Here is a 144,179-nt window from a genome sequence, read left to right on the forward strand (position 1 = left end):
CCTTGAACCCCTGGTTGTACTCTGGAGTGTTTAAAAGCCCCAGTTTCACATAGTTATTTGGCATGTCATAATCCCCGAGAGCAGTGGGTTGACAGACAAAATCGGAATCCCACAGCACTGAATTCAGTCTGCCTGGACACAGCATTCTGATTTCAGCACCTGTTCACTGCTAGCGTTTCCTCCAGCCTCAGGCCATGAAAATGGTTCAGCATAAGCTAACATATATAGAAGTGATGTCCTGACATTTTTATAAGAACCATAGCTGACTTCCATCTAAACTTTGTAGGAAGGAGTCTGCTTTGTGCACACTCACCCTCTCCTGCAAATTGTGCTACTTTTGGCATCTATTACTGCAGAAAAATGGACAGCTTAGCCTCTAGCCAGCATGCTGATACAAAAGAAAATCAAATACTGTGTAGTGAAGTTTGCATGAAATTCTTACGTGCAATGATTTCCCACTGTGCTGGCCTTTATGATACTGACTATATAATACAACATAATTTAACAGCTGGGCAAAGCAGAATGGAAAGTTGGATTTAGTTTGCTTTTATTATCTTAAATACTGCACATTTGATGAATGTAAACCACTTTTTTTTCCCCCTTCAGCATTTGAAAAAGAGAGTTGTATCTCACGAAATGTTATGCCCTATCCATGGTGTCCAACAAGTTCTCAACTAGCAATGGTATTCAAAAAACATATGTATTGTTCAAGCCAACTAGCCACACTCAACCAGCTGAGTAGCCATATGTGATTACTGGCCAGCATGTTGGACACTATGACCTAACACAATAATATATTTGGTAGTCTTTAACGTGGCAGCAGACTCCTTGTTGTTTTTGCTGAAACAGACGAACATGTAATCCTTTCTGAGATAAGTAACCTTTATGAGGTATTTACCAAAAAATATAGCAGATTCATGTGTGCGTATCCTGTTACGACATCCACAGCTTGCTCTGTTAGAGCTGCATAGGAACCAGATTTGTGTGTGCATGTGCACGTGTGGGAAATTCCATGATTTTTTGAAATATTTTGAGATACAGAATTTCAAAATTTATTGTGAAATTAAATTTTGAAAATATTTTGTTTTGGTCAACAAATACTTGATTTCAAAATGTCAACTTTGAAAAATGAACATAAAAATTCCAAAAGCAAAACTCAAAACATTCCATTCTGAAATGTCAAAATGGAATGTTTCGACATTATCGTAAGTCTTCATTTTAATTTAATGAAATTTAATAAAATTTATCTTCCTTCTGTGGAATGTCTTGTTTTTCATGACACGGCACTTTTTGGTGGAAAAGCATACACACCACTGGCATTTTCAGACAGCTTTTCTTATGGGAAACGCTTAAAGGGAAAGAAGTAGATTTTCCAACAGTTCATTTTTAAAAAAGATTTTTATTTCCTCATTCTGTAAGTGTTCTTAGAGAATAAATAGCTCATCAAGTGACAAGGCAATTTACCTTGGATATTGGAAAACTCACCTTTACATTTTAAAATTTGAAGACTAAGACGTTTTTCCAGACTCCAATTGCAAACCTTTAGAAACTTACATTTTAAGAGTTTTATGTAAACTTTGCTCGCTTACCATAGCCTTATACAGACCAAATGCATCTCCAGTAGAGATGGGCTTGAGCCAAATCCTCAAATTTAAACCCTGGATTCCAATTTGAATGTGGTATTGTCATTTGAATACTTTTTTTAAAGGACTGCCTGATTGCTATTATTTGCTTGTATAATGGTAGCACCTACTTCAGTATTGGACCAGATCCACATCATGCTAGGTGCTGTGTAAAAGCAGAACAAAGAGATTCTAAAGAGCTAATTCCCTGAAATTTGGGAAAGTGTAGATTTTAATCTGGATTTCAAACCCAGGAGAGTTCAAATTGGGATTTTGCTTTGGGCCCATCTTTATTTTACAATCAATTAAATCAGTTTCCTGTTAGCTGTCTGGTGGGCAATTGGCTTTGTTATTGCTCTAATCCCTTACAGACTCTGCATTAATGTTGTCTGCACCCCAAGGATGATTAACAAATTGGCTGCACCTGAAAGAATGTTTGGGTGAGGGAGGAGTTGGTAACCTCAAAAAAAGTGCATCACAAATAAGAACTAGATGAATCAAAAACCTGCAACTGAGCCCCAACTCCAAGTGGGGATCTCAAATCCACCTATGGAGCATGTAGAATTAAAAGCCAGATGCTGAACGCCTTCAAATTTGGAAAAAACTCATTCACATTTCAATCTTGCATGTTTGTATATATGTAAATACAGGAAGTTAGTTTGCACCAATGGTGACATTTAGATCAGATCCAGATGCTCAGAGTTCTCACAATTGACTCCCACTGACTTCAGAGAGGCTAAGACAACTTCTATCAGCTGTGGATCTGCCCCTTGAGTTCACATCTGGGGATCAGATGAGGAATACAGCTTCCAGCCCACTTCCAATCATTCAGTGGGGAAAGAGGAATGAGGATTATACACAATCTACAGGTTGTCAGACATGTGTGAAGGAACTGGGGGTAGTAGAACTGGGGGCTCTACCTGTTGAGCTAGGGATAACTCCACTAGTTCACACCAGCAGACACTAATGATACTTTACAATACAAATGGCATTGGAAATCAAAGCAGGTGCATTAAAGTGCTAGGAGACTGACTGCATCTCTTCCACTGAGTTACTTCTTTTACAAAAAGTATTAGTTCTATCATCTCATCCAATCTCAGTCTCTATTACCACCTTCCCATACTTCTGCATAAAGACAGTTCAATATTAAAACTTGTGGTCTTGTGATCTCAGAACATCACAAAAAAAAAAAAACCCTGGAAAATGCCACTCTGACACTTAGCCCTCCTCCAGGTCTTATAAATTACAGGTGAAGTCTAGAATATTATGCAACATGCTAAGTACACCAGTTGATTGCTACCCTCTGCCCCTCAATACAGTATACACATGCAACCAATCTGTGAAGAAGTTTGGGATTACAAACTGCTAGTTGTAGCATAATCTCTCTGCTCCCCTAAACTGCAGAAGAGGGCAAATTCCCAGCAGATAGAGTGAGACAGACAACTAATTATTCTCAGAGTAATACTTGCTATGAGCAGCCTTTCAAGCATTACTGATGTGCTGGGCAAAGTGGCAGAGCATGACATGGAAAATGAGCCATGATTTCTATAAGCTAACATTAAGACAAAATTAAACACATCACCGCACATATAGGCACAGGCTGGCAAGTTGACCAGGACAAAAAAAAAAGTGCATCACCATGGAGAGGCAGCCAGCACACACGAATGTCAGTGACACCTCCCAAGGAAAATACAGTCACTCATCCAACAACTGTGATAATGCCAGACATTTTGCTTCAGTTCAGTGTGCCTTTGATTACCAGCTGCTGCTTGCTGGCTTGAAGCACCAAAACCAGGGACTTTGGATGAGCACAAGAGCAATGGCAACTTTCAGTTTCAAATCCATCTAAGAAGGCAGGAGGTAAATGGGGATGCATGGATGACTCAGGGGAAAAGGGATACACAACCATAGGTCATTGTTTCATTCATCCCAGGTCCATAGTGGTGCATGTTATTATTATTGGAAGGCTGCTTTGAAAATTAATTTGACGGTTTCAATCCAGTGCCAATCATACAGGCATAACATTTTCAACAACACCCAAGTGACAAGGAGGTTATGCCCCACTGCCCAACAAAGGAAGGCTGTACTTTTAAAAATGCAAGTAATTTGTAAGTAAGTAATTTACGCACTTTTCAAAATGTTACCCCAGCTGTCTATAGCCAAGTGTGATACAAACTGACTTCCACTGAGGCAATCATGGCAGAAGCCAAGGACTGAACGGGTCAAAAAAACTTGAACTTCCCCTAGAGAATGAATATCCTTGGAGGAAGAACACCCTTTCATCCTCTAAAAAATGGGCCCTTCCACTCAGAGGAGGCTTGTTGGAAGGTGACAGTGCTGGAGAAGCATGTGGGTCTCTGGGGTGAATACAGACATCCACATCCTCCCACAGTACTGACATTCATCTTCTTTCTTGACACTTCCCTACTGGGGGTTTGGCGACTTTTATAGTCTTCTTCCAAAACTCATGATTGTATGCCAGGCTGTCATGCAGATTGGTCTCCCTGAGGTCTACAGATATTTGATCTATGTACCAAGTCCTTCATCTCCCACTTTTTCTTCTTCTGTCTAGGGTCATTGCACAAGCCATCTTACTAATATAGCTCTCAGGTCCCTACTACATCTACCCATAACAACATAACCTAACCTCCCTCATTTTGTCTCCAACTGGGGGAACTCACATCGACCCCCTTACAACCTCATTCCATTTCCTATCACAGAGTATCCAACTGTTTGACCATCTCAACATTTGCGTTTCCATGGTAGAACGCACACAGGTTGAACCTCTCTAGCCAGGCAACTGTAATCTGGCATGATTTTGGCAGGACCGTCCCTTATCCTGGGTGTGGCCAAGTTTTTCATGGTCCCATAAAGTTTTTTTACAGCCACCAGTCCTAGATCTCAGTGGTTCTGTGCTGCTATTTAGCTCTAATCTACCCCTAAATGTCTTTTGAGAGCCCAGTAAGCAGTGGAAGCATTGGTAATGCTGCTGGACAATATAGATGTCCCATGGTCCAGCAAATTCTCTGGTTTGGCACCAGTTAAGTCCCAAGGCTGCCAAACTAGAGAGGTTCAACCCGTACTGATTTCCTTTCTTGTGACTGGCCAAGTCTCTGTTCTGTAGATTAAGATGGGTCAAGTTATTATTTTATACACTCTACCTTTTAACTATTTTGTCATCCTTTTGTCACAGAGACTGGAGTCAGCTCACATCATACGCACCAAGCAGCTTCAGTACTAAAATATGCTTTTGAAATTAATGATTGAGACAGTGGGGCTAGGAAAAAAACAACTGTGACAGGGATAAACCAAGGGAAGTGTGGGCAGATTTGGAAAGGTCTGAATTGTCATTGGGGAGCTGGGAGTTCGCTTTGGTCAGGGTGCCACGACTAGGCAGGCTGCTGCAAATTGCTAAACAGAACTGAGATTTAAAGATGACAGGAAAATTGTTATTTTCATTACTGGTGGGAACAATGATTATTTCTGTCCTTCCCACATGAAAGCACATGCATGCACAGGGCTGCATAGCTGCTGAGGCGATCAGCTGCAGTGTTTCTGTTGCTACTGAGCACCTGACAACTTCTTTGATCGAACATGTTCAGCTTCTCACTTTGGACTGGGTGTAGAGCACTCCCTAGATACTGTGTCCTTCAGCCTGACCTTCATCCTTCACCTCCCTATAGATTACACTGCTGTGGTCACCTCAGGAGATTGAGTGAGGTCCATCTTTATACATAATAAATTAGCTCATGCGCCTTCTCGAAATCTTTGTCCTTCTTATGTGTGAAACAGCTGCTGTCTCTGAATGGATGCTGTGGGAAGAGGTACTATGCTGGTAGCAGCTTTCCCATCCCTGTCCTAGCTACCTAGCATCTGTGACACCCACTGTTAAGCACACAGCTCTGATTCCATTCCACACAAACTCTGCCAGCAGCAAAAGTCCCCAGCCAGCAAAGATTAACAGGAGCGGCCGGCACTGCATTAGAGCTGCCTGAAAGTCTCAGCTCCACTTTACCGTGTCCCTTCACTGCCGCTGAGCTCCATTTTATCTGCAGCGGGGTTTGTTTTGTTTTGTTTTTATAGCTGATCTTCGTCTACCCAGATGGTTTTACGCTGCTCTTCCCCAATCTTCTCCTTGATTACCCGGATGAGATCCTCAATACTGCTCCACATGTCTGCCTCCAGGCAGGCATAAAGGCATGGCAGTGCTTCCAGTTCTTTCTCCTTCTGACGACACATGCGAAGGAACTCCTCCTCGGTGTCTGGCTTTGGCAACAGCTTCCTGCATCAGATGACCAAGTAGAAAATAAGCAAAACAGCTTTACATTTATAGTGAAGCCCTACAATCTCTGCCTCACCCAGCAAGAGTTGATGTAAAGAAGGGCGTAGGAGATCTAGACCCTCACAGCTACTCCCGTTGTGTCCTCGTCCACCAAAAGTGATATAGGGATCAACGAAGGAGTGCTGGCGCTAGGGAAATCGCCACTACTCCACACCCAATCTTTCCCACCAGGAATCACTGTAGCAAATGGCACAGGAGTGCTAAGTATGGGGGAGTGTGCAGACACTCCAGGGCCATCCTCCTGCAACAAACATTGCTGTGAGGAGTGGGACAGAGTGCTGGGTTTGGGGCAACTCATAAGTGGTCATATTTCCAGGGAGGAGCAGGTGGAATCATTGGAGGACATGGTGCCGTACCGAAGCACTAGATTAGCGAGAAGCAGCTCTCCCTCTTTCTCACTCAATGAGAAAGTCACTGGACTATAGTGTTTTTCAGTGACAAACATGGAATAGCAAGTGTTCAAAAGATTTGATATGTTACCTGAACCGCTTGATGTTTTTCTCTGAGACTCTGATAAAGAGAATAATGGGATATATCTTGGCTTTGATTAAATCTTTTGTACAGCTTATTCCAGCTTCCAGCAGACAATGCTTATTCTAAAACACAAAGTCATAATAGGGTCATAAGAGAACATCCACAGCACTAATACCTTGTGATACAGGCAGACAAATCTCAACAGGGTCAGAACTGCTCTTCATTCATCAGACTGGATGTAAAGCCTTTAAATCAACTGCACATTCCAGGTTCAAGCTCCTCTCGTGAATACACAGCTAGCCAATCAGACAAAGGCTAATTTTAACACTCAGTATGAACACTTTCTTTTGGCAAAGGGTTGAGAATGAGTGACTCCATCTAAAGATAACACATGAGCTAAAATACTATAAAATAAAAAATGAGATCATACATACATTACACACACACACACACCGTCTGTGTTCAAAGTGAACATATACTATAATTACTTCTAAAAAGCCCCAAATCACTCACTTTAATCCTCTTTTCTCCCACCCTGTGACAAATACATTGTATTTGAAGTGCTGCCTCCGTCTTTGACCTTGTTATCTTTATACTGCATATCATTGTCTCTCTCTGTGTCCCAGCCTATCCTTTCACTTGGCTAGGTCCCTCTCTCAATCTTTTGCATTTGCACACACAAAACAAAAGGGGGACTGACTAGGGAAAAGTGGGTAGGAAATGAGAGGGTATTTCAGTATATCAAGGTAAGCATCACAGAGTGACTGTGAAAGGATACGGCTAAAGAGCAAAAAGAAAGGAAAAAATAACTATGAAAAGCTAAAGCTATTTGGGGAAAGATAAATGTAAAGCTGGGAATGGGATAATAAAGGGAGAAAGAAGGCATTATTCTGAAAACATAAGACCTTCATGTGGCAATAATCTGACCACTCTGGTTATGAAAAGCAACCAACTCTATAGGCTGACTCACAGACAGCCTAAATACTGGTTACATTCCAGTCCCATCACCTTGGCAGTGACAGCCTCAATATTGGCAGGTACAATGCATTCATAGGTGTTTGGATTCTTCTCCCTGGAAAAGATGATCGTCTCTATCCTTTGCTTCCTCAGGAACTCTTCCTTGGTTACAATATCTGTGGCAGAGGGGGGATGAAAGCGAGGTTCACATATGTGCACTTAGATAATTGTTCAGAGGAAGTTCAGACAGGACTTTCCAACGGTGCAGTGAAAGAAGAGCAAGGATCTTCTTGACAGCTGTTCACATTTCATTCATTTAATTGAATTGAAGCCTGACCTGAACCTGGCTCAGAACCTCGAATATAGCCAGCACTAGTGGCTTCTGAGCAGTCACCACAACACAATCAAGGCCCTAAATGACAACACTATGATACAGTAAAAACTATACTAACCCCTAACATCAAAGAGCAGCCATGTTCCACAGCACCACAAAGCAGGAATTTTACACAGTAGCTTCAGATGGCACTTCAGAAAGGAATATGTTACAATAGCACCACATTATTATTGGTATTGCCATGAGGTTAAGAGATCCCCGTTGTACTAGGAATTGGACAACCACATAACAGAAAGATGGGTCCCTTCCCCAAAGAGCTTACTCAGCTCTAAATAGACACTGCACACCAAATACTACAGCACGCTACCCGGCACGTGAATCTGAAAATCAATCTGACTAGCAACAGACCAACTTCCCTGTCCAAAGTGCATGAAAAGCAGAATAGTGAACAAATGATACAAATGGCAAAGAGGAAATTAGACTCTTAAAATTACTGTATTTATATCAGTCTTAATTGCTCATACCACAGGCTAGGGTACTGGGGTTTCAGAACACATGGTTTTTAATCGATGAGTCTCTCCTCATGAGGTAGTTGTGATGATCTGAGGAATCTGCTTGTATAATTTATGGTTTTTGTGTGAGATGATGAATTCTTTGTAACTTTACCAAGCTGCCAACTCCCTTTTGATTGTGAGGCCTTGTTGTTTTCTCTGTGAGCCCTTTAACCTCCATGTTGGACTGAAATTTGAACAGGTACAGATACGGAATTGACAACAGTGGCTCGTTAGCTCAAATGGCTGTTTGTAAAAATATAAACATCCTAGACAACTGACTCGTTCCCAGCAAGGAAAACTGGTTTGCCAGGGGAGAGAGCGTTTCGGAAGGAAGTCCTGATAAGGTCTTGGATCATCAGAACAAGCTGATCCAGGAGTCACCTCACAGACTATGAAAGGGCTTGCAGCAAAGGGAAAAGAGGTGGACTGGCAGCCAAATTTATGCAACAGAAGGATGCTGGATGGCCTTCAAGGACTTTGACCCAGCTCACAGAATGCTAGGTGGAGAAACTAAGCCCATGCAATGCACGCAGGGTTTATTAGCTGTGTATAGGGTTGCGTGTCTTGTGCTATTACAATCCTTTGCCTGTATGTCATACACGTGCCCCCATGAGAAACCCCAAAACCCTGACTTGTCAAGCGACCTTCTGAAAGAGGGGGTGCTCAAGCTACGGTGGGAGTCTTAGCGTGTGTTTTGATTAGATGCCGCTGAGTTGTTGCAATTCACATTGTTGCATCCCCACTGTACTACTCAGAAGCCCCTTGAGCTACAGCCCAGTCCCTGCCAATGGACTAGTTAGCTCATGCTTCCAGTGCCAGTTAAGTCAAGCTAGAGAATTGCATGCGTGGATGGGAATTAAACCAGGGGTCGTAATCAAGTTCTAACCCAAGATACGTGAGGGGCTAGCACCGGTTCTAAGGACTGGGCAGTGCAGTCTAAGCTTTTGGGAGAGGGGCCTGATTATGAGTTGTACTCTGAAGGTGTGTTAGGGATCCTACATTGGGGGAGTCACTGACCCTGTTCATAGTCTGCCAGCTAAAAATACAAGAGATTCAGCACCTGGATTTTCACAGCTGTCTAGTGAGTGGAACAGAGGTGGTGCTTGATTGCAACTCTGGCCATAGTGTTCCAGAGCAGTCATAGAATCACAGGGTGGAAGAGACCTCAAGAGGTCATTGAGTCCAGCCCCCTGCTTCAAGCAGGATCAACCCCAACTAAGTCATCCCAGCCATGACTATGTCAAACCAGGACTTAAAGACCTCTAGGGATGGAGATTCCACCACCTTTCTCAGTAATGCATTCCAGTGCTTCACCACCTGCCTGGTGAAGTAGTTTTTCCTAATATCCAACCTACTCCTCTCCTTGGCTGTGTCTACACGTGCCCCAAACTTCGAAATGGCCACGCAAATGGCCATTTCGAAGTTTACTAATGAAGCGCTGAAATGCATATTCAGCGCTTCATTAGCATGCGGGCTGCCGCGGCGCTTCGAAATTGACGCGCCTTGCCGCCACGCGGTGCGTCCAGACGGGGCTCCTTTTCGAAAGGACGCCGCCTACTTCGAAGTCCCCTTATTCCCATGAGCTCATGAATATCTTCCCATGAGCTCATGGGAATAAGGGGGCTTCGAAGTAGGCGGGGTCCTTTCGAAAAGGAGCCCCGTCTGGACGCGCCGCACGGCAGCAAGGCGCGTCAATTTTGAAGCGCCGTGGCAGCCCGCATGCTAATGAAGCGCTGAATATGCATTTCAGCGCTTCATTAGTAAACTTCGAAATGGCCATTTGCATGGCCAATTCGAAGTTTGGGGCACGTGTAGACGTAGCCCTTCTGTAACTTCAGACCATTACTCCTTGTTCTGCTGTCTGTCACCACTGAGAACAATTTCTCTCCGTCCTCTTTAGAGCACCCCTTCAGGAAGCTGAAGGCTGCTATCAAATCGCCTCTCAGTCTTCTCTTCAGCAAACTAAATAAGCCCAAATCCCTTAGTCAGGGGACAGGATACGGTTTTGAATGGCACACAGTTCACAAGAGTATCACTAAGAAACCCAGTCTTTGGAGAAGATCAAATACAACATCTTTATGCCCTGGACTGGAAAGAAACCTATCATTGATCAGAAGGAAGATATTCATCAATATTGCAATGGCTAGACACAAGCTGATCAAAATGTCCCATCACCTAGTGTAGTAGATTTTGACCATCGTGCTGTGGCACAACGAACTGTCAAGTATGCTGTGAAATTTCATCAAATTTCCCCTCACTGTGACTCTTTGTAGAGCCACCATAGGGTGGAGGGGGAAGTGATGACTATACACCAGCTGGGGCTCAGGCAGCAAGTCTGCCTGAGTCCCAGTTGGTGTGGGGTTCATGAATTCCCTCACTCCTGCCACGGTGCTTCTTTGCAGAGCCACCGTGTAGGGGAATGCCAACCCTGAAGGAACCCATTCATGCTAGGAGGCAGCTGGAATGGTGCTTCCTGGCCCAAATGAGAAGGCAGACAGCCCCTCCACTCCGAACTAAATGCTAGGGCAAGTGGGAGGGAGGGAGAGAGGGAAACTGTTTGATTCGGGACATGGTTTAACTGCTTTGTCCTGGCTCCAACGGGTTGGCGGAGAGGGTAGCCTTCTTTCTGGAGTCGCCTTGCCCACCTGTGAGTTTTTCAGTGGTTACTCATTTACTCAACATCCCTAGCATGGCATTGAGCAGATTTTGAAAATGTGTTTGTGCTCGTTTGTGTATTCTGTGGTAGATCTGTGCATTTGATCCTTATTTAGCTTTTTGTATGCACTACTTTGTTGCAAATCTCTCTAGTAAGACCGTAATGACAGTAAACGTAAGTAAAGGTGACATTTATGAGCAATCGATTCAACTGAAAAAAGCGTGCGCACCATGGAATTGGATTGTCTTATTGAAGGGTGCCGTGTTAGTGAAAAGGTTGGGCATCACAGTCCCTGGTGTGCGTTATGGCCACTGCAGAACATACACATATAACATCCATAAACACAGCACCTCAGGACTATTTATGATGGCTTATCTCAGACACATGCCAAAGGTTCTTCCAAACTGTCCCATCGCAGGATCCAGAGCTAGGCTGGGTTGTGACAGAGTAGGATTCCCATGCGGCTGATGTTTGTTTTGCCTACAGTAGGCAGGTTGCGAAACGTACTCTGTACCGCAGTCTTTTACACACTTACCTGGCTTGCACGTGTTGAATTCCAAGGCCCCTCCAGAATTGAGGAGCTTCTGAATCAAGGTCTTTGCAAGTATAGTGGGGGTGAAGAGGACTGGGCGCCTGCGGTCACAGTGGATTGGTCGCACCAAACTGTAGGGGATCAGATTTAGGTTCTTGCTGATTTCGCTTTCAGAATCCAAATCTGAGTAAAGAGGAAGCTGTTTACAATGTAGTTTATTTTTCAGCAGTACTGGCGGCAGCCCCGCTGACGGGAGGAGGCTAAGGAGGCAGCTGCAGTGGGGCCTGGTGATTCTATAGGGCCCAGGACTCTGGCTGCTACCACTACCACTACTGTGACAGCTGGAGTCCCAGACAAGGCACGATAGGGGCCCATCATTCTGTCCCCAGAAGAGGCAGGGCTTGGAGCAGTCAGTCTGGCCACTCACTCTCCCTCTGAGCTGCCTGCAGAGTGGCACACAGCACTCCGCAGCACTTCACAGGGGACTGGAGCTTTGGCCATGGTGTTGGCTGGAACTCTCGGCCCTTTGAAATGCCAGGGCTGGGGGCAATTGTCCTTTTTGCCCCTGTCAGTGGGCCTGGCCCCAGGCCCTTTAGAATTGCTGCCAAACAGCAGGAGGTAACACACTTCAGAGCCCCATGCTGCAAGCATGGGCTGGCTCCGAGGGCCAGTGGGAGCATCATGAAATCCATGTGGCACTGAAGTCTGGCTGCTCCAGCCCCACCCCTTCTGTCCAAGGTCCCGCCCCTTTGGGAGCACAGAGCTGGATCTCACCCACACTAGCCAGTGGACCACTAATCCTAATGGCTGCCCTGATTGGCAGTGGGATGTAGAAGAATCTAAGACATTAAAGAAAGGAATTACATGTTTGCTCCTCTTGTCCATCCCACCACCCAGAGCAGTATTATCCACTACTACATATTCTCCAGTGCAGTGTTCAGTTTAGTTTTAAATGACTCAAGCAATGAGCCCCCTTGTCGCTTCCTTGGCAGGCTAAATAGACCACCTAGTTAAATCTTTTTCCTGACTATCAGCCTAAACTTTCCTTTACTCAACTCCAATTCGCTGCTTGTATACACGTCCTCCGAGGAAGGCTAGGAAAGAATCTAGGAACAGTTGTCAACAAAGTAGAAAATTTCAGTCCAGTGGACTTGTTTTCATTGGCTATCTACCACCCCTCGGCCTCTGTCTCTCCAGAAAAGTCAAGGGATTGAATCACATGCAGAATAACATAAACATTCGAGGTGGAAAAAGCCTAGGAGCCAACTGTGCAGTCATTTAACCCACGTCAAGAGGGCCCAAATGCTGTCCTGGTGTTACGTCCTTACCGTCCAGTTTATCGGGCATCAACTTCAGTACTTCAGAAGAGGTCCGTGCCAAACTGGAGGGAGAGCCAGTGACAATGCGGACTCGCTCGTTGCTGTTCATACGCTTGTATTTGTTCTCAGACCTGCTAACAAACTGAAAGAGTAAAACAAAGAGGTTTGACTTTCTTTTATTCTATGGATCTATATGCTTTGTTCTTCCTCATATTTGTTTGCTCCATGTCCCGTTCCATTATCTACCAGATCTGAATTACCACTGTCTAGTAAAAACAAGGCTGCAGGTTCACTAACCTTCCACAGAGCTGCTGGCTGAATTCCAAGGCTATTTTAAATAATGTGGCTCTGACCTTCAGCTTTTGCTATCCCCTGGTGGAATTTTTTTCCTCTTGTTCTCTCTACCTATGAGTCATGTTCTATTTCTTTCTCAAAACCAGCTGGCACCAACAGAGTTACTGCAGCTAGACTCACTGGGGAGTAGTCTGTCCACTACGAATGTTAGCACAGCAGTATCAAAGACTCTACCCATTTGTGGGCCCTTATCTTACTACCAGGGCTGGATTAAGACATGCTGAGGCCCTAAACTGTGTCAAGTTTAAGGGGCTCTACAGCATTACCAAAACAATGTACATTAGTCTATTAGAAGCCCCTCATAATCTGAGGCTCTAAAGTGTAGTTTACTTAGCTTGTGCATCAATCCGGCCCTGCTATTGCAACGCTCAACATTTGACAGGGACAGAGAGGGAGCCGTGCTAGTCTATATACTATCAAAACAAAAAAGCTACTTAAGTGCTACTGGTCTGCTTTTTTGTTTTGATAGTCAACATTTAGTTTGTCAGCACTCAACACTTCGTCCTATAGCAGAATTTAATAATCAATAATATGCTTCTTTCACGCATTACCCAACCAAATACTCTCCTGCCCACCCAGGCCCACCAATGGGCAAGGGGGCGGGGGAAAGGAGGCAGCGCCTCAGGGCCTGACATTTCAAAAGGGCCCAGAACGCTGGCCACTGCTGCTGTCACTTTGGCAGTGGCCAGAGCTCTGGACCCCTTTGAAGTCCTGCTGCGCAGCGCTGGTCTGCCACTCCATGCAACTGTGATGGATTGAGGGTGTGGTGGGGGGGGTCTGCTAAAGGCTGACTGCCCTGGGCCATGCCCCTTCTGCCCGTAGCCCCTGGGGCATGGAGCCAGGCACCTCTCCACCTTGCCCGGGGGTCCACAGTGGCTATTGGCCCCACTGCTCCCACCTGACCATTCTCCAATATTTCCAACCACGATTGCAGGGGTTTTGGTTAATAATGTGCTCTGAAGTCAAGCTGAGAAAGGCCTAATGTGGTCAAACGGCTGGCAGCTGACTGTAGATAAATTCAGGCTAGAAATAAAGAGAGAGTAATGAACTGCTGGAACCGACTGTTTTTAAATCAGGATTGGATGTTTTTCTTACAGACCTGCTCTAGGAACTGTCTGGGTGGAATTCAGAGGCCTATGCTATCCTGCAGGTCTTACTAGATAATTATACTGATTTCTTCTGATCTTGGAATCTATGAATCATACCTCTCTCCCACCCATAGTCTATCCCTTCCATGATATCTACCTCTGAAATTAAATAACTCTTCTCTTCTAGGATTTTACTGTCCGATGGATCAAGAGATGTAAGCCAGCCAAGAGAATTTATTGTTCTTCAGAGAAGATCATTTGAGCCCTTCAGGGCAGGGCTGTCGGATATATCCAGATTAGATTAATAATGGAGATGAGCCTATTAAAAGGGAAAGGTCCTGCATGCCAGGGAAGTTAGAATGAATACATCAATCAGATTTCTCATATGTTAAAGCTCTCTGTGACACTGATAATCACTTATACAATGTCTCCAGCATAGGAGATTAGACTCTGAGAGAACATGGTACCTGAAAACATCACAAAGTGATGGCTTACTCAACTCTCCCAGGGAAAATCATGCTCGATGTTTTGCAGAGGATAATTTTAACTTTATTACCTGTAAAATTTGTCCCAAAAGGAAGCTTGCACGGGAGAGGCGTGGGCTGGTTTTAGGGTCATTCTGTGAGGTGGGGTCCTCTGGCTGCAGTGTGTTCTGATAGGAATTGTACAGGACAAGGTTACTTTCAGTAAATCACAGCATCCAAAAAACCAAAACAAAAGCTAATAACTCCAAATCAAGCCTTCAGCAGCTATCCAGCTATTGACAGTTAAGGGAATAGTGACTCGTTAGCATTCATTCCCGTTACAAAAGTTAAGGAGTGTTTTGTGCAAACTACAGACCTCGTACGGCCTATGCTGAGAAACTGTGCTCCTGTTGCACTGGCCCATACTTCTTTTGTTAGAGGAATCCCTATGATTGTGTCTGCATCACAGATTTGACCAGAGGCCACCTGTGCAGTAAGCATTGTGCTGTAGGATGGCAGAGCTATTTGCACCCAGCCAGGTCTTTATGCCATTGACTGCCATCTACCCGGATGTTTGATCAGAAGACTGCAGTGTACTGGAGGATCATCTGGTGCTTTGGCTTGTTTGAAGTCTAATCCAAATGGGGACTGTCGCATCTCTGCCTTTTCAGAAATGTTCTTGTGTGGCCCCAAAGTGTGCTAAAGAAGTGCTAGGTCCATACACAGTGACTTATGCATAGAGACCTGCAAATCTGTGGATATCTGCTTTGTATCTGTGGATATCCACATCTGCGGCCGTTGATGCAACTATCCATGGCTCATTTTTGCTGCTACATATGTAGATGCAGATATAAATTTTGCATATAGATTCCTGCAGATCTGTAGCTAGCCATGCAGATGTGGATGCGTATATCCACTTTATATCTTCGGGTCTCTGCATCTATGGATGTAGATGCAGATATCGGCAGCTCATTTTTGTTGATACACACATGGATGTGAATATGAATTTTATATCCAGAACCCAGCAAATTTGCCTATCTGCAGATATTTGCATCTATGGATGTGGATATCCATGGATCCTTTTTGAGGATCTGGTTACCAATTTTGTATCTGTGCAGGGCTCTAATACAACAGAAAACTAATTTACTAGTGCACATAAGAACTCTTGGGACTAAAGAAATAGAGCCAACTTGCTATACCTCTGGGTACAGGAAAAATTCTGGTGACCCCATACACCAAAGATAAGGTAATCCCTCTTTTCTGCACAGCGTACCCTTTTGGAGGAGGCAGATTCTTTGAGAATGGGATTACGAGTTAGATGCTTGTTCGAGATGAGAGAAGGAATTCTATTATTAACTGTAAAGACACAGCCCCTTTCCCATACAGGACTGAGGGAAGGAGTTTTGGAAGTTTAGAGGTGTCGAAGACTTAAAGAGACTAGAGACCAGGTAGAGTGTGCATTAAATATGTGGACAGTCTCCCTGCCAGCATCAGGAGTTAAAATAATATTGGGGCAAGTCCTGGAGCAGGGAACACTGGGGAAAAGGCATGGAGACACCAGGCAGTTATCCACAGGGTGGACCAATGGAAGCTTACAGAGTGTGATTCAAAACAGGAAGTAGTGAGCCATATAAGCTGCTTGGGCAATTGGTGTGGAAAGACCCAGTTTGTGGTGACCTACCCGGAGTGCTCGAAGAGTGTTGGATGAATTTTCAGTTTCATCCCTGCTGCCTCTGTGCATCAGCCGCTGTAGCTTCACCAGAAGCAGTTGCTGAGCTCTGCAGGAAGCAACAAAGACAGGTAGATCACAAAGATGTGTCTGAGACCATCCAGAGGAACAGCAGATGTACTGGTTGGTGTTTAGGGAACAGACTGCAGAGAACTAAAAGAGTGTTACGAGGAGTGGGGAGAAAAATTGTTCTCCTTGGCCTCTGAGGATAGGACAAGAAGCAATGGGCTTAACCTGCAGCAAGGCAGGTTTAGGTTGGTTATTAGGAAAAAGTTCCCAACTGTCAGGGTGGTTAAACACTGGAATAGGTTACCTAGGGAGGTTGTGAAATCTCCATAGCTGGAAATATTTAAGAGCAGATTAGACAAACACCTATCAGGGATCGTCTAGACGACACTTGGTGCTGCCATGAGGGCAGGGACAGGACTGGTCCCTTCCAGTTCTAGTGTTCTACAAATCACACAATAAAGACACAGAACGAAAGAGCAGGACTGTGGCACACAGCTGGTGTACAGCTTCTTTTCCCATTCCCTCTGAAACCCACAGTCTCCTAATAAAATCTGGGTCTCCCCCTCCAAATTCTTTCGTTCACCTTGCAACCTAACATCTGCCTTGACCTCCACTTCTGAGATATGCCCCTCCCCCCATTATAGCAGACACTGATTTACACTATTTGCTGCTTATAGTAAGGTCACTGTCCTATTTCAGCTTGCACTATGCTCACCTGCTGTAGCTGGGGATGGTCCCCATTTCCAGGTTCCTGTCAGTAAAAGGGTCAACTCTGGCACACAGCCACTCACACTTCCCCTGGTACATGGTGTCAAGAATATGCACGATCTCATCACACTTCACTGACAGGGAGCAGCAGTCCAGCTGGCTAGAGATGTTCAGATTCAGGCGGATGTAAAATGAGTCCCCTGATGTGATCACTCCTTCTTCCAGTTCCGACAACAACCTCCTGTAACCTGCAGCAACAAAGGAAGGAAACAAGCATAGAGGATCTGTGGCCAAATGCTGCTGTACTCCCAGCTTCCACTGACTTGGCTCTGTTGCGGTAAACGCTTGTGGAACTGAAATTCTATTGTAAATTGAGAGGGCATTTCTGAGAGCCAACTCAAACTGCTGGGGTTCTAGCTGAAATGGTCTGGGAGCAGATCACGCTGCATGTATAACAGTTTGTAAGGGATTCCTATTGTAAGGATACATTTAGGCAATCTCATTTCCGGTAAGTCATGTACAAATCACGCATAAAACAGTGAATTTCCCAATCCAGGCACAGGCTGAAAAGCTGCACCTGCATTCACAAGTACAACTGTGTGTTATACCAGGAGGTCTAATGTCAGCTATTCACTTTATTAGCAGCTGTAGCTGGCACTCCCATAATCTATAACATGCTTCATCTGCAGCCAAGTGGTACACAAAAAAGTGGGATAGTCTCTTCTGCTTAAACATCAAAGGAAAATCAAAGGGATCACTTGCAGCGTGATCTGCACAGCTGAATTCCCCTAACCAAGATAAAGAACAGGCCAACATAGCTGCATGAATAAAAAGGGCTTTTGGAATGTTATTTTTGATCCAAAATACCAAAGTTTTACTACAAGCCAGGATCATTGAAACCAAACTCCACATAGTGGGCTCCATCTGTTAGAGATAAGATAAAAAAGCAACAGTGATAAACCAAGTGAACTCCAAAGCGAAAAAGTGAAATCAGACTTCAGAGATGGAAAAGAAAACCCAGCACACCAGGTTATGCCACAGAAAATAGTACAGAAAAAAAATCATCTGCCACATTGTCATTATTGTCTCCAATGACCTACTACTAAGCTCTTCAGATTCCTGGAATGTGAGATGTTTGGGGTGTTTCTGCTTTCAGTGACATTGATGCAAATCTGAAGTTGCTCTACAGAAACCAATGGATTTACTCCAGGTTTACTCCATACAAGTAAGAGCAGAGTTTGGCTCAATGGGTTCTAATCTAGCAGAGACCTTGCCTTAAACAGACAGCTGACAATTTCAGGTAAGACCAACTTTATGTCTTACCTTCGTGGTTTGGTTTATACTGGAGGGTTACCGGTCCACTACACCTCTGAATAGTCCAGTGAGCTTCCTCCTTTGTGCAGGTGTCCAAAGGAACGCTCTGATTTTCTCCTCTGATGCAGCCTTCCAGCTAGATGAAAGGGTTCTGTTAGCTGTAATGTGTGAGCCAATCATGCCACTTATTAAATTTAATAGCTTTTTTTCTTCTCTACATTGAACAACTGGCCTATTTTGCTATCAGTGCAATCAGTTCAGCTTGTATCTGCAACTCTTGACTGTGCCCTTCAGCCACTTCTTGCCTTTGTTCCATCTTCTGCTCAAATCCCCTTCTACACTCAGCCTTAGTTTCCATCTGTAACTCCAAACCTCAGATCTTCTCTTCCACCAGCTCTACCAAGTGGAACTTCATACCAACAAAGCTTTTCTCAGGTATCCACTCTAGGATCATGTACATCCCACAGCTTCCGCTGTGCCCATCTTCATTGTCTACTTTCTTGCATAGTTTGGGTCAATACCCCTGGTGCCTCTGTATCTGCCGTAGCTTTCCTGTCTAAAATCCTGCCTAACGAAGAAAAAGAAATGAGCAAAAAAACCACACACCCTACACATCCATGCCCTTGGACTCCCCTTTCAAACTCCCCTGTTCACAGCTCTGTTTGTGACACCTGTGCTGTTGGCTGACTGTCTGGTTGCCTAACCAGGGCTCTGCCTCCGACCAGCCTCCACAAACTGAACAAGAGAAAGCAAAATAAAAAAGCCATGCAAGATGGGGGTGACAATGCTCACTACTCCCATCCCAGTTTTTTCCAAGGGTTGTCACTAGAAGGAAGACTTCCAGCTGGAGTCCCTTTAAACTGTAATGGTGCAGGAGCCTGGGAAGCCCACAAATACGCCCAATTCCAGGTTCTCCCAGCAGGATTCCTGATTAGCTGTAAAGGTGTAGGAGCACTGGCTGCAGAGAAGCTCATGTTTTGTCATCAACGAAGAATTAAAAGAGTTAAAAAGAAACGAAGGGGATTAGTGCAATGAGCACACACAGTTTGTTGTTTGTTTAATGCTCACCAGAAGCAGCTGGTGTCCCTCCCGGAGGCCAGCTTTCTCTGCTAGGGACCCCAGCTTGACAGAACTGATAAAGCTTCCTTTGTCATTGCCGCCCAGAAGAGTGATTTCTGAGTTGAGGCTGTCTCCATTCAGTGTGACGCGTTGGACAGTGTGACAAGAGTTCTTAATGCGACCGACTGACGTCACAGAAGGACGGAAAGGTCTGTGTTCATGAAACAAATAAACTGCTAAGACAATGCGGCTCTCAGCTTCTCCCAACTAGTCTGGGGCAAAAACAGGACCACTCTGGGGAATGAGAAGGGGCATGCAAATGAGCTTTCTATGTTTATCAAGCACTAGGACCTAAGGATCCCCAGGGAGATCTGCCCTCTCTGCTACAATACTACTTAAATTATACCAGAGAGCAGCATCTGGGCATTTCCTTAACATTGAAATAAGACTAAAAAGCCTCATATGTAGGGTGGAACAGAGTCTAGTAACCAGCAGAGTGAGACAACAAGGTCACTAGAATGAAGTTCCTTTCTTCAAATAAGTTGCCACCCCTCACTTTTCTGAACTAGGCATAATTGCCTATCATAGCCTCAGGTGGCAGGATAAATGGTCCCCACACAACATGTGGTGTGGCCACACTGTGACATGAAAACATAAGGAAGCAAATGATGAGATCCCTGTGTCATGTGACAGCCCATCCTCAGTCATTCATGGAGCGACCTAATATCTTGCATTTAAAGTTGGTAACCATTCCCTGGGTAGCCTTTCTATCCCCCTGATCAAAAGAGGGCAGATAACCCAACATCCCCAAAATACCTTTCCAGTGAGAACTTCCTAAAAATGGAACTGACGTGCTCAAGGTCATAGGCATCCATGCCTTCAGACTGGTGAGAGGAAGAGGAGGAGTGCACCGAGGGAGCTCCGTGTGAGTACCTGTCATGACTGTCATCTGAAAAGGGATATCAAAATCAGAGGAAATGACAGGGAAAGTTGCAGGAGGTGTAACTGGCTGCAAGGCACGCCTGAGGGCGGCAGGGGAGGGGATAGAGAAACATTACTTTGATTCAGAGTAGAAAATGACATCCATGGGTCCTGGAGTCAGAAATGAGAATCTCCCTCATGCCTGGACAAGTCAGCTAGTCCTTACTAGCCAAGTACCCTCTCTTTCTTCCAAATCAAATGCCTCCCTAAGACCACTTCTTCAAGCAATAGCTCCTCCCTTTTTCTCATCACTAACCACTGCTTTGGCTTTCCTCTTCTGCAGCACAGAACTGGAGGTTTTCTTGTGCTTTTGTGCCACATGGTATTTAGACGGTTACATTTTCAGGTCAGAGGCTGCTCTGAAGGCACCTTATAAATTAGCAGCCCCACAAAAATGATTTTCCATAAATGCTTGGGGCCCACCAGACCAGTGAAAGGATGATGGAATGTAAGAATCCCTTTGAGAAATTCTTTACTAATGCTCCCAGCAACCCAAGAAGAAAAGAATTGTTATTCCCATTCTAGGCAGGGGAAAACTGAAATACAGAGTAGTTCAGGGAGAAACCCAAAGATCACACATTGGTTCTGGACCACAGCCAGGATTGGAAATCAATAGTTCCTAGTTCCCAGATCCTTGCTTAGCCCACATGGCTTCATTCTAACAAAATGAGGGCTCTCCAAAAGCCAGAATCCATCCACAACTCCTGTTGGGAAAGGAGGGCTGGGTTTAGCGAATCAGTGAGCTGCTCCACCACTTCTCATTGTGATGCCCATTAAAAGAGATTTGGGCTAAACAAGCTGCAGCTCCGTCTCCAGCTGGTGTTGCCCATACCATGTCCTAAGAAGCAAGGTTCAATGGTCTTGTAGTTCCACTAAATGTCCCTTCTGGTGATTACAATCCCTGTATTTGACAGAACCCAGCAGAAACCTTGCTTCAGCCTCAGAAGGCCAACCTGCTGGGCTCTACTCCATGTGAAAAAAGAGAGTCTGGTGTCAACTGATTTCATCTCAATTGTTATGTTTTCCAATGGGTGTGAAGGTGAGAGACCTTCATATCCTTGCTGACGTGCTACCTGGGTTGACAGAGGCTAGTACTACGACTAGACATCCTTCAGTCTGTGTAGACTATGGATCGCACCCTTTGTAACTCCATTTAAGATCATCATTTACAGCGTTGACTGTGACTGTGGAGGCCCACACAAGAGTGACAGTCCTTGCTACATTGACAGAGGCTAGTAAACAGTAAGTACCCCTCTCCTAGCCCAGCTCTGTGATAATGGAAAGTCAGTACATACCACGTATCTTCCTTCCGCCAAACCTATATGTGAACCTAGGGGCTCGTCAGTAGCATCTGAGCTTGGTGAGTTAAGGAGCCATAGTCATGGCTCAGAGCTGTGGATTGGTACCCCCCTGCTTCCACGCCCCCCCCCGCCCCGCCATCACTTACCATCTAGTTCCAAAGTATCACAGCCAAAGCTGTCATTGTCCTCTTCGGCCAGGCTGCAATTTAAAAACAAAGTGTGTCAGAGGGAAACTTCACTTTTCAATATTCAGCAGGCATCAGTTGGCTCTGGCAGAGGAAGCTCTGTGATGGAGGAGGGATTTGGAGGTGGCACATGAAACAGCAGGACAATGCCAACAGACTAAGATTTGCAGACGTGTGAGACAAGGAAGAAGCAGCAAGGCTGCATAAAAAACATTATCTAGAGACACCTGTGGAGGAGAGAGAGGCGTGGGACGCAGCAGGAAGTTTCAGAAGGAAGAAGTGTTAACAGAGAGGTAACAAAGGTTCTGACAGGTGGAAGGAAGCTGTGGTCTCTAGTGGCCCGATCTGTTTGATCTTCACTTATTATTTCAGTTCTTCTTTTGAACACTTTGATACAGGGCACACAGAAGACCTGCTTTAGACTGCAGTGTGCTTTGTTCCTCACTGGGTCCAAAATGCAAAGGAAGGGCTTCAAAAAGAGCAATAAAAATTACTTGTTTTGGTGAGGACTTTGAAGTGCACTTGAGTATTATAACAGCTGCACAGGTTTTCCTGAGGGACCTTTTACTGTCAGGTGAAATCGAGAGGAATCTCTAGGTGTACCAGGCTACATTCAGCACCTCACACTCCACACCCATCATCCCCACCCAATATCCTTTCAGTGGAAGTTGGAGCAGGCAATGTGACGAAATATTAGCCACTTCAGGTCTTGCTGACCTCTTCACTAAAAATAAAAACCAAAAGCCACCAATTCCCTTACTGTTTCTGAACAGGCTCTTCCCTCCACAATAGGTAAGACTTCACAGGGTCTGAGGCCGGAATAAAATGCTGCTCATCATAAGGAAGACCCACAGAGGTTGGTCCCCAAAGAAATGTTGTTTTATTTAGAGGGAATAAATGAGAAAAGATCAGCCAAGAGTGAAAACAATGAGGCTTCCATTTCTGGTGTTGACTCTGATTTTCTGCCTCTCTGCTAGAAACAACTATGGTTGTTACAGTCACTCCAAGATTTGGAAAACTGGCCCCAGCATCAGCCTATTTAGGGGCATGGCATGAGCTGGTTTTTGGGAAAGGGCTTACAGCGGTGTTGCAAACCATAGCCTTGGCTGCCGAAATCACATTCTCATTAGACAGAAGGAAAAGGAGAGGGATATTAAAAAAGAAGAAATAAGGTAGGAAAGGGACAAGGACATACAGGAGGAGTACAAAGTCTCTCATCCAGCATGCCATTGGCATTAGCTGGAGCCAGTGAAGACAGTGATATCATCTGGCCCCTCTCCATTGGCCCAGTGAAGACATCTCTCAGGCCTGTATAGCAAACATTTTGGATCCCAGGAGATGGGAGGGGTAGCCACTGAGATGACGCTTGCTCCTATCTTTTAATCAGCTAGCTTTACAGTAGCCAGATGACCTTGCCACCCCCAAACTATCTTAAGGATCTCAAAAGGGAATGATGGGTGCGACAGCCAACTTCTGCATTAATTTGTCCAGCAATTGGGCCTAATTTTCAATACATCCACTTAGGGTCATTAATTTCTGGTCCCACACTTCTCTTGTTTACCCAGAATGATCTTAACAGTCCTTGAATTACATTAGCAGGCCCTTCTGTTTAGACTAATTCACTCTGTCTCCCTGCTGCATCTTTTCTCCCCCAATAGGTTACTCGGACATTTTATGAACATTCATTCACTTTTCGCTGTTGAACTCAAAATGAAAGCAAGTTTGTAGGCCCAGTTATCACAACAATGTTCAGCCAATTGAATGCTCTAATTGGTTAAATAGCTAAAGCAGCCTGATCAGAGCAAATGTTCCAGTTAATGCTGAAAATCAGTTAAAAAGAATATCCTCTGTCCCCCTCCATTCTTGTCGATGAGGCTGATATTTTCTCCACGTGACCCAAGGTAAAAGCAGAATTTTTGCAGAAAGTTTGGGGAGAATCAATTCAACTGTTTTAAAGTGATATGATCCTGCAGGGAGAAATAAACCCAACTACTTCGCCCCCATGGCCCCCCCATAATAAATTGCCTCATTTCACTTTCACAAAAATAACTCAAAAACAGCTGAACTGTGAAACCCGAGACTTGGCATGTAAATAGTACTTTTTTTTCAGTATGTCCATGAAATGAACAAGTTTGAAAAGAGCTTGGCAGGCTAATCATAAAGTTGTAAGCTATTGAAAAATTACTTTGGAGCATGCTCCAGGGACATCTGTAAAAGTTTTTGACTCAGCAGAAAAAGACTACACCTCTACTTTGCTGGACTCCATGCAGATTTCTCTGTCTTGTCAGAGAAACAAGATATTCTGCTGAGTCAACTTTCATGAAGGGAATATGTAAGTATTTCTCTCTGTCAAATACAAACACTACTCCCCCACTCTCCCAAGATTTAACATCTGGAACCAGAACCACTCATGGGTCCAAAGGCTTGCACACATGGCAAACACCAAGATTTTACAATATTATAGTTTTCACTGCACTCTGCAAATGTTAAGCTTCCATATGAAAAAGTGGGCACTGATTGTTGATGCGCAGGTTGAGATATGTTGGTTCTGATTTTAAGAGATGCAGAGCTCCTCTGCTCCTTTTGACTTCAAATGTACCAGGGCTCTGATCTGCTGAAAATTAGACCCGAGCTGTCACAAAAACTGGAGCATCCCCATTGAGTGGCCTAAATGTCTATCCTTTTCACACACTGACACACAGTCAACACTTTGTACACAGATGGGCTGCTTTCCTCTTAATTCAACCATGCTGAAAACTGTCTCAAAGAGACGAGCTCTGCTTCCTCTTCCACCCTATTTACCTCAATAAGGCGTGAACTTCAGAACCTCTTTGGGACCATTTATGTATTAATGTTACCAAATCACTGGCAATTGCTTATTCTCTCCCCTTAATAAAAGCAGCTGTCACATGAAACCCTCTGGTCCCTCAACATAAAGAGTGTACACTTACACCGAAAAGAGTCACAAAATGTGAAAAATTACCTACCTACAGTAACATTAATTCAGCCACGTTGCACTTTTTAAAGTAAGCATGCAATGAACCAATAAAAAGTAATACACTACATTTTAAGATGAAAAATAGGAACAAAGTTACCTATGTGCAGTGTGCTAAAGGTAACATTTTAGTAAGAACCTTAACTTCTGTATTTTTTTGCTTTGCAAAATTTCTGCGGATTTTAGGAGTGCTGGATGAATTGGGATTACAAGTTAACGTTAAGGAATGGATTGCAGTAACTATTTTAGTAGCCAAAAGGATGTACTTTGAGAAAATGGAAATCTGTGACTCATCCCTCTTACACAGACTGAGTCTGAGAGCTCTCTGCTGCTCCATTAATGGAAAAAACCTGACTCTGTCTAACAGAAATCTTTGGAAAAAATCTGAGGATATCTGGTCACACGTGAAATTATTGCACACATTAGTACATATTAGTTCCTAATATTCATAGGTTATGTTCTCACTTATTTATTTAGTCACTTTAACAAATGATGTCCTGCATGACCTCTGTGGGTTCAGGTCTGTGTTTCTTTGTTGGTTTGTTTGTTTCATCCAGGTTTTACAAATAATGAACATTAAATTGTGTAATTCATACGATATTTCCATCCTGTGTGTGCATTTTATATATATTTGTTGCATTAGGTGTTTATATTTTACATAAGAACAACAAAAGTAAAGTTTTAAAAAAGTTCTCATGGCGTGTCCTTAACACAAGTGTTTTACATGTCCTAACAAAAGACCAATATTTAGCGTGACAACAGTAATAGCAGTTGGGTGCTACAATCCAATACAAATGCACATCGAGGTTAGATCCCAGGACTTCTGCTTTTTTCCTTTGCCTAGAGAAGTCTGAACTCAAATTGCACATCAGCAATTATGATGAACTGGGAAGTAGCTGTACTGTTTGTTATGAACATTTTGCAGAATTCTCTGTGTTTGCTTATATGGGCCTACTTCCTGCAGAGCTTGATTAAAGGAACCAAGCAGGACTGGTGAAACAATAACATAGATAAGCGTTTGTCAGGAATGCTCCCTAACTGGCTCCATCCAGACTAGAATGAATTACTGTTCTCAAGAGTAAAGCTTGGGATCCGAGAGATCAGAACCTCAGAGATCCTAGAAAAGGTCTTGTGGGGATCAAGGAGAGGCTGCTCACAGAATATCAGTGGAAAGCAACAGCCTGGCAAACATGTGAAACTGCAGGTCGGTCAATCTGTTTTCCCTGCCAGAGAAGGGGAGAACTGGGCTGAGGGGAGTTTTCAAAGGTGTAATGATAGCTATGCATAGGAAGGCCAGTCATCGGGTTTTCAACCAGACAGTCCTGCTTTTCTAAGGTGCAGGGTGTGGGTGGCCTGCAAAAAGATCTCCAGGGTAACAAAAGTGCAGATGTTTGCAGAGACTCCCTTAGCCTGGGGCCCTGGGTTACAGCCACTACACCTTCCAGACCATTCCCACCAGTCAGTGGAGAAGGGGAAGGATGTGACTCCACCTGCCCCTGTTCCTCCTGCCACCTGCTGCGCTGGTGCTGCAAAAGCTGGAAACTCTGTTCACACACTTCCCTCACCTGCAGGCTCCTCCCCTTGCTACTCCCATTGGTTAGGAATCACAAGCAATGGGAGCTGCATGGGAGGGAGTAGGGAGGGTGGTCCCTGCAAGTGAGCACTGGGCAGCATGCAGAGCCACTTGCTCCTGCCCTCTGCAGGGTCTGTGCCACCAGGTAAGCAACCCACCCTGGAACCCCCTGCCCTAGTCTCCCTGCCCTGACCCCTTTATGCACTCTAACTCCTGCCCAGATTCTGCACCCCACCCCAACCCCTTGCCCAGAGCCTCCTCCGTCATCCTAATTCCATCTCAGATCTGCACCCCCACCTCCTGCCCTAACCGCTCCCACGTCTAATTTCCACCCAGACCCCACAAGCCAACCTCCAGCACCAGCTTCGAGTCCCTTCTTGCACCTTAACTCCTGCCCAGAACCAGCAGCTGCGCCTCCACCATCCTGCCCTGAGCTCCCTCTCAGACCTTAGAAATTCATCCCCATCTTCTTCCCTGAACCCCCGCTCCCACACCCGACTTCCCCCCCGCCTCAATCCACAGCCTTCTCCTGCATTCTGAAATTCTCAATATCACCCCATCCCAAAACCTACAGGGCCCCACAAAATCTAATAGTCCTTGGCCCCTAGAAGAGTTAATCCAATTCTGACCAGGGGGCTGCAGCCCAAGCATCCAGTCTGAGTATGGTTAGACCATAAGTTTCCACCCAGGAAAAGGAAAAGGAAAAGGGTTAGGGTTAGGGTTAGGGTTGCCTGACTGGTGCCCTTGGGAAGGACTAAAAGTTAGTTCCATAGCTTTGACAGCATTTCCTACACATCTTTCACTGACATGGCTACCTACGTGCAATGTGGAGTATCTTCTTTGCAACGTCGGACAATTGAGTCATTTCCTGGAGGTTCTGGGGTGGTGGACATGATACTGTGGTTTCGATTTCTCAGGGTTTGCTTTTATTTAAAAGAAGAAAGAAAGAGAATCTATGTTGAGTATTATTTCCATTGCTCCTTTTCAAGCTCTCCATCAGCATTTAGGTCAGATACCGTACTGCTAGAGCTCTCCACTTAATATGGACAACTGGGACAAACTCATTCCAAGCACACAGTCCCACATACACGAGCTCTTACCTGTATGTTCCCAACTGTTTTGTGTGTGTGCCCAAGCCCCTTTGAAATGGCACAGTGGCGCTATTCTACCACTCTGCGCAGCTCTAAGGGAAGGGGAAGGATAGGCGGAAGGGGCCCCCAGCACCACAGTCCAGCTGCACCAAGGACCGAGTACCCTAGACCCCACCCCTTTCACCCTTGGCTCTGCCCATTCTGGGAGTGAAGAGCCAGGCCTCCCTCCTACCTTGCCCCAGGGCCTACATTGGCTGCCAGCCCCCCTGTACGGGGCAATGCAAGGGACTGAATCACTGCAGTTTTAACTTTAATCCTGTTAAGTGGGACACATGGTGCATTGTCAATATGCACTAGGGGATACAGAAAAAGAAGGAAAAATACATGTCTAAATAAACTAACCTCATAAACTATTGCAAACTGCTTTGTAATCAAGGCAGCATAATTCATCAGTGTATCTGACCAACATTCCCCAGGGTATCCCTACAAAGGTAGCTGAATTTATTAGGAGCAGCAAAGGGTCCCCCACTGGCTATTCTGGGGTATAGTTTTTAATTTGCTGGGGCCAACATTTCTTACAGCACTCTGACAAGGTGTCTTGCTCTTCAGGTCTTTTATTAGCACTCGGCAAGATCATTTTCTTTAACTACACCTGGTGTGTCAGTGCTCACATTGTGTATAATGGCATGTCTGCCTTGGGAGATTATGGGGCTACTTCAGAAATGGATTAGTTAGTGTGTGTGCAGAAATTACCAGCTGCTAGCTGTGCCCCTTCTTTGACCCACTGTTGCTTATGGACATGAAGGGCATGAGAAACGCCAATGGAATTTCAAATGTTCCACTAAAAATCAATGACAAAACAGCCTGTGTAGAAACGCCTCTCCCGCCCACACTAAGTGTTAAATGGAGAGACGCGATACGGAGAGGTTGTTAATACTCTGCAAAGTCCTGTCGAAATATCTTTAAATAAACATAAGCCAGTTATGTGATTCTGGGAAAGGTTAATAACATGGTTCTAATAAAGTGCTGGTAAAAGGATTAGGGAGCTACTGACAGGACCCTGAGATTGATCACCGCTGGGCTGCTCGTGCTGGGCCGTGGGAGCGCTGAATCACATTTGAGGGAAGGTCAAAGACAAACAAGGGGCGCCCAAAGGCTCCTTACAATTTTGCCAGCTTCACAGTTGCTGACTGAGTTAGCGATGGAAAGAGGATTGGAGGAGATGGTGTCTGTGAAGCTGCTGCTGCTGCCATCAGCCCCATCTTCATCCTGGGCTCTGACTGCTGTGCTCACAGATGACAGAGACGAAGGCAGAGAGGGAGACAGACATCAGAGATATTTCCCGTTAGATTTACTTCAGTATAAACGCTAGCACAGAGTCCCAACGCCCAGCAACAGGTCAGATTATCCGCCCCTTCAGGCTACTGTCTGCCCCTTCAGTCTCTTTACTGAATAGGAGATTGATGAGCCTTCTGATCCCTTTCCTCCATATCCTGTTGGTTGATGCACTACAGCAGCAAAATGCACACACATCTGGGGAGCACCCTGCCCCTCATTCCACCCCCGCTTTAAAACATGGTTTTCTGGTGAGGTTCATGAACTTTAATCCACCAACTAGAGGCCTGGTTGCAAGGGGGAGATAGGCTAGAAGAAAGTTCTAGACAGAAACATGTTGCAATACACATCAAAAGTGTATGGGCCAGACCTAGTGCTGGCCAGGGGAGGAGCTCCGTTGGAGGCTGGCACAGTGTGTGTGGGGTCTCTGTAGGGGGGCTGGGCATGGGAGAGGCAGGCACAGTGAAGAGCAGGCTTTGTTGGGCGAGGGGTGGGTCTAGGCCAGGCCAATTGCTAGCCAAGGGGACTGGGGCTAGCACAGTGTGTGTGGGGGGCATCTCTACTGGGGAGGCTGGGCTGGGCACCAAACTGGCCAGGGGACAGTGCTGGGCCAGGACTCGCACTGGCCAGGGAAGGAGCTGGGGATGGCATGGCGTGGGGGGTGGGAGAGGGGAAAGAACGGGGCTCTGCTGGTGGGGCTGGCACAGTGTGTGTGTGTGGGGGGGGGGAGAGTGAGTGAGTGAGTGAGTGAGTGAGAGAGAGAGAGAGAACATGGTAGAACCTTACCCAGACAGACAGATGGACGGACACTGCAAAAATAATATATATAATTAAAGAAATGTCTTGTTTATATGAAAACTTAAATGAGCTGATTCTGGTCGTCTGCTCCAGGGGTGGCAATTTGCTCCTTGAACATGCTATGAACTCTACTGAGTGTCTGCTTAATACGCAGGCTGCATGGGGCAGTGACTGTCTTCCTCTACCTTTTGCAGAGCACGGAGCATACTGTCTGCACACAACAAATAACACATACTGCCAGCCCCTATTGTTTCTTTTTGTGAAGTATCTGTTTGTTATATGGAGAGCACTAAAAAACGTCAGACAGCCAGGATGCTCATAGTAATTCAGTGAGACTATGTATAACTCATGGATATGTCAACACCTATCAGCAGGGGATAAGAGTTAAAAACGGAATCCAGCTTGCCAAGAGACAACAGGACTGTTTAGATGATCCATTACGTCGAAGCCTTTTCAAATCAAAGGTTCCACCACTATTTAGAGATGGAAGACTATTATCATGTTCTTTAAGGTAGGTCTAATTTTGTCCCATTTTAAATTGTAATTAGATAAAAGATGAAACATACAAGTAGCTAGATAGCAGAGCCTGTCTGTGGGACAGGACAGAGGAGTCTAAGAGCAACCTTGGATGGAACGAATGATCAGACAGCCTCTCAATTTGAAATGATGATCATCATTATTTACTGCGCAAGACGACTGCTGCAGAGGTCTCTCAAGTCTAGCTCGGAGTTCACCCAGTTGGCATTTTAGTTAGAATAACTGATGCAGATGGACTAGATGAGACAGACTGAGACAGGCAAGAGGGACAACAGTATTCTCTGACCTTGAAAATCTGACGCTTTACTTGAATGGACGGGGGATTTAGCTCGTGGTAGCTGAAAGAAAGAGGACAGAAATCAAGCCAAACTCAGCGTATGTGTCACATTCATTGTAAAACAGACACCTCCTCTCCTACCCCCTGCACTGTCATGCTGCAGAACCTATGTGCCCTCAACAAGTAGGGCTTGGAGAAGAGTTATTTAAACACTATTCATTGCAGTTCCCATATTTGGCAGAGGGATGAAAAAAGAGGAAATGGGTCTATTGTGACTGGTTTCAACAGGCTACTCATCTAGGAAGTCTCCCATCATCAGGTAAAAGTTGAAAATGGACTTCTACTGCTGCTGGCAATACAGACAGCCAGAGGTCAGAAAGGGAAGGAAGAGCAGAGAGAATCCAGGTAGGACAAAGTGAAAGAGCAGCTCATACATTCTATACTAATCTTAAATGGTCATTTTGTGCAATTCATGCATGCGGTGGCAGTTGCAGTCAGCCCAGCAGTCCAGGAAGTCAAGGACTGCAGTCATGGAACAAGTAGGCTATGCTTGACGAGTAGACCAAGCTTCATGTAATTCTGAATTAGGGAGGTAATTTTGCTACAGATTTTGTTCATTTCTCCCTATAGTTCCTTCCAGGCGGTGCTTTTCCAGCAGAGCTGTATTTTCCACCAGTCATTCCACTAGCCATGTGCTAGATTTAGGGCATTACGTCAATTTTCAAGTTGTACTTATTTCACTAGTATTAAGGAGGCAAAGATTCAGTTTATTTAAGCCACTGTGTGACTATTAATGAGCAGCATGAGTACAGAGAGCAGAGAGGAGGAGGAAAAATGGGCAGTAAGGGTATTGTTTCAAAATAAGCTATTTCAAAAGACATTTTCCGGAACAGCTATTTTCGAAATAACGCTGCTACACACAAAATGCATTTCAAAATAGTCCTCAGCTATTTCAAAATAGAGTGTCTACACCCATTAGAGCCTATGTTGAAATAGAGCCATTGGACACAGTATGGCTTTTTTTGGAAAAGGCTCTATTCCCTGTCTACACAGCCCCTATTTCAAAATTGTTTCAAAATAGCGGTTGCATTGTGTAGACGCTCACAACGTTATTTTGAAATAACTTTGCTGTGTAGACACACCCTAAGGCCATGTCTGCACTGCCCTTCCCTTTCGAAAGGGGAATACAAACGCAGCTGATCAAAATATGCAAATCAGCACCTCATGTTCATTTCAGTGCCTCATTTGCATAATGGCAGCCGCTAACCAGTCCAGCAGTGCTATTTTCTAAAGCCCAAACAGCCGTGTATCACCCCTTTCTAAGGAACCCCATCTACATGGCTGTTTTGGCTTTCGAAAACAGTACTTCTGGAATGGTGAGTGGCTTCCATTATACAAATCAGACACTGAATATGCAAATCAGCACCTCATTTTGCTCAACCACAGTGGCATGCCCCTTTTGAAAGGGTGGGCCAGTGTGTTCTGTGAAGCCTGATTGCCTCTTTCCAACAAGGCCTGACTCTATCTCCTCCACAACCCATCCAAACTACACAGAGCTGGCCTCAGATTGGCACACACCTGGATTCCCTTTAGGTTCATTCTTCTTTTAAGTCGAGACTGATCAAAGAGGAAGAATTTATTGTCTTCTGGTGACTCTTCAGAGGCAGAGGAATCATCTGCTTCCTGACCATTGGCTTTGGGGCCAGGTGCTCCAAAGGTCTGGGAAATAATGGCAACTGGAAGATTCCTTGGTAAACTCTAGAGATAAGAGAGAGATTTTAGTGACCTTTTGATAAAGGCTACTGCCACAAACTTAGCATCAGTCCTGCTGGCCTCCCTTTAGTACCTCTGTCAAGACTACCTCTGGATCAAGTGAGGCATGCACGTTCATCTGTCATGGTGTTCTGCAGTTCAAGTGGTTCAGACGCTGGCTGTGGACCAAACCAACTGTGGTTCAGGTCTCAGACTAGAGACTGCAACTAAAATTCACTGAAATTTTGGTTCCTCTTTAGTATTAATTCATAGACCATTGTCAGGTTACGTGTTTGCAAACTTCATTAGAAGAAGCTCCTAGAACCTTCTCCAGTAGGCAAGCAACCTGCCCTCTGCATTTCCTCTTCATTCATTTAGTGCCAAGGCTCAGCAGAAGTGAATGGCCAGTTTGAGAGACTTGATGGGTGGCACAGACAAGCGCTGGCCCCACCCCCTTAGTCCTGGAGTGCTTCTCAGAGCAGTAAAGTTGAAGAAAAGAGAGACTTCCCTCAACTTCTCTTTTTCAGGCTAGAATTGCTGCTCTCAGAGGAAATAAAAATAAAATCCCATCCCCCTCTCCCTCATGCTGTAACTGAGAGCGGCGAAAGAAAAGAGTGCAGCTAGTCCTTCCTGGCTCTACCTGATCATGACAGTTCTCCTTAGAGAGTCGCCGGAGTTTGCACTCCAGGTTAACAATGCAAGCCTCCTTCCGGACTGCCTCTATCCGAAGCTCATCATTCTTCTCCTCCAGCTCCCGGATCTGCTTCCTGTACTTGTCCTTCTCAATCAGACACTGCGAGTACTGTGTCTGTGCCTCATCTCGGGAGTGGAATGCCTGCAGAGGAAGGAATCGTACATCTCTGGAACAGGGGCTGTTTCTTACTGTGTGGTTGTTCAGCTCCTAGCACAAGGTTTGGGATCTCTATGCACTATCAGAATATGATTAAGGAAAATGATGGCAGCTGACAACTTTTCAGCGGTATCAAAATATTTCAGAGAGCAAACCAAAAACCTTTCGACACTAATAAGCCATCTACTATGCTGCCATTAAAGTTTCAACACTCATTGGCAGCTGCCACAGAACCTCAAAATTTCTTCCTGTGCTTACACTAGCAAATAACAGCAGTGTTGCAAATACCACGATTTAGCATGTGTTTTTAATGGCAACTTCTATATGTAACAAATGTAGTGACACTTTTGGTCCAACAACCCTCAATTCCCAGAGATGGCTCCCGAACAGAAATGGAAAAGGAGAAGATCCAATTTCTCATTGTTACTTCCCCACCCTGTACATGTCATCTACCTGGTCTCGCTCCTTCTCCACCTCCTCCAGCTGTATCATCACCGTGGTCATACGGTGCTTGTACATCTCACAGTCTTTCCCCAGAGTTGAGCACTTTAATTCCAGATCTTCCTTCTCCTCAAGATACTGCAATTGACACAGACTCTTCAATAAAAGCAGTACATCAAAGCAATTGGGAGGCGCCCACTAATCTAAACATTTGCAGACATAATACATAGAAACATATGAAAACGGTGTTGCTCCATGCTGAAAAGGCCTGGTTGTGAGAAAGTTTAGGTGGCTGCTGTCCACACTGATGGTGATGAGGTCCTGTTGTACACCCCACAGCAGTGAATGTTGTCTATGTGAAAAATCAATTGGTGTGCAGTCATTGCATCTGCCCTGTCTGGATGACCCTTGACAGATTCATGCGACTAGCTTAGGATGGGAAGTGAGCAGTGTTCCCTGTAAGCTGAGCACTTGGGCTTCCCCACCCCACCCCAGGAGAGATCCACAGCAGTCAGGAAGTTTTTCTATTGTGGTGCACATCTGCACGTCTCGATGCATATAATAATTTTTTTTCCACCCTTGCATGGAAAAATTAGAGGGAATACTGAAAGTGAGGACTGAAACAAACTGCTATGACACTTCTCCACCTGCAGCCACTTGCAGGTACCATAGGCCATCTTAATCAGGGATCAAAGACAAAGATTTGATCCCACCCTGTCCTGTCTCCCTCTCACCTTGTCTCTCAGATCCTCCACATGACGGATCTCCTCCTGGAGATTAAAGATCTTGTTCACCAGTTCCTGGCGGTCCTCTAGTGCTTCCTTACGGTCATGCTCCAAGATATCCAAGATGGCTTTGTCTGAATCTGGCAAGCTACGTTTGCCAGCCTGTGGAGACAAGGTTTAAAGATATAGGAGAGGTGGAGACAAAACAGAGAGAAACAGAGGCATGGGGGAATAAAAAGGAACAGACAGTAGAAGAAAAAGAGAAAACAAGCAAGGGATTGCAGTGGGAAAGTAGGAGATTGGAGGGATATTTATTAACGTCTTAAAAGCTGGACAAAGCCCATCTCATTGTCAGAACAGCTCTAAAAAAGGGTTGTTTTTATTGGATCTGATATAATTTGATACATTTTGGATGCAGGGACAATGAGCAGCCGCTCCTTTGCTGCAAACCCTGCATTTAAAATCTATTTTGCAGCTCACACTGAGCACAGAATTTGCCTTTTGCCAAGGAGCATGGCACAAGAAAACATGCAGAGGAATTTTTAAATCATGCAGACTTTGCATGACTATGCTTAATGCATATTAAACACATGCCTAGACTCACCAATGCCCCTGTCTAGAATTACTTCATTTTCTACAATGTCCAGAAATGCTTTTCCCCCTTTAGGAATTAAAATTAACAGGATTACTGTGGGAGAAATAAATTGCATCCAGAAATAATCATATAAACCAGGAATCAAAGACAAAAAGCTTAAGGAAGAAAATGCAAATTTATTTTAAAAATACTTACACTAAATTGGAGAGTCCACTGGTACTTTGTTTTCCAAATAAAATACATATTTCTAAACTAAGTGTTTTGTTTATTGATTACTTCATTATTTCCTTCAGTGTCAAGAGTAATTATCACATTAATTTTTTAACAGCAAGAGTCTTTGGGATGAGACTACATATCAAAGTAAGCTTAGATAGGATACTTTTTTTTTCTTTTGTTTTAAAAAAGAGCTTATGCTACACCTTGCAGAAAACTAAGGCCAGGTCTACATGAGGAATTCGGCCACTAAGATTACATCATTTAAGGTGCAAAAAATCTGAACTCTTAAGTTACACGAATCAACTGACCTAATTGCCAGTGCAAACTATGCTAGGTTGACAGAAGAATTCTCTCATTGACCTACCTGTCACCTCTCTGAGGCCAGTCTACACCAGGGATAAAGTCGATCCCAGATGCGCAATTCCAGCCATGCCATTAGTGTAGCTAGAACTGACGTATCAGGATCCACTTTGTTCCCTGGCGTAGATCAGGGCTCTTTTGGCTTGTGCCAATGGCCCTTACTCCATAAAGCAGTGTGGAGTACCAGGGTGGACAGCCGAGCCCAGAGAGATTGATTTTGCTATGTCTTCACTGATGCAGCAAAAATCGATCTCCAGATCAATTGCAGTGCGTCAGAACCGCCCTCCTCATAAGTGTAGACATACCCTGAGAGGTGGACTACTTATGCAGCATAGGTAGTGTCTTCCCTTAAGCCTATAGTGGTGCAGTGATTTATGGGTAGGCAGGCCACAAGACTGTTTAGGCACTTCTAGAAAAGCTACAGCTGTGCTCTGGCAAAACCATGGTGTTGAGACTCTTTAAAAGGTGTCTTTCTATAAAGGAAATTCTCTGCCTGCAAAGAGCTAAGCACCCTCACATTGAGATAGATCCTCAGGTCTGGCCAAACCCTGCTTACAGCATCACATGTTAAAAGGGGGCCAAGGTGGGTGTGCCCTCCTTTCTGATCTTCCTTTACCCCAAATGTGAAGCTGGCCATAGCTGGTAGAAGCCCCAGTGCAAGTTAGAGCAGTTTTCTGCAATAACCCACAAGGAGTTCATCTCAGTAGCTCATGACTGAGGAGAACAGAAACATTCTGACCTGGCCTCCTTTCCCCAGACAGATCCCTTACTCCAGGGTGGGTGATGGCACAGAACTGGCTATGTAGGCCCTACACCCAGGGATCCAGCTAGGTTATTTTGCATTGATGAGCTGGAACAAAACAACTCCAGCAGAGCCAGAATTTACCTCATTGATTTCAACAGGAATTGAGGGACCTCAGCAACTCAGAGCAGACGTTCAGTGCCTTGCAGGCTCCAGCCTTGCACACACATCTGGTTATACTAAGTTAAGAATTCCTTTGGCTTGTGCATATGTTTTATAGGGGTACTCCACAGGAAGCTGGGGGCTGTACAGCTTCTTGGCCGTTGTAAACGTGACGATCAGGTTCACTGTAGTTTGCAGGGCACAACTCCCCCACCACGTTTCCCAGCATAATGGGTAGGTGGGTGGGTGGGTACTGACTTTGAGGCAGGGAGTAAGAGTACGGTACATAATGCTGCCTCTGTCTTACCTGAATGACAGACTGTAACTCTTGGATTTTGGTCTTCATCATCTCATTCTCTCGCTCCAGTTCCAGAACCTGTTCTTTCTTGGGCCGGTTTTCAATGTCATTCTTTAGCTTCAGTGACTGGTTCCTCTCCAGCTTGCATTCCTCTTCCATCTTATTTAACCGATGCTTCAGCTGGTCAATCTAGGACATCCCAGGTTCCAATGACAACCAGAGAGAAACAAAAAAAAAAAAATCCAAAATACTTCAAGCCTTTGGCATACAGTGAGCTAAAACCCCCCATCCTCTCTGCTGGAGAGTACGCCAAACAGGGTCTTCATGCTCTTGGGGTGACTATTCGCAAAGCTTAAAACAGCTCAATACTGCTCAAGCATGGTATGTTGGAGCCCAGGGATAATCCACAATGAAATGTTAAACAGTAACAGAGAGGAAGCCGTGCTAGTCTATACACTATCAAAACAAAAAGCAGTCAAGTAGCACTTTAAAGACTAGCAAAATAGTTTATTAGGTGAGCTTTCGTGGGACAGACCCACTTCTTCAGACCATATCCAGACCAGAACAGACTCAATATTTAAGACACAGAGAACCAAAAACAGTAAGCAAGGAGGACAAATCAGAAAAAGATTATCAGAGAGTGGAGGGGTGGGGGGGAAGATCAAGAATTAGATTGAATTAAGTATGCAGACGAGCCCCTAATCTTTTTCTGATTTGTCCTCCTTGCTTACTGTTTTTGGTTCTCTGTGTCTTAAATATTGAGTCTGTTCTGGTCTGAAGAAGTGGGTCTGTCCCACGAAAGCTCACCTAATAAACTATTTTGCTAGTCTTTAAAGTGCTACTTGACTGCTTTTTGTTTTGATATGAAATGTTAGTGTATACATGGGTAGCTGTTCCAATATATTACTGATGCTGAAAACCATGGATTTTCCTCCACCCATAGGCCGAGAAGTGCCACCCACAAAGAATCTTACACTATTGCACATCACCTCAGTATACCTTTCATTATGCCTTGAGTCTCTAACCTGGCTAAGCAAAGCAAGTAGAAGTTCTACACACTGTTAGCATAACTGCAAATACCACTGACCCAAACCAATCCACAGCATCTTTTACCTCTAGCTGGAGGTCCCGGCTTCTCATCACAGCCATGTTCTTCTCTTCACTCAGTTGAGCGTATCTCATGGCCAGGTTGTAGTTCTCATCCTTCACCTTGATTAGCTCATCGTTGTAGTTGTTCCTTTCCTCTTTCATCTTGTTGTATCTCTCCTGGAAGGTCAGCAACTCCATATTGTTCAATTTCAGCTGCTTCCGCTCATCCTCCAGCTGGCGGGATTTGGCTAAGAGTTCACAACGCTGCATATCCTTTGTCTTCACTTGCTGCTGTAGCTTAATGATTTCATTCATTAGGAAATGCGTGAGGCCCTCATGTCCCTCCTCCACTGGAAAGAATCAAACAGCCCATCAGCTCCAAAGTCTGTTGTACTGGAGCTGGTTAACAGTAACATGGGTTCAGGCCATGTTGAGACAGCAGAAGTCAGTGTACATACACAATACACCCACACCATCAAGCTCAATAACAGATGCACAAATACCACATATAGACACCACAATCACACATATATGCACCCCATCATATATAGGGTCACTAGACACAGACACATACATTGTGTGGTAAGGCTAGCCTCATTCTTGGGCTCTGGGCCTCTGTTCAGTCCACTGGCCCCATGGGGGGTAGGATGCTGGTCTGGGGGAATCCGGGCCCCACCCACTCATTCTAGGTTCTGGCCCAGTGACCCTATGTGGCTGCTACTGCTGGGGAAGGGCTCTTCTCACCCTGGACATCGCAGCTCTTCTTCCTGGGCTACTTCCCCAGACAACCCCCCACCACCCATACCTCCTCCAGTCAGTGGCAGCAGCAGCACGTTCCCCCTCCTGGATCGGTTCAGCCAGGTGATCAGTTCTGCCTGGCCTCACATCAAATCTCAGGGCCACCTCAACAGGGGCTCCAGCCCCTTGCTGCTGAAAACTCCTCCCCTCCTCTGCTGTTCCTAGAAAAATTCCTCTTGCTTCTTACCACTCACCTCCTATGCTCTCCTCAATCACCCCTACTTCCCCATGGGCAAAGGGCTTTTAAAGGCAGTATTAAGTGGGACCAGCTGGCCCCACTTGATTTAGGGTAGCCTCCTCCCCAGCTGCTCCCACTCTGTCTGTTTGGCAGTTCAACACAGCCTTGCTTTTCCTGTACTTACTCCCCTCGACTCGCCCTGTCACAACACATTTATATTCATTCATGCACATGTTCAGAGTACATATGGACACCATATGCAATGCATACTTACACTCAAGTCAAGTCTAGCCTGGCACTTTACAATGCTTGTAACTTTTTGCCTCTAGGGTGTGTGTGTAAAAATGCCCCCCCACATCCCTGCAGCATCGAATCATAGAACACTAAGACCGGAAGGGACCTCGAGAGGCCATCGAGTCCAGCCCCCTGCCCCAATGGCAGGACCAAGTACTATCTAAACCAACCCTGATAGACATCTATCTAACCTGTTCTTAAATATCTCCAGCAATGGAGATTCCACAACCTCCCTTGGCAATTTATTCCACTGTTTGACCGCCCTGACAGTTAGGAACTTTTTCCTAATATCCAACCTAAACCTCCCTTGCTGCAGTTTAAGTCCATTGCCTCTTGTTCTGTCCTCAGAGGCCAAGGAGAACAAGTTTTCTCCTTCCTGCTTATGACTCCCTTTTAGATACCTGAAAACCGCTATCATGTCTCCCCTCAATCTTCTCTTTTCCAAACTAAACAAGCCCAGTTGTTTCAGTCTTTCTTCATAGGTCACATTCTCTAGACCTTTAATCATGCATCCCAGAATCATGTTTGCTTTTTTTGCAACAGCATCACACTGTTCACTCATATTTAGCTTGTGGTCCACTATAATCCCTAGATCCCTTTCTGCTGTAGTCATTCCTGGACAGTCTCTCCCCATTCTGTATGTGTGAAACTGATTGTTCCTTCCTAAGTGGAGCATTTTGCATTTGTCCTTATTAAACTTCATCCTGTTTACCTCAGACCATTTCTCCAATTTATCCAGATCATTTTGAATCATGACCCTATCCTCCACAGCTGTTGCAACCCCTCCCAACTTGGTATCATCTGCAAACTTAATAAGCATACTTTCTATGCCAATATCTAAATCATTGATGAAGACACTGAACAGAACCGGTCCTAACACAGACCCCTGCGGAACCCCACTTTTTATACTTTCCCAGCAGGATTGAGAACCATTAAGAACTACTCTCTGGGTACGGTTATCCAGCCAGTTATGCACCCACCTTATAGTAGCCTCATCTAAATTGTATTTGCCTAGTTTTTCATAAGAATATAATGAGAGACAGCATCAAATGCTTTACTAAAGTCTAGGTATACCACATCTACCGCTTCTCCCCTATCCACAAGGCTCATTATCCTATCAAAGAAAGCTATCAGATTAGTTTGACAAGATTTATTCTTTACAAACCTATGCTGGCTGTTTCCTTTTACCTTACCACCTTCCAAGTGCTTGCAGATGATTTCTTTAATTACCTGCTCCATTATCTTTCTTGGCACTGAAGTTAAGCTGACGGGCCTGTAGTTTCCTGGGTTATTCTTATTCCCCTTTTTATAGATGGGCACTATATGTGCCCTTTTCCAGTCTTCTGGAATCTCTCCTGTCTCCCATGATTTTCCAAAGATGATAGATAAAGGCTCAGATACCTCCTCTATCAGCTGCTTGTAGGGTGTATTTCATCAGGCCCTGGTGACTTGCAGACATCTAATTTTCCTAAGTGATTTTTAACTTGTTCTTTTTTAATTTCAACTTCTAACCCTACCCCTTTCCCACTAGCATTCACTATGTTGAGCATTCCTTCATCAGACTTCTCAGTGAAGACCGAAACAAAGAAGTCATTAAGCATCTCTGCCATTTCCAAGTTCCCTGTTACTGTTTCTCCCTCCTCACTGAGCAATGGCCCTACCCTGTCCCTCGTCTTCCTCTTGTTTCTAATATATTTGTAAAAAGCCTTCTTGTTTCCCTTTATGCCTGAAGCTAGTTTAAGCTCATTTTGTGCCTTAGCCTTTCTAATCTTTCTCCTGCATTCTTGTGTTGTTTGCCTATATTCATCCTTTGTAATTTCTCCTTGTTTCCATTTTTTATACAATTCCTTTTTTATTTTGAGATCATGCAAGATCTCCTGGTTAAGCCAAGGCAGTCTTTTTCCATATTTTCTATCTTTCCTACACAGCAGGATAGCTTGCTTTTGGGCCCTTAATAACGTCCCTTTGAAAAACTGCCAACTCTCCTCAGCTGTTTTTCCTCTCAGTTTTGCTTCCCATGGGACCTTACCTACCAGCTCTCTGAGTTGACCAAAATCTGCCCTCCTGAAATCCATTATCTCTATTTTCCTGTTTTCTGTTCTACCCTTCCTTAGGATTGTGAACTCTATGATTTCATGATCACTTTCACCCAAGCTGCCTTCCACCTTCAAGTTCTCTACCAGTTCCTCCCTGTTTGTTAAAATCAAATCTAAAACAGCTTCCCCCCGGTAGCTTTTTCAACCTTTTGGAATAAAAAGTTGGAATAAAAAATTGTCTCCAATACAATCCAAGAACTTACTGGATAGTCTGTGCCCCGCTGTATTAGTTTCCCAACATATATCTGGATAGTTGAAGTCCCCCATCACCACCAAATCTGGGGCCCTGCTTGACTTTGTTAGTTGTTTAAAAAAAGCCTCATCCACCTCTTCCACCTGGCTAGGTGGTTACAACACTGCAAAGTGCCAAAGGGAACCAGGCTCCTATACTGGGAGCCATGAGACCTCTCCCCCCGCACTCATGCCATGGTCACATGTGACTAAATGGTTAAGTGTAGACAAAGCCTCAAACACATTGACTGAGTCTTCACATACACTCTAATACCCAGGCACATATATGACAGTGATGAATCCACACACATGCGCTCACCTTTCTTGAGCTTGGTGGAGGAGGTCCATATACACCCACTGCACTAGCTTCTGACCTCAGTTACCCTGGTGCTAATCCAGAGAACCTGCATTCACTGTAACAGAACTACTCCAGGCTCACAGCAGTGTAACTGAGACTCTAGTCCCCAGTTTCTTTCCCTGAGGCACCTTGTAATGACCATAGTTCTAGAAACGGAAGCAGACCAGGTAGCTGGAGCTCTTCAGATTCACTCCCACAATCAGAGATATTGCTTCCACCGACAGGTCTGACTATGGTAGGCAGAGTGTCTGACAGACTCACCCACCCTGGGCAAGGGCAGGGGCTGTGAGTTCCTGGAAGGGGAGAGGCCATGGACAGAAGGGGCTGATGAGGCTAGCTTCTGCCAGGCAGCCGTCAGTGCACCATGTGGGGCTCCAGTGGTAATTTAAAGGGCCTGGGGCATTTGCCCTTTTTTCCCTTGTGTCCTCTGGCAGGCCTGATGGTAGGCCATATGAGACTAGAGAGTGGGAATGAAGTATTACTCATCACAAAAGCCTCATCAAGACTCCTCACCTGAAAAAAAAAAACCCTCAGAGTCTAATCTTGTGTCTTAATCACAGCCCTTATTTCCTCAGGGACTGATCCTACTCACCGACAATGGTAGAAAATCTCCGTGTGGGCTCCTTCCCTGTCACAAGTTTGTAGAGTTCAGGGTAGTAAAACTCCAGGCTCTCTAAGAAAACTACATAGCCCCTTTGCCCCTTGGTATGAAGGATGTCCAACAGTCGGCCTAGGGACAACCCAAAAATAGTAGAATGAGAGAAGACACAGGAGCACGGAAAACAGAATCATCAGATACTGTAACCCTGAGCCAACCCGGCTCCAGTAGTTGCTGCCCATTATAACTGAAATGTGGCAGCAAAGATATGTTGTAATGAAAGCTTGGTGAGCATCAGTGTTCCCTCTAATTTTTTTCTATCCATTGGCAGAATAAATCTTATTATGTGCACCAAGGCATGTGAGGATGTACACCACCAACAGAAACACACGCTGCTCAGTGTTGGTGGCTGCAGATGCTCTGCTAATCAGCTGGGTACGACCTGAATCTCTCCTGGGCAGCCACTCAAGTACTCAGCTAACAGGGAACACTGGTAAGCACCAGTCAACAGAAGGCTGGCTTGGCTAGTCACTGTTACCAAATCGCTCTTCATTTTCAGGAACATCTGAGTTTTCCCAAAAATCTAACTTCAAGGGAACAGAGAACCCTGCTTGGATTTTAATCTAATGCTGGGGTCAGGTCAAACCCAACACGGGCAGTGCAGCACATAAACTGTTGGCTGTTCAGGACAGAATTACCTGCTCGGTTGATTTTGGAGAGCAGCATATGCGAGTTGAGCACCTCATCCTCATCTTGCTCATCGATGACTTTACACTGACGCAGATATGGGGTCAGCTTGGCTGGATTGATGTACCGGCTCAGCATGTGCCGATTGCACTCCACATTCTCCCACAGGGCTTCCTCCTTGTCTTTCAGCATATCTAGGCAGTCATCCATTTCTGGCTCTTCTCCTTAGCAAGGGGAACAAATCAGCAAATAATCATGGAGTGTACTGACTCAGGAGGGTTTCAGTCCTGTCTACCTTTCTGGGCTGCCCTGTCATACAGGATGAACTTGACCGCTCTCAGGAATGCTGATATTGCCCTATATTAAAATTGTTTGAGCCAAAGAGCAACCTGTCTTCTTTTATCAGAGAAGTGACAGCTTAGAGAGCTCTGAATGTTTGCATATAGCTCAAATGATGATTCTGCAGCTCAGTTAAATCTAGGATGGTTCTCAAAAGGCAGAGAATTCCCCAGACTCCTGGAATGGTATTCACATTACAACAGGTAGATTTCCCTTTCACATTCTCAACTATGGGCGGGGGGGGGGGGGGGTAGCTGTGTTAGTCTGTAGCTTCACAAATAATAATAAGTCCTGTAGCGCCTGAGAGACAAACAAATCTATTGAGCCATGAGCTTTCGTAAAACCCACGAAAGCTCATGACCTAATATATTTATTATTCTCAAAGGTGCTACAGGACTTCTCAATTCTATTGGAGATGATCCACATCCACTTTGATTCTATTAACACTGATGTCACACTTCCATCTCCCTCTTTTTTCTTCAGCCTCTAAGGAAGTGAGTTATCTCATGAAAGCTTATGCCCGAACAAATGTGTTAGTCTTTAAAGTGCTACCAGACTCCTTGATGTTCTTAGAATAGACTCCTATAACTGGAAGGGACCTCATGATGTCATTCAATTCAGGTCCTTGCACTCACAGCAGGACCTAGTAGCACCTCTGACAGATGATTAGCTAACCTGCCCCTAGGTATTCAAAAGCTGCTTTCATGAACTATATTTATGGCCCCAAGAAGGGCTGAACTCCCAGCTCCTGTTTTATAAGGCCAGTACTCTAGCCACTGTGCTTTTTTGCTGAAACAAATTAACTCTCTGAGACTCTTCTGAATGTCTACCATGGCACAGGACATGTAATGGAAGAAAGGGGACTGAATTTGCAGAGCTCAGCAGCTCAAAGACATATGATTACCAAACTATTGTGGGGCATTACTCTCCCCACACAGCTTTATCTTGGCTTCCCAGATTTGAGCATGTACTCTTTCATGTGTGTGCATGATGAAGAGCTACATATGTAAGCAGGACTGCATCTGAATATCCAAAGGTAGATGTATGCATCTGTAGTACATGTGTCTGCATTGCCTGTCTGTGAATTAGTGCGTGGGGCATAAAAGTAAGTACCTGTGTGGATAGCTGTCTGTCTGTGTGTGCTTGAGTGGGTTTAAATGTGTGATACCATCACAGCATGAAAATATTGTTGATTTATGCAAATGTAATCACATATCTGAGCTGCTACTAAGTTGCCTCCTGTGAACTTCTTGGTGGCCAGCTTGTGTGGGAAGGTTATAGGGCAGGCAGCTATGAGGTGAGAAATCATATATTGAAGTAAGTCAGCATGCAGCAAGAAACCTCCCAGGCATCAGGGAGGAATGCTAGGTACGCTGAATTTTAAATATTTTTATAATGCACTCTAAACTTTGCAATCAAGCCAAGGTTAGCCAGTCTGGACTCAGCCTGTCTTCTGGATGTTACCAGCAGCTTCCTATTATTATATCCCAGGAGTATCTGGAAGAGCCCATCCCAGACAGCAGGCCCACTGTGCAAACACATAGGCAAAGATAATTCTTCCCTGAGGAGTGTTCTATCTAAGACAGTGGTTTTTAACCAGTGTGCTGCAGTACACCAATGTGCTGTGAGAACTGTGTAAGCGTGCTGTGGAAATTTCATCAATTTTACCTCCCCCAGCTCGTTGTAGAGCTGGCAACTCCCTATTCTTTGTCTCTCCCCTTATATCCTTTTTGCCCAAGGTGAGAATTCTTTGTTCTTAATTCAAACTTTTCTCACCATGGGTCATGTCTACACTAGCCAAAAACTTCAAAATGGCCATGCAAATGGCCATTTTGAAGTTTACTAGTGAAGCGCTGAAATACGTATTCAGCGCCTCATTACAATGTGGGCGGCTGAGGAACTTCAAAATTGATGTGGCTCACCGCCGCGTGGCTCATCCAGACAGGTCTCTTTTCGAAAGGACCCCAGCTACTTTGAAGTCCTCTTATTCCTATCTGGTCATAGGAATAAGGGGACTTGGAAGTAGGCGGGGTCCTTTTGAAAAGGAGCCCCATCTGGACGAGCCGCGTGGCGGTGAGCCGCGTCAATTTTGAAGTGCCGCAGCTGCCCACATTCTAATGAGGCGCTGAATACATATTTCAGTGCTTCATTAGTAAACTTCAAAATGGCCATTTGCATGGCCATTTCGAAGTTTTTGGCTAGTGTAGATGTAGCCCTTGAGTTGAAAATTACCAGATCCAAAATGGTTTACAGCATCAGGTGGCCTGGCCACATATCTTTCTAGGCACAGTTTGAGCTTACAGGACAAATGAGGCTGTTCAGAGGCCACTGACTTGATCACCAATCCATTCAGTGATGGCCCTCATTAGCACATTTAGAATTATAAACAAATCCACGCTTCATATTTCTAATTTTATGTACAAGAATGATACATGTGCAAAAATAGGATATACACATTCAGCAGACTGCAACATTAAAATTGATATGTCACATGAGATAGCTAGTCTAAAGTTTCTTTGAGTTATACACACAAATATTCATGAGTCAATTTTCATAAAGCATGGGGGAGGCCTACGATGGAAGTGATGTAATGTCAATGTGCTGCTGTCTAGGTACGAGAACAGAGGTCTGTTTTAGTAGATTTGTCTTAGTAATTGACTTTTAATGAGTAACTAATTAACTTAAAAACTCAAAACTATTTTCCTCGGGCCAGAAGAGTTCTCCTCAGTTCATGCATTATTACCTTTTCAGCCTACAGATTCAGAAGCTGAAAAACTGCCTGGCTCACAGTGGAAATCACCTGGCCAAGCTACCCTTTAGGACTCTCTGGGGCTGAAAGTGCCTTCAAATTTGGGGAAACTAGAAATTTAACATCTTGTGTACATGACAAATATTTTTTCCAGATGTTTTACTACTAGAACTGATGCCGAATAACTATAAAGAGTCTCCAGACTGCTTTGTTTATGGCTTCTGTGGTCACTTGTGAACAGTCAGTATTTGTTACAGTTCTGGCCAAAGCCACCTTCCCCATGCTGGCATTTGGTGGTGACCTTCCTGTAAAAATTTCAGTCCCGCTCCTCTTAGTATGGACACATGGTGAGAGCATTACTGGAGGTCTGGGTCTTGTCTCTGGATAGAATTCCTTTAGTTTGCAGAAGCACTGGTCTATGTACCCCTTCTCCTTCATTTGTTTCTCCTTTCATCCAGTGACTGCTGTTCAGATGGGCCTAGATGATCTCTTCTTATCAGAGGCAAGGAAGTCCAGAACTGCGAGGTGGAAGTACAAGGAAGCATGGGGCACAGCAGTTACATTGGGTGTGCAGCTCTAGCAAGGCAAACTTGACCCAGGCAGGAATCACAAAAGAATGCACTTGCCTGAATGCCAACATTTAAAAGAAAAGATGACATTCATTCAAAAACACCCCAGAGCACTAGAGGGTGCCCTAGCAAGGTTGATCCAGATGCGAAGTTACACAGTTTCAACAGCAGTTGGAGGACTGCCAACAGCAAAACAGTTAATCCAAAATACAGAGGTGTCCATGGAAACCTTACTTTGAAATAACCTCATTTTGGAAGAGTGTTACTTCACTTCCTTTGAATTACCAGGTCTCAAGGTCACTATACTGTCTCCCACCCTTCCCCTTCAGTGGGTCTGCCAATAAGCTCACATCTGGGCTTCCAATGGAGCAATATAAACTCTTTTCTGGAGTTCACAACATCCCAGATTCACTTCTAGCTTGCTCTGTGGAATCACAAACCCTTCAATTCTCTCCCAGTGCTTCCTTGGTAAATTGCTAAGAGATTTCTCCATGAGATGCTTGAGAGTGGAGTTCACTCAGCAACACCAACCTCATTGCAGAAACATTTTCAAAGGAAATAAAAAAAAAACCTCATCAGGAATCCCCTCATTAAGGAATATAAGAATTTCATGATAAAACAAGGGTAACTACACATCCACAAGCCACCAAAAAATCCAAGATCCCTCCCTTTTGCTTCTTTGTTTACATCTCCTCTTGCCTTTGAAGTCCAACATGACAAACATCCTTGACTCCTCTCAGAGATGCTGCTTGGTCTATTAGAAGGGCTATTAGTGAGTCAGGCCAGATCTACAGTAGGAGGTAAAATGGACTTTAGATATGCAAATCCAGCTATGATAATTGCATAACTGGAGTCGACATATCTAAAATGGATTTTTGCCACTGCCCACATAGCGGGAGGTCCATGGGAGAAACTCTCCCATCTACTTCCCTCACTCCATGTGACTGCCAGGAGTACTGGGATTAGAGGTGGTACCATTACAGTTCAATTTAGCAAGTCCCCAATAGCTGCGCTAAACTGAACCCTAGAAGATCTACCGCCAGCAAATCGATCTTCCCCTAAGGGTAGATGTAGCCTAAAATACAGCATTTTCTTTCCTTCAGTAGCTCAGGGCTTTGCCATTGTGGGATTCCTTGGGTCTGATCCTGTTCTTATCTACAAGACTGTGAGCCTAGAGTAACTCCAATGTCTCTCATAGACTTACTCCAGCTGTTCACTGCAAAAACTGAAGGTGATACTATGGCAGCACGAAATGTCTATTTAGCTTGCTATTTAACAAAATACTCTATAATGAATTAAACACTAGTGGGAAGTTGGAGCTTTGGTGCTCTGGTCAGGAAACAGAGAAGGTCAACTGAAGTCCAATGAAAACTAACAAATGCACTGCATCAGTGACTAAGAGTTTTAAATGGAAAAGAGATGTCCAAAGTGCATTGTTCCCTGCCTCTACCCTTCCTTCCCTTGATGTCTTTGCAGGGAAGCAGTTTTCATTTAAAATAAAAGCCAATTAAAAATGACAGATTTCAATGTCCTTGAAATGTGTAAAAAATGTGTTACCATTTACTGTCCCTGACCTTTACAAGCATTCTCTAGTGTCTGATTCCAGCTCTTCTTAAATTGTAACCTGACACTTGTAGAGCCTCTTATGCACCATGGAAACACTCTGGCATCCATCACAAATCACCGGTGCAAAGACACAAACTTGGGCTGACCTGACCCACAATTTGGCAAAAGAAACAAGAATAACCACAGCAGTTGAGGAATTGCTCTCCCACCGTTCCTTTTAGTGGCTAGTACACAAGATACTCTTTAGCGGCAGGCGATCTTAATCCAATAATAACTTCCAGCTAGTCTTAACTATTTCAAAGGTCCTCATGGATTGAGAAGAATAAAAGAGAGAATCCCTTTTTCATTAAAAGTAGCATATTCTCTCTCTCTCTCTCTCTGGAACTAGCCTTTTCCTGGCTGTTTCACGCAAATGCACCTTTGTATGTGTTTGCTATTTTTTCATTTTTGTTATAATTTTTCACTGAACAAATCACCTTGCAGTTAAAGCTCTTCTCTAGTCTCTTTCAGTCTCCTCATTGTCATAGAGCAGGGACTGGTCTCCACAGATCAAGGGAGAAAAAAACGCCCAGGCTTCAGAAGCAGGGTTCCATAAAGCCCTTACCTCCAGGTCAGAAGTAAAGGTTCATTTTTAGACAGATAAAAAATGCTTGGGGTTTATTATTATTCCAACATCATACTGTGAACAAGTTTAGCTTTGAATCCTGGGGACTCTTCATTAGGTGGAAGTCCAAAGTCAGGACAGGCAAGGAGCTTCTCTTAGCAGCAATGAGAACAGCAAGGGAAAAATCCTGGGGACTGAGGAGTTGTTATTCTGCAATTCAAGCGAGTACGGCTAGAACACTCTCATGGAAAAGCTTCCACTGATGACTTCTACACACACAGCGTTCACCAAAATGGTGCAGAACTTAATCCCATCAACCACTTAATTGTTTCCATTACCTTGCTCTACTTCTTACCACTCTGTCATTCTGGAGGTGACCAGAACCAAAACCTACTCCAGGGGTGGGGAACATTTTTTTGGGTCAGTGGCCAATGACCTGTACACAGATCAGTTGGGGGCCACACAAGTGCATGGGGGCCAGGGCTATGGGGTCTGGGTGGGAGAGAGGGTGCAGGAATACTTTGGGAACTGGGGTTGGGGGGTCTGAGCAGGAGAGAGGGTGGAGAAGTAGACTGGGGGGTGGGTGAGCTGGCCTGGAGTGGGATGCAAGAGAGGAGTGGGGGGTTGGGTGGGAGGGGTGCAGGAGCAGGCTGTGGGTTTGGGTCTTGATGGAAGGAAGGTGCAGGAGGGTTTAGGATGTGAGGTCTGGAAGGGAGGGGTCAGGGTAGGGGTGAGGTGTCTGGGGAGGGAGGGAACAGGAGCAGGGTGAGGGTGGGGAGTCTGGGCAGGAGGGGGTGAAGGGTTTGGAGTGTGAGGTCTGGGTGGGAGGCATCAGGGTGCGGGGTCTGGGATGGAGGGGGTTCTGGGTGGGAGGGGTGGAGGGCTTGGGGTGTCGGGTCCAAGGCAAGAAGGGTCAGGGTGCGTGTGGGAGATCTTGGAGGGAGAGTTCAAGAAGGGGGTGGGAATGGGGGTCTGGATGAGAGAGGGCTCAGGAGCAGTTGATGGGAATGGGGTCTGGGCAGCGAGGGTGCAGCTTACTGGCTCACCCCTGGATGCACATGGCTCTGCCTCCCCTCTTTGCTCCCAGGCACCACCCTCTTCTTCTCTGATTAGCTGGAATTCTGGCCAATCAGAGCAGCAGGAGGAAGCCTCCGGGCAGTGCTACTGAGGCTGCTGCTGCTCCCACTTCCCTCCCTCTGGCTGGGGGAACAGCAGTGGGCCACAGGGGAGCCCAGAGCCACTTCCTGTCCCCTAGCAGAGCCTGCAGTCTAGAGCTGGCTCTGGCTTGCCTTATCCAGCCAGTGAAGCTTGGGGCTCTGCACCCCCAACACCGCTGCAAGCCACATGCTACAGAGGGGGAGCCCCGAACCTGGGGGTCTGGACCTAGACAAACTGGGCCTGAAGGCCACAAGTTCCTCATCCCTGCCCAACTCTCTAGAACTGAGTGGAAGCAGAGTGCTCATTTATAGCTGTGGTCATTTGCTTTCTTCTGCATGAAATGAAAACAAAAACAAAAAACCAGGCTGCTGTGCAAGTGATGGTCAGGAGGAGGAGGAAGTTTATTCTGGAAGTGGTGAATTATTTGAGTCCCCTGGACTTCTGCATTTTGTTCACAGATGTTCATAGGCTGGTGGCAGTTAAAAAGAAACCACATCACTGAAAAGCCTCGTGTTAACAATAAGTTAACGGGGGGGGGGGGTGTCGGAATTAGGGCCTAATGTTAACTAGATGAAATAAAAGCAAAGTTTTAAAATAACATTTATAAAAAAGAAAAGGGCTACACATGAAAGATAACATTTTAAAGCTGGAACAAGCGAGCTGCGTGCCTATTATCACCAGCAATGCTTTGTGGGTATGTCAGGTCTCATTCACTTTTTATGTTTCTTTAGCACACAAGGGACAGGAAGTGCTTTCCAACTGTGTGTTTGTACAGCACCTAATACAATAAATCACCATAGTAATGACAACAGAGAGCTTTTTTCACAAACCCTCTTTTTGGGCAGATGTAGCTTTGCTGTATCAGAGCAACATCCAACAACAAAACGCAAGAGAAGGGTTTAGTTCTAGCACTTCCCCTAAAGGAAAATCAGAGTATAAAATGTGATAAGGAAATCAATTCTTTTGCTTAAAGAACCAGGAAATCCGGTTTTATTTTTAAGCTCTGCCACCAGTTTTTCATGTTCCCTTGGGCAGGTCATTGAAGGCCAAATTTTAAAAGTGGCTGCTAAATTCCAGGTGCTGAACTTTGCGCAACCACAGTCTTGTTTCAAAGGCACTGAATGCCTGCAACTCTGACAGATTTGGGCCAGAGTTCTGGGTGTTCCGCACTATTGAAAAATCAGGTCCCTTTTTTTGAGATGCACAAAAATGGAGTTAGATACCAACCTGAAGTGCCACATTTGAAAAGTCAGGCCAGAGATATGTCCAGATTTGGATACCATAAATGAGGGGAAATTAAAATGAAAGCCTGCTTTGGAAAATATGAACCTTAGTCTCTTTGTGTTGCAGCATCCCTATCTGAAAATGAGGATAGCAATAAATGCCAACATCACCAGGCAGCATTCCGTAGTAACTGCAAAGCACTTTGAAATCCCAGCTGGGTTGGTATTAGGAGAATATTAATTATTTCGACTACTACAGTATTATTTCTTCAGATTCTGTAGTCCTCAAAATATCTCTAGGGGGCTGAGAACATTGCTGGATTATCAGGTTGAAAATGGATATGTTTCTGCTTTACATAGTTTGGGTTGATACTAAAACAAGCACTGCTATCAGCGCTCCCTTTTTCTGCTGGTAAGAGAATCAATCAGCTTGCTAAATGCCCCAGTGGCAGCAAACTGTAGAAAATATAAAATGAACAACTCATAAAAAATAAAACAGGACATTTTAAACACAATAGAGTTTTCCATTAGCATAAACATCTTCATTCCACTTCTCTTACTAACTCTGGCTTCTTGTTACAAATAACTCAGAGGGCTTGTCTACACTACCACCTTCCTTCAAAGGAAGGATAGTAATTAGGGTGTTGGGAGTTTACTAATGAAGTGCTGCCATGCATAGGCAGTAAAGGGACTTTGAAGTCGCCCTAGCACTTCAAAGTGCCAGCGGGTGAGCTGCGGCTAGACACGTGCCCGTACTTCAAAGTTTAAAATGTCGAAGTTGCCATGGGGGGGAATTGCTTAATGAAGTGCTACCTGTGCATGGCAGCACTTCATCAGTAAACTCCCAACACCCTAATTATCATCCTTCCTTTGAAGGAAGGTGGTAGTGTAGACAAGCCCAGAGAGGAAAAGAGATTTGTAGGAGATCAGTCAGGTAAAGCTGGACTGGCCCATTCCACAGTACCACAGAATATCAACCTGCTCAGGATCGATCTGTTGTTTTGTTTCACGCATGTGTGAAATGGCACCTTCCGGGGTCACCATCAATTCCGGAACTCTTCATGAGTGGCAAGGATTTAGGAAGGTTGACAGGAGAAATGCTCCTGTCTGCCTTCTCCCATAAGGACAGCCCTAGCAGTTGCCTGCTGGTAAGTCCATTTTACCAACACAGTTGGCATAGCTAAAATTGCATATTAATGGTCAACTGCTATGTCTAGTATAGACGTAGCCTCAGTGTCATATGGCACGCCCCATCCCACTTAGAAGAAGACTAGTGAGCTCCTCTGGGCTCAACTGGCACCAAATTGGCCCACTTGCAAGCATGATCCAGCTGAAGGAAGCAAGATTTAAAAAGAAAGCTCGTCGTGGGAAGAGGTGGCAACCAGGAGGAAAGCTGCTGTGTCTCACAAGGAGCTGAGTCTTGCAACAGAGCAGCTCAGAGGGAAACAGCTGACAAGCCTCTGCCACCTCCAAGGACTTGCTAGACCCGGGACAACTTGACCACTGCAGGGCAGGCATCAAAGGTAAACTCTGATCTGGGGTTCTTCTGTGCCAGGCTGCCAAACACAAATTAGACCTTTATAAAGTGATTCAAGAGGCTGTCTCCTTAAGCAGGAGATTCCCCACAGCAGAGAACCCAGAGAGTTTGGAGTCAAGTTCCCAAACGGGGAAAGGACTCTGGAAATGGAAGACCCACACTGAGTGTGACCCAAAGGAGAGGCCCAGCCTACCACAGTCCTCATTGAGGACAGTTGAGAGGCACGTGCATGTATCATTCAATCTCTACCCTACTTCACATGAGATTCTTCTGTTACTCAGTTTGCCTCTTGGCCCACAAAGGAACTAACCAATGATACCTCTATTTCTTTCCATCCTTGTGCAGAATATTTTTATATGAACTGAAATGTGTGGATGTGCACCAGCAGTAGAAAAACATGCTGCCAGCTGTGGGCAGATGGGGGTGCTCTGCTAATCAACTGGGTGGCACCTGACTGCCCTTCTGTGTGGATGACCAAGTGGTCCACTTACTGGGACCACTGGGACCAACTACGATTTTCAGTACACATCAGAGAAGAGAGGCAGAAACAAGGCAAACCAAACACCTCAACCATGGTTCAGAACGCTGCGGAAACAAACCCAACTCACTTCTGGTAAAAGGAGAGGCATGGAATTCCTCTTCGCTCTTCATACTTCTTATCAGTTCCACAAGAGATGCAGACCTAGAAGAATAAAAAGGAGAAATCTACTAAATTGTCCCTATATCCATATGTGTGTCCTTAATGAAAGTTTTGGGAGGAGGGACAGCTCAGTGGTTTCAGCATTGACCCGCTAAACTCATGGTTGTGACCTCGGTCCTTGAGGAGACCATTTAGGGGTCTGGGCCAAATAGATTTAAAAAAAAAAAACTGTCAGGGATGGTGCTTGGTCCTGCCAAGAGGGCAGGGGGTGGGACTCAATGACCTCCCCAGGTCCCTTCCAGTTCTATGAGATATGTGTCTCCATATATGATTATTATTATAAAATAGTGAAATAAATCCCAGGGATGAGTCCTCAGTTGGGATCTGTATGCAAAACAGGAGAGAACATCTGGTTCGACTCTCAGAAGAGTTCTACTTTCCCAACTAATAAGTGAGCCACCTAAAGCTCCATTCTACCAAAGTGAAAGACTCATGCATAGAAGAAACAAGCATCAATTATTATTGTAACTGTGCAGGTGCCAATAGTAGCTTGGCACCTCACAATCTAAAAAGATGACAGGTCAAAGACAGAATGCTGGCAAGTGTTCCACATGCCAGGATAATTTTGCTCACTGAAAAAGCCACACACTTTCATATTCCATTTTACTTGAAGCAACATGGGAATTCTGATCCCTAGCTTTTATCTATTTTACAACAAGGCAATTTGCTCCTTTACTGAGACTGCTGGTCTGTCCTATGAGATGCTGCTGTAGAGGTCATGTGTGCCAGGACCCCCCTGCATTCTTTATGGAAAGTGGTTATGAATAGAAATATGCATAAATCAGAGAAGTTTTGAACAAAATCTAGCTTGTAACCTATTATTTTCAATGTTAGAATCTGCTGGATCTGCAAATCCTATTTTTGTGCATGTATCATTTTTGTAGTTGAAGTTATAAATATTGTCTACATATTTGTCCTCCAAATGTTTGTCTCTGTGAAGAGCTCAAGAGGAAGTGTATCAAAACAAAAAAGCAGTCCAGTAGCACTTTAAAGACTAACAAAATAATTTATTAGGTGATGAGCTTTCGTAGGACAGGCCCACTTCTTCAGGTCATAGCCATACCAGAACAGACCTCAATATTCTGTTATGGCTATGATCTGAAGAAGTGGGCCTGTCCCACGAAAGCTCATCACCCAATAAATTATTTTGTTAGTCTTTAAAGTGCTACTGGATGGCTTTTTTATTTTGATAGTGTATAGACTAGTACGGCTATCTCTCTCTTACTATTCAACAGGAGGTGTAGTTACTCTGTTTGTGAGAGTAGGGTTTGTGAAAAGACAGCAGTTACTTAGCAGACAAAGGGCCTTACATATCTGAGAAACTTGACTGCATTGCAATCCAGCAGAGGGGCAATAGCTGATTGCCTAAAAAGGACTCGGACAACTGACCTACTCATGTGACAGTCTCCATCTTTGAGTATACTCTTACATATACTTTCACACAAAGGGCTTGTCTACACTAGCACACTCATTTGAAGGGGGCACATGAGCGAGCCTGAGCGGAGAATAGCAATGAGGTGTTGCACGGCATACGCAGCACCTCATTAGGCTAATTCTCGCTGCAGGAAGTTCGAAGTTGTAAACTTTAAAGCACCAGCAAGCCCATTTTGGGAGTCACTTTGAAGCTGCATGGGTACTCTGAAGTGCCCGCAGTTACACGGCTTGTTGTTATTCTCTGCTCAGTCTCGTTTCAATGCTCCCTTTGAAGGGAGGGATCTTGTGTAGACAATCCCTAAGAAAACAATGGAATTCCCTCCACAAGGGAAAGGTGTAAAAAAGGCCCTGGGGTTCCTCCATTTTTTTGTCTTCAGCCTGCCTTGGAAATTGGATGACACACAAAAGACAGAGAGAACCTTACTGGAGACCCAGGCCAGGATAAGCTCGTTTCTGACAAGAAGATTTTACCTGATATAAAGACAGCTAATCAGGATAAGAACTCACAAGTAAATAGATTCTTAGAGGAATAGGATTAGCTATGCGTTTTCTCTTCTGTTTGACTTGGTAACTCACTTTGATCTGCTTGTCCTTATCTATAACCACTTAAATCCTACTGTTCTGCTTAATAAAAACTCTTCTGTTTATAATCAAGCCCAGTGTAAATTGTTATTACTGGGAGAGGGCTAACACTGTGAATATCTTCCTTGCACTGACAGAGGGACCACAGTGGTCTGAAGAAGTGGGTCTGTCCCATGAAAGCTCACCTAATAAATTAGTTTGTTAGTCTTTAAAGTGCTACTGGAGCACTTTTTTGTTTTGCAGTGATATTGGATATGTTCCGGCAGTGACCTCACTCCAGTACAAGATTAAGAACCATGTTTTCTGCAGTGCTCTTCGTCTCGTAAGATATCTGAGGTCATACTGTGCATTCCTCAAGTCTTTCAGCATTAGCCCTTCAGAGCTCTTATCAAGTTTTCATACAGGAAGGAAAATGACTAATTTTGTCTGAATAGCACTACCCGCAACAGATTACGATAGCCCAGACAGGCGGCACCCAATCCGATTTGCCTGCACGACAGATATTGCCAATAACCAAAACACAGAAAATGGAAAAAACCCTCCTTTGAGAACAGCATGGAAGCTACACTTAGGCTTTTCTGCCACCTCCCGTGCGTATTCGCTCCTCTATGCAGGTGTTTATATCCCACCCACCACCTTAGCATCTGAGCACTTCTTGTGTGGGGAATAATTCCGAAAAGCATCTGTGAAGAACTCAGGCATCTAGGTTCCATTTTGAATGCTGTGAGGCTGTACCTGCTACACCAGCAGAGCTGCAGCTGTGGCAGTGCAGGGCTTAATGACACATGCTCACTACAGTGACGAGAAGGGTTCTGCCATCGCTGTAGTTAATGCACTTCCACAGAGGCTGCAGCTAGGCTGGCAGACGAATTCTTCCATTGACCTAGTACAATCTACACCAGGATTTTGTGGTGTGGATGTTTCACACCCAAAGACATAACTATACCAATGTAAATTTTAGGTATGGCCCAGCCCTAAAACAATGAGACCTGGGCTCGTAAGTGTCTAAGTCCTTTTGGCAGCAGCAGCAGTTGGTGCTCCGGGCGCCTTTGAACTGCTGTAGCAGAGTTGCTCTGCCACTGCAGGTAGCTGTGAGGGGAGGGGGTGGGGGTTCCCAGCATCACAGTCCAGGTGGTGCTAAGGGCTGAATGCTCTAGGCGCCATAGCTGCCACACTTGGCCCTGTCCCTTCCAGAGCTGGGCCCACTCCAATCTTTCCTCAGGCTGTTGGCCTCTCTGACTGGGTCAGACAAAAGGTTCATCCAACTCAGTATCCTGTGTTCTGGCAGTGGCCAATGCCAGGTGCTGCAGAGGGAAGGAACATCCTGAGTAATCACCAAGTGATCCATCCCGTTGCCCATTCTCAGCTTCTGACAAACAGAGGGCAGACACCATTTCAGCCCCTCCTGGCTAACAGCCATTGATGGACCTATCCTCCACGAACTTCTCTCTTTTTTGAGCCCTGTTGCAGCTTGGAACTTCACAACATCCTCCAGCAGGGAGTTCCACAGGTTGACTGTGTTGTGTGAAGGAACACCTCCTTTTGTTTTAAACCTGGTAATAGTAGTAAGCTTTTTCTACTCCTACATCTCGAAGCATCAGCCACTGACAACTATTTGCCAGCGTCCCCTGTCCTGAGCGATCTTTTTAAGTTTTGATCAGGTATATCCCATTTTTTCAGTGTCTGCCTTCAGGTCTCTATAGCTATCTGTTAACTTAATTTGATGACCCCTAATTCTTGTGTTCTTGGAAGGAGCATAGAACTCTACTTTATTCACTTTTTTCCACATCAGTCATGATAGGCCTCTATCATATCCCCCTTTAGCCATCTCTTTTTGAAACTGAAAAATCCCATTTTTAATAATCTCTCTTCTGAAGGTAGCTGTTCCACACTCCTAATAAGTTTTGTTGCCCTTTTCTGAAAAATTTCCAGCGCCAAGATATCTATTTTGAGATGAAGTAACTACAGCTGCATGTAGTGTTCAAGATGTGGGTGTACCATGGATTTAGATGGAGGCAATACCCTATCCCTTTCTTAATGACTCCTTTAACATTCTGTCTGCTTTTTGACTGCTGCTACAGCCACAAGGACTCCAAGATCTCTCTCTTGAGTGGTAACAGTTAACTTAGCTGGGATTTCACTTTGGCTGCTCTAAAAGTGTTATTCATGGCATTTCCCAAAAGAAAACAGAATGATTAAAACAGTGACCAGGACAGACAACTTGACATGTGTTACTCCTGGGGCTATTCTGTACCACGATGCAATGCAGAATTTTGCAGAAATCAATGCTGTAGATATAGAATTTCCTTCTCTCCACCCACAGAAATGGGCTGCAGCATTGTTGGCACCCACTAGAGACTGCTCCACCTGGCAGAACGCAGCTTACAAATAGAAGACAAAGCTGGGGGGAAGGGGAAGGAACAGGAGGGTCTGTAAGTGCCACAGTTCCCAGCACACCCGAAAGCAGAGGTGGGCAAAACATGGCCCACAGGGTGGATCCTGCCCGCCAAGCCTTCTAATCCAGCCCACTCCTGCACATGGAACAGCACCGCTCAAAGTGGTTTGCTGCTCTCTGTGGCTTTCTGAGGGGGCGGGGAAAGTGCAGCACAGTTTCTCAAATCCCATTGACTGGTTTCCAGCCAATACGGGCTGAGAGATTTGCTGACGACAGGGGCAACAGTGAAGACCCTGCAGCACAGAGAGCCACATGGAGTAGTCAAGGGCTGCTAGGAAGCCTGGACACTTGCAAGAGAGTGCAGCTGGTCAGAAGCTGCTTAGGTAAGCGCCTCTGGGACACAGCCTGTCCCTGGCAACCCCGCTCCTGCACCCCAACTCCGTCCGAGACCCTGCACCAACACTTACAACCCTTCCCCATGTGAGAATCCTCTCTTGCACCCATACCCTCTCTCAACCCTGCACCCCAATCCCCTGCTCCAGGCCAAACCCTCTCCTTCACCCAAACTCCTTCTCAGATCCCACACCCTCCTCATAGTCTCTTACTCGAGCTTCTTCCTGGATCCAACCTCCATCCCAGATGCACACCCCCTCCATGTAAAAGTGCAGCCCTTGGCTTTTTACCAAAGTCTTGGAGAGGCCTCCCATCAAAAATTATCCCCTACCCTGCCCTAAAGGAAGGAGGTAGCAGCAGCAGGAAAGAACAGGCACAGTCGGAAGCTGGCATCAGGATGTTTCTCTCTCTAGATCCCCAGCAAGAGATTCTGGGCCAAGGGGCACTGAAGCTGGCCCCTGGGGAACAGGGGTGGGAGAGTCTGGGATAGACAGGATATGGCTGGACTCTCAGAGAGGGCCAGGGAGGAGGTGTGACTACAAGGACTGGGCAGACTTTGGTTGGGGGTCGGCGGGAGGGAGCAGATGTAAGTGTCTGGGCAGAGGGGACATGGCTGGGCTCTAGCAGGAGTGGGTAGTGAGTGTCTGGGCCAGTGGGGTCATGGCAGGCTGTGGATGAAGGGCGGCAGAGAAACAGGAACTAGGTTGTCATAGGTGTTTCTTTAACTCTCTACTCCCGGGGGAATATTTGTGTGTGTGTGTGTGTGTGTGTGTGTATTGTTACAGACATACTTGCTCACAAGTATTTTGAGATGAATTACCAAAATAATTGAAACTGGTGTGATTATATAGTGCTATTTTGACAAATAAAATTTGCAAAATTTTAAAAGTTTGTCTTCAGAATTTTTATTTTTATTTTTGGTACAAAATTCTCTGACTAGTAAAGTGTCTGAAGACATACAGCTGAATTTTTAGATGTGGGCATCTTAACAGAGCATCAGAGGTGCACACGTAGGTGCATTATACACATACATTGGGTGCCAATTGGATATCCAAATGTAGGATTTCAGTGGTCTGTTTATGCCACCATTATTTAAATGGTGCTTCTAGTGACAACACTCCTGTAACAGATACAAGAGAAACAGATGAGAGATGGAAAAAAGGCAGAAAAGGAGAAAGACTGAAAAGAGAAACATGTATAAGGAAAGAAAGAAGGGGGATGAAGGAGGAGAAAAGGTGAGAGGGGAATGCAAAGAGAGAGAGAGACAAAGAGGAGACGAGAGAGAGGAGAATGAAAATACGACAGGCTAAGTAAACATGGGGAAAGACGTGACAGGTGAGAAGCAAATGGGGAGATACAGGGAGTGTAAGACGTCTATACTCCAGGGGAAAAAAGTCAATTTAAGATATGCAACTCCAGCTACATGAATTGTGTAGCTGGAGTCAATGTATCCTAAATCGATTTTTCCTGCCATCCTCACCGTGGCAGGTTGTTGGGAGAAATGCTCCTGCCAACATCCCTTACACCTTGCAGCTGCCAGGAGTATCAGGGTTGATGGTGGAGCTCTGATTGTTCGATTTAGCTCAGCCCCAAAAGACATGATAAATCAAACCCTGGAAATTGACCTCCACCATGTTGATCTTCCAGTAAGTGCAGACATATGCTAAGACTAGGAGGTCCTGAGACAGAGCTTGGCATGCAAAAGATCTGTGTCAGTTCAGAGCAGGCAAATCAAGCTAATGGCACAATGATTTTAATAATTTACCACAGGAATTTAGTGCATGCATTTAAAAGGATTTGAGAAGCAGTGAGATGAAAGGTTGACACTTAGTAAGTACTTTAATTTACACATCCTCCGTGCTACTGTGCATGATGATGAGGACAATGACAGTGATGGTGATATTGTAATACAAACGTGTTTAAAGGCTGGATTTTTTTTGTCTAAATGCAGCATTAGCTTCTTACATACTCTCTTTTTATTCATGTGTGTGAAAAGCACAGGTATAAACAGAAGTTGTTCTTAGGTAGTACATGGCGTATGACATAGTTGACCTAGGGAATGTCGTTGAGATTATGTCAAATCCATTGCAAGGGTTCTCACTTTTTTTTAGGTGGTGATGAGTGTTTTTACAATTGGGATCTAATTCCAACTAGGCTAAGGGGAGGAAGAGTTGAGGACAAGATGTTACGTACAAGAAGGTCAATTCACCAGCCTTTTAACACAGGAGATCTGGATTGAAAATTCACTTTGGCCACCAGTGCAAATGAGTCTGGTGACCTTAGCTTAGGTCTTACTGTTAAGAATTTGTCAAACATATTTTTAGAAGTGGTCACGGGCAACAAAGAAAAATTCATGGAAGACCACAAACCATCCATGACTTTTACTAAAGTACCTGAAACTCCAGCAACTGCAGGGAGCAGGGGTGCCCTGGAGCTTTCCACTAAGGTGGGCACTGGGCCTGCCACAAGTTCCCAGCTGCTGTGGGCAAAAGGGGGCATAGCTCATGTTCACTGTGAGCAGCAGGGTCCTTGGGAGTTTCTAGCCACATTGGGGGGGGGGCAATGGCTCTCAAGTGGGGGCATCCCCACCACCTGCAGGAGGTCTGAGCTCTAGGGTACCCACCTATGGTGGCTGGGAGCTTCCAGACCCCTGTTGCCCATGGCAGCAAGGAGCTGCACGACACCCACCCCAACCCTTGCTCACAGCAGCTGAGAGCTTCTACAGGCCCACTGTGGTGGAGATTCCAGGTCACCCATGTCCTCCACAGAGGCTGGGAGTTGTGCAGCACCTCTGTCATCCATTTCAGTTGGGAGATTGGGGCCCCCTCAGTTCCCGGCCACCACTGGCTACTGGGGTAACCCTGCAGCTCCCAGGCATTGCAGGCTCATGTCATAGAGATCTGTGGAAGTCACACATTCTATGATTTCCATGACAAAATCATAGCCCTATTTACTGTATATATCTGTGTGTATGTCCCTCTACATCATACAACTACCATACGAGTCTGGCTGGGATAGAGGCTCATTCCAACACTGGCAAAAGTTCCCATTTCCCTTCTGTGCATTATAGCTGGTTCTCTTCAGTGCAATTGGCACCTCCCATTTATAGGTACAAATAGATAAATATTTAGAAAAATGTGACTGTACCATATGAAACTATCATAGGTGCTATTTACTCAAGTTTTGACTTACTGTAAACCCATATGTTACATAGGTTTGAACATATGGCCACAAAATTCAAACATGCAATGTCTTCCTCATCCAGGCTATGTCTACACAGTAGCATTATTTTGAAATAAGGTATTACAGAGGAGATATTCCATAATTTCTTATTTCAAAATAATGCTGTTACATACGAAATACATTTTGCAATAGCCCTCACATATTTTGAAATAGACTGTCTACACACAATAGAACCTATTTCAGAATTGAGCCATTGGACGCACTATGGGTCACTTCAAAATAGGCTCTATTCTGTCTACACACTCCCTATTTCAAAATTTCTGTCTTGAAATAGGCGCTATTCCCCATGGAGGCTGAGGCCACACTAGCCCCCTCCTTTTGGAAAGGGCATGGTAATGAGGGATTTTGGAATATGCTAATGAGGTGCTTCCAGGAATATGCAGTGCCTCATTAGCGTAATCGTGGCTGCACGTGATTCGAAAGTGCTGATTTTGAAATGCATGCTGCCCGTGTAGACTGGAGCCTTTTGAAAGGACACCCTGATTTCGAAAGCCCCTTCTTCCCAACACCAAATGGTAAGAAGGGGTTTTCAAATTCAGGGCGTCCTTTTGAAAGGCCCCCATCCACATGGGCGGCATGCGTTTTGTAAGCAGCACTTACAAATAATGCGTGGTTGCCAATATGGTAATGAGGCACTGCATATTCACGGCAGCATCTTATCTTCCAAAATCCTTCATTACCATGACCCTTCCAAAAGGAGGTGGCTCGTGTGGCCACCGCCTCCATGAGGAATAGCGCCTATTTCAAAATAAGCCAACTGCTATTTCAAAATTATTTTGAAATAGTGGTTGCATTGTGTAGATGCTGTGTAGACATACCCCCAGCGAGGTCAATCAGATTCTTGTTGACAGCGTTCTTTCACCTCTAAACATCCAATTGAAGACATGGAATGTCAGCATCAGGACCATTTACCAGGAAGTGCCCAAATTCTGCAAGAAATTAAAACATACTCATGTTGCACTCCAATGGGCAAAAAGGCCCACATTTTTATCTGTTATTTTCATATCATTCTGCTGTTTTCATTTTGGCCTAGATAAGTTAATCAATATAACACTTTTACTCAAAAAACTATGTGAGATCCAATAGCACCACACTATTAGGAAAGTACTGTTACACTCCTGCTCACAAATAAGAATACAACAGTGCAGCTACAAAAAATAAAAGTAATATGAGATGTGAACAAGTAATAAGCTGACTGACAGTTTCAGCAGATGGATGGATCTTAGCAGACTTACTACTCCCAAACACATAACACAATACAAGATATAAAACCTCCCCATTCAAATAAAATATCACAATAAAACAATTCTGGCCTTTCATGGGAATATGACAGCTATTTCAAACACCTCAAGGGCATTATACTCAGATATAACGATTCCACTTCTAGCTCTCTTTACAGAATCAATCACTTGTATGTTTACCAGCTAACTTTTTACCACTGAATTTGTTGCTCCAAAAACCGCTCAGCATCCTATGGCCAATGATTGTTAACATCTATGTACTACTTCTTGAACCTTTGATGCGGAATATTCACCTAACTACTCAATTATGTACCTCCCTGTAATTAGGCTTTTGAAATGCCTGTCATGTAATGTCTACCCTTTGGTGCACCATTGACCAAGGACATGCTTTCACTGCCCACTGGATCAACAGGCAATGAACAAACCAGCAAAGGTCAATTTATCATGTCTCGTATAGACTTGCTAAATCTAGCGTAGAACACTCTCCCATTGACTCCAGTACTCCACCAAAATGATAAGAGTAAGCAGAGCTGATGGGAGCTGTTGAGTTATCATGGTGAAGATACTGCAGTAAGCAGACCTAAGTAACTGGACATCAGCTACATTATTCAGGTAGCTGAAGGTGTGCAACTCAAGTCAATGTCCCAAGGTAGTATAGACAAGGCCCAATTTACTAGTTCAAGTGCTCACACTTTTCTTTCTTAGATCTGCCTGATGAAAGAAGGAAGTGCTGTACATAACACAGGCATTCGAAGACTTTCCCGGTCAGAATCAGTGGGCAAATAATGCTACAACATAACAGAGGATGCACTAGCCTCTGGGGAGTCACACACTTACTCAGTTGATGATAGGCTCCATTCTCAGTCATAAAGCTTCTTGAAAATGCCCTTTGCTGTGCAGTGCAAACATTCCTAATACTTCCTCTGGCTTAAAGCTGAAAGTATCGTGCTGTGATGTCTTCCCAGCCAGCAGAGTTTATGCAGAAATCTGAATCACTTGGCAAGAAAAGTTAACCAACAGGCAAAATGCAGCTCTGCCGAGGAAGGACAAATTTCTACTAAGAATGAGAAGCAGCTCCTGATAGGCTGCCTACTCTTCTGCTGGTTAAATAGCTGTGCCTTTCATGGAGAAGTAGCGGAACCTTTGAACTAAGTTTCACTTAGTAAAACTGGCTTCTCTTCATTAGCGCCTCTGATCCCCTCTCCTTCTCCTAGCTCCGTGTCCTGCCTCTTCAATTGCTGCTGCAGCAGGACTGTGTCACATAGCTCCGGAAGCACACACCCACCATCCTCTCTCAGAAACGCTGTGTCTATATATAGCAGGTGGAGAGGTGTTGGGGGCTGCCTCACTTCCCCTTTTCTTCTCAGCCGAAGCTGCATGTGACTTTCAAATATGACACCTCTGCAGAGGGAAATCAAAGAGGAAGTGGTCTCATGGCAATAGAAAGCTCTGCTCTGGATGGGATAGGGGAGAGGGGTGTTACTTGAAAAGAGCCCTCCCTTTCATAGAGATTACAACAAAGGTCCTCCTGCAGTTACACATTACCAAATAACACTGTGACATGTGCCTCAGTGAAGGGGTGGGGAAAACAAGTGGAATGCACAAGACCATTGTCAGCCTCAGAGAATATTTTCTTGGGACAGCCTAACAGGCAGTAGTAACACTGCTTTTTTGTGACGGTACTTGCTGGTATGGAGTACCGGCACCTCAGCAGCCCCAGTCACAGGATTGGCTGGGGGAGGAGGACGGGGTGCCAGCTGAGTACTGGCTCCTTTTATTTATATATTTAATTAATTAATACAAAAAAAGCACTGAGTATCATGAGGAGCCGCACTGTAATGAGCTCCTAACTCCTTAATTGTTGGAACGGCACTTTGCTCCTGTAAGCAGCATTCTCTGTTAATCATTACCTCACTGCCAGGAAAAAAAAATAATAGTAATGTTCAGGACTTCTACAGCAGGTTCCATGATTAAAGTGCCATGCAAACATTACTTAGTTAAATAAATACCTTTGTGGGACTTTACCTCCAAACTGTACCCATCGCTTTAGTCAAAGGAAAATAAGATGAGACACGAATTCCAGTCTGGAAAAGTTGTTCCCAGCAGGACTAGCAAAGTAGGGGATGAGACAGAATTCCACTTTCACACAGAAGAGACCGCTTAGTTCAATTCAGAGTCAAGTTGCATGACTGGTGGTGAGTGACCCTAAGGAGTCAGAAATCTAACTCTTCTCCTAATAGAATGTGGTCCTTTAGAATGAATCATCATGGGGAACAGTATATGGAAACCCAGGATGAAGGCGTAGTATTGACCGAATTCCTCTGTCTCACCATGGGCAAAGAATAGCTAGGAACTGCCCTATTAGTGCTCCATCTACAAGGGTTTCCTGTGTCTGAGAGTGGCCGCTACTAGAATATCATTTATGAACAACATTGTAAAAACATGACAGAGGATGATGATGATAGCTTTCTTTGACAAGTGTTGTGGATAAGTGAGAAGCAGTGGATGTGGTATACCTAGACTTCAGTAAGGCATTTGACACAGTTTCTCATGATCTTCTTATCTATAAACTAGGCAAATACAACTTAGATGGGGCTAGTTTAAGGTGGGTGCATAAATGGCTGGGTAACTGGTCTCAGAGAGTAATTATTAATGGTTTGCAGTCATGCTGGAAGGGCATAACAGTGGGATTCCGCAGGGATCTGTTTAGGGACCAGTTTTATTCAATATCTTAATCAGCAATTTAGATATTGGCATAGAAAGTACACTTATTAAGTTTGCAGATGATACCAAGCTTGTAGGGATTGCAACTGCTTTGGAGGATAGGGTCATAATTCAGAATGATGTGGACAAACTGGAGAAATGGTCTGAGGTAAAAAGGATGAAGTCTAACAAGGACAAATGCAAATACTCCACTTAGGAAGGAACAATCAGCTTCACACTTACAAAATGGGAAGTGACTGTCTAGGAAGGAGTGTTGCAGAAAGAGATTTAGAGATCATAGTGGACCACAAGTTAAATATAAGTTAACACTGTGACGCTGTTGCAAAAAAAAGCAAACATGATTCTGGAATGCACTAATAGGAGTGTCGAGAGCAAGACACAGGAAGTCATTCTTCTGCTCTACTCAGTGTTCATTAGGTCTCAGTTGGAATATTGTGTCCAGTTCTGGCCATCACATTTCAAGAAAGATGTGGAAAAACTGGAGAAGGTTCAGAGAAGAACAACAAGAATGATGAAAAGTCTAACGAACATGAGCCATGAGGGAAGACTGAAAGAACTGGGCTTGTTTAGTTTAGAAAAGAGAAGACTTAGAGGGGACATGATAGCGATTTTCAAGTAGCCAAAAGAGGGTTTCAAGGAAGAGGAAGAAAAATTGTTCTCCTTGGTCTCTGATGATCGGACAAGAAGCAATGGGTTTAAACTGCAGCAAGGGAGGGTTAGGTTGGACATTAGGAAAAATTTCCTGTCAGGGTGGTTAAACACTGGAATAAATTGCATAGGAAGGTTGTGGTATCTCCATCACTGGAGATATTTAAGAGCAGGTTAGTTAGACAGCTATTAGGGATGGTCAAGATAGTGCTTGGTCCTGAATGAAGGCAGGGGACTGGACTTATGACCTCTCAAGTTCCCTTCCAGTTCTAGGGTTCTATGATTCTGTAAGGAAGGAAGAAACCCAAGCATTTTTGGATGAGATTTTTTAAGGCACAAAGGCAGATGCCTACATCCCACTGAAAGCCAACAGAAATTTGGTATCTTAGTATTCTTCGTGCCTTTGAAAATGTCATAAAAATGGCCATACTGGGTAAGACCAAAGGTCCATCTAGCCCGGTATCCTGTCTTCCAACAGTGGCCAATGCTAGATACCCCAGAGGGAGAGAACAGAACATGGAATTGTTGTGTGATTCCCACACCTGCCATCCATTTTCAACCTCTGACAGAGGCTAGGGACACCATTCCTACCCATCCTAGCTAATAAATATTGATAGACCTATCCTCCATGAATGTATCTAGTTCTTTTTTGAACCCTGATAAAGTCCTGGTCTTCACACTATCCTCTGGCAAGGAGTTCCACAGGTTGACTGTGTGGTATGTGAAAACTTCCTTTTGTTTGTTTTAAACTTGCTACCTATTAATTTCATTCAGGACCCCTAGTTCTTATGTTATGGGAACAAGAATAACTTTTCCTTATTCACTTTCTCCATACCTGTCATGATTTTAAAGACCTCCCTCATATCACCCTTAATCTCTTCTTTTCTAAGCTGAAAAATCTGTCTTTTTACTCTCTTATCATATGGCACCCATTCCAAACCCCTTTTGTATTTGTTTTTTCTCCTGAAACGTGAGGAACAAGAATGCTTACCCATGTTTATTTTAGCTAAGGAACTTCAGAGATTGCAGATGCAAGTAATATGACTCACTATCTCATTTCCCTCACTACCATAGGTTAATTATACTTTATGCAAAAGAACTATTTGATACTATTAAATGTGCTGTCTTTGAGATCCATTGATGGTCACCTTTTCCTTGTAATTTGAGAATGGGTAAATAATTCCTACACTTGAAGATTTATTTCTTTCAGCTCTCAGCTCTATTCAAGAGCCTTAGGACTAGAATTTTTAATTTCTTCCAACAACCTCAGGACCCACCATCAAAGGTTATATTTTGCAAGGCGCTTAGCTGACATCTAAGCAGGTTGATGTGATACCAGTACCCCTTGGTGTCAACTAGCAGAGGACATAAAGGATGAATAAAAGTTTATAGGGATCATCTGGGCCAGATGTTTACATAATAGTGCATTAAAAGATGGGATGTGAGGTCTCTTAACAGCTAGCAACATAGAAGTCGTCCTAATCACTGCAAGACACATGCATGGATGATACTGAAGCAGCTACATGCCTACACTGAAAATGATATTCTTAAGGTATATGAGCTATAAGACAGATCCCAAGAAGATGACAAAGAGGTTTGCATCAGGCAGGGGGGTAGCAGACATTTCGCTCTTTGGCTGATCATTGTGTGACTTATAATTTAAATCTATTTGTGCTACAGCGCCTGCTGCTAATGAGGGAAGACCTGCTGAAAAAATTACAATCAGCAGACAGGGATCCTGTTGCAGAGAAAATGACAGATTTTGGGGAGTAAAACTGAGGATATTAAGGTACATCCAGAATCCTTCACCAAGGAGAAAAACTGCCAATGTTTTCTGTCCTATGAGAGGAAGATTACAGCCATCTTAGCTGAAAAACTCTCCTTCATTCGACAGGAGAGTATGTGGGTAATTGGGTCTAGACTTTTATTTTACATGTGACCTTTTGTTTCCAACCCTTTGGCTTGTTACTTCTCAAATCTCCATGTTTTTAAAATAAACATTCACTTCGGTTGAAGTGAAAACAAGCAGCGTGCGATGCTTCCTTGGGAGCGGCTAACCTGTGACTGGTGTGAGTGTGCAGTGGAATAGGAGCTAGACACGCTGGGGTGGATGCTCAGAGGGCTCAGGAGTCGGAGTGCGCTGCCCACTAATTCACACAGGGCCTGAGGAGACCAAATATGTCTGGAGGGGAATGCTGTGTTGCCAGAAGTGTTAGGGAGCTGAATCCTGGTAGACACAAACAAGATTTCCTCATGCTAATGGCAGATTGTGGCACCATGCCTCACAGTCCTTGGTGTCCTCAGGAAACATCACAGATGGACTTTTGGAAGACTGAGCCCAGATGACGAGGAAATATGGCGTTGTGTGTCACAGTGGGAGAGAGCTGCTAATACCAAGCACTTCAGAAAATCTGGTCCTTATTTAAGTGCCTAAATGGATGAGATCTGTTGAGAATTGTGGCTCAGTTATAGATGCTGAGTACTTGAAAATCTGACCCTTAAAACCAGATTTAGCTTTTCATGAAGAATCACAGAATCACAGGGCTGGAAGGGACCTCAGGAGGTCATCTAGTCCAGCCCCCTGCTTCAAGCAGGATCAACCCCCATTAAGTCATCCCAGCCAGGACCTTGTCCAGCCGGGACTTAAAAACCTCAAGGGATGGAGAATCCACCACCTCTCTAGGCAACACATTCTAATGCTTCACCACCTGCCTGGTGAAGTAGTTGTTCCTAATATCTAACCTACACTTCTCCCTCTTCAACTTCAGGCCATTACTCCTTGTTCTGCCATCTGACACCATTGAGAACGGTTTCTCACCCTCCTTTTTAGAGCTCCCCTTCAGGAAGTTGAATGTTGCTATTAAATCACCTCTAAGTCTTCTTTTCTGTAAACTAAACAAGCCCAAATCCCTCAGCCTATCCTCATAGGTCTTGTGCTCCAGACCCTTAATCATTTTTGTTGCCCTTCGCTGAACTTGCTCCAGCAAATCCACATTCTTTTTATACGGGGGGCCCAAAACTGGACACAATATTCCAGATGTGGCCTCACCAGTGCCGAATAAAGAGGAATAATTACTTCTCTAGATCTGTTCGAAATGCTCCTCCTAATGCACCCTAGTATGCTGTTAGCCTTCTTGGCTACAAGGGCACACTGTTTACTCATATCCAGCCTTTCATCCACCATAACCCCTAGGTCCCTTTCCATCATACTGCTGCTGAGCCAGTCAGTCCCCAGCCTGTAACAATGCTTGGGATTCTTCTGCCCCAGGTGCAGGACTCTACACTTCTCCTTATTGAACCGCATCAGATTTCTTTTGGCCCAGTCCTCCAATTTATCCAGGTCCCTCTGGATTCTCTCTCTACCTTCCAATGAATCTACCTCTCCCCCTAGTTTTGTGTCATCTGTAAACTTGCTGAGGGTGCCATCCAGTCCCTCATCCAGGTCATTAATAAAGATGTTGAATAACACTGGCCCCAGAACCGAGCCTTGCGGCACTCCGCTTGAAACAGACCGCCATCCAGATATTGAGCCATTGACCACCACCCCTTGGGCCCGACCATCAAGCCAGCTTTCTATCCATCTTATAGTCCAAGGATCTAATCCATATTTCCTTAACTTGTGGACAAGAATGTTGCGGGAGACTGTATCAAAAGCCTTGCTCAAGTCAAGGTATATCACATCCACTGACTTCCCCATGTCCACAGAGCTTGTTACCTCATCATAGAAGCTAATCAGATTAGTCAGGCAGGACTTGCCCCTGGTGAATCCATGTTGGCTACTTTTGATCACTTTCCCCTCTTCCAAGTGCTCCAAAAGAGGATGTGACTATAGAGCACTTCTTCACACAAAGCTTGCTAGGGGTAGTAGTTTGTAGTTCTGGTTTGCTGATACTGTATACATTCTCCACTGATCCAGAAAACCTAAAAAATCCAAGAGGAAGATACTTGGCACCATAAATCAATGCTTACACATTCAAGGAAACCCAGGAAGTAGATATTCTAATGATGAGTAGATATGGTAATCATTGTCAATGGACTAAAGTCTTTTCCAACATTTTATCTCCCATCACAAACACCCTTTTTGAGAACTTGATTCATATTTACACTCTGAACCTTTTAAAAAAGATGAGAAAGGTTCTTTTCTATCTCCTCAGCAACACTGCTTTCTGAGACGAGCAAAAGCAGAATTGTTTTTCTTGTATTCAAAAATTAATATAATGTAAAAACTACATGGGGTTTTATATTAGACTCTGCTCTCATCATTATTTGTTCTGTTTATCATCCTTGTGAAAGCTGGTAAGTTTCATCTTTGCAGACTCTATTGCTGACTCAGCTGCCTGAGCCAAAATGCGAAAAGAAAAAAAATCCCTGTTTAAAAAAAGGTCCAATGATTTTATTTTCTCATCATAAATATGAAATTTAATTAGCAGCTCACTGCTAACAAAGTCACAACGGAAAATAAGACTAAAGAAGACAGGCAAGCATAAACCACAAACGTAGCAGCCAATTTAACTCCTGTTTTTCCCTACCAGAACTTCTAACGCTGTCGTGCCACATTTTTCTTTACTGTGAAGGACTCTCTCTCCCAGTGGCAGCAATCATTCCAGTGCAAAACAGCAATATACAATGGGCAGATGACCAGAAGAAAAGCATGAGAGAGCTTACCAAAGTCCTACAAAGATATGAACCTAGCGTCCTTCATAACAGAATCTTCAGCCCACGTTCGGGCCTCACTGGGCTTTGCACCTTTGCCTTAGGGCTTTCAATGTGTGTAGTCCCTTAGCTCCAGAGGGAAAGGAGGTTGTGTGAAGGGATAGGTTTCCAGAACTTGGACTCAGCAGGCCAGCAGCAGTATAGACAAACCTTAAGAATAAGGGGCTTGTTCCTAGGACTGTATGGCCATGTTTTATTAGGCCTGATCCTCTGACGCAGCTCCTGAGCAACAAGAGAATGAACTTCTTGCAGATAAGTCTATGTATGAGTGTGAGATTAATGGGAAGATGAGTATGCTAGGTTTCTATGCAATCACACCGCCATAGGTGCCTGAGGTAAGGGCACAACATGGATGCATAGGTCCTTTTTGCCCTGTGAGATGTCTTGATGGAGGAGCACAAGTTGCCAAACAAACAAACAAACAAACAAAGACAAAAGCCCTGTCACCATTGAATAGTGTGGAAGCACTGTGGGAGAACACTGGGAGAGCTGACTGAGCCAGTGCAACCACAAAAATTGCACGTCCCACCTACTTTAGCAGTGAAATGGTTGGAAATGAATGGGTGTGGGTGGAAGTCTTAAGAGGAGTAGTGCAAGTGAAATTGCTTCTGGACTATTTGGGAAACATTTGGAGCAAAGCTGAGGGTGGACAAGAGTACACTTGGTACTTAAAATAGTGCTGTAAATTACCATGGTTTATGCCACGTTACTGGAGCCACATCTGTCTCAGGATACACGAGACAGAAGGTGCAGGAGGACATTATCTTTTATGGAACCAACTTCAGTTGGTAAAAGACACAGACTCAAGAGCTGTCTCTTCTACCAACAGAAGTTAATACAATAAAAGTTATTACCTCACGCACGTTGTCTCTCTAGCATTCTCTAAAGTAGATGGCTCTTAACAACACTAGCTTGGTTACATAAAACAGCCATGTTGGGTCAGAAAGGTCCATCTAGCCCTGTAACCTGTCTTCTGACATTGGCCAGTGCCATGTGCCCTAGAGGGAATGAATAAAACATGTAATCACAAAATGATCCACCCCCGGTTGCCCATTCCCAACTTATGACAAACGAAGGCGAGGGACACGATCCCTGCTCATCCTCGCTAATAGCCACTGAAGGACCTATTCTTCATTAATTAATCTAGCTATATTTTGAACCCTATTATTGTTTTGGCTTTTACAACATCTTCTGGTAAGGAGTTCCACAGGTTGGTGGGATGTTGCGTGAAGAAGTACTTCCTTTTGTTTTTTTAAAACCTGCTACCTATTATTTCATTTGATGATCCCTTGTTCTTGTGTTCTGGGAAGGAGTAAACAACTCTTCTTGATTCACTTTCTCCACACCAGTCATGATTTTATCAACTTCTTTCATAATTTAATTTAATTCTTCTGGATTCATTGTTGAGACCTCAGGACAGGTCTTGAAATCCTGAAGGATGCAGGAATGATGGAGCATCATACAATCAGAGTGTCTACTAATATGACATAATGACAGGCAGTTTCTTTGAACATTAATGAGCAACATTCAACCCAGTGTGGAACTACTACAGAGATGGCTTGGAGCAGCTGTGGATTTTCCAAATACCACACGTGGATTTTCCACAGGGTTTTGTCCTCAGCATGGCCAAGAGGCAGGGAGTTTACATCTCTGGTGTTTATTTGGAAAAGTAAGAGTTTTGAAAATGCCAGGTGCTGATACTTAACTTCTGGCAAAGTCACTAAGACTAAATCAAGTTCATCGGGTGGTTGTGCAGAGCTTTTCAATGGAGGATAACAAAGTGCTTTCCAAATATCATTTAACTCTCACGTCATCTCCACAGGGCATGTATCATGTTCACTTTACACATAGGAGGGCAGAGAAACAACCACAAATTGGCAGCAGAGTCATGTACATATCCAGGACTTCTGATGCCCAATCGCCCTGTTCAAACCACTGCACTACCCCTCATTTCTCATTCCATACTTTTTTCTAGCTAGATTGCAGCCCCTATTCATACCCTGATGAAGGAGAGAGAACAACTTAGTTTCTGGGTCTATTCTCAGCCTCCTCCCGGCAGACTGTAGCAGCAGCTGGATCTGAGCAGGTGAAAAATAAAGACACCATCTGCCCTATTTTGGAGTTCTGTTTAACTTGATCTCCTGGAATTAACCCTGTCTGTTTCTCTAGCCTGACTGTTTAGCACTATTTCTTACCAGCAGAGGCTGTAGGGGGGCAGAGAGCTGGACGAATGATAACACACCAGGAATAATGAAAATGGAGTTAGCAAAGATAGAGGTGACTTTTCAGGTTTCCACTCACCAGCAGTGATTAATATGAAGCTTTTTACATGCTAATGTTTTCCTGCCTTCTGCCAGTAATAAATAACCAATATGCTTTAATACCTAGTTATTATTCATTCCTTTCAGATATTTGGATTTTGATTCTTTGCTGCAGCTCAATCACATTGAATTTCTTTAACCAGGACAGCTCCATTAAGGCACCGCTCCAAGGACACCCAGCAGGGCGGGTGACAGTAATGGATAACATGGCACTTGAAATAGAGAAAAACCACAACACAAAAATATTACCAGCCAGGGGAAACATAAGAGAAAACTCCAACAAACACAAAACTACATTTAAAATAATGTTAGAGATGTGACATAAACCAATAAAATGAAAAGACTCACAATTATGCCTGGCACTCCATTCTTAAATTGCTCTATAAAGTCTGAGCACTAGAGCAAAAATGTTATGCTACTTAATCACCGTTTGACATCCTTAAAACACCTTGATATAACGTGATGAGTTACAAATGCAACGGCACCATTAACTATGAACTCCCTTGGGATTTTACATTTAACTCATTAATTACAGCTTTAACTGCCTTTTTAATTTTTTTTTTGACTGAAAAGCAGGAGGGTGGAGGTTTTAACCAAGTGATGGTTGAAATTCCAAGCGTTTCTGCCTAGATAATCCGCCTCTGTTCTATCATTTTCTGATTGCTCTGTGCAAGTGGAGAGTTCAATCTATCCTTAACAATAAGGAATGCAAAGGACCAGCATATTCTCATACCTGTTCAACACCCCTGAATTCACTGACTTTGTATGTCCATAAGTATGAGCAGCACTTAATCAGAAGGCTCTTACTGTCATTAGGCTCAGCGGGCACAGGGGAGTAATACAAACACCAACATGTAAACTAACACTCCACAAGGAGATGCCCCAGAAGTCCCATCCTCCTCATTCAGTGTTTTCAGTTCTTTGTTTCTTCTAACTATCACAGCAGAAAAGGAAAAAAACGCGCTGTTTTAAATACTTTGTTTCACATTGCACCAACATGTTCCATAGCAAAGACTGCAAAAAGAGGCTCTAGTCTCGTAAGTCATCAGCAAAATGAGTTTGATAATCTCAACAAACTGGATTTTGTCCATTTTACTAAGCTATTAGAGACGGACAGAATTGCAAATTCTTTGTTCAGGAGAAGCCAGTAAATAAAGGCTGCAATGTGGTATGCAGTCTGGAATGGAAGAACTAGTTCTTATTCATAGACTCATAGAATACTAGAACTGGAAGGAACCTGGAGAGGTCAAGTCTAGAGTCCAGTCCTCTGCACTTATGGCAGGACCAAGCACCATCCAGACCAAGGGTGAGCAAACTTTTTATGTTTTCATCCCTGAAATTATCAGCACCAAGGTAATCCAAACTGATGGAAATTTGGGCATGTGTAAGAAAATAAGCATGTAGAATGTAAAAACTTTATTTCAATATATAAACATGAATATGCATACATAAAACAGTAACATATTTCAGTATTTTTAATTAGATGGATGAGCCTGAGATCCAGCTGCTGATCATGCTGTGCACCCCTCATGAAATTTCATGCCCCCGCAATGGTGCCTGCCCCCCACTTTGCTCACCCTGATCTAGACCATCCTTGACAAGTGCTTGTCAAACCTGCTCTTAAAAATCTCCAGTGATGGAGATTCCACACTATCCCTAGGCATTGCCTTTTTAGTTAAAGGAAAAAAAGGGCCATTACTCAGCCAGTTTGCTGCCTTCCACCACAGCCCCACCAGCCAATTCCATGGCTGGGGCTGCTGAGGTGCCAGTACTTAGTACCAGCAAGTACCAGCACCAAAAAAGCACTGTCCCTAGGCAATTTATTCCAGTGCTTAACCAGAACTAAGGCACAGTGATAGAATATTAGAAAGACTCCAGCAAGAGGCAAATAAATGTTACTGATTTTCTTTACAGACAAAGTCAAAACTTTATGAGTGATCTTATAATTGTGATAATTTTTCACAGATGATTATGCAAAACAAATTAATCACTGGTTGCACTGTAAGCCAGAAATGAAGAGAATTTGGGTTAATTCTGTCAAAAAACATAGTAAAGCAACTTCAGGTGTTCTCTCAGTTTGCTTATGCTTAGGATTCAGAATTCACAATGGGAAATATTTTGAGAGGTTTTTCATTCTTATTTCTAAACTTTATGGAATTGGCTCTTCTGCTTAGGCGTAGAAATAATATCCAGAAACCCGCTAAACAAACTTATAGCCATTAACCAATCTAGCTATACACACACTATTTGCTAAGGTATTTTTAGATCACATTACACACACACATTGCAGAATTAGTTTATAAACCTACGTCACACACTCACAAAAGGAAGACAATCTATTAGCTGTTACAGGTTAAACCTCTCTAATTCGGAACTCTTTCATCTGGCAAGCTCCGTAATCCAGCATGATTTTAATTAGCTGGACAACCACTTATCATGGGTATGGCCAAGTTTCCTGTGGTCCCATGAAGTTAGTTTACAGCTACCAGTCTTGGCTATCAGTGTTCTGTGCTATTATTTAGCTGTAATTTACCCTCAAATGTCTTCTAAGAGCCCAGTAAGCAGTGGAAGGGCTAGAAATATGCTAGAAAATACTGACCTCCTGTTGTCCGGCAAATGCTCTAGTCAGGGACTGATCAGGTTCTGAGGATGCCAGACAAGAGAGGTTCAACCTGGAGTGGCATCAGTGAACACACTACCACCACATGGCCTGTCCCAGCATTCACTTAGCAAATATTCTATTTTATCCACATTAACGATGAAAAAAATCACCGATGAAGGACCTGAGCCAGTGCACGCTGGCTTCATTGAGCTTTGGATCAGGTCCAAAGTCTGTATTTCTAACACCAATAGGGAGCCTTCAGACTCATGAATCTTCTCACAACTTTACCCAATTTACTTTAAAATGTTACTATTGAGGAAGGCTCACAGAACAGCATGCTATTCAGGCAAAGAGAAAGTATATTTGTCTATGACAAAACATACTTCAGATACCAGAATCCAAGTATCTGTCATCTCTATACCCCTTCCCTTTACTGAAGAAACAAGTACTAAGCCTTTAACAATGTACACAGAATAATATATATTTACCCTCTTTAAATAAAACATTTTGTTTGACATTTCTGCTATACTTCCAGGGATGTTTGACACATTTCACTTTCTCGTTGAGATGCTACCCAGACTCACTGCAGCTGATAACACTGGAAAGCAATGCCACTACAGCAGTGAACACAGATGTGGTTTAGAGAGCTTTTACAAGAAATATCCCTCTGCTACACTTGCATAGGAACTACATACATTAAGCCCAGCTGTTAACAGCACTGTTTGTTCTTTACTTTCATGAGCTTTGCAAAATTTACAAGGTTTTTTTGGTATAAAAATGTAAGAGCCCTATTTGCTAGTGATTTTAAATGCAAAACTCCCCATTGATTTCAGTAGTCTGGCATGTAGATTGATGAAAAGATATGGCCCTCACTAAATTGCATCTCTTCTGGAGTTCAGATATTTGGCAGGAGAATGAGGAAGGGAAGAGCTGTAGCTTTAAAATAAAACCTCATTTAACTGTAACTGAAGCAACTGTGACAATTCTCCGGAAAGAAGTAATTCACTGACTACATTTGGGACACATCTTATGTGAAATGGGTATAAACCAGTTCTGTCAAAGTGGCAATTTAAACAGACTTTTTGCAAGGGGCAAGAGGACAGAAGAGTGTCTGAGGAAGGTAGAACAGACACACTTTTTATTACTTTGTTGGATCTGTGCCACAGATAGCAATCATATAAATCCTACAGCGACCATTATAACTCCTGAGCCCTTGAACAAATCACAAGCAGAAAGGTTACTCCCCAGAAAATACTCACCTTCATTAAAACTTCTGACCCAGACAGGAGGGTGAGGGCAGCAACCGTGTGAAAATGTTGGGGTGTGGGAGAGGGAGGATGTTTTACATACACACTTGTAAAATTCCATCCTCTGTACTGAAAATAAACTTATTCTTTTCTCTTTTCTCTTTAAGTAGAAGCATTGTAGCCTTAGCAACAATGGAAGCAATCTCTGAACCCAATCCAACTTCTGCAGAAGTCAATGGCAAAACATCAATGGGTAAAATCCTGGCTCCTCTGATATCAGTGACAAAATTTGCATTGACTACAGTGAGGTCAGGATTTGCTCCTGGTGATTAGATTGAAAGGTCTTTGGGTGGGGGGCTGTATTTTTGCTTTGCCTATGTACAGCACCTAGCACCATGGTGTCCTTGTTGATGACAGGGGTTCCTAGAACGGCATTAAATAACCAAGTGTAAAACCTTGCTTTAAATCATTTTGATTTTAATAACTAAGTTCATTTGCACTTTAGTTATTTTCTAAAGAAAGGTGCATTTTCATGGGTTGACAGGCATTAAAACCTGCCAATTTACAACTAAATAGAACATTTACACTAGGCTGGGTTCATCTATTTGCTATCGCAAGTGGTACACTGTGGCTAGTGCTCCACTCACCTCTAGTGCTGGCAGCTTGATGCAAATAAGCAGTCTCAACAATGCAAAACAATTGCTAATTTGCATATCCAAGTGACTCATTTGCATGTTCACAGCAGAAAACAAGAAGTGAAGATGCGATTCTGCCGGCAAAACCCCTTCTGTTGCTAGCCCCTAGAGACTGGGAAAAAGTAGGTGAACTGTTCCATGTCTTCCAGGTCATCCACTCCCAGTGTGATGGTGGCATTGTTGGACGGGTTGACCCTCAATTGTCTTGGTCTTTCCCTTATTAATGTTCAGTCTAGTAATTGTGGCAGTTTTTTCTAGTGTTGTTACCTTTCCTTCCATGTCGATGTGAAAGGAGGGTGACATCATCAGTGAAATCAATGTCCTCTAGCTGTTTGAACAGTGTCCACAGAATACCTTGTTGATGGCTATCTGTTTTCTTGTTCATAATCCAGTCCACTGTGATCAAGAACAGGAAAGGTGGCAATAGCACCCTTGTCACACTCCTGACAGTATGCTGAAGGATTCTCTCAAGATACCATTGTGAACAACTTGGCAGGTCAAGGGTTCGTACATTGAACGAATCAAGTTAATAAATTTGGATGGGATGCCACGGTGTTGAAACAGGTTCAGGTAAGTGTCTCTATCAATGCTGTCAAAGGCTTTTTCAAGTCTATGTAGATTACATACAGTAGGCGTTCTACTCAAGTCACTGTTCTATGGTCACCCTGAGAGTTGCTATGTGGTCAGTGCAAGAGCTTTTGCTTCGGAAGCCAGCCTGTTCTTCCCCGAGCTATCAATTTTTGTCTTCATTCTCTCCAAGAGAATCTTATTGAATGCTGGAATAGACAGCGATGTTCCTCCAGTTCTTGCATTCCTTCAGGTTGCCTTTCTTTGGAAGCTTGATAAGGTAGCCATGTTTCCAGTCTTGTAGGATCTCTTCAGTGTCCCAAATTTTCCCAAATAGATTATACATCATGTTGACTGATGTCTCACTACCTGCCTTGATTGCTTGTGCAGGGATATGGTCTGAACCAGGTGCTTTTCTGTTTTTGAGATGAGCAGTGGCTTTTCTGATTTCTTCTGTAGGTCTCCTGCTGTTGATTTGCAAATGTATATTTGGTAACTTGGAAGGTTCCATGTGGGCAGAGCGGTTCAGTAGCTCTTCACAGTGTTCCTTCCATCTACTGAGCTGCTCATTTGGGTTCGTTTAAGGGTTGGCTTAGGGTTAACAACCCTATCCATAAACAAAACAAAAAGTTACAGAAACATCCACAAAGAAACCTACAACTATGTATGTCTTGGGAGGAGCTAGCAATCCACTCGGATCGAGTATGAAGCCCAAAACTGCATGGGAAAGCCAAAAGGAAGCTGCCCTGCAGATGACTCTTCTCTGACCCAGGACAACCACCCAGTTTCATACATGGACCATGTATCAAGTGGGGAAGACAGCACAGACTGCAGCAGAGATGCTGCAGTACAAGCTTACAGTTTTGGACTTGCATGAGACGAGATGGACACATTCTGGGCAGCTATGCCTGACAACAGGTGAAACCCTCCTCTACTCGGCACATGAAGAAGATAGTGCACCAAACAGAGAAGGTGTGGGTTTGATGTTATCAGGAGAGGCATCTGGTGCTTTAATGGAGTGGACAGCAATATCATCACAGCCGGATTCTCCACCAAAGTGCCAAAGGCACGAATTGTGCAGTGTTATGCACCAACCAATGAAGCAGCTGAGGAATGTAAAACAGACTCCTATGAGAAACTACAGAGCGTGGTGAACCAGAAAGCAAAGAAGGATATGTTGATTTTGATAGGTGACTTCAATGTGAAAATTAGAAGCATAAAGACAGGTAGAGAACAGACAAAGGGAAACAAAGGCATAGGCAACATGAATGAAAACGGAGAGCGTTTCAGTGCTTTTTGTTCCCTCAGTGGGTTGGTGATAGGTGGTGGTGTTTTTCCACATAAAAGGATCCATAAGATCACTTGAGTTTCACTGGCCCACCAGTGAGAAAACCAGATTGAACATATCGGTACCAGCAGTTCTTTCAGAAAATCGATGCGCTAGAAGAGGAGCAGATGTAGGTTCAGACCACCATTTGATCAGGATAAAACTCATTTTCGTAAGTGGTCCGAATTGCCATGCTGCTTTCCCTTGGCTATGAACTGGCTACAGCTCTTGGTCACTAAAGCTGAATTAGCTGGGCAAGCTTGTTCAATGAAAGATCCAAATTTTCCTACTGCAAATCAGAATGGTGATAAATTGTCAGAGGTGCAAGGATGAAGACTATGATGTCTCTACATGTTACAGGAAGAATACTCTGCCTCCATAGCTCTGGCAAAGTGGTTTTTACCCACAAAAGTTTATGCCCAAATAAATCTATCAGGCTTTAAGTTGCCAGAGGACTCCGTGTTATTTTTGCAAATGCAGACTAACACAGCTTGAGACTTGTTACATAGTTTGTTATTCTTTAGTCACAGGGTCATCCCATACTGGAGACAGCCTCTTGAAAACAACTGGGAGTCAAAGACTGATGCCCCAATTCTTCATTCTGGAGAAACTGTTCTCAACGTAGGAAATTAGCAGAAGGGAAGGCAAATGACTTGAAACTGCAGAACTATACTGGAATAAGTTCTTCATGTCAAGTCAAAAGTTCTACTAGCTACAACAGACAAAGAACCTGCTTCAGACCCCACCTGGCCATCAATGAAGCCACTGAACTGAAATGGATAACAGCCAAGATACTGTTGCCCTGGGGGAGATTTTCAAAGGCCAGTTATTTATCAGGGCCCCAGCCTGCAACATGATGCAATAAGAGGGAAAACCTCTGAAATGGAAGGTCTGATTACCTATGGCAACTATACTGTGCTCCCACAATCCCTGCGGGATGACATAATGGAAGTGAATAAGACATGCCAGGGCCTCGTAAAATGTCATGGATGGTGGCCCAATGCACAAAGAAACCTAAAACACAAAGTGGAATCATGCAGAATGACTAAAATGGTATCACTGAAGGTGGTTGAGAGAGAAGCTCCTGATGAATGGGACACTGGAAGGAGAGCAAGGGGAAGCTACTAAGACTGGGGAGGGGAAGAGAGCTGGTTCTTTCCCAGTAGTTCCTATGGCAGTTCTGCTACTGGTGGTGCCCCGTTCCCCCAAGCTCCCACACTCATTCTTAGCTTTTGGCCACCTGACACCCTGCTTGGGTGCTGGTGCCCTGTCCTATTCCCTACTCCAGTGTCTGATGCCTATGTTTCTGCCCCTTCCCCAAGCTGGGTGCCTCTACCAGGACTCACAGTGGCTAGGATTTGAAAGATGGGACCAGGCTGGGTCAGAGACTCCTTCCTGCTCCTGGTGGCCAGCCTGATCTTGTGCACCTGGCTGGCTGCTCTAGCCTCTGCTCCCCTTTTGTCTCCATAAGATATTGTGGGGGTGGTAAACTTCAGGGGCCAGAAAAATAGATCCACACCCCCAATATTTTTACTGTGGGGACACTAGCCCTGTGATACCCCAACTAAAAGCACTTTCCATGCCCCCCAAAACCAACAGACCATGAGAAATAATAGCACTAGAGCTAGGCGAAGAAAAGCAATCAACTCTCCAGGAACCTGTGATAATATTCTCCACCTTCAGAAATTCTACTTCTCAATAGCTCCACAGGTGAACAGGTGATAGAAAAAAAAATAGAGTGCAGTAGTTTCAGCATCCAGGAAAGATTGGTCACTGACAAAAGGCCATAGATTGCCCACTCTACACCCCTGAAAATCTTGGGATGCTGTCAAATTTCTCACAGACTATTTGCTGCTTCCACCATCATCTTGGAGAGCTAGACAGATTGTTAGGAAAGTCCCACAACACCAAGACGCCTCACTAGCTCTCCCAGGACACAGGGAAATTCCATTGCTTTATGGTGAGAATCTGAAATCAGAACACTGCCAGCCCTGGAAATAAATCTTCATCTTAAACAGCTCTAGCTGAAGGAAGTGAGATTGAGAGAGGTCATATATAAGACGTCTCATGCTTTTAAGCGCCACAATCAAATCCAAACTTAAACCAGGACACTACATCAGCAGGTGTCACTGGTAGTACTTTTACCCCAATAGCCTACAGGCTTGAGATGGATCAAAATTCTTAGTACAGAAGAAACAAGTCACCCCTTCACCTGTTTCTAACCCCTGCTGAATTGTTGTGCGGTTCTGATAGCAGTTGCACTCCTACCCATAGTCTTAATGGAGAGACATGCATTTATCAAAATCTACATCTTTGTGATTTGATAACCTAAGGCAATCAACAAGACAAACTCCTCCTCATGCCTCAGAAGTTCCTGAGCAGGTGAAGCACCAGAATGCGTTACCTAGAGAGGTGGAGGAATCTCCATCCCTGGAGGTTTTTAAGCCCTGACTTGACAAAGTCCTGGCTGGGATGATTTAGTTAGGGTTGGTCGTGCTTTGCACAGGAGGCTGGACTCAATGACCTTCTGAGGTCTCTTCCAGCCCTAGGATTCCATGATTCTATAAGGAGCTCTGCAGTCAGTTAGAAGGAACAGCGTAATGGTTTCCCCTATTTCAACAAAGTTCCTTGCTCAGCTTTGGAAGAGCATGTCTTGTTCTGGGAGACTTTTGGACCAAATCATTCCCATTCTCAGCCTACCCTCACTCCCACCTCTCTGTTTCCATGGTGTGCAATGGAAAGGGAAGCACAAATATCACAACACTTCCTCCACAATTTCCTGCAGACATCCTCAGAAGGATGCAAAGGAAGGGAGGCAGCACATTGCTGGATCGCCAGCCCTATCTGGGCTCCAGGCCAACATGGCAGCACTAGGAGCTGAAGGGGAGAAACAAACAAAGAGAAACTGGGGGAACCATGGAGATGGTGAAGGAGAGAAAATGGGACCATGGTGGAAGCAGGAAGAAACCTGTAGGAGACAGGGATAAGCAGGGGAAGGGCCAGGCCAGAACTTGGGAAGTAGTGTGGGGGACAGTAAACTGCGGGGGGGGGGGCGGGGGGAGAGAGAGAGGAACTGTGGGAAGAGGAGACCACCTGAAGGAACAGCTGTGTGTATATAAAGGGAGATTCCAGGAAGCTCTTTGGGTGACAGACTTCAGTGTGGGTAAGGGGGAGGCTGCTGTGTATCAGTGAAGGGAGTTGGAAGTAATCTGCATGGGTGGTGTGTGTGTGTAAGAGTAATTTTGGGGTGCGAGCAGGATCAGTGTGCAAGGCTGATTTTGCAGGGTAGGCCGCTGTACATGAGAAAGATTTTTGGGAAGAGAAAGAGGACAGAGACTAGAGAAGAGGAGGACAGACTGATGGGGAAGGGGCAGATAAAGAACAAAGTAACAGGGTGAAGGAAGAGAATTCATAACTTGAGAGAAGAGGCACACCTATTGTACAGGCTTAAAAAAAAGAGCATAGTAATGGGGTGGTGAATGGAAATCAGGGACAGTTGTCAGACAATAAAGAAAATTAGCTGAATGGAAAATACACGTAAAAAGATAGCAGAAAAGATAATAGCAGATGCATCCAAGTCAAAGAAAATTAAGTGGAAGAAGTGAGAAATTCAACTGTCAAGCAAGAAAGTATTCAAAGTGGTTTTGACTTAGGGGAAGCATAAATCCACAAACAAGAGGTTTAAAGAAATGGGTGGGATGGATGGAGTGAGGAGGAAGAGACCTTCCTTATGGCCAACCCTCATCAATCAATCTCCTTCCCTTTCCCTGCCCCCAACATCCATTTTTACTTCTTTCTCCAGATTCCCCAAAATATTTTGATATGTGCTTGCACCTATGAATGCAACTTAGGCTTCTGTGCATGCAAAGTGGAGCTGGACCAGCTGAGGGAGAGAAAGGAGCTCAGCTAGCAGAAAGACTATTATAAAACTCTCCTGTGGGGGAGGGAGGAGTGAATCTGGAAGCCGTAGTAATCAGAACCAAGTGCCATCTCAACCAACAGTGGTGTGGAGCTGCTCTGGCAGGTGGCTGCTTTCCTTACCTTGGGCGCTCATGAGTGACCAGGCTGTCCTGCTGTCCTGCTGCTGGGTGAAATTCACTAGGTCATCTCTAGGCATTTGTCAGTATCCCTCTTCTGGAGCCCTAGAGAAATAAACCCTGCTCTGCATCTGCTGGGACACAAAGTAGCGGCAAGGGCTAGAGCCCTGCAGAGAGACTGGAGTCAAAGAAGAGGGCTCTAGAATTCAGAAAGCAAATGCATCCGTGTCGGAACGAGCAAGTGGTAAGACAGAAAGTAAGAAAAAGTGTGTCACGAGCTTGGAGGGGCGGAGAAGGAAAATGCAAAAAAACCTGACAGGAAACCAGCCTCTACTAATCTGCAAAAAGGTTCTTTTTTTTTTTCCCCTAAAAAAAAGCACCCTCTCCTCCCCAGTATAGGGACTGCTCTGCTTGCAAAGGCTTCTGTAGGCAGGTGGGAGAAAAGCCCAGAGGTGCACACTGAAAGCAACCTTTATCCTCCAAACCAGAGAGGGATTGGCAGCCCAGCAGCAGCACAACCACTAGCTACAGCTTCGGGTAGAAGTGTCGGGTCACCTCCCTCCCTTTTATGAGACTGCCTGCACCACCAGGGCTGAGTCTGCAATCTGTTCCCCTTTGATACAAAGGCAGACATGGCAAAGTTGTTACAGGTGCTGCTCCTTTTCGAGGACAATATAATAACCCTTCACTGCCCACAGCAAAATGCCAGCTAGAGAGAGGAAGGGAAAAGATGAACCAACAATGCAAACTACACAGGAGTGGAGGTGAAGTGAGGAAAGGTTTTAAGAGCAGCAGTTTGAGGCAAGGTTGGGGGGTTTTCAGCATTTTCAAGTTTCAGAGCTTCTTCAGGGACGTCCACCTTATTAAACCTTGTTCATTTTGTTGTTTTTAAACAAAAGAGGGATATTTAAAACTATTATTTTACTTTTAAATTAACATTTTACATGTGTTTTCAAGGATCAGAAGAATCCCTGCTGGCTTCATTATGCAACTGGGCTTTGATTTGCCTAACTTCTGCAGACTGGATGCTTGGCTGCTGGCTCAGGGCCATATGTGGGCAAAACCTCATATACCAGGGTCTCACTGAGCACCTTCACCTTTCAAACTGTGGAAACAGGACTCTTACCATAGGCACAGCCACAAGGAAAAAGGAGACATAAGAATGGCCATAATGGGCCAGTCCAAAGGCCCCTCTAGACCACTATCTTGTTGTCTGACAGTGGCTAGTGCTATGTGTCCCAATAGGAATTGACAGAACATAAAATTGTCAAATGTTCCATCCCCAATTACTCATTACTTTCTTCTGGCACAACCACCCCTACCCACCCTGGCTAATAGCCACTGGTGGACCTATCCTCCATGAATGTATTTCTAGTTCTTTTTCTAACCCCTTATAGTATCAGCCGTCACAACATCCTCTGGCAAAGAGTTCCACAGGTTAACAATGTGTTGCATGAAAAAATACGTCCTTTTCATCGTTTTAAATGTATGGCCTATTAATTTCATTTGGTGACCACCTGTTACAGTACCACGAGAAGGAGTAACTAGCTCTTCCTTATCTACTTTCTCTGCACCAGTCATGATTTTATAGACCTCAGGCTAGGGTGACCATATCTCCCTATCCCAAATACGGAACAGGGAGATATTGCGGGGGGGCAGGTAGTGCCTGATCTGCCTGAGCCACAGGCACATGGATGGGGCTGGGAGGGGTGGGGTTGGGGCAGGCAGGGGGCTGCCTTGCAGGGTGGCTGGAATGCAGCAGGGAGGGGGCCATGAGAAGCTGAAGGACCCTGGACAGGTGAGGGGCACTCATTGAGCAATCCATGGGCTGGACCCCAGGGGGTGCCCAGGATGCACAGGTGGGACAAGGCAGGGTGAGGAGTGTCACTGCTCCCGGGAAGCTGCTGGCAGTGCCGCTCGGCCCAGCAGGAGACGTCCCACGGGGGGTGTCTGAGGGGGTGCACCAGTACCTTCATAGACCTGCCAGAGCCTGGAGGCGAGCCCAGTGCCCCACCCCAGCACCAACAGCCCAGCCTGGAGCTCTGCTGCTTGCTGCACTGCCCACAGACTTTGCTGGTCCAGGCACCCCCGCCAGCCTCCAGGAGCCTGACAGCTTGGCTGTGTGCTGCCTACGTGCAGGGCGGACTGGGCCAGGCATGTTGCACCCTGCAGCTGCCCCCACAGGAAAGGCCCTGGCCCCAGCAGGGTGCACGTGCAGGGCCCTGGGTGCTCTGGCTTCAGGGAGTCCTGGGCAGTGTGTGGCCCTTGTTCTACATCAGGCTGGGCGCTGGTCCTCCCAAGCCCTGAGCAGGGCAGGAGGGTGCTCTGTCCCCACAGGCCAATGCAGTGCCCAAGACCCTCTGCCTCCCCTGCCAGAGCTGCAGGGCTGGACTCCCGGCTTCCTCTCTCCTTGGAGAGCCAGGAAGAAGGAGACAGCCACCACCTCCCTGGCACTCCAGCATACCTCTGCCTCTGCAGGGCCCCCTCTTGGCGTGGCCAGAGAACACATTCCGATGTGCTCTCTGGCCAGCAGTTGCGCTTGCACGCCAGCAGGGGGCCAAATACAGGGCAATTAGCCCTTTTTTAAATAAAGGTCAGGATGCCTTTCTGGTGCCCGAAATACAGGGCTGTCCCACTATAATGGGACAGATGTCACCCTACCTCAGTCATATCCCTCCTTCTCTCTCTTCTGAGCTGAAAAGTCCCAGTCTTATTAATCTCTCCTCATGTGGAAGCCATTTCATACCCTTAATCAGTTTTACTGGCCCCTTCTGAACCCTTTCCAATTCCAGAGTATCTTTTTTCAGAAGGGGTGACTGCATCTTTACACAGTATTTAAGATCTGGGGCATACCGGAGCTTTTTATATGGGGTTTTTGTCTTATTTTCTATCCTTTGGTTCATGATTCCCAACACTGTCGGATTTTTTGACTGCCACTGCACACTGAGTGGATGTTTTCAGAGAACCATCTACAGTGACTCTCGTGGATCACGTCAATAAACTCAAATATCTTTCAGGTCACTATTTTGCTGGGGCCAGCACAGCTTCCATGGGTAAGAGAATATGACAGACACTACTGTAGTGACACCAACTTCCCAGCAGGGGGCACTAAGGCAGCCAAGGAGCTGGACCCATGCTGAAGCTTGGTCAGAAGTGAAGTGGGGGGAAAGAGACAGACGAAGAGGCGACTGAGGCCCCATCTGCGGGAGATTGATGCTATGGAGATCAATCTTTCGGGGGTTGATTTTGTGGGTCCAGTAAAGACCCACTCAATGGACTGCTGATCACACTCCCCTTGACTCCAGTATTCCACCTGAGCGAGAAGAATAAGGGGACCATTTCTCTCATCAATGCTGCAGCAACTTGAGCTCATATATGTCAGCTCCAGTTACGCTAATCACGTACCTGGAGCTGTGTATGTTAGGTTGACATTGCCCCCTAGTGTAGACCAAGCCTGAGAGTGTTGGGACAAGGGAGCCAGCATGTGTGTGTGCTCCAGAGTAATGCCATGGAGGAAAGAGGCACTAGGGCGTGAGTGTGTGTTTGTGCTTGCTGGGGAGAAAACAGGAGAATTCAAAGACTGCAAATGGGGAAGACAATGTATATGGAGAAAGGAGTAAGGGAATGGGGTGAGAAATCAGGAACCGTGCAAAGAAGGAGACTACTACACAGGAAATGAACGAGGAAGGGGAAAGAAGGAAAGAGGAACAGCTGGTAGACTATAAAGAAAAAAGTGCAACAGAGAGAAAAGCAAATGGAAAAAGCCAATGGAAAAAATACTGAAAGCTGTAACAGGATCACCGAGCACAGCTCAGAAAGTGAGAAGACACAGTGAAAAGAATGAAAGCAAGGCAGAAAAAGTTAGCCTCAAAAAGTCGCATTACTGAACTGAACACTTAAATCCCCATGGAAGGTGGTTTTAAAAAGGAAATGACAGAGCGTGCTGTGCTGGCTGATCTGCATTTTCTTAGTGCAGCAAAATGGCTTAGGGCCAGCCTGTCTCTCCTCCCCATCCTCAACTTTAGCTCTTCCTCGTGGCTCCCAAGTTTTGTCTCTATCTGTGCCTCTTGATGGCGAGAGCAGTTGCAAAAGTTCTCTGCAAGGGAGGGAACTGATGAGGGTTCAGACTGAAGGGGAATAGAGTTTTCAGCTAAAATGCTGTAATTAGCTTAATAAACACAACAGAAATCCAAAGAACTCTCAGTAGCAGCGGGGAGGAGCTCCGGGCCCATTGAAATGCAGAAGGAACATCACCACTCTGTGCTACTTCCAAGAGCTTGGAGGTGGCCCAGAACTGTGCTCCAGGTAGCAGTAAGCGATGGCTCTGCCCGTTTTGATAAGGCTCCACCCCTTCTGGGGCATGGAGCTGCCCCCTCCCCGCCCCACACACGCGCCCTCATCCTGCTCCTGCCACGGCTGTGGGCCTTGCTGTGTTTGGGTAATGAAGGCTAGTGAATATAAGACATTCTGCAGCTTTTGGGGAAGTGTGGCCAACAGAGTCAGGCAAAGAAAGGAAACAGAAGGATATTTTTTCAGAAAACAAGTTTACTACTAAGTTCTGATTCATGCTTTCTTCTCTTTTCATAGAGGAAGCTGTTATGCAGATGCACCCAGGGAACCATTTGCAGCACGACCACTGACACTAACTATGTGTCTGTAGCTCTCAGTTTCACACAACTACCACGCTGTTCAGAGCTGAGATTCCCCACTGATCTTTCACATAAATACCAAGCCACAGTTGCCTTTGCAACATGGATAATTGTTCCCAATCCCTAAGGAAAAATGGGCTAGAAATAGAGTATAAGGGAAGTAGGAGCTATTCCCAGTGGGTTTTGCAGGGTGCCAGCAGACACACAAACATCTTTTAAACACATTACATTTGAAAGAAGAGCCCAACATTCCCGGGCTCCAGAGTGGGGTCTTACAGACTAGTTAATTATCTTCTAGGGCTTTAGTACCCATAAGGATCCTGAATGGAAACCTGTAATGATTTAAAATGATCCTACTCATCAAATGGAAGCCCCATACACTGAGATTAGTCTTGTGATCCAGCCCTCAGCCACAAGGTCACACTAAGTCCCAGTTTCTTTCATAAGAACTTTTTTTTTTACCTTTGATCCCAATTTCCACTGCCATGGAGAAAGCAAATGGCATTCTCCCTCTGCAGCTTCTTGGCCCAGATTCACTCGGCCTTGAGCAGGAAAACGTAAGTTGCGTCTGTCTGCTATCCGGCACTGGAAGAGGAAATTCACCAAGAGGGAACACCAGAGCTGTGTGCCCTATGGCACTTCATAACATTTATAAAGGAAGAGGAGTTTTAGTTTCTTCTGATGGCTCTGCCAAAACACTTCCCATGGGGGCTGGCAAATGGACGCATCCTTCAGCTGTCCTGCCTCTGACAGGGTTAGGCCAGAAAGCTAGCTCTGAGAGAGAGAGGCTACACCTGGCAAAGGAACAGATGGTTACCCCAGGGCAGCGAGGAACAGCTGAGCTGGGGAAGCAGCCAAAGAGGGGCTGCTACAAACCAGTTAGAGCCAGCTGAGCTCACCTGAGGCTGCCCTAGGACTGGTTAAAGGATGGGGGCTCAGGAAATGGTCGAGGAGGTTGGAGTGGTGAGAGCAGAGGTGGGGTGAGAGTGAGTTAGAGAGCAGAGAAAGTGCTTCAGAAGTTCCAGCAGCAGGTTGGATAGGGGAAGAGTCCCTACAGGGAATGTTTGGGACTTCCCTCTTCCCAGGCAATCAGTAGGGAAAGGGCCTTCCCCCAGCCTCTTCAGCCCTTGGACACTGGGGCAATCTGCAGCTTGAGTCCACAGGGCCTGAGCTACCTGTGAGATGCTGAGAAGAGCGAGGGGTCCGGAGCCCAGAAGCTAGGTTGACTCCACCACAGTCCGTAACTCTTCCTGACCAGCCCCCAACATGTTTGGGGCTTTGCTGACGACCTGCAGTATCCCACTGTAATCTTCCCTCCCTGTAGGATCTTATCCACTGGGAGCCTTGTATCTGAGCTGACACCCTCAGAAACCAGCATAACCTGCACGTGAATCTCGCTTATTTGGTCCATGAGAGGGTCCAAGCAGTAGAGGGGATTTAGCACATTAATAGAGTCCCTTGGCAGGATGCTGGATTTGCTTGGTATGTATCCTTCCCACGAAGGCTTCTAAGACATAAACTAGGACTCCTGTGGTCTTTAGGCTGGTATGTGTTCTTTGACTAGGCCGGGATCAGTAACCTTTCCAAGGTGGAGTGCTGAAATTTGACCTTTTGACCTCTACGTAAGGTCCAAGTGCTGGTGACACTTTTTAAAGTCACTCATAGTCCTACTTATAACAGCTTCACTAATAAATAAATGACGATGCAGTGCTTTACCATTTATGTGATGGTTGGTAGCATTAGTTGTCTTTTGTTAATCCACAGGCGGCATGGCTTTGAGCTAACTTCCAGCTGCATGGAGGAGAAGAGGGGCTGAGCTCCCACCTCCTGTGCCAATGAAAATGAGCTTGTGTGCCGCTTTTGGCACCTCTGTTGGGGATTTCTGACCCCGGGAGTAGGCCATGGGAGCAATGCAAAGCTTTTCTCCCCACTGGAAGATCCTCGCTGCACAACTTCCACCGTTCCTCTCTTTCCATAGCAATTGGACCACTTGCAGCCAGGATGGCATTCTATAGTGCAGCAGTAAACCTGCTGGCTGCCTTTGGATATTCCCAGGCTGCAGAGCCTGATTAGAATCAGCCATGGGATGAAGAAGAATATTAAACTGTCCAACTATTAAATTGCCTTTCCTGTGCCTCTCTTCGTCCCCAGACAGCAATCCCAGCCCATGCAAACCCAGCCCTTAACTTCTTGAAATCTATCCTTCTCAGCATAATGGTTCTGAAATGCCCTGGACACAAGAAATGCATTTTGCAAACTATTGATCTCAGAATTTAATATAAAGCATTTGCCCTGGATGGCAGAGTTCGATGATGCTGTATATAGGGTTAACACAACTCCTTTGCAGCAAAGAAACAGAACATTTCAATACCTTCCATGACAGTTAGGTCAATTTCCTGTAACATCCTTGGTGGAGCTTATAGTATTAAGTTTATATACAATTGTAGGCCACAATTGTGTGAATCTTCTGTAGTGGAGAAAATGTGACAGACGTGAGACCTGGAAGTTTAAAAACTATAGCAAAATTGTGCCAGACAAGTACTGACTTTTAGGATGATAAATGTTAAAATGGATTTCCCGGGAAATCCCTAGGGAGAGGTTAATGCAAATTCTCTAAATCCAGTTACAACATCACATACAAATACAGCCTCTTGAAGCCATGGCCTAAGAGGATAATTGTCTGCTGATTACCTGTTACAGAAGGCCAAAATCAATTTTAGAAAGAAATAGATGATCTACCCAGCTGTTCTTCCGTATGGAAGCAAAATATGTACTTTAGCACTAGGGAAAACCCAGTTCTGGCTTTTGAAGGACATAAAACTATCAGAGTCCTAGGGTCAGTTGGGTTGGACCTCTGGCAAATTTTTAGCAGGTGTGTAGGCTTTTATTGACTTAATACATTTTCTCTGTAATGCTTTTACCACAAGAATAATTGTGCTTGCTAGGAAGGAGCTACATGGTAACTCACAGTGAGGCCAATACACTGGTCAAAGTCTTACGATTGTTTTAGGCTGTCTGGCTAGCTGAAGCTGCTACAGTGTCAGTCAGAAAGCTGGACACCCTCAAAATGATGGGTCAGGAGGGAAACAAAGATCTCTTCCCAAAAGAGGTGATGGTTGGGAGCCAGAGGTCTAACTTGGGTGCCCTTGGTAGACCATGGAGGGTGTATCCAGGCACATTTTAATATTAGTTGTGTTCAACTTGGGGTCCGAAGAGTATGTCTAAGATTGCCAAAGGGGTCTGGCACCTTAAGAATACATTTTTAGGTGTCCACAAATGAAAAAGTTAAAAAGCACTGCCTTAGCACATCATTCTTAGTTAGCTGTGTTCATAATTTATTATGGATCTCTGGAGGTTTGACTCCAAGAGCAGATGTATTTCCCTGTTTCTTTCACCATCCTGGGAACAAGTAGTTGTTGAGTATTCAGCTCTAACTCAGACATCAAAAATGCCTCTTGGGCCGCGTCTACACGTGCACACTACTTCGAAGTAGCGGCGCCAACTTCGAAATAGTGCCCGTCATGGCTACACGTGTTGGGCGCTACTTCAAAGTTGAAATCGATGTTAGGCGGCAAGACGTCGAAGTCGCTAACCCCATGAGGGGATGGGAATAGCGCCCTACTTCGAAGTTGAACGTCGAAGTAGGGCACGTGTAGATGATCCGCGTCCCGCAACATCGAAATAGCGGGGTCCGCCATGGCGGCCATCAGCTGAGGGGTTGAGAGACACTCTCTCTCCAGCCCCTGCAGGGCTCTATGGTCACCGTGTGCAGCAGCCCTTAGCCCGGGGCTTCTGGCTGCTGCTGCCGCAGCTGGGGATCCATGCTGCATGCACAGGGTCTGCAACCAGTTGTCGGCTCTGTGGATCTTGTGTTGTTTTGTGCAACTGTGTCTGGGAGGGGCCCTTTAAGGGAGCAGCTTGCTGTTAAGTCCGCCCTGTGACCCTGTCTGCAGCTGTGCCTGGCACCCTTATTTCGATGTGTGCTACTTTGGCGTGTAGACGTTCCCTCGCAGCGCCTATTTCGATGTGGTGCTGCCCAATGTCGAAGTTGAACATCGACGTTGCCAGCCCTGGAGGATGTGTAGACGTTATTCATCGAAATAGACTATTTCGATGTCACTACATCGAAATAAGCTATTTCGATGTAGTGTGCACGCGGAGATGTAGCCCTGATCTTAAAAAGCAACATGCAGATGGATTTTTGTTACACATATAGGTATAACGGTTTAAATCCAGCAGGAAAATGTTCCCATCTGTAGGTTTATGATATACACTCAAATAGCATTTCAATTGCCTCATCTATGAAATATTGTGTTAGTAAGGTATATATCACAGGGACAACACATAGTGTAAAATTTTCTTTCATATGAATGTACAAGATTTGATGTATTTTTGCAGAAAATACATAGCTGTTAGGGACTGGCACAATATAATGGGATCTAGCAGTGTGTGTGTGTCTGTTGTTAGCACATTTACCATTGTTCTGTAAGTTGTCTGCTTCAAATCCCACTCTAGGACTTTGGTTTGTTCCCATTGGCTACATCTACACTACAGCAATCTGTTGACAGAAGTTACTGTCAGAAGACAGGCACACACAAAAGCAGATAAAAAAGCAATCCGCTTTGTCAACAGAGAGTGGCCAGAGTGCCCGGCAGATCTCTCGACAGAATGGCCAACTGGAAGCTCAGCAAACAGGGCTGCCTGGTGAATCAGAAGCCCTGTTTGTCAACAGAGGGCCCTCTGGAGAGACAAAGGTGTTATCCGTCATCGTAGAGAGGCAGAATGCTGTCAGCAGAAGTGCCAAGTTTCATTGACAGACATTTAGTGTGTAGATGCACCGCAGGTTTTGTCAATAAAACTCTCTAGTGTAGACATAGCCACTGAAACCCCACAGTAAAATGATGATGAGTGGCAAGCTACCAGAAGACCAACCTTCATCTCAAATGGTGAACTCAGATCCATTTTGCCAACATTTGGGGCTTCATAGGTGAAGGTTTGACATACTATGGTACTCTTTCCAAAAGATCATGGGTTTGTTTAATGCCTAACTCTAGGCTAACACTTCCTGCCTTCTACACAGATATTATTTACTAAAGAAGTGTATGAGTTATTTCTCAGAAGACTAACTGCACTGTTGGCTTTAATTATCCTTTCAACAGGGCTTTGAACCCAAGGAGCTTAAAGCTTTAAATATCAAAAATTTAGCCTCCCAGCAACCATGTGAGATAAGAATTCAAAGCCCACTCACCCAGGAACTCTATAGTGATGACTAAAGAACAACATACAATTCCAGGTTAGAATTTGTCAAAATCTCCCATGAATATTTTTGGAGAAGAATGAAAAAATAACTAAAACTCAAATAAGTTTGGTTTCCAAGAAACTATTTTCTGGGACATCCTGCCCCCAACTCCCTGGAACGTATTTGGGACTGCAAACAAAAATACTGTCCAAATCCAGAAAATATTCACTTTCAATTACACTGAAAAACCTGAAAATGTCATTGTGGTTGAAGAGCCATTTGCTGTTGAAAAAAATGTTACCAATAAAGCTCTGATCAGCTCTGCTCTTAGTCTGTTGCCTTAAGCACAATGCCATCCTTCTGCCTATGCAGTGACTGCACTGCCAATATGCCACTCTAACGGATTAAGCTGGGAAGAATGTTAGGACTCCCAGCGTGAGAAGGCCACTCTATCAAAATTAAAATCAAGTGACACTGGGGCTTGGCATGTTACTGCTTCTTGTTCCTTTATGTTAGAGTGGAAATTCTGCAGTCTTCTTCATGGGTCAACATTTATTTTAATTAGTAATTTGCCTGTACTTTTAATGGAAACAAATTGAAGACACCTGCACAGTCTTAATGATTACAATTTATTCTTAATTTTCTCTCTTTTTAATTCCATATAGCTTGCATAAAAGGTCAGGAGGAAGCAAATCTTTGCTAAGTGCTGTGCACAGAGAGATCTACTACATCACAGACATAATAATAATAATGATTAACACATGGTGCTGTGCCTGAATCAAGTTGTAAATAATAATTACAATTTAAATGAGGTTGGGGGAGAAAGATAGCAAAGATAGCAGCTCCTCTGTATTTAGGGAGAGGCATAATCAAAAGGGCAGAGCACAGGAGTGATAAGAACTGTTCAGCCCTAAACAAAGGTCTGAGATTGACTCCTTCTGTGACTTTGAGCAAGGCACTTAACTATCAGTGGTTTTGGTTTCAGTTTCCTTATCTATAAAATGGTCATAAAATGTACCGTAAGTGCTTTGAGGACTTAGTTTAAAATCCTGGTTCCAAGCCTTGGCCCCCCCCCCCGCCACCATGATGTCACAGTAAACTCTTTCATATCTGACAGCCCTGGGACCGGGAGGGTGCAGGATATTCAAATATTCTGGATAATAGAGAGGTATACCTAGCAGTATACAACATTAAAGAAAAACAAGATTAGATATTAAGAAACAAACAAAAAAGTATGTTGAGTACTTTGTCAACAACAGTAGCATTGTACACTGTAAACATACTGTATTTACTGTATTTATTTATATTTGCTTTCACTACACTATATTTATGGAAAATGTAACTAAAATTTATGGTTAAAATGCCAGTTGTTTGAGAGTTATGCATGATAGAATGCCGGATATGAAAGAGTTTACTGTAGTTCCAGTTTGGGTCTGAAATCAGAAGATATGGGTTGAACTCTCAAGTCCAACACTCTCTGGTCTTGCAACATCCATGGTCTGGCATGATTTTAGTTAGCCAGATGTCCACTTATCATGGGTGAGGCCAAGTTCCCCAGAATCCCATAAAGTTTGTTTCCAGACATCAGTTGTGGCTCTCCATGCTCCGTACTGTTATTTATCTCTAAGGCTGCTTCTACGCAGGCCACTTCCTTTGGAAGTGGCATGTTAATACATGGAGCAAAAGATGCTAATGAGGGGTGGACGCAAATCCCCCACACCTCATTAGCATCATGTCACATGATTTGGAGTCTGGAAAAATGGTATTCCAGATTCCAAAATGCCATGTAGAAGCGTGGCCCTGGGGGAGGGCTTCCGGAAGGAAGTCCTCCTTCCGGAGGCCCCTTCCCAAAAGTTTTGAGGAAGAAGGGGCCTCCGGAAGAAGGACTTCCTTCTGGATGCGCCCCCCCAGGGCCATGCTTCCACACGACGTTTTGGAGTGTGGACGAATGGCCTTCCAGACTCCAAATCATGTGACATGATGCTAATGAGGCGTGGGGAATTTGCATCCGCACCTCATTAGCATCTTTCGCTGCATGTATTAGCATGCCACTTCCAAAGGAAGTGGCCTGTGTAGAAACAGCCTAAATGTCTTAAGAGCTCAGTAAGCAGTGAAAGTGTTGGCAATGCTTCTAGACAATGTTGAGGTCCCATGATTCAGCAAATTCCCTGGTTTGGCATCAATCAGGTCCTGGAGTTGCCAGACTAGAGAGGCTCAGTCTGCACTTGCTTTGCATTTATAAGCAACAAAAAGTTTAGAGGTACTACCTAAAGGTAGTGGGGACCTGACTCAGACAACTATTAAGAGCATACCCAAGTAAAACCTACAAAAACACTTCCAATGCATCTACATGAGTAAGTCTGGGGAACAAATGTGGCATAACTCTGTGGGAAACTGGGGAAGGGGGGGGAACTTGTTATTCCAAAAGTGAAATGACATAGAAGTCCACTTACAGAGCTGAAAATAAGTGCTATCTGAGGAAGACAGAAGCTGATGTGATTGTAAAGTTAAAATACAAGGAGATCCAGCCCGCAATCAATTATTGTTTGAAAAAATAATTGTGTTTCAGATTTATTTACATCCTGTCAGATTTAGACTTCCCTTGACTATAACTGCAAACATGTTTCTCTGGCTATAAACGTAGAGTCTGAACTTCAGATTTAAATGAGAAAATATTCCTCATAGAAAGGAAATTTGACAGAGGGATATGCAGTAAACGTTCAATTAAGGCTGTCTGAATTTCTTTCATCGAGGTATTGGGTGATGCATTAATTTGGGCTGCAGGTTGAGATATTTTTGAAGTGTTCTTGCTATGACAGGGTGCAGTCACAGAAGACCCTTTGGGATATTTTCTGGTGTGTTGATCAGATCACTGACACCCGCTTTGTTGCTCTCTGTGGCCCACCACCACCCCGTCCTGCTGAGCCAGATCCTCTCTTCTCCCCCAGCCAAGGCCCAGAGTTGGGGGTGCCACTCCCCTGTAGAACAATGCAGACACTAATTAACTGCAGCTCTGAGCAGGTGCAGTTCTAGGGCACAGCACTCAAGAAATCAACTCCCAGAAGGAATCAAAACCCCAAATAAATCTGCCACTCTGTGAAAAAGGTTTGCACAGGGTGGGCTCATTAGGTAAGCCCCCTGTATCAATGAAAGGGAGAAATGCACAGTAGTAGCTCTCCCTAGGTAATAGCTACTTACAGCGAACTTGATTATAAACACAAACAGTTTTTATTAAGCAAACAGTAGGATTTAAAGTGGTTATAAATAAAAATAGGCAGATCAAAGAGTTACTAAATTACAAAAAACACAATCACTCAGAGCCAATACTATTGCACTAAGAATCCAGTTATTTGTGAGTTCTTACCCTTAATAGATGTCCTTAAGCTTCATGTCAGAAAGAGTCCTATTCTGACCTCAAAGTTAGTCTGAAGACAAAGAATTAAAAGATTCCTAAAGACTGTGCCGAGGGTTTGAAAGTGAAATTCAGTGCTGTTAGAAAGACACTGCATCCCTGTAGTGGTCTGTAGTGGCCCCTGTCTATCAGGCTTGGAGGGAGGTCATTCTGTTTCATGCATCAGGAAACAAAAATACTGTTAAATTAGGAGGCTACAGGCTTTGGTCTTCTCAGTGGGGCAGAAGAACATGTGGTCTTTAGCCCAAGCCTGCAGAATAGGGCAGACAGCAAACAGGATCTGGAGCTCTGATGCTTGTAGTGGGAAAAGCAACAGCAGTTGTTAGCTTCTGCTTTCTGGATGGTGCACATCATCCACAAAGTACAGATCTTCCATCTTAGGGTGAGTAAGTAGGTTACCATCTCAGCAGTGGGGTTGGTGGTAGGGGGACCTAGGCCCATTCAAGCACACCAAATCCCAGCCCAAGGCTGTAACAGGTGTTCTGACCGCTGCATCAGCAGGAATCCCACCAAAACACTCGGATTCATTAACTTACAGCACAACTGGACTAACATCTGGTTTCCCTGGGCTAATTCCTACTGCTCTCAACTGGTGAGGCTCTGTAGTCTGAGTCCTCAGGCTCTTCTGGGTAAAGGGTGGATGGCACCCCAGCTGCTCCTCTCCATAATCTGGGGGCTGAGTGCTACATGGCCGAGCAGCAGAGTCACAGTCCTGCATTGGGCTAGAAATGTATACCTGCTCCCCTGGCTCCCACCCACATGAATTGGAGGGCATGCCTCTTACACTTCCTGTCCCAACCCTCTGCTTCGGCCGCAGGGGTGGGGCTAGCTTGGCTTCGCCCACCACTGAGTCTGTATTGGCATCTCCCTTTCAGGCTCAGAGGGAGGATACTCTGCCTCATTACAATGCCACAACAAAGGAAATAAAGTAGTTTTTGGAGAAAGTTTTTTTTTTTTTTATAAAAAAAAGGCAAATAGACGCTGGCCTGTGTTTTGTTTTAATAAATTGTTCCTAGAGCTGACAAAACATCAATGCATTAAAGTGAAAATGATCCAATATACACAGATGATGCATGGACAGTTGGGAGGCAAGAGCAAAAACAATATTAAAAAAAATGAAATGGAAAAGCCTGACTGAAAATTCTGGACACGAGATATGAATATAGGGATTAGCTTTATGGATCTATCTAGCTTCATCGAAAGTGCAAGAAACCCTGTAATGGTGTAACTGGCCCATAAATAGAATTTAAATGGAAAAAAGGAAGAAAGAAAAGATGTTATACGTGCTGAAAATGAGCAGAATCTGTTATCTTCCACATATTCATCCTATTCCTCACTTGTAAAGCAAGTATTGCAGGAAGAGGGATGGGAAGCAGCTAGACCCCAGGGCACATGTGAAGGGAAGATAAACTGAAGGTTTGACTATACCACTCAGCTTTTAGCAGACAGGTCTGTGGCAGTGTTGTTAAAAGTAAAGCAGCATAAACACTGTTTGTTGGAGCTTTGGCCGACAAAACACCCCTCCCCCACCCAAACAGCATTTGCTTTGATGGCGGGCAAAGTTTTTGTTGTTGGTGGGGGAGGAGGGCTTAACCACCCGTGAATAACAAAAGCTTTGTTGCTCAATTGACAGTGCAGACAAATCCTTTGTTTAGGAACAGGAGTCTGCTGGAAAAAAAAAATTGGGGGTGAATTGGTAATTGGTGGCAGTTGATGAGATTTATCAGAGTCCAGAGACCAGTTTTTGGACTCTGACATGAATGTTTTGTTGCAACTGTTATCTAAGTAGCCAGTTAGAAGGCATTCAGGAAGCAGTTCGGATGCAGTATGTCTGATGGTTCAGGTGTGGGGAACCCCTGGCCCACAGTCTGGACTGCAGCTTGCCTGGATTGAGACCCCAAGGCTGGGGGCTCCCCTCCCCAGTACCCGGCCTACAGTGGTGTGTGGAGTCCCAAGTCTTGTGAGCGAGATCCAATACACTTGGCAGGTTGGATCCAACATGCTGGGGTCAGCTTCGGCTCATGAGCTCTGGCAGGGAGCGGGAGGTGAGGGGGAAGGAGGGAACGGCTCTGTGCGGCGATGCTGCTGTTCGTGTCCATTTCTCCAGCCGGGGAAAGGGTGGGGGAGCAGCAGTAGCAGTGCTTCCAGGAGACTTTATGCCACAGCTCCAATTGGCTGGAATTCTGGCCTATCAGCTGTGGAGGTCAGTGCCTGGGAGAGGTAGGAGGAGGTTACAGAGCCATGTGTGTCCAAGGGTGCGGCGCAGGTAAGCTGGACCCCCGTTACCCAGACCCTATACCCCCAGACAGCTCCTGACCCCCTCCCACACAGCCCCCCATCACACCTGCTCCTGCACCCCCTCCCACCCCAACTCCCCACCACAACCCTGTTCCTGCCTCCTCTCCCCCAGACCCTTCACCTCACCCTTACCTCTCCCTTCCATACCCTGCACCCCAACCCTGTTGCTCCCTTCCTCCCACCCAGATCCCACAGCCTTAGCCTGATCCTGCATCCCTGCCCCCCTCCTGAACCCTGCTCCTGGTCAACCTCCCACCCCCAGCCCACTCCTATACACCACTCCCACCCAGACCCCCACCCACAGCCAACATCTGCATCCCACTTCTGCCAAGGACATCCACCCCAGCCTGATCCGACACACTCCTTCCTGTCCAGATTCCACACCCCAAGCCCACTTCCTGGCAGCCTCCTCCCACATTAAACCCCTCATTTCTGTCCTCACCCCATAGCCTAGAAGAACACAGAAAATGTACTAGCCCTGCCCCACCTCCTAAGCTCTGATTTGTCTATAGTTCAGAGGCCCTCAACCCAAAAAAAGATCACCCACCCCTAGACTTGTTACTTGTGACAGATTTTATCATATTGGGTTCTATTTGTTTGTTTAAGGGACTCATGTTCACTTTTCACTGTGCCCCCTCCCCCACCCTGGGAAAGAAACTATCATAGATCTGGAGAAATTCTCACAATGCTCATAAACAGCACTCATTTCACCAACTATTACATTTACATGTGATTAAACATGGCTCTAAAATTTGTGTCTATTTATTAACCCCTAAATATTATAATTAGTTTTACACTTAAATAGCCCCATTTGAAAAAATGGCACTTACAGGTAAAAGCTAGATTCCCTCTATGCCTGACATATCTATGACATTAAATAATTTGTGTGGCTAAAGCCAGGGACAGGGACTCAGGAGACATGCCACTGGTTTGTTGGGTGACCTTCGGCAAGTAACTTCCCTTCTCTTATCCTCGATTTTTCCATCTGTAAAATGGACATGATGATACTGAGCTCTTTTGTGAAGCGTTTTGAGATTCAGAGATTAAAACACAGGCATTATTATTAAAATCTGTAGAGTTATTTCAGACTTACACTGCGTAACACAGCAGAAGCATACCACAACATGTCCCTGCAACCTAAATAAAAGCGTACCAAAGCCAAGCACAGGTGTTTTTTGTGTTTATTGTATAAATCCAAATTCCTAATTATGATGATTTATTACAGTTGTGCCTAGAGGCCTTTATCAGAGCTGGTGAAGTACTGCACAAATTAAGTCCCAAGTTCAGCAATTTATAATGCACAGGAAGGCTGCTGTGCCCAGTGTGGCTACCTGCCAGCACATTGTTCTACCTGCACATTGTACATTGCAGACTTGGGATCAAAAAGGTGGACACTGTTCCTTCATCTGCTAGCTTCAGTTGAAAAACTAAATTTATTCATACATTTGGGGTAATCTTTAATGAGTTCAAATGTTCTGGAAAAAAAACCCACACAACTGTGCAACATAATTATTTCTGAAAGACAATCATTATGCCTCCACAATTTTTTAGGTCATGTAGTTTTAAGGATCTGCTCAGTAACCTTTAACCTAATGAATATAATAATGCATCTTGGGAAATCATAGCAACCTCTAAATTTAGACTTTTGGCAGGAGGCAGAAACAAATGTCTCTGTACTGATCTGAGTACACTGTAGCTGCATTGTACTGGAGAGGTAACCATTTATATCATCATTTGGGTAATGATAGATCCTCTTTCCCTCCCCTTCCCTCCCCGCTGCCCCAACTACTGCTTCCATTTGTCCTTACATGACCAAATTAATCATATTCTATATTATTATTGCTGGCTTATGGAGATTTTTTTACTCCAACAATATCGAGAAATTCAAGTGTGTTCCCCACACTAATCCTGAAGATTAGTGCAAGATGAAATAGCTTTTGCATTCTGCTTAGCACTATCCTTGAAGCCTGTTCTGAAACTAAACTTATCACACGATTGGCCACCTGTCAGTGGTCAAACCCTCGGGCTATACCTACAATAGAAGCATCTGTCGACAGAAGCGTCTGTTGGAAGAGATGTTCCAACAAAACTTCTGTTGACAGAGCACATCTACACACAAAAGCAGATAGATCTTTCAATCTGCTTTGTCAACAAAAGGGCCTCACGGAGCATCTACATGGCGTTTTTGTCAACAAAACGCATTTTGTGTGTAGTTGCTCCACGGGTTTTGTGGACAAAACTCTCGATTGTAGACGTAGCCTCAGAGAAAATTCCTTGCCACTTGCCCTAGCTTCTTATTCTCTTTCAACTGAAATTCAAGATGCTTGAGAGAAACCTGTGTGGTTTGTATCCTGGTTACTCGAAGACCATTCCACTGCCCACACATTGACCTCTGAGTTGAAGCCATCCAAGGGACTCAAAGCTACCCATCCCAAGACTCAGAGAGGTAGCCGTGTTAGTCTGTAGCTTGGAGAACAAAAAAAAGTTTTGTGGCACCTTACAGGCTAACAGATATTTTGGAGTATAAGCTTTCATGGGCATAGACCCAGTTCATCAGATCAATCAATCAGATCTGATGAAGCAGGTCTTTGCCCACCAAAGCTTATGCTCCAAAATATCTGTTAGTCTATAAGGTGCCACAAGACTTTTTGTTCATCCGAAGACTGAATCACCAAGGGTCTGGTGCTCAATACTCTGGAATGTGCTTCTCTGATTCCCGGAACACCTATAAAAGAACACACATACACAACACCTCTTTGATCCCAAGCCGGCAACGTATAACATGCAGGCAGAACGCTGTGCTGGCAGGTAGTCATACTGGGTACAGCAGTCTTCCTGTGCATGCTCACCTGTTGACATAAAGCAGTCCTCATGTGCCCCAGCACATACTTTTACTTGGGAACAGTTATATGGGGAAATCTTATATTTCACTTTTAGCTTTCATTAAAACTATGTTGAGCAATGGGTGCTTTTTATAAATTTAATGCATGGACTGAATATGGAAATTCATTTGAAAGAAAGTTCATTAAGAGCATGAGCAGCTGGTTGCCTTGGGCAGCTTAATTTAACTGTGCATTACACAAGCAGCCATGGGCTTAGAGGAAATTATAGTTTCCAGTTGTATTAGGGCAGTGGTTGGCAACCTGTGGCCGATCAGGGTTCTGTTTGTGGCCAGTGAGACATTTTCTTTACTGTTGCCCATGGCAGTGCTGGTTTCCATCATGTTTTTTTCCCTACTGGTATTACGAAAGCCACACACATGCATATTAAAGGCACATGAAGGGAGGTATGTGCTGATTGCAAACAACATTGACCGTGAGAGCTGCATGCTCCCTCCGCATCAATTCAAAGCGCTGCTCTGGTTCAACTGGCATACCCTGCAAATTCTGCGTATGTAAGGGCGATTCATAAAACTACCCTACCCTGAGAGATTGACTTGGTTATGACAATTTTGCATCCCTCTGAGATGAAGGTGGGCCACTCACGTGGCCCACTGACTAGTCTAGGTTGCCCATGGCTGTATTAGGGTAACAGTAGCTCTATGTGCTAAAATGCCTGAGAGACCAAGGACCCCAGGAACTCTTGCTGAGATCTCCTTAATGGAAAACCACAGCTGGAACACCCTGTGGGCAAACCGTCAAGTCCTCTCATTCTATGACCATTTGTTCCCTGTGAAGACATGGAGAGTGGGAAAGATTTATTTACAAGAAAACTAAAGGGCTGAAGTTTTAATGGCTGGGAACTAACAAGTTGATTCCATCTTCAGTCCTGACTGCTAGAAACACGAGCGAAACAGATGGCAAAACTGGGACCAGCTTTGGAGGAAAAAACAAAACTCAAAACTACCACCCAAATTCCATAATGTCATCAGCAAATGTCTTCTCACAGGACTCATAAAACAAACAGTGGTTTAGTTTACGGCTTTATTTGAATCTGGTTTTGTCCGGCAAGATGTTTCTGAACAGTTCTGTAGTATGTGACTGAATTTCTTGAACACCTATAATTTAGTTTAAACTGCTACTCACCAAAGGAATTCTGCACAAGATTCATACTTCTACTCAAGTGTACTGCAACAGAACAAAATTAACTTAGGTAAATAATATCCTACTGTCAATGGGACCATGCATAAACTATTCCGTACAAAGAAAGATAATCCAGAAACAGCAAGTACCCAGTAATAAAGAGAAGGATTGCACACTTTATTTTTATGCAGCAGGCTTATAAAGAGAGGTGAGGAAGGGGGAGGCACCTTCCCTGGGGTACAGTTCAATCACATTTAATTTTTGCACACTTTGTGCAGACTTTTGGCAAAATGCATAACAACTGATTACTTGCATTTGTATGTAGAGCCAAAGTATGCAGGTCACAGAGGGTAACTCTATACTACAGAGTTATCCAGAACAGCTTATTCCAGAGTTATTATACCGAAATAAACTATTCCAGAATAATGCATCCACACTACAGGGAAGCCCTGGAACAAACAAAACTTATTTCAAAATAGCACATCCACATACAATAGAGCCTATTGTGGATCAGAAGCCCTGGAAGCACTCTGCTATGTGGCAGCATTATTTCAGAAAAAGCAATTCCAAAAAAGCTTATTTCAGAGTAGCCCCTATTCTCTGTCTATACAACTCCTATTCCAAAATATCTATTTTGTAATAGGCGCTATTCCTCATAGAATAAGGTTTACAGAATTCAAAATAAGGTTTTGCTTTGTAGACGCTTGTAAAGAATTGCAGGCATTATTTCAGAATAGCAGGCATTATTTCAAAATAACTTTGCTGTGTAGACGCACCCCATGTGTTATATCAGCAACATCTGCAGACACATTGACAGTATTGAGCAATGATGTAAAGAGTAAGACTATGCCTACTCTTAAACTACTAGAGCAGTGCTTTAGCACTTCCGTACAGCTACTCCGTACAGTGATGGGAGGGATCCACCTCCCCAAGACCCAACAGCTAAGTCAAGAGAAGAATTCTTCCATTGACAAAGCCGTGACTACATCAAGGATTAGGTTGTTTTAACTACATCACTCAGAGGTGTAGATTTTTCACACACTTAAGTGACATAGCTGGATCAATTTAACTTTTTGTTGTAGACCTGTCTTCAGTGTCATGGAAAGTAAACTATGGGAAACAGAGAGGCTCCAGAAGCAGTCTGGCATTGATGGTTTTGTAAGAAAGGAACATGAGCCGTGGGACAGACAGGAAAGAGAGCACTTGAGATGGAATTTGGCGGGATTTAGAAATTCAGTAACAAATGAGGACTTTCAAGGTGAGGAGGAAAGCATGAGAGAAAGAACTATGATAGTCCACCACCGTGCTTTACGAAAATTGGCTTTTGAATATGCATATGCAAAACTTAAAGATGCTTTAAATAAAATACTTCATGTAACCTATTAATGTTAATGTTACAATCCACTGGATCCATATATCCAGTAGATGGTGTCGTCAGGAAGGCTTTGGTTTCTTTGACCACAGGAACCGTTTCCGGGAAGGACTGCTAGGCAGAGATGGAGTTCACCTTTCAAGGAGGGGGAAGACCATATTCGGACACAGGCTGGCTAACCTAGTGAGGAGGGCTTTAAACTAGGTTCGACGGGGGCAGGGGAGCAAAGCCTGCAGGTAAGTGGAGAGCATGGATACCTGGGAGATGAACTTGAAATGGGAGGGAGCATGGGCTATACTGGGGCCGCGTCTACACGTGCATGCTACTTCGAAGTAGCAGCGCCAACTTCGAAATAGCGCCCGTCACGGCTACACGTGTTGGGCGCTATTTCAAAGTTGAAATCGACGTTAGGCGGCAAGATGTCGAAGTCGCTAACCCCATGAGGGGATGGGAATAGCGTCCTACTTCGAAGTTGAACGTCGAAGTAGGGCACGTGTAGACGATCCGCGTCCCGCAACATCGAAATAGCGGAGTCCGCCATGGCGGCCATCAGCTGAGGGGTTGAGAGATGCTCTCTCTCCAGCCCCTGCGGGGCTCTATGGTCACCGTGTGCAGCAGCCCTTAGCCCAGGGCTTCTGGCTGCTGCTGCCGCAGCTGGGGATCCATGCTGCGTGCACAGGGTCTGCAACCAGTTGTCGGCTCTGTGGATCTTGTGTTGTTTAGTGCAACTGTGTCTGGGAGGGGCCCTTTAAGGGAGCGGCTTGCTGTTGAGTCCGCCCTGTGACCCTGTCTGCAGCTGTTCCTGGCACCCTTATTTTGATGTGTGCTATTTTGGTGTGTAGACGTTCCCTTGCAGCACCTATTCCGATGTGGTGCTGCCCAACGTCGAAGTTGAACATCGACGTTGCCAGCCCTGGAGGACGTGTAGACGTTATTCATCGAAATAGCTTATTTCGATGTAGCAACATTAAAATAAGCTATTTTGATGTAGCATGCACGTGTAGACGTAGCCTGGGAGAGTAAAAAGAGGGCCAGGGCAAAACTGGGAGGCAAGACCAAATCAATGTCTGAGATGCCTATATGCAAATACAAGAAGTATGGGAAATACACAAGAAGAATTGGAAGTACTAATAAATGAATACAACTATGATATCGTTGGCATCACAGAAGCTTGGTGGGATAAAACTCATGATTGGAATGTTGGTACTGAAGGGTACAGCCTGCTTAGGAAGGACAGACAGGGAAAGAAGGGAGGAGGTGTTGCCTTGTATATTAAAAATGTACACACTTGGACAGAGGTGGAGATGGATGGGTTGAAAGTCTCTGGGTTAGACTCAGAGGAGTAAAAAACAAGGATGAGGTCCTACTAGGAGTCTACTACAGGCCCCCTAGCCAGGTGGAAGAGGTGGATGAGGCTTTCTTTAAACAGCTAACAAAATCATCCAGGGCCCAGAATTTGGTGGTGATGGGGGACTTCAACTATCCAGGTATATGTTGGGAAACTAATACACCAGGGGACAGACTGTCCAATAAATTCTTGGATTGCATTGCAGACAACTTTTTACTCCAAAAGGTTGAAAAAGCTACCAGGAGGGAAGCTGTTCTAGATTTAATTTTAACAAATAGGGAGGAAACTATTGAGAATTTGAAAGTGGAAGGATGCTTGGGTGAAAGTGATCATGAACTCAGAGTTCACAATTCTGAGGAACGGTAGAAGGGAAAACAGTACAATAGAGATAATGGATTTCAGGAAGGCAAATTTTGGTAAACTCAGACAGCTGTTAGGTAAGGTCCCATGGGAAGCTAAACTGAGGGGAAAAACGGCTGAGGAGAGTTGGCAGTTTTTCAAAGGGACATTATTAAGGGCCCAAAAGCAAGCTATCCCACTGCGTAGGAAAGATAGAAAACATGGCAAAAGACTGCCTTGGCTTAACCAGGAGATCTTGCATGATCTCAAACTAAAAAAGGAGTCGTATAAGAAATGGAAACTAGGACAAATTACAAAGGATGAATATAGGCAAACAACACGAGCATGCAGGAGCAAGATTAGAAAGGCTAAGGCACAAAATGAGCTCAAGCTAGCTACAAGCATAAAGGGAAACAAGAAGGCTTTTTACAAATACATTGGTAACAAGAGGAAAACCAAGGAGAGGGGAGGGCCATTGGTCAGTGACGAAGGAGAAACAGCAACAGGGAATTTGGAAATGGCAGAGATGTTTAATGATTTCTTTGTTTCAGTCTTCACTGAGAAATCTGAAGGAATGCCTGACAAAGAGAATGCTAGTGAAAAACGGGTAGGTTTAGAAGTTGAAATACGAAAAGAACAAATTAAAATTTACTTAGAAAAATTAGATGTCTGCAAATCACCAGGGCCTGATGAAATGCATCCTAGAATCCTCAAAGAGGTGATAAAAGAGGTATCTGAGCCTTTAGCAATCATTTTTGGAAAATCATGGGAGACGGGAGAGATTCCAGAAGACTGGAAAAGGGAAAATGTAGTACCCATTTATAAAAAGGGGAACAAGAATAACCCGGGAAACTACAGGCCAGTCAGCTTAACTTCTGTGTCAGGAAAGATAATGGAGCAGGTCATTAAAAAAATCATCTGCAAGCAATTGGAAGGTGGTAAGGTGACAGGGAACAGCCAGCAAGGTTTTGTTAAAAACAGATCATGTCAAACCAATCTAACAGCTTTCTTTGATAGAATAATGAGCCTTGTGGATAAGGGAGAATCGGTGGATGTGATATACCTAGACTTCAGTAAAGCATTTGACACGGTCTCACATAATATACTTATCAATAAACTACGCAAATACAACTTAGATGGGGCTACTATAAGGTGGGTGAACAACTGGCTGGATAACCGTACCCAGAGAGTAGTTATTAATGGTTTTCAATCCTGCTGGAAAAGTATAACTAGTGGGATTCCACAGGGGTCTGTTTTAGGACCGGTTCTGTTCAATATCTTCATTAACGATTTAGATATTGACATAGAAAGTACACTTATTAAGTTTGCAGATGATACCAAGCTGGGAGGGGTTGCGACTTCTTTGGAGGATAGAGTCGTAATTCAAAAGGATCTGGATAAACTGGAGAAATGGGCTGAGGTAAACTGGATGAAGTTTAATAAGGACAAATGCAAAGTGCCCCACTTAGGAAGGAACCATCAGTGTCACACATACAGAATGGGAAAGGACTGCCTAGGAATGAGTACAGCAGAAAGGGATCTAGGGGTTATAGTGGACCACAAGCTAAATATGAGTCAACAGTGTGATGCTGTTGCAAAAAAAGCAAACTTGATTCTAGGATGCATTAACAGGTGTGTTGTGAACAAAACACGAGAAGTCATTCTCCCGCTCTACTCTGCGCTGGTTAGGCCTCAGCTGGAGTATTGTGTCCAGTTCTGGGCACCGCAGTTCAGGAAGGATGTGGAGAAATTGGAGAGGGTCCAGAGGAGAGCAACGAGAATGATCAAAGGTCTAGAGAACATGACTTATGAAGAGACGCTGAAAGAATTGGGCTTGTTTAGTTTGGAAAAGAGAAGATTGAGGGGGGACATGATAGCAGTTTTCAGGTATCTAAAAGGGTGTCATAAGGCAGAGGGAGGGAACTTGTTCTTCCTTGCCTCTGAGGATAGAACAAGAGGCAATGGAGTTAAATTGCAGCAGGGGAGGTTCAGGTTGGACATTAGGAAAAAGTTCCTAACTGTCAGGGTGATCAAACACTGGAACGAATTGCCAAGGGAAGTGGTAGAATCTCCATCACTGGAGATATTTAATAAGAGGTTAGATGGATGGCTTTCAGGGATGGTCTAGAAAGTGTTTGGTCCTGCCATGAGGGCAGGGGGCTGGACTCGATGGCCTCTCGAGGTCCCTTCTAGTCCTACTCTTCTATGATTCTATGATTCTATCCTATTTTTGTTTGTCTCATTCTTGTATGATATTAAAATATGAAATATGAATCTGTTTATAGTCTGCAATGTGCTAACAACAGACACTACTGGTGCCTAGAAACCTAATGGCTCAGTGATCAACTCAACAACTAGTAAACAGCCTTCTTTGTCCTGTAAGTCAAGAAGGTGGCTGGTCTTGAAACATGTGAAACACATACAAATGGCCATTTCGAAGATTACTAATAAGGCACTGAAATGCATATTCAGCGCCTTATTAGCATGCCGCTGGCCGCGGCTCTTTGAAATTTCCACTTTTCGCTGCCACGCGGCTCATCCAGGTGGGGGCCTTTTTCGAAAGGACCCCGCCAACTTCAAAATCCCCTTATTCCTATCTGCTGACAGGAATAAGGGGATTTTGAAGTTCCTGGGATTCTTTCAAAAAGGGCCCCCATCTGGATGAGCTACGTGGCAGCAAAAAGCAGCAACTTTGAAGAGCTGCGGCCGGCCGCATGTTAATGAGGCGCTGAATATGCATTTCAGTGCCTCATTACTAATCTTTGAAATGGCCATTTGCATGGCCATTTCAAAGATTTGGGCTAGTGTAGACGTAGCCCCTAAGAGATAAAAAGTATTTTAAAAAGGGCTTGAGGCCCATGTCAAAGAGTTTTTCTCTGATTTGAAGTTTATCCCTGAAATAAGAGCATGCGGTTAGGGTAAGAATTTGCATTTAACAAGTTTCTTAGTGAATTAGAACTAGCTATGCATTTTCTATTCATTTTAATTTAGCAACTTTGACCTGTCTGTTTTTACTTGCAACCATTTAAATCCTGCTTTTAATAACTAATAAAATACACTTTTGTTTTTGATCAGGTTCAGTGTAAATGACTGGTACCTGGAGGTAACAACCACTATGCATCTCTCTCTCTCTCATTGATAAAGGGAACTTATCTGATGAGCTTTCACTGGGATTTTGATCCCTTTTGGGGCTGGTTTCCTGCATTCTGTGTCCTATAAATGCATCTTCCCACAGCTGAAGAAATTCAGTGTCAATGTTACGTTGCAGGGAGACAGTAACCCCAAGTCTTTGCCTTGTCTAGGGCAGACCAGAGGTGACTTCTGTGGCAGGACCCCATCACAGGAACTGCTGGAAAGACAGAGATGGGTCAGAGAAAGAATTCTTGCACATAAAATGACTATAAGTGGAGAACAAAGAGGCATGAGACTAAAGCTCAATACTTAGACACCCACAGACAGCAGGAGGAAGACCTTGAACCACTTGCTTGAAAGACAGGGGCTATGTCTACACTTGCATTCCTCTTTTGGAAGAGGAATGCAAATGAGGGAAATCAAAAATGTAAATCAGTTCCTCATTTGCATCTATTGTGCTTCATGTGCATAATCTTTTCAGAAGAGATTCTTTTAAATAAAAAAGCATTGTAGACGGGGCTCTTTTGAAAATAACTCCTTCTTCGAAAGAACCCTTATTCCTAATTTTTAGGTGCACATTTATTGCCACACTGAAGGATTTTAGCTGTGGATGTGTGAGTCAGATAATCAGAAGATATTAAGTCCCCAGGAGAGCTTCATAAGATGGCCATTGCACTAATTACAAGCAGAAAGAGGGGTTGAGATGAAACCTCGGAGTGTATGCAAGGGTGACATATCTGTGATAAACTAAACAAGAGGTTAGTAATCACTGGCACAGGTGCCAAGAGTGCCATGCAAGCCAATTTTCATTGGCAAGTGATGTGGGAGCTCAGCCCTGCCCCTCCTCCTCCATGCAGCTGGGAGCTTGCTCAAAGACTTGCTGCCTGTGGATTAACAAAAGGCTGGCTAATGCTACCAATCAGCACCTAAATGGCAAACCTCTGCACCTTAATTTATTAATTACGCTGTTGTAAGGAGGATTATTCAGGACTTTTAAAAGTATCACCAGCACTCTGACTGTTCACAGAGATCAAAAGGGTAAATTTCAGCACTCTGCAATGGAAAGGTTGCTGACTCCTGAACTAAATCGTTCTGAACCTGGAATATTTATGGAGTGCACACCTGTGCACTGAACAGCGGAAAATGAGGACAAGCTGGCAAAAAATAGCATAACTATGTGGATAAGGAAGTAAAAAGAGAAAGACTCACAATAGGCTCTTTGCCTGATCCTAAAAGCTACTCTTGTCCAGGAACAGACCTGAGACACCGATTTGAGACCAAGGCCTATGTTCAGAGCTTACTCTGAAGATAACAGATGCTACCTGAGGAAGAAAGAATTAAAGGAGTTTCTCTCTTACACTCAGATGACTGACTGAAAAAACAGCTAGGACAATGGTTGCTAATTTGTTTCAAAGGCAGCACCTCAGTGTTACTGACCCACACATGCAGGAAAATGGGGACATGATCCTTTGTCGGGAGAGACGTGAAGCACAAGAGACTTGGCAATTTTTCAAAAAAGACATTATTAAGGGCCCAAAAGCAAGTTATTCCGCTGTGCAGGAAAGATAGAAAGCATGGCAAAAACCACCTTGGCTTAACCAGGAGATCTTGCATGATCTCAGAATAAAAAGGAGTCATATAAAAAATGGAAACTGGGACAAATGACAAAAGGATGAATATAAGCAAACAATACAGGTATGCAGGGGCAAGATTAGAAAGGCATAGGCACAAAATGAGCTCAAACTAGCTAGAGACATAAAGGGTAACAAGAAGACATTCTGTAAGTATATCGGAAGCAAGAGGAAGATCAAGGACAGGATGGGTCCACTACTCAGGGAGGAGGGAAACAATATCAGATAACTTGGAAATGGTAGAGGTGCTTAATGACTTCTTTGTTTTGGTCTTCACCGAGAAGTCTGATGAAGGAATGCTTAATATAGTGAATGCTAGTGGGAAGGGGAAGGCTTAGAAGGTAAAATAAAAAGAACAAGATAAAAATTACTTAGAAAAGTTAGATGTCTGCAAGTCACCAGGGCCTGATGAAATACATCCTAGAATACTCAAGGAGCTGACAGAGGAGGTATCTGAGCTTTTAGGTATCAGCTTTGAAAACTCCTGGAAGTTGGGAGAGATTCCAGAAAACTGGAAAACAGCAAATACAGTGCCCATCTATACAAGGAGGAATAAGAGCAACCCAGGAAATTATAGCCCAGTTAGTTTAACTTCTCTGCCAGGAAAGAAAATGGAGCAAGTAATTAAAAAATTCATCGGCAAACACTGGAAGAAAATAAGGTGATAGGTAACAGGCAACATGGATTTGTAAAGAACAGAACATGCCAAACCAATCTGATAGCTGTCTTTGACAGGATAACAAGTCTTGTGGATAAGGGAGAAGCAATGGATGTGGTATACCTAGACTTTAGTAAGGCATTTGACATGGTTTTTGTTGGAACAAAGTCTAGACACAGTGTATGAAGTGAACAGGAGGGTTTATTACACACAGCGCTGGTGGAGTGCCACTTCATCCATCAGGACTCAATGGAGCACTGCCAGACAATGGGTTACAATTGATTATATCGATTATTGATGGCCAGGGGGAAAGCTAAAGCATGGGTATCACCCAAGCCTGGATAGGTCTTGGCAGCAAGACAAAATGAGCACAATAAGCCAACAACCTGAAAAAGGTTACAGAGTATCCCTGCCCATAGTTTATAGAACATCTTATCTCTAATACAGGTGTTTTTCCTAACAAGTTATTAGAACAAAACAGATAGACAATAACATATTTATCTCAGATAGGATAGATTGTGTGTCTACAAGGGTAATGATGGCGCCTCCATATTGGCACATTCAGGGGTGCTTATTTAGAGGGTTGATGCAAAAGACGTCAACAGCATAAGCAATAATATATTTGTTTTGAGTACCAGTCTGGGATGGCAGAGGAGAAAGCACCATAATTAGGTTTTCATATGCAGGGCCTCTCTTTGGAACGTGGTTGCTGAGGCAACTATCCCTCCCTTCAGACTCCAAGGTCCTGCCAGAGCTGGGACAACCTTTCCTGGGTCTGGTGAGTGGGGGGAGGAGAGGGCAGGTATCTCTCCACTCATGATAACTGGGTTTCTGAACTATAGGATTATAGGTTCTGCAGGGGTCTGTTTTGGGACTGGTTCTGTTCAATAACTTTATCAACAATTTAGACATTGGCATGGAGGGTATGCTTAGTAAATTTGCAGATGATACCAAGCTGGGAGAGTTTGCAACTGCTTTGAAGGATAGGGTCATAATTCAAAATGATCTGGACAAACTGGAGAAATGGTCTGAGATAAATAGGATGACGTTTAATATGGACTAATACAAAGTACTCCACTTGGGAAAGAACAATCAGTTTTACACATACAGAATGGGAAGCAACCATCTAGAAAGAAGGACTGCAGAAAGAGATCTAAGGGTCATAGTGGACCACAAGCTAAATATGAGTCAGCAGTGTGGTGCTATTGCAAAAAAAGCAAACATGATTATAGGGTGCATTAACAGGACTGTTGAGAGCATGACATGGGAATTCATTCTTCCACCGTACTCGGCAGTCATTAGGCCTCAACTGGAATATTATGTCCAGTTCTGGGCAACACACTTCAAGAAAGATGGAGAAACTTGAGAAGGATCAGAGAAGAGCAACAAGAATGATTAAAGGTCTATGGAACACGAGCTATGAAGAAAGACTGGAAGAACTGGCCTTGTTTATAGAAAAGAGAAGACAGAGGGGACATGAAAGGGGTTTACAAGTACCTAAAAGAGTGTTACAGGGAGAAGCGAGAAAAATTGCTCTCCTTAGCCTCTGAGGATAGGACAAGAAACAATGAGCTTAAACTGCAGCAAGGGAGGTTTAGGTTGGACATTAGGAAAAAACACTGGAATAAATTGCCTAGGAAGGCTGTGGAATCTCCATGACTGGAGACAATTAAGAGCAGGTTAGACAGACATCTATCAGGGATGGTATAGAGATGGTACTTGGTCCTGCCGCGAGGTCAGGAGACTAGACTCGATGACTTCACAAGGTCCCTTCTAGTTCTAGTGTTCTATGATTCTAATACAGAGTGACACAACCCTATCATATCCCTATAAGACCAAGTACAGTTTGATCCCCATCTGCCATCTAGCTGTGTCCTGACCTTCCCTCAGCAGCGGAAACCATGTCTGACACCCCAGGTAGCTCAGCAACAAAACTAAGACTTTAGTAAGAAAGTAAAGGATTAGTAATGATGGATTAACAAGGAAAGAGAAAGAAGAAAGACGAGAAAGATGTTCACAGTCCTTTTGGCTGCATTGTTTTCTTGGCTGAGTCTAGTCCAAAGCGACAGGCCTGGCTGGCAGCTAAAACACAAGTAGCGTTCAGAGGGATGAAGAAGTGGATTTCACTTTTATTTTTTGCTGAGTTGAAAAGTGTCACTTTTTATTTTATTTTTACAGTTGCCTGAGACCATTACAGCTTCTCCCCATATTGGCTGTCACTGCCCTGGAGAAAGTGGATGACATCTGAGAATACCATAATTGTGTGGTTTATCGGCCCATTACACGGTACCCTATGAAAACGACCACAGGCTTATCTATAACATTTTCGCTTTATGTCAGCTAGATGAATTGGTGTACTGGGGGTAGAGCTACATTTGTTTATATAAATCTCAATAATTCTATACTCCAGAAGCAGGAGTACAATGCCTGCTCTGACAGGTCTAATAGGAAACCATGATCACCACAGAAGACATCTGAGGAAATCAGTGCCCTTGAAAGGACGTGGGACAGGGGAGGGGAGGAAGGAAGAGGAATCGGGGTGTAGAGGAGAGCAGACCAACTTTACACATGTTGTTGGCAGCTCAAATGGCTCCCTATGCTGGGGGCAGGGTGGGGTGAAGCTGGAGTAATACAGTAAGAAAGGACTTATTGATTCTTTCTGGCATAACCCCACAGGCAGAGTTAGGGCATGAGATCAGTCAAATAATTCTTTTTGACAAAAGACAGATCTCAGATTGACCCACTGCAGATCATTTGATGGAGGAGACACCTTTGGGGATAACAGCACCCCTCTTTGCCTCCACTGATTCTCCAGTGCTCCCAGGGGAGAGGACAGAGGGCAAACCCTGGCCATACTACTGGATAGGTCACGAGTGAAGGCTAATTAATTCTGTCATGGCGCAAAAAAAGAGCCAGAAACAGGAAGGAGAAGTGTTGGCAGCTGCCCTGTGCAAATGAACTTCACCAGGGCTGAGTTTACAGAGAGCATCTGATTAAAGTAGAAGCTAAATCTCTCACTCTGCAGCTCTAATTGAGATGAAACACCTTCTCCAGACAGTCACCTGGGGACAGACACAATTATAGTTAGGAAAATACTAAAACACAATTAACATTTTCAGCTTTGATCCTGCAAAGACTTAGGCAAATGTTTAACTTTACACACCATGTACAATCCCAGTGAAGTCACTGAGCTGCTCAGAGTGCGCAGCACTAAAACCAGGCATATGTCTTTGCAGGAAAGGCATCATGATTTGGATTTTTAATGCCTTTTACTCCATGAGCTGGCAGATGTTAAAGGCTTTAAAAGAAACAAGTCTTTTTAAAACAGTTAAGATCAAGAACCCCCATATGCCAGACTGATTAACACCTTCTCCTCCCTGATGACACCTGAAGAGAGTTTAATATTCTTGCCATTGCAAAGGTCTAAAAGCAGCCCTGGGAGGCAAATCTCTCTGCTGGAAAAAAGGAATAGAGTCCTGTTGACAAAACAGGAGCCTCAGGGACAAGAGCCAAATTTTCACACCATATTTACACAAGTATAAATCCAGAGTTATTTCACTGGCTTCAATGTAGCTGCTCCATATTCGCACAGGTGTACCTAAGATCAGAATCTGGCCTGAAATAAGCAGTCTGCTGTGAGTCATTTCCAGTGCTAGGCTTCATCAGTGTGAAACAACCCCAGGCCCGGTCAGGACAGAATGAAGGAGAAAGAACCTACAGAATGCATTTTGTGCAGGTCTGATATTCCATCCAACGGAGGGTACTGCTGCTATCGTGTGCACATACACTAATACATGAAACTAATGTAGAGCAGAGATTGTCTGTGCGCATGTAACTACTGGTGAGAAACAAAGTTCTTTCAGACTGTGTTTGTAATAGAGGCTCCCACTGTTGCACTGCCAGATAGTCTTGTTTTAAAAAAACCCCAAAACCAAAAACCATAAACATATCCCTCAAACCCCCGCTAGGTATTGTACATTATTTCCCTATGGACGCACTTGCAGACATTTCAGACACTAGCTTTTAATTCAGAAATTTAACAATTTCAAACACCTTAGCAACACAAAAACCAAACCAGAAACCCTAGACTTTTAAAAGTCTGATTTAACCTCAGAAATTCAGAGAGTCAAAATAAGGTTTTTCAGGCCGGAGAGATTGCTAAGATATTTCATTGTTCATTTTTCAGATTGGTTTTAAATTAAGTTATTGACTATTACACTTTAAAAAAACCCCTGAGTTTAAACAGCTTTCTCCCTACAGGCCCTCTCACCTGTAGAGCCCTGCAAATCCACAGATTTTTGCTGCTTTTCTGCAGATAATTTTGCAGATCACAGGCTGAATGCAGGCATAAATTTTGCATCCATATAGGGCTCTACGTCCCTGATCTTGCAGTGTGGCCAGAGGGCTGCGTATTTCTATTCCCATTTAAAACCACATGGAAGGGGAGAATTTACCTTTAAAATATCCAAGATACCCTTAAATTCAAAAGTTTAACACATCCTCCTCTTCTCTGTGAGGCAGACTTGGTGACCTAGGTCCAATGGGGGAAATAAACTGAGAATCAGAGTTATAAAGGCTCAAACTCAGCTGTTAAGCCACTCGCATGCAGCATTCAACTGCCCTTTTTTCTCCCTCCCCTACTAGTGGCAGGCAGCAAAGCTGTCTTAAATAGGTGCCCTGATAATATAGGTTCCTCCACTAATAGCTGCACCTGTGTGACTCTGTCCCCTTCTGCCTTCTCCAGGCCAATCCCTTTTCCCATGTGCTTCCTATTATGCGTGGATTGGTGGGGCTGGTGGCAGCTATATTGTGGGAAGGAATATTATACAAGGTCAACTTATCTACCAGAGTGCACAAGGGAGAGAAGAGCCCAGATTGCCTTATAGGAGTCAAGGTTGACAAATCAGAAAAAATTTATCAAGGTGAGCAAATCAGAGAGTAGAGGGGCAGAAGTTCCCAGTAGTTCTGCTCCTCTACCCTCTGATTTGCTCACCTTGATAATATTTTTCTGATTTGTCAACCTTGGTTACTATTTTTGGTTCTCTGTGCCTTGAATATTGAGTCTGTTCTGGTATGGCTATGATCTGAAGAAGTGGGTCTGTCCCACGAAAGCTCGTCACCTAATAAATTTTGTTAGTCTTGAAAGTGCTACTGGACTGCTTTTTTGTTCTGAATTTATCTAGCTCTTTTGTGAACCCTCTTATAGTCTTAGTCTTCACAACATCCTTTGTCACCATGGGTGTCTCAATCATTAGCAAGTACTAGTGATGTTCTGTTATACAGGGTTATGTTTTTACTACATGCTCAACTAGGAGAAATAGATGAGGAGGAAAAAAAAGCTTTAGTCAGAAACAAGTATTTGATATCCAATATTACCAACCAAGTTAATTGTTTCTTGGATGAAAGTAGATTTTTTTAACACCATTCTGAAACATCTTGAAAGCCTCTTGTTAAGGATCTTATCTTCTTTTATCTTGAGACCATTGTGCTTCTGGGTATTGCAGTACATAAAGGCTCATAATATCATGTAGAATCACATTCTAATAATCACACAATATTAAATTCAACCAAAGCAATATCTACACCTTCTGGGAGTGAGAATGCTTAATCCTGGATATCCTGGGCTTCTGCCCAACTTTCAATATGTTCATTTGTAAGAAATATAATTAAGGTTGCTTCTGTTTAAAGTTTTGTTTCAAAGGTTTGTTGTTGTGCCATTGTCTGTTTCACTGATACATTTTGCAAGACAGCTGTGCCCAAGCTTAGGAGAGGATAAATATGCATATTGCTTCTCTGATGTTGCCAGTGATATGAAGTCATGTTGACAGAAAAAAAAATTCCTGCTTTTCCTGCTTTGTTTCATTTTTTGTACAAAACAGATTCTGTTTGGATGCTTATGCAAGCACAGGTCCAAATTCTTCCATTCCCAGTACCTACATAAGGGCAGGGTTACATGGGGTAAGTGAGGGTCAACATTTATCCCACAAATTCTTTTTAAACATGAATGTACCACGTACAAGTGTACCACTCGATACAAAAGGTAAATGCGTCATACATAAAGGGCTAAGCATACACGGCCAGACATGGTCCTGGAGTCATTTCAGACCCTTCAAAACTCATTCATTTCATAACAGAGCCAGCACCTCATTGTGGCTCACTCCCTACCAGAAGTTACACTAGCAGTGGGCAAATGGCATGTGGGCTATTGGTGTTTTCTGTGCACTCCCCTTGTGCCACCTCCCTCCGTGACTCTAGTACTGAGGGCCCTGCACTTACCTTTTCCTCCTCCTCCCACCTCCCAGCACTTCTAGAATGCTGTGAACCAGCTGATTCCTGCCCCATTCCTGCTCCTTCCCCTCCCCACCCCAGTTTGAAAGCCACGAGTCAGCTGATTAGTGGCATTCAAGTTCTGGGAGGGAGGAGAGTGGCTGGGATGGGAATCAGCTGATTCACTGCACTTCAGAAGTGCTGTGGGTGGGGGAAATGATGGGGTGCACTTGGGAGAGGAGGCAAGGAAGAGGATAGGTGGTGGTTTGAGGAAAGCAGTGGAGTGAGGGCAAGGGCTATAGAGGAGGGTTGAGAACCCCCGGCAAAATGAAGTGACTGTACAAAATGCAAGCTAGTCTCAACAGTGGAAGAGAAAGTTAAAGGACTAGAGGCCCAGGTATCTGCCCTGCATTGCATCAGAGAAAACTGAAGTCCTTCTGGATAGAAATCTGGGTTTAGTAGTGTAGGCACAGCATGCTGAAGAATCACAGATGGCAGTGCAGAGTGGGGAATAAAACTGGAAGCATCTGATCTCCAGAAGAAGAAAGATGATAACTCATATACCACCACCTGCTCCCCCCCACCCCCCAAAAAAAAACCCCAGCAGAAATGTAGCACTTTAAAGACTAAAAAAATGATTTATTCGGTGATGAGCTTTTGTGCGACAGACCCACCTTCATCAGATCAATCTCCTTTCCAAGACAGACTGACATTTACAAGTACAGAGGATCAAAAAATTGTAATCAAAACTGACAAATCAAATACACAGGAGGGGGATGAGGGTGGGGGGAATGCTAATTGTCCTGCCTCGGATAATTAAAAAGGAAGGGAAGCAGTCCTTGTAATACGTGAGGTAATTGATGTCTCTGTTCATACCTGTTAATATGTCAAATTTGCATATGAATTCCAACTAACAAATTTCTCACTCTAATCTGCTGTTAAATTCTTTTTGTTCCAGGACACAAATTCTCAGGTCTTTAACAGAATGGCCTGCTCCATTGAAGTGTTCACTGATCAGCTTATGTGGATTCAGTTTCTTGAAGTGTGCTCTGTGTCCATTTATTCTTTGGCAAAAGGTTTTGCCCAGTCTGTCCAATCTACATAGTGGCAGGGCATTGTTGGCACACAATAGCATATATAATGTTGCTGGAAGTGCACAAGAATGTGCCTTCGATCCTGTAACTAACATGTTTAGGTCCAATGATGGTATCCCCAGAATACGTGCACAAAGTTGGAAGCGGGGTTTGTTGCAAGAAGTTCCAGGGTTAGTATTATTGTAGTTTATCCTGTGATTGCTGGTGAGAATCTTTCGTAGTTTAGGAGGTTGTCAACAGGAAAGGACAGGGCTGTTACCTACGGCCTTCCGCAGTGTAGCAACAAGAGTCAGAATAGGTTGTAAGAAAGACTTGTGTCCTGGCGCATAAAGAATTTCAAAACAGATTAGAGCGAGAAAATCGGGGAAAGTGAACAGGCAAGACAAACTGGTGTGGAAAAAAATGAAGTACTCAATTCTTTTTTTGCCTTGGTCTTAACAAAGTCAACTCCCAGCCTGCTGCAATGGGTAGCACTTCATGGGGAGGAGTTGAGCAGCCTCCAGCACCATTTGGAAAAGTTGGTCATATACAAGTCCATGGAACTGGATCTATTTCATCTGAGGGAGCTGCGAGAGTTCACAGATGTGATTTCAGAGCCACTGGCTGTCAACTTTGAAAATTCTTGTTGACCGGGGAAGTTCCAGACAATTGGAAGAAAGGCAAATATAGTCATCGTCATCAATAACCATGGGCTCAGCGCCTGTTGGTGTCTGATGCCTCTCTCACCATTTCCTTCCATCTTTCCCTATCCAGTGCAGAGTGGCTTAAGTTTCTGTAAACTAGCTCTGCACCAATCTACTACATCATCTATCCATTCTCTGTGGGGTCTGCCTCTCCTATTCGAACTATCCATTATGCCAAATACTATAGTCTTGGTTTTTCATTCATCATTCATTCTGCAAATGTGTCCAAATAGTTGTAGCTTCCATTTTATAACCTTCTGCAGCAGTTTTTTTTTTTTTTTGGCTGTATCTTCCTACATAATTCCTCACTGGTGACCTTCTGCATCCATCCTATTCTCAGAATCTTTCTATAACAACTCCTTTCGAACGCCAATATTCTTCTTTTCGAATCTTTCGTTATCACCCATGTCTCACATCCATACAACATGCGGCTGAATACACACAATTTCAAGATGCCCAGCTTTGTTCTTAAGCTAATTGCTTTGCTTTTCCAGATCTTACCAATCAAACTCGCTCTTGTTTTCGCTAGTCACTATTTCCTTCTTACAGTCTAGATCATATGTTATGTTGCTCTCCAGATATGTGACCTTCTCTACATTTTCTAGTTCAGTACCATCGACACTGATTTTTCTTCCTATTTCCTTATCTCCAAATACCGCAGTTTTTGTTTTATCGATATTCATAATCAGTCCATACCGCTTCCCTTCTTCGTTTAACACCCGCACCGTTTTCGCTAGCTTCTCCTCATCTTCCTCAATGATAACTATATCATCCGCAAACCTCAAGTTGTTAATTCTTTTCCCATGCAGAGATATCCCTTCTACCTCTTCCTTGATCTTGTCCATTGCTCTCTCCAGATGTGCGATGATGATACTTGGCGATATTGGATCTCCTTGTCTCCTACCTCCACTTGTTTTAAACCTACTTCCCAACTCCCCACATGTTCTCACTGCTGCCTCCACATTATCATTAATATCCTTCAACAAGTCTGCTATCCACTCCGTATGACTTCAACACTGCCCAAGTCACTTTCTGATCTATACTGTCAAATGCCTTTTGAAATCAAAAAGCAAGTGTATACATTTTCGTTCTTCCGTCATTCTCCGCTATCAGTCCTAGTGCCAATATCTGCTGTACGGTACTTCTATCTTTTCTGAACCCTGCTTGCTCGTCTGCTATATGTTCTTCTACCTGCAATCTTAATCTCAGTCAGTATCATCATCAGCACCTTACCTAGATGACTCATTAGGGCAATCGTTCTGTAGTTCTTGCACTCCAATGTACTTCCTTTCTTGGGTATTTTCAGTAGCGCAGATCTTGTCCATTCCTTACGCGCCTTCCCTTCTTTCCATGCTATACTACATAGTCGGTGTATTTCCTGAATCATGCTTTCTCCGCCGTATTTGATCATCTCTCCCATGATCTTATCATTTCCATGGCTCTTGTTCTTTAGTCATTTCACTGCTTCTTCTACTTCCTCCTTCGAAATATCGGTCTCGCTCTTGATGCTCAGTGGAGATCTCTCTTTCAATTCTTCAATCAGTCTCTCTGAGACACTCGGGTCCAACTCTGCTTTGTATAGATTGGTGCAATATCTTGTCCATTGCTGCACAATCTTCTCCCTGTTCATGAGCACTTCTTCGTTCTCAGCTTTGATCGCCGTCGGCTTTGGTTGCCATTTCCTATTAGTATTCCTAAGTGTTTTATACACCTCCTTGGTCTTATATTTGCCGTAATACCTCTCAATATCTTCACATCGCTCTTCTAAACATTTCTCCTTATCCTTTCTGGCTGCTTTCCTTACCTCATTGCATTTCCTCCTGTATTGCTGTTCTGCCATCTCAGAAACATCTCTTCTGCTCTTCAATGCTCTCTTCTCTTGAACCAACTTCAGTGTCTTCGGGGTAATACACTTCTTATTGATCTTTTCTTCTTCTGGAACAGTCTGCTCAATTGCCTCTTCTATAGCGATGGCTATCGCTGCGACTCTCTTATCTAGGTCTTTCCCTGTGGCAATATTCTTAATCTTCTCTTTGAGTGCTGTTCTGTGTGCATTCCCTGTTTCTTCCTTACATAGCCTCGCCACATCTCTTCTTTTCTTAAACGGTGTCTTACATTTTCTTTTGAGTTTTATCTTGATGTTTGTGATCATTAGACTGTGGTCTGAGTCTATATCTGCTCCTTGAAAAGTTTGGCACTGCTGTACTGATGTTATCCATCTTCTTTTTATCAAAATCATATCTATCATGTTCTTGGACTTCCTGTCACTCGATCGCCATGTCCACTTCCTACCTTCCTTTTGTTGGAATCTTGTGTTGCAGATCATTGTCTCATGCTCTGTAGCAAACTCTAGCAGTTTCTCACCACATTCGTTTCTTTCTCCATATCCAAACCTTCCCATGACTCTCCCCACCTTCACTATCTGTTTCAACCTTCGCATTCCAATCTCCTCCAATGATCAACACATCTTTCTTCGGTATCTCCTCCACCGTCTTTGTCAAGTCTTTATAGAATAGCTCAATCTCTTCCTCCGTACTGTCCAACGTGGGTGCATACACCTGAATGACTGAGATGTTGAATGGTTTTACTTTGAATTGCGCAACCATCATTCTTGCACTCACTGGTTTGTTTCCTAATAATGATCTTCTAGCTGTTTTGTTAGGAAGGAATGCAACTCCTGCTTCATGCTTCGTTTTGTTTCCTGACCAAATGACTTCACTACCGCACATCTCTCCCGATCCTGTCCAGCGCATGTCTGCCAGTCCAAGTATATCACATCAGTATCTCTCCTTCTCCTTCCTAAGCAGCTCTAATTTTCCAGTTGCCCACAGTGTTCGGACGTTCCATGTTCCAATGGATAGCATATGTGTTAGCTGTAATTTTCTTTTGGTAGCCAACTTATCGACCCAACCCTGATCATTTGACTGGTATCCCAAACCTTGTTTATCCTGGCGACATCCGAGCTGGCGTTTTTTAACATTTAGTTTTACTGGCATCAGATTTCATTCGTATTGTTGTTTGACAGTCAGCGCATTGACACACATCTGACCAACCCTCCTCCTTTATCCAGGCTTGGGACTGGCATGGAGCTCTCAGTGGCTTCATGACAGAGTGCAAATGTAGTGCTCTTCTTCAAAAAGAGGAAGGAGGAGGATCTGGGGAACTACAGATGAATCAGCCTCACTTCAGTCCCTGGAAAAATCATGGAGCAGATCTTTAAGGAATCAAATTTTGAAATTCTTGGAGGTGAGAAAGGTGGTCAGGACCAGTCAGCATGGATTCACAAAGAGCAAGTCATACCTGACCAACTTGGTTGCTTTATATCGTGATATAACTGGCTCTATAAATAAGAGGAAAGATGTGATATACCCTGACTTCAGGAAAGCTTTTGATACAGTCTCCCAGATTATTCTTGCTGGCAAGTTAAAGAAGTATGCCTTGCCTACAAGATATCAAGCCATCAATCGCTACTCATTGCGCCAGATGATCTAACCAGCTTTCTGTCCACATTGCCAGTAGATTGAGGGATGTGATTATTCCCCTCTATTTGGCACTGGTAAGACCACATCTGGAGTATTAAGTCTTGTTTTGGTACCGCCACACAAGAAAGGATGTGGACAGTTGGAGAAAGTCCAGCGGAGGATATTGAAAATGATTAGGGGACTGGGGCACATGACTTATGAAGTCAGGCTGAGGGAACTCATCTTATGTAGTCTTCAAAAGAGAAAAAAGGGAGGGAGAGAGGTTGATACCAGCCGTCAAGCATCTGAAGGGAGCTTCAAGAGGATGGAGCCAAGCTATTGTCAGTGATGGCACATGATAGGACAATGGTCTCAAGCTGAGGTGGGGGAGGGTTAGATTGGATATTAGGAAAAACTATTTCACTGGGAGGGTGGTGAAGCACTGGAATGGGTTGCCTAGGGAGATGGTGGAATCTCCATCCTCAGAGGTTTTTAAGGCAAGGCCTGGCAAAGCCCTGGCTGGAATGATTTAGTTGGGGTTGGTTCTGCTTTGAGGAGGGGATTGGACTAGATGACTTTGAGATCTCTTCCAACCCTGATCTCCTATGAGTCTATGACACACATGTATAGCAATAGCATGTGTGATGTGCATGCTGGTTGCACACAACATTGTGAGAGCTGTGGGCTCCCTCCGCTTCTTTAGCCGTGTCTACATGTGCACGCTACTTCGAAGTAGCGGCACTAACTTCGAAATAGCGCCTGTCACGGCTACACATGTTGGGCGCTATTTAGATGTTAACATCGACGTTAGGCGGCGAGACGTCGAAGCCGCTAACCCCATGAGGGGAAGGGAATAGCGCCCTACTTCGAAGTTGAACGTCGAAGTAGGGCACGTGTAGATGATCCGCGTCCCGCAACATCGAAATAGTGGGGTCCGCCATGGTGGCCATCAGCTGAGGGGTTGAGAGACGCTCTCTCCAGCCCCTGCGGGGCTCTATGGTCACCGTGTGCAGCAGCCCTTAGCCCAGGGCTTCAGGCTGCTGCTGCCACAGATGGGGATCCATGCTGCATGCACAGGGTCTGCAACCAGTTGTCGGCTCTGTGGATCTTGTGTTGTTTAATGCAACTGTGTCTGGGAGGGGCCCTTTAAGGGAGCGGCTTGCTGTTGAGTCCGCCCTGTGACCCTGTCTGCAGCTGTGCCTGGAACCCTTATTTCGATGTGTGCTACTTTGGCATGTAGACGTTCCCTCGCAGTGCCTATTTCGATGTGGTGCTGCGCAACGTCGATGTTGAACGTCGATGTTGCCAGCTCTGGAGGATGTGTAGACATTATTCATCGAAATAGCCTATTTCGATGTCACTACATCGAAATAAGCTACTTCGATGTAGGCTTCACGTGTAGACGTAGCTCTTATGTTACTTCTGCTGGTAATTTAATTTGCCCCTAATAATGGATAACTTTACGTTGAAAAGGCATGACACAGAAGGAGAATCATGTGCAACATATTTCATCTTATTCTTGGGGTCTTGGTTAGTGCACATGCTCGATTTCAATCTTGCAACCCATTGAAATAAAGGAGGGCTACTCATGTGGCTCACTCACTAGCCTTGGCTGCTTATCACTGAATTACACCATTCACAGGAACAGCTCACTGACTGGGCTTCTCTTGCTGGAAAAGCACCAGCGCAAATTGGAAGAGTCTGAAGTCTGTGTGAGAAATGTGAAGTGCTACTGTCTCTCTTAAGCTTCTTTTCTGTCAAAAGGTACCAAAGCTGCTGCATGCATTTTTAATATGATATGTTGAATTAATTCATTGAACTAATTCAAACTGTCTAAATATTAATTATTCTACAAGAATTCTCATCCATTGCACAATTAGCTTTAGTGAAATTTCTCAAGCTTATTTATTAAGGGGCAATAGTTTTACTGCACATATTTTCAACTGATAGTTTAAAAAAAACCCACATTGGTGAAGTTTCTCTGAGATGACCTATTCCTTCAGGATACATTTCTTCAGACAGTAGGATTGGGAGGGGTCCCGTAACAAGAGCAGGGGAGAGGGAGTCAGGACTCCTCGGTTCTAGTTCCAAATCTGCAGCAAGCTTGCTAAGAGATCTGAAGTCACTCCTCTGGGTCTCAGTTTATCCAGTTGTAAAATCAGAGTAACCATGTATGTCAAGCCCTATCATCACAGTTAGTGGTCCCACTCTTGCAGTCTTTGTGCTGTCATAACTCTTTTCAGCGTCAATGGCTGCAGGACTAGGCACAGAGGTGCCACCTGCAAAGAAACACTCACTAACCTGAGTTTTTTTTCTACCGTGAATAGTCTCTACAGTCATGTCAAGGAAACCACACATAATGGTAACCATTATACCCAAGAGTACATGTTCATGGCCTCAGGCCTATCGTCATCTGGAAGGCCTACTACGATCCTTGGGTGAAAAAGCACTCTGGAAGAAATCTAGCCTTCACTGCCACAACTGGATAGTTTCCACACAGTGAAACCCAGTGGGTTCTGTTGTGCAGTGGGAAGTACAAAGGTGATACACTGGAGCTTAGTAAGGGGAGAGTGAACACTCATGTGCGCAGATGGGGGAAGCTGATCATCCAGTTCTATCCCACAGTGGGAGGCAAGGGCTGAATAACTGGCCTATTCCAGCCACTGGACTAGCAAAGTCTTCAAGGAATAGCTAACAACCCTGTTTGCATTCTGCAGGAAACAATTCCTTTCTCCCTTCTCCACACCTAGGACCCAATTTTGCTCCTACAGATCTCAAGAGAAGAAATCCTCAATGACTTTAATAAGAGCAGGAACATGCAGCTGTCTACTTGTGGCATGACTAAATTCTGAGTTTGAGCCTACATACAATTATTATTCCAACCTGATCACATTTATGCAAGTTCTAGATTTATTTTGTTCTTATGAGCCATTACTTAATAGAGCAGGCGGTACAGAAATTAAGACACTAATACCATTCCTGATGTGCTATAGTGCATGTTCATATGGCTGCAAATGTACAAAAAATGTCAGATTATGTGAAGCATATTGAAGATGTTTCCACACCTGATTGTTATGTGATGGAGCATCGCAGTTACTTAATTTGTAAAAATTATCTTTCCCAATAATTACATTTCTCATGGCATGCTTTCAGTCCTCAGCAGTTAGTTTTTCAGAGTTTCCTTCCTGAATTTTAAACAACTGCAGACAGTGAAAGCCAATTATTTATCAAAGTGACAGAGCTCTAGATTGAGCTCTAAACATAGGCAACAGTTTTTGAAGGTGCAAACTTATTATGGCTGAATTTTTTCACTACCTCCCGTAGTGGAGGCATCTATTTCACATAAAATGAAATAACTAATATCTCTTTCAAAGCAGTTAATTAGTGATGAAATATTAAGACTCACACCTCTTGTGTCTTATTTCGAGGAATGTCACTCAATTTTAGCCCCTGACTTTTTCGCATTCCACACAGTTTGTATCCCCCTCACTTGTAGTGTTGAAAATTATTTTCTTTGGAAAGAATCATGAAACTAAGATTACAAAAAGAGCTACTTACACCAGACAAATGAAACCCAGAGAGTTTCCCCCATAAGTCAATTTTTCATGTCTCTAATTTTAAAGGCCTTGTCACACACTGCTTTCAAACTGGGAGGTTGAGAGGTAGGCTGATGCTACAGTCATGGTCTATGCTAGGGGTGGGTAATAATTTTTGATGGGGAGGGCACTCCGGGAATTGGCAAGTGTTCAAGGACAACACTTTTCTATGGAGGAGGTGCAGGGCCTGGGATGGAGGTTAGGTGCAGAAGGGAGCTCGGTGTAGTAGATTGGGTTGCCAGATAAGGTGTAGGGTACGACAGGAAGTATGGATGAAGGAGGGGGTTGTGATCTGGGGCAGGGGCTTGGGAGGCAGGGTCTGGAAGAGGGTATGGGTGCAGGAGATGATTCTGGCCTCAGGGAGGAGTGTAAGACGGGATGCAGCGGGGTTGAGTGGTGACCTGGGGGTGGGAAGTTGTGAGGAGAGAGGAGTTTGGGTACCAGAGGCTGGGTCTGTCTGGGAGGCACTTACACCTAGGTGGCTCCTGGCCAGCAGCCCTGCAGGACCCTGAGACAGGCTTCCTGACTGCTGCAGCTCCAGACAGATCAAAACTGCTGCCTGTTCCAGGTAGCTCTCTACTCTAGATGCTGGTGGGAGGGACATGTTTCACACAGTGCTCCTTCCCACCCCCAGGAAAATTTCTCAGCTCCTATTGGCCATAAATCAGCCAATCAGAGATGAGAGACTTTGTTAGGTGATAGGGGCAGCATGCAGCGCCTCCTCTTCCCCTCCCCCCATAGGGGCCAGAGCAGATTGCTACATGGGGCAGGAAGCTGCTTAAAGCAGCATGGGGCTGCTCTGTGCCTGAGGGTCCAAGTGAGACAGTCCAGATCCAGCAGTTTAGCTGACGATATCCAGCCCATGGGCTGTATTTTGCCTCTCTCTGATACAGGCCAACAAACCATGGCTTGAACTCGCAGCATTCAAAGCCAAGTGCATGAGTCTTCAGAGCTGGAGATAAAAATCCAGGCTCCTCAGGCTAGATTAGTGTATTCTAAAACTCTGTGCAGCAGGCACAGTGAGGGGGAGGAGGACACAGCATACACTGAACAGGGGATTGATTACACAGTTCTCTTAGACAGAGGGAGTCCATTTGGAGGATCTGAGTGCCACAGCAGAGAAATCCCAGATGAGCCTCTGTTCAATGACTATCATACTGGACAATATCAGGGACTGAAGCAGGGATCTCTAGAGCTATTTGCATAAACTGCTGCAGCTGGAAATAAGGACACAGGCTCCCAGGTGGAGTGCTGTAATAGACCCCTCTCTTTTGTTGACTGGGGACAGAAAAGGCACATAATACACACTGACCAGTGAGTTATACTGTAACTTTGGTTCAGCCATATTTACACTATCATATCTTAACAATGCACACCAGAAGAAAGAATCAGAGGGGCAGCCGTCTTAGTCTGTACCTTCGCAGAACAAAGCAAGCAGTCCTGTAGCTCCTTCAAGACCAACAATATTACTTATTAGGTAATAAACTTTCATGGGAAAGACCCATTTCTTCAGATTCTGAGAGAAAAGCTAAATGTATAAATTAAATGCTGCTGGTCAATACTGACCTTCTTGGTTTAGCAAATTCTCTGGTCCTGCACTGATCAGGCCCCGAGAGCTGGACTAGAGAGATTCAACCTGTACTCAGCTGGAACATTGAAAAAAAAAATGGCAGACATCTAACTTAATTTCTACTTTCCAGCAGTTTCTCTCTCTCTCTCCCCCTCTCTTTCCTCTTCCCACATACTTAGTTTTTATATTTAGCTGATTCCTCAGTTTTTCCTCTCAGTTCTGCTCCAGAAGCTGAAGAAGTGAGTCTTTCGCATGAAAGCTCATTACCTACTAAATAATATTGTTAGTCTTTGAGGTGCACCAGGATTGCTTGCTTTGTTTTTCAGTAGATCGACATACAGAAACACACAAATACATTACAGTGGTCGTTCTTTGTGAAAGAGACACTGTTTGAACTTTTTTTCATCTCTTAATACAGGTTAAACCTCTGAAGTCTGGCACTGCGTTGTCTGGCAACATCAGTGGTCTGGCATGATTTTAGTTAGCTGGATGTCTATGTATCAGGGTGTGGCCAAGTTACCTGTGGTCCCATAAAGTTCGTTTACAGCCACCAGTCCTGGCTCCCAGAGTCCTCTGCTGTTATTTAGCTCTAATTTATTCCTAAATGTCTTCTACAAACCCAGTCAGCAGTGAAAGTGCTGATAATACTGCTAGACAATATTGACCTCCTTGGTTTTCCACTTCTGTGATCGTGATTTTTCCTATGCCAAACAGAAATGGACCAGGTCCTCCATTCATCTGTTTTCATAGCTCCAATGAAGTCCATAGACTTTTACAACGGTCATTTTGAACCAGATAAGAACCTGGCCATAATAAGACCTTTTTTCCTAATGAATTTGTTTTACTGATTGATGTTAGCGTGCTTTTTTTTTTTTTGCTCATTGCAATAGTAAATGAGACCAACAGAATGCAGCAGGCTTTTCAACTCCATCCTAAATAAATATTAGCTTTTTAAAAAATATTCTCTGGATTGTAGTGATTGATCAGGAATCATGGATAATTTTGAAGTAGATTATCCCAGGTTAAAAATCTAATGTGGAAGCCCCATCTACAATCTACTTGACGGTGTCTCTAACTCAGAGTCCTTTCCAGATTCTAGAAGACATACCTAGTTAAAAGTTAAATAAAGGAAGGTGAAAAAAGAGGAAGCAGATATCATCTGTACAATCACAGGTAAAATAAACCATAGTTAATCAAAGTGTTTCAGAGACATCTGCAGGCCCCTTTCCTGGAAGGCCTCAGCAATATTCTTCAATTATAAGGAATCTCATAACTGGAGGTATTCAGCAGGCTGCTGGGTATAATTTATCCTGTTCTAATTTATTAGAATGTGTCTCTATATCACTTTTCTTACTTTAACAAAGAGGTCTTTAAACAAATAGAACTAAATGTAGATTTAATTTATTTCCCCCAGTAAAGAATCCTTAAGAAAATCAATTCTCATTTACAAGGAAAGCCTGGCAGGTGGAAAGCCCCATTATCATGCTATTGTAACTTTCACATTCAGGTTTATGCGACATATGGCATAATTTTTCCTCCTCAATTTCAGAACCCTATGTTAAAACAGCATTAAAAGTCTAACAAACTGAAAAAAGTCAGGAAAATCAAAGTTAGTGCTGACAGCCTGGTAAAAACAAAACTAATGGGTATAGAGCAAAGTGTTAGCAATAAAGACAAAATTCATTTGCTTTTGTCAATTCACATCAAACTCTGTGGCTGTGGCCACACTCGCCCCTCCTTTTGGAAAGGACATGGTAATGTGGCATTTTGGCAGATGCTAATGAGGTGCTCCATGAATATGCAGTACCTCATTAGCATCATGGCTGCCACACATGCTTCAAAAGTGCCATTTTCAAAATGCACGCTGCCCATGTAGCCTGGGCTTTTTTAAACGACCCCTGATTTCAAAAGCCCCTTCTTCCCAAAACCAAAAGGGAAGAAGGGGCTTTCAAAATCAGGGGGTCGTTTCAAAAGGCCCCCAGCCACAGGGGCAGCATGCATTTCGAAAGCGGCAGTTTTGAAGCATTCATGGCTGCCACTATGCTAATGAGGCACTGCATATTCATGGCAGTGCCTCTTTAGCATCTGCCAAAGTGCCACATTACCATGTCCCCTCAGAAAGAGGGGACTAGTGTGGTCACAGCCTATATGTTATGTAAGTAATGTATAGGGACCTGTGTAAGTCTCTAAGTATTCAGTATCTGGAATGTTAGGTCCAGTCTCCCAGCCATTACACAGATAAAATGCTCAAGAGAAGTTAGCAGGTGTTTTGCCTGCCAGGAATAAGAAAAATCAATAGAATTTAAATGTTTGTTTCAAGTTAAGCACACTTTCCTAAATCACAGTTTATACCCTGAGAATGGGGCAGTGGGACTGTCACGCTATTTGACGCTATCAACCATGGAATCAAAGCAGTTCATTTCTGTATTTCTGCACCTTTGCAATCAACTAGGTTTATTTGGTACCACCATTTCCCCACCTTCCTTTGATCCACTAATTCATTGCCACTGGCACTATTTCTGACCTTCTAAGCCTCTGAGCACATCCTACTTCATTTAACCAAAAGAATCTTTCACAAAAAGTATTTTTCCTTTTCCTCCAATATGTTTAATTTCCTAACGTAAAATTACATGGCTCATGGGCACAGGATGGGTAATATTTCTTGCTGAACCAGTGACAGATTTAAATTCTGCTCTCTTGTGACCAAGGAAAGCTAGACATGTGTGCTGCATGTTAGTAAGGAGATGGGAATCTCCACCTTCTAGTGTCAATAAGTTTTTTATTATGAAGGGGGTGTAGGTGGATTCCACTAGGAGCAGGGTGGCCTAGTGGCTAGATCCTGCAGGGTGTAGGACTTCAGCCCACTTACTAGAAGCTGTAAGTTCAGGTTGGGGTGTGGCCCCAAGCGCCTAGTTTTCCCCTTCTCAGTGGAGGAGGGTTTCCTCAGGATTTTCCCTCTTTGCACGTGGGGGGTAGGGGGGGAGTGGGCAAGTTCAGAGGCTGCACCCTCTGGCAGCCAGCTCAGGGGCAGCTGTGGCTCAGGCCCTATGGGTTTCAGAGCCAGCTCCTGTCTCTGCTGGTCAACCCTGAACTGGGCTGGCTTCCCTCCTTGGCTGTGTCTCCACTAAGACAAAACTTTGAAATGGTCATGCTAATAGCCATATTGAAGAATACTAATGAGGCGCTGATTGAATATTCAGCACCTCATTAGCATGAGGACACTTCCAGTCGCGGTGCTTTGAAACCACCACGTTTGAACGCATGCGACTTGGCGCGGATGCATGGGGGTCCTTTTCAAAAAGACCCCGCACATTTCTAAATCCCCTTATTCCCCTCAGTTGAGGGGAGCATTCAGTTCAATTCACCACCTCATTAGTATTCTTTGATATGGGCATTAGCATGGCCATTTCAAAGTTTTGTCTTAGTGTAGACACAGTCCTTTTGTCCGACCTCCAGGTCTCACAATGGTTGCAGGTGAAATGGAGCAGGGCTAATTGGGCAAACAGACTGGCTATCCCCTGCATTGCCAGGCCTTGCTCTCACTCCCTTACAGGGGGGTTTATTTTATTCTCATTTTGCTTCTAAGAGATAGGTATATACCTCCATCTTTCTGAGGCCTGGAAGAGGGTAACTAAGGCAATGTGGCTACACAGGTATAGGGATATAAAAATAATGTTAGTATGTGCAAGTGCAACTTTTGGAAAAATTTAAAGTAAACTCTAAAATAAAACAACGTATAAATTTAATACATGCTGCTGAATGATGACACAAAAGTTTGGTAAGCATATGTCTGGGATGACCTGCTTATATTCAAGGGAGGAATCTGACTCCTGTCACCGTGGTTGATCTCTTGATATGCAAAGTTACCATAACAAAGTCTTCTGGCCTTTTACTATGCACCACAAAGGAGCCAAAAATGATGCCCTACAGATTAGAAAGAATAGTGGGAAAGAGTCTAACACAGTAAGTACTGTGGCAGGGTCAGTGTCATTCCTAGGACCCAGACTGCTGCGCAATTCCCAGTCCTGTGGTATGGGGCCCATTTGCCCTCACTGGGGTTCAGGCTTTGGTTCGTTGGCCCAAAGGGCAGCATGTAGGAACCTTCTGGTCTGACTGGGCTGAGTGACTGGTCTTTCCCAGCCTCCAGCTGAGCCCTGGGGTTTACCAGGGGCAGAGAGCCCATACATTCCCTGAAGGAATGTCTCACCTCATCCACTGTCTCTGGTACTCATGGTGTTCTCCTTGGTTACTCTCTAACCCTCTCCTTGTCTGCTTGTCTCCTCCCTTTTCTCCAACCTCCTCTTCCAATCTCCCCCTCCCTACTAGGGGAAGGCTTTTTAAAAGGCCCATCGCAGCCTCAAGTGGGATCAGCTGGCCCTTAACTGATTTATAGACACCTCTCCCCCACTGCTCCCACTCTGCCTGTGAAGATACCTGATTAGCAAGGGCTGTTCCTGCTTTTTAGAGCTGCCTCTGGCCTGATCCTGTCACAGTACTTTCAGGCTCCAATGCTGCACCTGCCACTTTGTCCACTTGATTGTAGAGCCTGGGGCTAGGCTCAACAGGTACTGCTCAGGCTGCAGTCCAGAGCAACAGTCAAGTTTATGAGATGATTGGATAGCCAGCACGTCAATCCACATCAGAGGCAGCCTCGAGCAATGACCAGCATTCTCCCAGAGGTCAGTAGCCAGGAGATCCAATCTAAGCAGCTGGGTGAGCCATTTGGGAGATGAGATTAGGTGAGGTAGGAAGATTGGGGCTGGTGAAACAACGGGGCATGGCATTCTAGGCAGCAAGCAATGGTCTGTTGCACAGATGGCTTCCTGTCCAGCCCATTATAAAGTATGGGTACCCAATGTCCATCCATTCACGGGCCTGAGGTCTGGCTGCTGTGGATCTGTAGTCTTTAGAACCGAGGCAGTTAGTCAGTGGCAACAGCAGTTCGGGGTGCGTGATTTCCTCCCCATGTGAGTGGTGCAGCATCCCCTTTCATAACTCCTGTAGTGGAGGCGCATGCAGCCTGACATTTGGAAGGCGGTCTACAATGCCTATCCTTCTTTGGTAGGGAGGCTACACTCTGGTTACAGAACTTGGATAGTGCATTCAGCTGCCTGCATTTGAAAGACAGGCATGAGTAACTCACATTTGGCTCCTTCCATTTATGAGAAATGCAGCCAGGGTAAATGCCTCACGTCAGGGTTTTAGGATTTATTTGGCCCTCCAAACTCTAAGGGTTGACACTGGATTCAGCCAGGGTGGTTTTAGCCCTAAGGGCAGGCATGGAACATATGCAGGTGAATTTTTGCTTTCCCCGTGTATGGCTTGGATGGGCACTAAGAATTTAGAGAGCAGTCACCAAACACAAGGGTCCCTGGAACAACATTTACAAAGATTCTATTGTAAAGCCTCACTCCAAGTGCCTGGGGTCCATCCCATTGACTCTCATAGAGTTCCACGCACAAAGGTCCTTTTCTCCAGGCTCTGGGCAAAGTTGAGAGTACAAATGTGTAAGAAGTTAATAAACCCGTTAAAAACCTCTCAGCCACACTTATCAATCATGGTAAATTTCATTTCAGACCAGCAGCAGCTGTTGCCAAGAAAATATATATTTGCATCTACAGTCACCAGAGCATGACCTTCTAACTGAAACAAAATTAAGGATCCAAACCTGCAATCCCTTAAATGACTAGTTGGCTTCAAGAGGTCTATTTCCATAAATTTTCAGGATTGGGCTTATCTTGACATAAGGCATGTCCCTACTTTCCACTTGTTTTAAATCTAAATTTGCATTATCTATTTTCACTGTTTTTATATTATTTTAAATAATTATTAGCTCTGCTGCCTCAGACAGTTTTTCATTTTAATGCTATTGTAAAGCAGTGGCCTTGGTATGATAAAGCTCTATAAAAGCTTGTTATTTGGGTTAGCAAATAAACCCAAGCATGGTGTGAGATTATTTAATTCTTCTGCTTCTCTGCTGAGAAAACCACGGCAGAAAAGAAAAAAATAGCTCAGCGAGGCATGCTATTAAATATAAAAAATACGTTTGTACGCAATAAATAACAAGCAGCTGTGAATTAGGGGCCATAATTCCATCAAGATGTTCTGATGACATCATAAACCATGGGAAAGAAGTTCAAGTAGACTGTGTAATCAGCAGAACCCAGAGCAGGAATTATAGCCCTGTAATTCAAAATTGGTCTGCATTATATTTTACATAAAACAGTGATTCGAATCCTTTTGGGTCCTGCCTCCCCCCATCCGAGAGTCTTGGCTTGTGACAATTCTCCTTGCTTTCATACTCTGATTGCCTCTCCTGACGTCTCCCCAACAATAAACTCCATCCCCAAACAGCTTGTTTCTGCCTGCTTTCCACCAAGCTCTCTATTTATTATCAGTATTGTACCAAATCCCCCCTTAAAAAGGCCAGCAGCCCCTGCAGCTGCCTACTCCCAGAAACAGTCAGTTTCTGAGACTGCCTCTTCTCAACAGTACCTTAAACTAGGCACCATTCTGCTATTATTACATCAGTGAAAGCTTGAGGACCACCACTCAGGTCAATGGAACTAACCTGGATATATATTTGTATGACTAAAAGCAGACTGACAAGTATCAGAGAGGTAGCCGTGTTAATCTGTAGCTTTGACAACAAACAAGAAGTCTTGTGGCACCTTATAGACTATAGACTTATAGACTATAAGGTGCTACAAGACTTCTTGTCTTTCTAAAAGCAGACTGGCTCACTTTTTCCAAACCAGGGGTCTGCAACCTTCGGCTCTGGAGCTGCATTCAGCTCTTTAAGGACTTTGTGGCGCTCAATGCTATAATTGCAAAGTAAAAATACCACCCCCCCGATTATTTTCAATATATGATGAACGTCTCAAACCTCAAAATTGAACAACTCATATCTAAATAGCAAATGATGTGTGATCTTGGAACATTGGATAACTCATCCTAGTGTCCTCCAGGTAGAGAGAAGTTTTGGGAATGAAAGTCAGAAAAGACAGTTGTACAATCACACGTGAAGTGTGAATGAATAGAATATGTAAAAAGTTTGTGAACATCCTGCAGTAAACATGTGTTGCATTACAAATCATTGTGTGCACACTGTTCTTAAAATAGGGGTTACAAGAAGTATGGTTTGACGTTACTTATTAAGGACGATCTCATATTCACATGCGTTATGGCTCTTGAATTATTGAGTTTTCTACCGAAGTGGAAAAAATTGTTCTTCTTGCTATTTTGGTTGCTGACCCCTGCTCCAAACCAAATGTACCCCATGCCTATGGAGGTTATCATTTTAGTGCCACCTTAACCTACCTCTTACTCAGTACAATTTATCCTGTCTCTCCAGCAACAGATCCTTGACAGTCATCAGACTGCTTGACCTTGACTGCTCATGGCTCTTATTCAAACACTGCTGGAGGGTTCTCAGAGGTGCAATTTTTTAAATTATGAGCGCAACATCACACTGATGAATGTTGATTTGAGTGAGTGCTATCACGCCCTCGCTTATGAGGGCATTTTCCAGGAATTGTAGCATGCACACCAGAGCAATCAATATTTCATTATTCACCCACATATTAAACCCTACCTCTCTCCCAATGCCCCCAAACCCCTATTTTTAGAGAGGATTAAGGTTGCACCCTATAGTGAGAAAATTATGAGGTTAAGGATGTTCAGAAAACCTTTGCTATAGGCACTAAACTCCTAATGAAGCTTGGTGGGAGCTGGGTGTGGAATTTCCTTAGGATTTGTTTATGTGGGGACACTCAAGAAAATTAATTCAGATTAAGTAAAGATGTGACTGTAATGTAGATTTGTTAAGGTGTACTAAACCCCTGTATGGATACACAGAATTAAAAGTAATCAGAATTAAAAGTAGCCTGAATGTGGTTTAACTTAATTAATTTTAATTAACTCCAAAGTGAATTAGGAATCCAACTCTTACCTCTGAGTTTTCATTCTAGGCTCTTCCATGGCAGACTTTTTTCACACTAGGGCACTCCCCATTTCGTGACAACCAGAGACAAACCAGATCTTTCCTTTGAGGCTGCATTGAAGACTGGACTGAAGCAAGGCTCTTCAGAGCAATAGCTTCCAGTACAAGCTCTATAAAAGGTTCACAAGGTGGTATTCAATTCCAATCTTTTGCAGCAGAGCCTTGATATAAAATTTAGGGATTCCTCAGAGGAATATCCTCTTTCCATTCAAGCTACTTTACAAGCAAGCAGTAGGAAGAAGGGTGCTTTCAAAAGCGAGGCTTCCTTTCAAAGGAACCCTGTTTACATGGCTCTTTTGGCTTTCAAAAACAGCACTCCCAGAACGGTGTGTGGCCACCATTATGCAAATGTGCTGAGTATGCAAATCAACACCTCATTTGCATTTTCAATCAGCCATTTTTGCATGCCCCTTTTGAAAAGGAGGGGCCAGCGCAGATGTAGTCATACAGCCTATTTAAAAATAGAGCCATTGGACGCACTATGGCTTATTTTGAAATGGGCTCTATTCCCTGTCTTAACAGCACTTATTTTACAACAGCTATTTCGAAAGAGGTGTTGTTCCTCATAGAATGAGATTTACCAATTTTGGAATAAACCAACCACTATTTTGAAATTATTTTGAAATAGCAGCTGTGTTGTGTAGACACTAGGATAGTTATCTCAGAAGACTGGCTTTGATTTAGAAATAACTTTGCTGTGTAGACCTACCCTAACCGCCCACTAGCATCCTGCTAATGTGTGCTCACAGTTCGGGGGTATGCTTTTATACACTCCCGTTTCAAACTGGGGTAGAACAAGACTAGTAAACAGTCCATGCCGACCCCTGGTGCGAAAAGTTAATATGAGGTAGATTCACAGTCTAGCATTCTGTGAACTAAATGTTTGCACAGGCAAGCCGACAAATAGAATTTGTTTTAGTATCTCATGAAAAAGTCTCTCTCTTGCTTTCTAAGTAAAGAGTATCCACGGATCTAGGAAAAATAATGAACACATCTCTACTCATTCCCCTGCCACAGTTTACTCACTCTCCTGGAGCATTCTTTGGGCTTGGGGAAGAATCCTTTGGTTCCAATCCACTGGCCCACATAGTTAAAGCTTCCCTGAATCTTAATAGGCTGCAGCACTCCTTCTGTCCCCAGATACTATGTCCTTTGCCCCATCTCCCGATCATGATTTCTCTTCTGTATCATGGAGCTTCTCTCTCTCTAAGGTACACTAGCCTCCCTCTTGCTGGTCCCACAGTTAAACAGACTGTCTGTATTAAAAAAAAAGTATCTTCATTTCTTCTTCTTTTCCACCCAACTCTTTCTGGCTCTCCGAGGGCTCCTCTACCAACACCTGGCTTCTCTGCTCTATGTTTGAGACTCTTCCTCTCTCCAACCTTCCTTCCTGCAGACAAAGGGGTTGGAGCTGATTTCCCAAGGCATTAGCCAACACATTTTCCTAGGATGCATCCATCTGACTAGGCAACCAGGAAGGTTTGTGAATTACCCTCCCAGCTGGCCTGGTATAGCCATGCTACAGCTCTGACAACAGATAGCTGACTCCACTTCCACTTAGGTATTCTGTGATTCAGCCATTCTGTAACATCCATTGGAATAAGCTGTATCTAGACCAATTCCCCAAATTGTCACACCCACAGACTGGGTGGTAGTTGGTTTCTCTGCAGCCTGCTTAGTTGTCTTAGCCTGGATGTGAACGTAAGAAAAGGAGGAGTCTGCAGGTTCCTCACTGGGAAGTGAAGCTGTCTCTCAACTTACTGATGGGAATGATACTCATGATACACAATTAATGTGTCTATTCATACAGCCTTGTAATCACTGTTTACAAAAAATAGGTAAGCACTGTTACAACTCTAACTATAGCCACTAGAATCAGTGCATAGTGACCTGCCCATGTGAGATGGGGCATTAAAAACTTTTAGCCTGGCCCACATCAGGGGCCTGGGGCCAGGAAATAAAAAGCAGGCTGTTGCCAGCACTCCTGTCCTCTATAACAAAGCCCCATCTTCAGCAGCTCTAAATTGTAACCAGGGAAGGCAAAATGAACTCTATCCCCCATACAGGACCACCACGCTGAGAGTAAATTCCAGCAAACCATTAACTCCACAAAAATCAATGAGAAAACAGAGGCCGTCAAACAGTATCTATATAAGATCAGACTTTCTTTATCACTTGTCCTATATATAGACACACGCTGTTAACTTCACACTGAAAGCTGTTATCACCTCTCAAGCAGCACATCAGAAGTGCTAAGTCAGTGACCGCCATCTTTATTTTGGTCTCTGTCATCATCCTGCCCTCCTCCATCTCCAGCCCTTACAATAAAAAGCAACAACTAATCCACACCATGAAGGAGCATGCAAAACATTTGCTGTCACTATGGACCTGGTTACTTTTGTATATTTCATCTTTATAACCTTGCGTCACATTCTGAATACCTCAGAAAGACCAATGTGCACCAAAGGAGGAAGGAAAAGAGGAACTCTTATTCCAACAAAAGGGACCAGGAAGAAATATATATCAGGGGAGAGCAACCACCAGTGCTATGAACCACCACCTAAATTAATGAAGTTGTTGTAAATAGGATTATTGGTGACTTTAAAAAGTATCACCGGCACTTGGACTGTACATGGAGGCCAAAAGGTCAAATTTTGGCACTCTGCCTTGGAAAGGTTGCTGACCCTGATATATCTGCTCTCTCTAAATCCCCTGTCCGCATCACATGCAGGTTATTTTTTTAAACAGAATGGGGCTCAGATGAATGACTTAAGGAAACACAGTACCTTTGAGGAGAGCATGTGCAGTCATCTAACATAAGGGCACACAAGAATAGAAAGAAAAGGAAGAGATGCATTGGCGTATCTGTACGGAAATAACTAAACAATGGGAAGACAGAGTACAAGGGACAGGGGCATAAGCAGCTTTCTCCAGCAGCTACAGCGGGAGGAGGTCTGCCGATTAGGAGAGAAGTCACAAGTCCAGAGACAGAGGAATTCCAAGGACATGTTCTGTAAACAAGAGCCAGGGTCAGAGACAGGCCAGATTCACAGACCAGAGAGCCGAGGTAACACCAGATCAGAATCAAAAGGCAGGAATAAGGGTCCAGGCCAGGCTGCAGAGAGTCACAATTGAACAAAGTCCAGCAGAGTGATTAGAAGTGCCCACTTTCAAATGACACAAAACCAAACACCCCGGGCCAGCCCCCTTCCCAGGGCCCTGCCTCTGCCTCCTTCTTTCTCCAAGGTCCCACCCCCTGCTCATTCCTTCCCATGTTCCTTCACCACTTGCTCTTTTCCAGCTCTACTTGCTTTCCCCAGGCTGGGATGCAGGGGGTGTATGAGCCCTAGGCTGGGGCTGCGGGCTCCAGATGGGGACAGAATTTAGCAATTCAGGATGTGGGAGAGGGTTCCGGGCTGGGGAGGAATGGTTCAAAGTATGGGAGGGTGTGTGCACTTTGGCTGGGGTGTAGGCTTTGGGGTGAGGTAGGGAGAGAGGGGTTTGGAATGCAAGAGGAGGTCCAGGCTGATGCAGGATGGGGCCGAGGACTTCAATCTGGAGGATTGAGGGAGGAGGGGTTTGGGGCACAAGATGGGGCTCTGGGCTGAGTCAGGGGGTTGGAATGTGGAGAGGTGAGGGCTCCAGCTGGGAGTGGAAGCTGGAGGGGTTTCAGATGCAGGAGGGGGCTCTGGGTCAGGGTATGCATGGAGGTGCAGGCTCCAGGAGGGAGTTTGGAGAGGGAGGGGACCTCAGACTGGGGCGAGGATTGGGGGATGTGTGGGGGGAGAGTGGAGAGGGTGGGGTCCTGGTGGCACTTAATGTGGCTCCCAGGAATCAGCTGTCCAGCCCCTATGGGCCAGGTGATGCCATACACTGCCCTCGTGCACTGCTCCACAACTCCCATTGGTCAGGGTTCCTGGTCAAGGGGAGCTGTGAAGCCAGGACTGGGGGTGGGGGGCAGAGTGCAGAGCTGCCCTGTGCCTAGGAATGCTGAGGTCTGATGTCCACTTCCAGGAATCAATATAGAGCAAGAGCCCTTTGGGACCCTGCCTTAGCCCCAGGCCCTGCTGTGCTGCTGACTGGACTTCAACGGTTCGACCAGAGTTGCCAGGGTCCCTTTCCCACCTGGCATTCTCTCTGAAAACCGAACATCTGGCAGCCCTAAGAGTAAGAGGCCAAGGTCTGTATTGGGACCCAGACAACCCCTGGGATAAAGTTGGGTTGCCTGGGCAGAGGGCCACAGGATACTGTCATTTCTGCAGAGTGCCCCCTTGTGCCATGCCTCTAGTCAGCAATGTATTTACAAGGCTACTATTCCCTAGAGAGCTGCTCTTCTATCACTGGAACAGCTGACACTTTTATGGCATGCAGACAGGGCTGCCAACAGAAAGGCTGAACCCCTGGGGCAGGCTGGGGGGCTGTGGCCAGGCTGGGGCCAGAGATTAGCCTCCTGCAGCCAGTCCTTCAGCACTGCTCAGCCCATGCGATGGCAGAAATTTGAAGGGCCTGAGACTTTGGCAGCTGCCATGGTAGCCATTTCTAGGAGCTCCAAGACTTCAAATTGCTGAGATGTGGGGCATCCGCCTCTTTTGCCCCTTTCCTCCAGCCTTCCTGTCTGTGGTCTTGCACAGGGACTGCTGAGTCCACTTCTAACCAGGCATCACTGCTGGTCACTTGTGCCAAGCTCAGTCCAGAAGGAATGACTCAAAGCAAAGATGGCGAAGGTTACAGAAACTTTTACACAAAGCGTGAGAGGATGCTTGACAATTTTTAAGGAAAACATCCCTCCAGCTGTCATCATAAGCTGTGTAAATATTAGCAATGTGAACTAGAATAAAAGGGCCATTGTCTGAGAGAATGACAAGTTATAGATAAGAATGGGGTCGAGATCATTCTTATTTGCATACAAATTGGCTAATATTTTTCCCCTTCCTGCATGAAGAGTGAAAGGCCAAAGCTTCTCTCCTTCACAACTAAAACTTTTAAGGTTTTTTCACGGTTCAGCCCCGCTTACGTTTTCTTTTTTAGACAAGTTTAGTTTTTCAAGAGCTCTGCTACAACATCTTAATCCTGGGCAGCAGTACTCCTTCATTCTACCAATACATTTCAAAGAGCACACCTACATTTCAACTCTCTGTACATCAGCTCAGTCAATGAGCCTCCATTCTGCTCTGGAGCAGTCCTCAAGGGTCAGACGCAGGCCAGGTCTACACTAGAACTGAAAACCAATTGCATAACTAGAATTGATTAATCGGAAATTGAATTTTGTGACTGTCTTCACTAAGGAAGGTCAACGGGAGCATTTCTCCCATTAACCTCCCTTTATTCTCGACTGCCTACCCCAGACAGATTGATTTCATGCATCTTTACCAAATCAAATTCCGGAACATCGACCCTGAATGGGTCGGTCTTCATGGAAGTTTAGACAAGCCTTCAGTTTTGCCTCCTGTCTGCCTTGGCTCAGCCAATAGTCTTCAGATCTTTCCTTTGCAGCTCTCTGTTATTTTAAACTCAGTCCCTCAAGCCACTCTGTCAATGCGCCAAGGTATTAATTTGCAGCACCCAGGTAATTTCAACTCTTGGTTAGTCCCAAACAAACTAAATCCTGCAATAGTACTGTCTCTGATATAGTTCTGTATGACCAGGCAATTTCCTCCCTTAGTTTATGAAAGACAGGTTGCACCTCTCAGAGATGAGATTCTCTCTCGTTCGGCAACATTTGTGGTATGGAAGGATCACAGATGTTCCAGGATGAGAGAGTGTCCCAGGACTCTGGCCAGACCAGTTTCCATGGACCAGCGTCTGAAAGCACAGCCAGAGTGAGTCATGCAAGGGCCAGCGTAGAGACACAGCCCCCCAAGGTAGTGTGGAGGCTGGAGCTGGAGCCTCTGGCTGCCCTGCAACAGCATGGGGGTGGGAGCAGCAGCTCCTAGCTTCCTTGTGGGGGCTGGAGTCCCTGGCTGTCCCAGGGAGTTAGGAGCTGGAGCCCCATGGGAGCCCAGGCCAGGGTCACAGGGCCGCCTGGTGGCAGACGTCCCATGGTCAAGCAAATTCTCCTTTTTGGGACTCGTCACATCCTGACCGTGCTCATTCAGGGAGGTGCAACCTGTATTTCACAGATGTGCATCACTCTCTGTTGCTGAAGCTCACAGTGGTTAGGAAAAAGGAGAGAGAACCAGCTAGATGGAAGCTTTGGGAACCCAAGGACAGCTCTTTTGTTCTTATTGGTCCCTCCCTGTAGTCTTTTGTTTCCCATGTTGTTCACACAGCAGATGGATAGGGCTGAGAAGTCAGACTCCGTGTGGTTGCATAGAAAGCAGAAGCATTAAAGAGACTATAAATGGAAATTAGAAAAACTATCACTTTCCAGATTGATTTTTATAAAGTATTTAATATTTCAAAGAATTCCTTCTAAAAGTTTTAAGAGTTTTAAATTAGAAGCTGTCACCTGATCATAAATTAAAAACCAGCCTTTACCAGTGAAAAGCAGTGCAAAGTTATTTATATGTTTATAATTTATTTCCATTCCCCACCAAAATATTCTCTGGAGACTATGATTCTCATTTTTAAGGGAATGCAACATTCATACAAAATCTTCTGCTACACCTGCATTATGTACCTGCAATATTAGTCATTTGTCCTCACGAACAAAACATTCATCCAAAGAACATGAAATTTTAAATATCAGTAAATATTTTGGTATCCACAAAAGCAAAGCATCTAATTCCCACCTCAGAACTCAGAAAAGTAGGAATATAGTGTTTGTTCACATCTAAAAGGAATTTCAGGTAGTTCAACAACTCAAGAGAAGAGCTCTAGGCATGTGCAGGAGAAATATTAATACATGTTGCTCTCTACAGCTGCAAATGAAGCTCAGACTCACAGTAGCGCAAACAGGGTAAGACTGAACTCTGTATTTTGTATTACATCTCCCATCTGAGTTGAACACCCATTGTACTAGTTATAATAAAAGACATACAGAAAAAAGATTTGGGCAAGACTGAGGAAATGCTGGTAAGAATTAAAAACAAAACAATCTAATGAGCTTGTTTTCTCTTTGATATACCCCACTCTTGAGGGCACGTTGCCTCAGATTGCTGAATAACTGCTAAATTTTGGAATGTGGTTTGGGTTTCTCTATGTTAATGGATGCCCAAATAACCATTCTACCACTCACTTCCATCTACGACCGGCTAGAAAACTGAGGCCCTTTCAACTGGCTGCGTGGCCACAGTGTTTCCACACTTTTATAAAGTCTAGCTACAGGATGAATCTCTCTAATCTGGCACCCTGGGGACCCCACCAGTGCCAAACCAGAGGACGTCAATATTGTCTGACACATTTCTAACATTTCCACTGCTTATTGGGCTCTTAGGAGACATTTAAGGATTAATTAGAGCTAAACAACAGCACAGAACACAGAGAGCCAGGACTAGTGCCTGAAAACAAACTTTGAGACCGTGGGAAACTTAGCCAGATGTGCATTTATCATGGGTGTGGCCAACTAAGATTATGCCAGAACTCTGCCCTAATATTTAACTTTCTCCCTGGGTTTTGCTGTAGCTACCTGAGAAGATTTTTCCTCTCCTGACAGCTACTTTCCACTGGAACAATGGAATGATCACCTAACCTATGAAAGCTAAGAACAGTAAGTAGACTTTTCACAGATGCTGGATGTATGCTCTGCAACTCACTGCCACCAGCAATGAGAATGAGCATGGACTTTGCCATATT

The 144,179-nt window shown here is 44.4% G+C and overlaps 1 protein-coding gene across 3 annotated transcripts; it reads right to left on the bottom strand.

The window, feature by feature from the left end:
* Positions 1–1,385: 1,385 nt before the first annotated feature.
* On the bottom strand, positions 1,386–83,876 carry CARD11 (caspase recruitment domain family member 11). 3 transcript variants are annotated; one of them, XM_075010431.1, is made up of 25 exons: positions 83,677–83,876; positions 53,412–53,485; positions 43,070–43,282; positions 42,366–42,503; positions 37,843–38,168; positions 36,739–36,918; positions 34,366–34,518; positions 33,644–33,769; positions 32,981–33,175; positions 32,167–32,346; positions 30,598–30,649; positions 28,806–28,921; positions 27,370–27,473; positions 21,944–21,996; positions 20,332–20,464; positions 19,525–19,726; positions 18,466–18,592; positions 17,150–17,390; positions 16,378–16,474; positions 14,789–14,884; positions 12,800–12,932; positions 11,475–11,654; positions 7,447–7,571; positions 6,445–6,560; positions 1,386–5,904 (listed from the first exon to the last, which is right to left on the bottom strand). In XM_075010431.1, exons 2-25 carry the CDS (start codon positions 53,452–53,454, stop codon positions 5,700–5,702), a joined length of 3,534 nt encoding a protein of 1,177 aa, XP_074866532.1. In that variant the 5' UTR covers positions 53,455–53,485; positions 83,677–83,876; the 3' UTR covers positions 1,386–5,699. The 3 variants fall into 3 exon arrangements, with proteins under 3 accessions (XP_074866532.1, XP_074866530.1, XP_074866531.1); XM_075010429.1 differs by having other exon boundaries at positions 28,806–28,924; XM_075010430.1 differs by lacking the exon at positions 83,677–83,876 and adding an exon at positions 63,629–63,982 and having other exon boundaries at positions 28,806–28,924.
* Positions 83,877–144,179: the final 60,303 nt, after the last annotated feature.

This window comes from Carettochelys insculpta, chromosome 16, assembly GCF_033958435.1.
Source record: "Carettochelys insculpta isolate YL-2023 chromosome 16, ASM3395843v1, whole genome shotgun sequence".
Lineage (NCBI taxonomy): Eukaryota > Metazoa > Chordata > Testudines > Carettochelyidae > Carettochelys > Carettochelys insculpta.

What these genes read in the sequence shown, in the direction of transcription:
- CARD11 (XM_075010429.1), bottom strand. Translation starts at nt 53,454, where the DNA reads ATGAAGAGCGAAGAGGAATTCCATGCCTCTCCTTTTACCAGAA. An exon ending in GTATAAACCAAACCACGAAG is followed by an intron (nt 17,391 to 18,465) that starts GTAAGACATAAA and finishes TTGTTGCTGCAG; the next exon opens with GTTACAGGAGGTTGTTGTCG. An exon ending in ACCATCCCCAGCTACAGCAG is followed by an intron (nt 16,475 to 17,149) that starts GTGAGCATAGTG and finishes TGCTTCCTGCAG; the next exon opens with AGCTCAGCAACTGCTTCTGG.